Source organism: Setaria viridis, chromosome 1, assembly GCF_005286985.2.
Source record: "Setaria viridis chromosome 1, Setaria_viridis_v4.0, whole genome shotgun sequence".
NCBI lineage: Eukaryota > Viridiplantae > Streptophyta > Magnoliopsida > Poales > Poaceae > Setaria > Setaria viridis.
The window spans coordinates 32,787,447-32,919,377 of record NC_048263.2 but is presented as its reverse complement, the minus strand read 5'-3'; the positions used below and the strand labels follow the sequence as shown (position 1 = coordinate 32,919,377).

Here is a 131,931-nt window from a genome sequence, read left to right as displayed (position 1 = left end):
AATCTCAAAGTTTGACTTGAAGTATAAGAAACTATGTGAGAGATGTATCATTTTGGGAACAATATATATGTTGCCACTTCAATTTGTAGAATTTTATGACCAAATTTAGATATTATTGTAATTATTATTTGGTAATTTGAAGATATAAGTTTGAACTGTCCCAACAAGACAATTGAACTTTTCATCTATCTCCAGTAAATGAGCTAGAATGGAACATAAGATCCTAAATATAATTTTTGTGCATTTTTTGTATCTTATTAGATGCACACATAGTTCAATTTCGAATTAATTTTGATAACCATGTAGAAAACTATTGAAAATTCTACCAAACAACTTATATAAAAAATGTACCGGTGTATATAAGATAATTATTTTTATGTCTTACTTCACAATGGTGCAAAAAATGAAAATAGAAAATAAAAATGTTAAGTAGAGTAGAAATGAAACAAGGCCTGCATAAGAAATGCATAAGAAATATTTTAAGTGCAATATGTTGAACCAATTGAAATATTTTGAGTGACCAATTGAAATATTTTGAACCAATTGAAATATTTTGAACCAAATGATATTTTGAACCAATTAGGTGTACAAATTTGTGTTGATATTCATAAATTCATGAATAATTTTTAATTGCAAGTACTACAATTTTGCATATTAAGAGCGACTGAATCTGTCAAGGAGGATTCTGATTCCGACAGCTCATTTGGATCGTATTCTACTCCACCTGAGTACGAACCAAGCCCACCTAGGACTTGCAGCCGTCTAGATGACTTGGACCCTGAATACGATCCAACCGCGGATCATCAGGTACCTGCATGCACATTCATATACTAGCTGGTGATGCGTTTGTTGTTCACATGAAAATGATAAACTCTAACTATTATTTTTCTATAGAACGATGACCAATCCTCAGATCATTCATTGCCACGACATCATAGAACATTAACTATGTAGGAAGGCGATGTAGCTGCCTCTGCACCACAACCTTCAGCTACAACTCCTTCCAGTAGTGCTCCGAAAAAGCAATGTGGGAAAAGAGCCCGAAACCAGATCCCTGAGAAAGGTACTCTCATCATAGAAATGCTTGGCTCCAAAGGTAAGCCCATATTACCTGAGGGGATAGCTGCTAGGTTTCGGAACATATGTGATGCTATTGTCAGGGACAAATTGCAGACATGGACCACGGCTAGTAATGGGAAGAATGTGCCTACCACTACGAAGGATGTTTTGTGGGCCACATTGAAAGAAAAGTTCACTTTTCTTGAAGGTCAAGAGGATTCCGCAAGAAAATTTGCTGAGGACCTCCATGGGAGATGTTTCAGGAATTGGAGGTCAATTCTTAATACAGAATATGTAAAGAAAGATAAGAATGCTTGGGATGACTTCAGTAGGATTCCTCCACAAATGTGGAAGGAGTTCGTACAACAGAAGAACACGCCGGAAGCAAAAGCCCTAACCGAAGAAAATACCAGGAAGGCTATGAAAGCCGTCGAGAACCCCCGTCGCTTGGGTGCGGGAGAGTACATGGCCAAGATCGCTAAATGGAGGAGAGAGGAAGAAGAACGGAGGATAGATGGTTTAGCGGATTTGTTTGAAGGGTTGGATGAGTGCAGCAGGAATTGGATGCTAGCTCGAATTTCGGTATTCACACTTGAGGGCTTACATTCAAACACTCAACAACAACAAAAATTTACGAGAGGTTGGAACAGCTCGCCGAGTTGCAAAAGAATGGTGTTTTCAAGCCGGAAAGGGAGGGAGGTCAGCTAACTGCTGCAATCGGAACCGTGGAGCACTTTGGGCGTGTTCGAGTGATGTCATCAACACTGCCTTGGGGCAAAGCATTCCAAAACAACCGCCAGAATACTCCTGGTGCAAGTTGTTACTGTATTGGATGAGTCGTGCGACTTGACATCCCTACTTGAAAGGATCTAAAGTGTCGACTAGAGGGGGGTGAATAGTCGAATCTGAAAAATTTGCACTTAAAAACAAGTTGATCACACAATTCCGGAGATTTCTGGAGATTGTTCCAAAAATTTCCGGAGAAATCTCCGGATTATTCTGAATTCCTCCGAAAACAGCTACAGCTCTAAGAATAACCTATTAGAAATTAGATCGATGAATATAAGTTGTTCAACAAGTTGTTCTAAGACTATTCAGCAAGATGGAACAGCTCCAATTAAGCTAGAAAAGTAGATCGAGAACAAACCCTAAAAAGGTGTTCTATGCAAGAATATGAATGAAATCAAGAACACTATGCGAGAGTGACACAAGGATTTGTTACCGGAGTTCGGCTTCACACAGCGAAGCCTACGTCTCCGTTGAGGACCCACAAAGGGTGGGCTTATATCACCAAGCCACATTCCTCCCTCTGGCGACCACAAAGATCAAGCTAGACTTACTTACTCGATCGTAGGGGTAATACAAACTTCCTGGGGCAGCCACAAGCTTGGATGCTCGTCCGGGAGACGCCTAGCCGGCTAGGAGCTTGAAGCTCCAAGAGTAACAAACACGAATCGCCGGCTTGACGAAGAACGAAGGTGCTCAAGAAATGGAGTTGCAACTCACTAGCACAATCCCTTGCCCACTCACCAATCTCTCCTCAAATCCCCAATAAATCTCACAAGAAAGTCAAAGGGAGTAAAGACAGGAGCTCTAGAGTGTTTCTGCAGCTTAGAACAGTAGAGAGGCAAGAAGAGGGCGCAGGTAAGAGGGTGAGGGGGTATTTATACCCCTTTACACCTGAACTAGTCGTTATAACAAAGGTTCCAGAATTTTTCGGAACTTTATCCGGAGATTTCGGGAAAAACTTCCTAAAAGATCCAGATCTCCGGAATTTTCCGAAAAAATTCGGACCTCCGGAGACTCTCCGGAAACTCTCCACTTCCAGAATATTCTGGAAAAACTTCCGAAAAATTCCGAATTTCTCTGGTTAGCACTTCTAATTATCCCCAAATGATGTGCAAGTGCAAATGGTGTCTCTTATAGATTTTGTTAGGTCATCTTGAACACCTTTTTCATCATCAAGACCAGAGATTACGCATTCCTCTTAATAGTGCGACTATCCTATACTCAAATTCAAACCGAGAATAAAATTAAACTAGATAGGATGCCGCTTAATATCTCATTTCCTTTCGAGGGGTCCGTCACAAGTGCTCCATGACTAATAATCTATTTAAACCTGCTCATACACTTGAAACTTTGTTAGTTACCTAAGCTTTTGTTATTAAATCACCAAAACCCACTTACGAGGTGAAGATACTCTTCACTATTGATGAGGGGATTGAGGTTCTCGATGATGCGATGAACCAGTACATACTGTGGCATCGCCGAGATATCATTCTAAATGTTGATGCATTGCCAGAAACCTCATGGCCGACCCAAGATGAACCCATGCTATAGTCAAATGTTGACACGGCGCAGCCGACGCAGTCACATGTGCAGGTAGCTACCACTGAGGGCGAGCAGCCGACTCAGTCACATGTGCAAGGAGCTACCAATGAGGGCGAGTAGCTAGTGCCGCTATTACCTATTCTAGAAGGTCTCACTGAGGAGGAATGGACTTCGTTTCTCCAAGGTGATGATCCAAAATCGCCGAGGCCGCCATCTCCACCTCCCCAGAGGACACCATCTCCACCTCCCCAGCTGCCAGCGGTACCTCGTATGGTCAGGACATATGAGAATAAGGATCCATCAACACAAGTCGACAAGTTCTTAAATGTACTGAAGATCAAGGCTTCATCTTCCGGTGAGAAATCTGTTGCTTGCGACCCCTCTCGGTGAAAGGAAATAGATGAAGGTCTCAATTTCTTTGCGCCAGATGAAGTCCCAGATAAATATGAGCATGGCAAACTATTCTTGTATCGGTAGAATCTGCTGGAGGGCCCATGGGAACTCAATAAGCTGCATGGATGGATCATAGCCGTAATGAAGCAAGGCATTTGAGCAATCACTGCGCGTATCCCAAAAAAGGTTTTCCTTGGCGCTTGGGATTACGAAGATTGTGATCGATTTGGAGGATTTGTTCAGACTTTACCGTCATCAACACCTTGACACCCAGCTCATTCAAACATGGTGCTTGTAAGTTCACATGTACCGCATACACGAGTTTTACGTACATACGTATATATTTTATATGTCTAGTACCTGAGTGACTACCTATTCTGCAGGATGCAATGGAAAGAGGAAGAATTGACGAACAGCAGGTACTTGGTAGCGTACCTTGACCCAGCATGAATTAGCAATCCAAAGCACAAGTTCAAAATGAATGAAAGGGTCAAAGCAGAAATGGAAGCAGCACAGACACAAGCGGAGAAAAATGCTATAAAGGGAAAAGCCCACAAAGAAGAAATGCACAAAGTGTCCGTGTATATTGCAAGAGTTATAAGGAAAAAGGCTCAGAAGCAGTGCATCATGGGGGCTTACAATTTTCAGTAAGCTAGCTAGTTTAAATTACTATTTATATACTTGGTGCTAATTAATACCATCTATAATATAAATTATTCTAATATAATGTAGAGACCACTGGATTTGCATCTGTATTTACTCTAAGCTTGGATCTGCAACTATTCTCGACTCAGCCTGATTTACCAAAGATAGTTACAAGGAATTCCTAAGCATTGTACAAAAGTACGACATCTCTTGGCAGTACTTAAATGCATGTTGAGATTCTATGCACCTAAGTTGTATTACTAACTCTTGTCTTTATATCCTCTTGTATTTATATCCTCAAAGTGTGCACATGCTTTACGTACTGAAAGGCGGGGAATGCCCTGAAAACAGGAAGAAAGCGATGAAAATAATAACATATAGATGGGTTTCTTTTTATATAATGTAGACTTGTCATTTATAACAACTCATCATTTTTCTATTTGATTGCAGTGCCACAAGTAACCTCCCAACTCTGAAATATGCAGATATTACGTGTGCGAGTTCCTCAGAAACAATGGGAGGTAACGGACGAACCCCGAAGACGCAAGTCTCTTATACGCTACCATGTGCTAACTTCCTAATGGTAATACATCCTTATTTTCATTTACTGTATACTTGCATATGTCTAGGATCGACACTCGGGATGCGGCGCTCGAAGACAGAGGCATCATCAACATTTGTATGGATATGGTGAGGTTCATCCAACAGGAGATTTGTCATGAGGACGGAAAATTCTTTGATCCAAATGACGTGTTGGCAGTGGACGAATGCACACGTCTTCGTAGATGGACGAATAGCTCTACTCTAATTGTTGAATTATGTGAATTATTTATTATTCAAGTTTGTTGAATAACGTGAATTATCTATTATGTACGATGCAGTTTTTAATAATGTGAATTATTTATTATTTAAGTTCGTTATTACGTGGTTGGAGATACATATTTAAATTTGGCGGCTAAAAACTGGCGATAAATATAAATTATAAATAAATTATGGGAAATAGGAAAATAAATATTTCTGACGGGTGGCATAACCACCCGCCAGCACAAAAAGCCTCCGTGCTGGTAGGTGGTTATGCCACCCGCCAGCATAGAAAGCCTCTGTGCTGGTAGGTTCCTAACATCGCCCGGCAGCACAGACCGCTATTTGTGCTGGCTCAAAATTGTTGGCGGGTGCTCAACCCATCAGCACAGAGTTCTTTTAGTCGGCAGCACAAATCTTTACTCTGTAGGGGGCACGAGTTGCAGTGTCCATACATCGCCGGCGACGGCGATGTAATTGAGCACGCGAGGATTTTTTCCCCCTTTTTTTCTCTTTCTCAAGGTGGATCCTAGCTAGTTCGACGTAGCTGAATCGCCATTGCTTTGTTCCGGCCTCTTTCATCGTCTTCATTTTCGTGCTTCTCTCAGCATCGTGCAGGCTCCATCTACTACAGCACTACACGGTCCGCTTTAGTCTAGAACCAAGGACCATTTCTTTGGACTGTAGTAGGGGGCCTGCGTACTCTTTTTGTGCGTATATATTTCCTTTCGTGCTTTTTTTCGCTGGTTATTATCAGCACAAGGGCGACAGCTACACATACCTTACCACTGCTCCTAATCAATGAAACGAATCCATCAGCAGTGTGCGTAGCGTACTATCGATGTAGCTTTAGCATAGCACCTTCCCTTTACGCCTACAGATTTTGTCTCGCTCCATCATGACCGAGGATAGTGTATGTAATAAGATCGACATGGACACCATATCATCCTGGCTAGATTTTCCTGCCCAGCTCTTATTACCACCCACCTGTAACTGTAAGTGCATGCATGGCGCCAGTGACTAGAGGAGCACGATGAAGGCAGCGTCCAAGTGATCCAGCATTCCAGCCAGTACGTGATCGGTATCGCTTCAATCCACTCGACTAAACGCTCGTCGAGCCATCGGCGTCGTCCGTCCCTCGCTCCCTGCCTTTTATCGCCCGAGGAAGCTTCAGCCTCCTTTTGTTCTTTGGCACCGGGCGCCGGCTGTTCCTCGAGCCCCAGCTGCCATGCGATCGATCGCCCGCACAATCATGGGGAATCTGATCTCTTTGAACGCCTTTGATCCACGTCATTATGCACGATACTTTATTCACCTTGTCTCTACGTGTGCATAGCAGTGTCTCCCATCAAAACCGAGCTTTAATGCTGGTGGGTAGGGCGTGCTTTTCCTACGGTACGTCACCCCCGGCGGCCCCTGTAAACGCCAGTTCAAGAACGTGCACGCAGATGAGTAGCTTCTAGCTTAGCTTGTTATCTCCCCCCAAACAAAGTGTTTGCTCCGAGCCAGTCATGTCATGTCCATTAGATTTACAAGTAGGCTCTGCATGGTCTGGTGGAAAGGGTGTGGGAGGGCACATTCTGCACGCGCGCCGGCCGTTGCATCAGAGGGGATGCTGTCATGCTGCCCGGAGATATCGGCGCCCGCGACGGGAATGAATGCCCAGCTACGGGGTCTGTCAAACACTTGGCGAAGTGTTACGTGATCTGGACCGCACCCGATCGACGTCGGAGAAAGATTGGGACCTGCAGGCTGGGGAAGCAAAAGATCGAGACGCATGACCATGCATGCATGCATCCATCTCCCGTCACTCGTTGGCAGCTCGCGCGCATCGCAAGCTGATGTTGCGTGGCTGCTGTACCCTGTGTGCCCCGCGCGTGACGCAGGACCCGTTTGGCAGGGCTGTTATGCTTGGAAAAATAGATTTAGCTCTAGCTTTTCTGATGAAGTGATTTTTTAGCTCTGACTTGTCTTGTTGGAAAAACGTTTGGCAGAATGACTTCACCTGACTTTTTACAATTGATAGAGAAGATAAAAGGTCCATATGCCCTTTCTAGTTTTCTTTCTTCCTTCCTTTTCTTATTTTTTCCCTATATTCTTACTCCCTCCGTTCCAAATTCATTCCAATTTTTTTAAGAGAGTCAAAACATCTCAAATTTGACCAAATTTATACAATAAATTACTAACATTCATATACAAAATAAGTACCATTAGTTTTTCATTAAATATATTTAATAGTATATCTATTCGGTGTTATAAACTTTTGTGATCCTCTCTATAATTTTGATTAAACATAAAATGATTTGACTCTCCAAAGAAGTCGGAACAACTTATAATTTGGAAACGAAGGGAGTACTATTTTTTCTTTCTTTTCCCTTCCCATTCTTTTTCTTCCTTCTCTCTCTTCTCCATGGACCACACAGCCACACAGCCTTATCCTCTTCTTGCCCCAACGCCACCCGCATCCCTAGCTCTGCGTGCCATCGAGCTTCAGCCTGACCGCGGGCTCCACACGCGCTGCCGAGCTCCGCCATGGACGCCGCCTCCGCTCGCGCAACCAAGCCCCACCATGACCGCGGCCTCGGCATGCCGCGCGTGCTCCATCTCGGTTGTTGAGCTTCAACACGGCCGTGGGCTCCGCCGCGCGCGCCACGGAGCTCCGCGCGCACCACCGGCCGCCATGGTGCCGCCACATCCGCCGCCGCCTCCACGTGCCTGCTCGTAGTTTGCCCGATGGTAAATGTTGTAATTTTTGTGAAATAGCAAGGACACATGCATACTTTAGTGTTTTGGGTGGAGGAATGGAAGAACACAAAGAGCGTAAAAGGCGGGACTTCTCCTAACTTTTTCTTAGGAGTCATTTTAAGTTCTACCGTTTGGTAGGGTTTCACCATAAGCCGCTCAAGAAGTCACTGGGTGAACCCTGCCAATGGGGGCTTAATTTCGCGGCCACGGCCCACAGGGATGGACGGACGGCCCGGTGGGGGCGGCGTGCCGCACCCTACGACGACGACGGCGACCGGTCGGGCCGTATCGTACCAGCGTATCGTTTTTCCTTTCTGTGGGGGTGGTGGTTTGCAGATGGGCATCACGGCGTACGTACCACGCCCGCCGGGGTACGTGGGAGACAAAGGAGTCACTCAGGTGATAGCGAGCGCGACGCGGACGTGACACCCACCGTGCGCTACCGGCCACAGTCGAGGCATCCGGCCGGGCTCCCTCCGTTTACTATACTTGGGGTACCGGAGGTACTATGCGCTAAGTATCTTCTCGTGTTCGACGTGGCCATGCATCGGCACGAGTGCTACTGTTGCATGGGACTTGGAACTCCGTCGTCGTCCTGATTCGCCCGGCCGGCAGGGACAACCAACCACCGCCCGCCCGCTTCTTCCCTTCCCGGGGGCCGGCCCTGTCGATCCCCCCGATAGGACCGTGCAGTGGCAGCGACCCATTTTTCCCTCACTCCTCCTCGTTTCCCCCGTGCCTGCCGCCCCTTGCTGACCGCACACCTGGTCTGCCCAGTGGCCGCGGCATCGACATACCAAACAGGCGCGCAGGGCCGGTTTTGACCGCGCGGGCGCGTGCAAATGTGCAATTACACGCAAAGCGCCACCGTACCAGGGGTCCGGAGGGTCGGAGGCAGCAGCACAGGCAAATCAGGCACGGCACATGCCGGCCGGCGCGTGGTGCTGCCGCGGGCGCGTTTGAATCCAGCTAAAGTTTAATCCATATCACATCAAATTTTTAAAGACTAAGAAGGACTAAATATGAGTTAATTATAAAACTAGTTACATAGATGGAGGCTAGTTCACGAGACGAATCTATTAAATCTAATTAATTCATAATTAGCACATATTTACTGTAGCATCACATTATCAAATCATGAACTAGTTAGACTTAATAGATTCATCTCGCGAATTAGCCTCCATTTGTGCAATTATTTTTGCAATTAGTCTATATTTAATACTCCTAATTAGTTCTAAACATTCGATGTGATAGAGACTAAACTTTAGTCCTGACAACCAAACGAAACCTGAAGAGGCCACCTACTCCGGCGTCATCATAAATAGCGGACGCCGCTACGGATGTGAGCCTGGCGGGGCTTTTGGTCATTTCCGGGTGTGCCCAAGCGCCCCTTTGGGGTGTTTGGGAGGAGGGGGTTAAATTTTAGCCCCGTCACATCGAATGTTTGACACTAATTAGGAGTATTAAACCTAGACTAATTACACAACCTCTAGGCTAAATCGTGAGACGAATCTATTAAGCCTAATTAGTCCATGATTTGACAATGTGGTGCTACAGTAACTATTTACTAATGATGGATTAATTAGGCTTAATAGATTCGTCTCGTGATTTAGCCTAGGGGTTCTGCAATTAGTTTTGTAATTAGCTTATATTTAGTCCTCCTAATTAGTATCCGAACATCCGATGTGATTGGGCTAAAGTTTAGCTCCCGGTATCCAAACGTGGAAGGCTGTGGGCCACGACTTGGCAGCTAGCGGCAGCCATGGTTGCCTGTCCTACCGGCATTATTGGTGTGTCCTACCGCATTAGTCCGTTTAATCTCGTGGATGAAAGGAAATGGAAGCGACTTGGCAGTCGGAGTCCACACGAACTCCGGCTCCACTCCAGTTCCGGGCATGAGAGAGATGGCCAGCAGCGAAGCGACACCACAGCATGGCCCCCCGCCTTTTGAAACGGGACGCTAGGCTGCCGCTAAAAATGGAGGCTGTGCAGGCTTTGCATGCGTGTGGTGCGCGCGCCGTAGCTAGCTTCATGGGCCGCCGTAGGACCGCCCCGACGGCCCCATGACCATGAGGCCCGCACGGTAGGTGGTGGCGGGACGTAGAGCATGCGTCATGCTTCTTGGACACACCGGAGACTGCTGAAATCTCACGTCTGCGTGTCGCTGCGTTGTTGTTTTTTTCCCTTGAGAAATCTTTGCTGGCCGGGTTGCTTATACTAGCGTTCTGGTAGTAGTAGATCTTTTTGACATGGGACAAGAACCAGCCACGATATGGACAAAGAAAAGATTTGTTCTCGTTTCTTCTTGATAAAAAAATCGGTGCTCCTAAGATGCTGATGTCTCCCTTTATTCCTGGGCATTAAGCCTAGAATAATAGAAAACCTGGCATTATTACGTAGGTTCCCGACAAAATAAAATGATATTGTATCATATATAATTGTGTACTACTAACTGCGATTGATTGTCGTGTACAAACCAAACCTACTCGATTAGCAATATCCTAAATTCTTAATAGCCCACGTACAAGGAATTTAAAACGGGCGAAGAGGTTTTAAGAAGTACTTAGATTCGTATCAAATTTTTATGATACAGGTGCCAGTACCACTCATACCTTAATTATAGTACTACTAGTAGTACTATTTTGAAACATGAGCATGTGCAAGCACATATTTTCGGCTTTATTAGCCGGTACTTACTCGCTAATACAAAGGAGAGTCGCCAAAATGCATGTGCTTGGTGGCAGAGAGCTTGGCAGCAAATTAAATGCAGGAGAGCTAAGGTAGAGATAGTTTGTGATTTGGTGATTAGTTAAGGTCCCGTTTGGATACACCCAACTAAAATTTAGCTAGCTAAAAAGTAAGAATTTTTTTAGCTGGGACGTTTAAATTTACTAGCAAATTGCTACTTTGTGTCCATATTATCCTTCATTTATTATGGCAGTGGAAATTTTGAAGGACAAGTGAGGGTATTTCAGTCTTTTAGCCTGTTTAGCTGGTTTTAGCTGGGTTCAACAAGTTAAAGGACAGTTACCTTCCAATTAGCTGGGAGAGGTTTAGCTGCTACTTTAGTTGGCTCGTTTGTATCCAATCTTGCTAATTTTACTGGTGGATTCAAACAAGACCTAAGTGCTGAAATTAAGATTCTCTTGAAGAGTATATAGGAGGTGGGGCTCCCCTTTAACCTCAGCTAAGCTCCACACCTTCGTGTATTCCCACAGTTTAAAAAATAGACTGTTTTAAATTTAATTTGGTCAAAATTAAGTTTTAGTTAACTTAAATTAAATTTATAAAAAATACACTACCATCTATAACATAAAAATTAATTTTAGCAATAAATTCATACTGCAATGCATTGTTATATTTATTTGGTATCGGAAATGTCAATACATTTTATATAAATTTATTTAAAATTATAGAAGGTTGACAACTGAAGAAGTACTTGGCAATGATACTATAAGTAACTTACGAATTAGGATTTCACTCCGGTCTTTCTCGTAGCTGGCTGGCAGTAAAGGTTTACATAGGAGTAGGACACATAAAACATCTCCATATTTTACATCAAGAAGAAACACAGGAGGGACACACATATAATTAAGGTCCACCCCATGACGTGCCTGTCCAGCCCGATGGATGGTCCACTGATCCTCCCAGCGCCGCTGCTGGTTCGAGTTGCTATAAGTGTACATCAACCCATCGCACGAACTGAACTGGTCTCTGATCCGTCCCCTGTCGCATGTGCCCGATGGATACACACGACCTAGAACCCAAATTCTTGCATGAAATGCATGCACGAGGGGGCTAACCCGTAAAACAAGGATCCCGTATCCCGCGAACACGGGTAATGCTGAGCCAACAACACGCTCTTCTTTTATACGAGGTGACATGACCAGCAAAAATCATGGGCCTTCCCCACAAGTCTGCGCCATGTCAAAGGTCTCGTGCACGGAAAAACCACACGAGTTCAATTTTCAACAAAAAAAAAACCACACGACTCCTCACCACCAGCACCAGCAGCAGTAGGGGTACCGCCCCCCGCGCCGTACCGCCACGCACCCCCGGGCCCCGGCCCTCACGCCACCGACCGTTCGTTCACCCTCCGTGGCGAGCCGCTCGTGCTTGTACAGCCACCGAGCCACGCCACGATCCCAGCAACTCGCCGTGCGTGCCAGCATGTAACTGGCTGTCCTCCACGAAGGTCCAAGAGGAGCAGTATGGTCAGCGCAGCAGCAGCAGCACCGTCCAGCGGCAGCGCATTTAACTCGTCGCGCAAGGTGGATAAAGCGGCGACGACGACGACGAGAGCGGACGGATTGGACGGAGGGGAGGCACGCCCTCGGGATCTCGCCTTATCGTCGCGGTACGATCTGCGACGCCAGGAAACCCTGCCATTTATGCGGGCGCAACCACTCCGTTGTCCTCCCCTCCCGGTGGCGCCGTGGCCGGCCGTCCGCGTCACCCAGCTCCAGCTCCGACGAAACGTCCAAGGCGCCACCGCGCCGCGCGCGCAAGTACGTGCGGCACATACGGCCAACGCGAGCCCTCGCAGGCGCGCGGCGCCGAGATAGATGGGAACGAGACGACGGAGGCGGTGGCGACGTTACACATACGGCCCGGGAGGCCGGGACGGCGACCGCTCCGTCACCTCCCTCCTCGCCGTTTCACGGCACGCCCGGCGTCAGCCCGGGATCCATGCACGCACGCACGCACGCACGCCGCTTTCCGCACAGAGTCGGGCGCCGTCGCTCTCGCCCCCGCCTCCGGTCGCCGTCCCGCGGCTTTTGGCGCGCTGTTAGAGTCCGGTTGCATGCGGCCGTCGTTGTTGCGTGAAAAGGCAAGGCCACACAGGGTTCGTGGTCGGGTGAATTTCTTTCTTCGCTTCTTTGACGACCGATCGGTGCGCTGCGCGCGCTTTTCTGCTTCGTGTTGCTGATGAGTTGGAGGTGATCGGTGCTCGAATCTGGCCGTAATTTAAAAGGTGCGTCTTTGGCCAAAGCGTTTCGTGTAGCATTAGTCCAAATCGGGCTAGATCACCTTTAGCTACCACTAGTGCTTGCTAGTTGCTGCTACTACTAGAGAATTTATTAATATAAAAACCCAACGCAAGGGAATGAAAGGGGGCTAGAGATGCGCGGTTAGTCGTGCACATATTCTTGCCCCACAATCCAAGCAAACACAGGCGACAGGTTGGAGGAGAGTGAAAGGAGCGTACGGGGGGATGATGAATGAATTTTTCTTGAATTTTTTTTATACATGGTTTGGTTTCTAAATTTGGGAGAGTAGACGCGGGGAGAAATGCCTCTAAATTAGGCCATTTTCTGGTCCAGCTCTGGATGGATGGATGGATGGTTTACACTTTACACGGATGGTTTTGTTTTCCTTGTGGTCCACCGCTGCGATTACAAGCCATACACGACGCTGCCTGCAGCTGGAAGTAATTAAGCAGCTTGGCTCTAGTACTCCCACAGCAGCGGCTCCTCGAGACGGAACACGCCGGCGCCGGCGCCGGGGAAGCACACGTCGTCGTCCCACGATGCGGCGCACGAGAGCTGGCACGACGAGGGTCCGTGTCTGGTGAGGTCGAGGAGGAGGTCAGGGAGGTCGAACAGCGCGTCGTCGGGGTTGCTGTCCACGTCCTGCGCCTGCGGCGGCGAGGCCGCGGCGGAGGCGGACGCGGGGCTGGCGTCCGGGCCGTCGTCGTCGGAGTCCTTGGTGCCGCCAGCTGCATTGGCGGAGGGCGCCGGGAAGTCGGCGGCCGCGGCGAGGGCGGCGGCGGCCTGGACGTCCTTGGGCGCGGCGGTGGCCGGGCGGGGGAGCTCGCTCGCGAGCTCCGGGAAGTTGAGGTGCGCGGCGCGGCCCTTGATGGCGAGCGCGGCCACGTCGTGGGCGCGCGCCGCCATCTCGGCGGTGGCGAAGGTGCCCAGCCAGATGCGCGACTTCTTGCGCGGCTCCCGGATCTCCGACACCCACTTGCCCCAGGCCCGCATGCGCACGCCGCGGTACGTCGGGTGGTGCCCGTCCTTGGTGCGCCGCCGCTTCTTGCCGGGGGAGGAGTCCGACGACGACGACGCCGTGGTCGCGGTCGGCGACGCGGGCGCCTCCGCCGAGGACGAGGTGGTGGGCTCCGAGCCCGAGGACGAGTCCTCCATGGCCATGCCTCCTCGTCTCCTCCCTCCCTCTGCTGCGGTGGTTCGTGTGTGTGTGTATGTGTGTTGGTGGAGTTGGTTGACAGCAGAGAGCTGCTGCCGCTGCTGCCCGGGAGGACTGTGACTGTGCGCGGAGGGAGGAGGCGAGTGGAGTGGTGAGGTTGGAGCTGAGGGTGCGGGAGCGAGGGGGGTTTTATGAGGAGGAGATGAGGTGTCTGGGGGCGACGTGGAAAGAGGAAAACGATGCCGCCGCGGCCACGACCCTTGCGGGCAAGGGAATAGTGTACCGGTCCGGGAGAATGCCGATTGACCGTGGGGCACCGCGACAGAGTACCACAGGTTTTTGGGGCCTGGGCCTTTGTCTCCACGCGCTTATTTTAGGAAAAACCGTAATCTCCGGCTAACTGCAGTGTGACACTACATGCCACATAGTGGTACAAGGTAAGGTACCACAAAGCAGTCATTTAACTAAGTTTCAAAAAAAAAGCAGTCATTTAACTTTTTTTTTTCCATTTCAGCGTTGTGGGTGCCCGCCCTTTTGCTGCCAGGTCCTGCCAATTTGCGGTGTCAAATCACAGAGCGTTTTGCAATGATAGCCTCGGAAAACCACCTTCTGTTTGTGCGTGTAGCAAATCCGGTATAGCCTAGGATGGAACGTCTGTACGTATGTTGCCGGGTATCGTAGAACTACTACTACTGGTGCCAAGTACTCGGACTGAACGGCAGATTTTGAAGTGGAGTGTGGTTTCAAACCAAGCGTTTCTGCTGTTCTGCATGCCTTTGTGTTCGTTGCTGGTTGGCGTTGGGGGAGTTAATAACGAGCTTTGTCACGGTGACATGTGTGCGTGGTACGTAGCATGCTGCAGCTGCTACATGTCCGCCATGCAGGTCAGACAGATATATAGCCCCGCCTCGTGCGTGGAGCTGGAAGTTCATGCATTGGGGAACTTCTGCTTGGAACCAATGCATGGAGACAGAGGTATCCAGTGATGGGCGCGTCACAACTCCAGGGCGCACACATGCTAAAATGTCTCTTTATTAAGACCCCGCGATCCGAATCTCAAATAGCCCCTCAAAATAGAACTTCCGGAACTTCTTGAACTTCTTCTTTTAGTAAAACCCTTTTTTAATTTGAAATCCTCGGATCTTGTTTAGAAACATAGGAACTCCTTGCAATCACACGTATTAGGAGGTATTTGTGGTGCAAAAATATTAGTCCATTTTCCATTCAAATTCATATGGACCGAAAGAAATTGTGTTTTCCCCCAAATGAATGCCTCTCGTGAATGTGAATTGATATTGATTCCAGTAGATGAGTTGAAAAGCAAGAGGAGAACGTGCATGAACTTTGTCACATGACTGCAAGCTGAACCTTTTGTGAGTGCGAGTTGGTTGCCGGTGCGTATTAATGACGGACCAAAGACCACTGGCTGCAATTCCCCAGCGTGTTACACGTACGCACCCGGGTCTAACTCCGCCCCGATATGGACCGAGATACTCTGATAGTAAAATTGCATGTGTGACCTCACGCGATTTCACTTTCATTATTCCGCGAGCCTAGGAGTCCACCGTCCACGTAGGGGAAAACACATTTCCTCCCATATTTTCGGCATGGATCGATCGCCTTCGCCTCATCGTGTGCGCCCCGTGAGACGCTGTAACCGCTGGCCGGGGTGTCTCCGCCTCGGATCCAGACGGGTGGCGCGCCGACGCGTGGGCGCTGCGACCGCGACGTCCGAGATGCCGAGATGGCCATGGCGTCGTACCCCGTCCATGTTGTTTCCACCGGCGGCATCATATGGTCGCGCAGTGTTTGCCTTGGCCCCTGGCCTCGCTTTCAGCGCCACCGTACCGTCCTTTTGTTCCGTAGCGGCTCGATCTCTGATCGCGGGGGCATTTTTCCCCACCTGAGCGCCTCGTGCTCCATGGCCATGGCCACTTGGCCAGTCTGCTAATCCTTCGTGCTGCGTGAGCCGCAGCCCGGCCCGAGACATTCTCTTGTAGCCTTGTGAAGACAAGGATTCCATGACCTCGCTGGGGTAGGGTAACTCACTGAAGGCTACATAAACCTGAACATTTTACAGGCATGAAATGGATTTGGGCGATCTTTGGCGGATACTCACTGTCCACAGCTCTGACTGTAGGCACCGGTAGATCTTTGGCGGTTTAAGCACGCCCATCACTGGATATTACAGACCTCGACAGTATCAGTTAAACAACAAAAGGTTCCCTGTTTTAAATTTGATGAGGTGGACAGTCAGGAATTCAGCGGCCATACAGATATTCAGTCCAGCAGTGACAACTCGGTAGGCACGAGAGCCACCAAGGACGTCGCATTAGGGGGTGTTTGTTTCTTTAGTCCCTCCTAAAATTTCTATCACATCGACTGTTTAGATACTAATTAGGAGTATTAAATATAGATTAATTACGAAACCAATTGCACAGATGGAGGCTAATTTGCGAGATGAATCTATTAAGCCTAATTAGTTCATGATTTGACAATATGATGCTACAGTAAACATGTGCTAATGATGGATTAATTAGGCTTAATAGATTCATCTCGTGAATTAGCCTCCATATGTGTAATTAGTTTTATAATTAGCTCATATTTAATCCTCCTAATTAGCCTCCGAATATTCGATGTGACATAAATTTTAGGAGATCCTGAAGATCCAAACACCCCCTTAGACTCACTCTGGTCGTCGCAATCAATGCCTGCCTATATCATAGCCCGATGCAACTTTCATTCTTTCGAAAGCTCAGGGCACCCGGTACGTTATCTCCTCCTCACCTCAAGACAGATGCGATGTGGCTGCCGTAACCGCTACTCTAATACCCCATTAGCAATCATGCATGCCTCCAAAGTTCCATTAGACCCTGAATGATTACCTATTTCTGTACTAACACAAGGCAGCATTGTGCCGTTACAGTTGGTGCCCTCTCGTCAGTGCAGGATGTGTAGGTGGTTAACGGATAGCGCTTATCTATTCTAGACTCGAGTGTTTGGGAGCAGCTGAGCACACGATTTTTTTTCCATCCGATCAAGATCGGACAGCTCTACTTCCTTCTTCAACCTCAGACAGCATCTGTTCAGCTCCCAACTTCCATGACCGACAGAGCTACTGGTTGCTGCTCTTTGCCTTGCGCTCGCCCTGCCCCACCTGCCTTCCAGCGGCTCCCCCCCCTACCGCCACGCTATAACTGTGACGCCCCCGCCCTATTATTGCCCAACTGCCTTCCTCCACTGCCCTAGCCAGTGGCGGCCCCGCCGCCTCGCCTCATCGCCCCGGCGCCCGTCACCACCACCGGTATGTGTTAGAGATAGAGTGAGAGATAGAACTTGTTCCTATCTTGCTTTCGTAATCATCAAGTAACAACCTGATAAGTATTGGCCAAAGAGTCCTCTGGTAGATAGATTTGGTTGTTGTATCAGAACTCTCTGGCCAGCCCCACAGGTTGTTGCTCCATGTAAATCTTGTGCCTTTAGAGCACCCATATAAACACGCAGGGCATCCCCTGACGAGGTAAGATACGCTTTCCCTATTGCCCTCTGATTTTACATGGTAATCAGAGCCAAACCTTCCTAGTTCTTCGTCCACCATGTCTAGCTCGTCAGCTTCTTTTCCCTCCAATCCATTAGTGGTGCACGTCGTCACTGAAAAGCTAACCAAGGCGATTCATGCCATCTGGAAAGCTCAAGTCCGCTCTACCATGCGTGGCGAAAGATTGGAAGGCCATCTCACGGGAGCAACGAAGCATCCTGCGGCGGAGATCGTCGACAAGGAAGGAAACAAGGTCGCAAACCCGACGTTTGAAGAGTGGGAGGCCCGAGATCAACAGATCCTCAGCTTCCTCTTCGCCTCTCTATCCAGGGAGATTATGACATCTGTTGCTTAGTCCAAGATGGCGGCAGAAGCATGGCGATCCATTGAGGCGATGTTTGCCTCACAAACTCATGCTCGTGCAGTCAATCTGCACATTGCACTATCAAATATCAAGAAGGGGAATTCATATGTTGTTGATTACTTTTCCAAGATGAAAGGCTACAACAACGACATGGCGGCAGCAGGCCGCCCTATCAGCGATGATGAGCTCGTCGAATACATCCTCACCGGCTTGAGCCCTGAGTTCGAGTCATTGGTTTCTGCCCTTGTCACGAGGGTGGAGCTTGTCATGCTGGATGAGCTATACTCACAGCTTCTCACCTTTGAGACTAGATTGGATCTGGTCCATGGAGGAGATCAAAGCTCGGTCAACATGGCTAGGCATGGAGGAGGCCATGGCAATAGCCGTGGTCGTGGCGCAATGCGCGGCCGTGGTCGCGAGACCACCAATGGTGGTCGCGGTCGTAGTAATGGTAGCAACAATGCACGCCAAGGAGCATAAGGAGGTGGCTATGGCTACATCAAGCACGACAACCGTCCGTCTTGCTAGGTGTGCCTTAAAAAAGGACACACTACGACTGAATGTTGGCATAGATTTGATGAATACTACGTCCCAGAGAGAAACATGTGGTGACAGCCACCAGCTCATATGGAGTCGACACCAACTGGTATACGGACACCGGCGCTACTGATCACATCACCAGTGACCTAGAAAAGCTCTCAACTCGTGAGAAGTACAATGGCGGCGATCAGATCCACACTGCCAGTAGTGCAGGTACGACAATTAGTCATGCTGGTCATTCTACTATTGTTACCCCTAGCCGTAATCTTCATCTAAATAGCATACTGCATGTCCCAAAAGCTAAGAAAAATCTTATATCCGTTCATCATTTTACATCTGATAATTCTGCTTTCATGGAGTTTCGCCCCAACTTCTTTTTGTTTCAGGATTAGGAAACCAAGAAAACTCTTCTTAATGGCCGCTGTCAACGAGGGTTGTATCCTCTTCCGTCCACTTCACCAATAAATCATGCGTTCAGCACCAGCAGCAAGCCGTCCATGTCCCAGTGGCATGAGTGCCTGGGGCATCCATCGTCTCCCATAGTCCATTGTGTCATTAGCAACAATAATCCCCCATGTACTTTTGAGTCTAATAATGAGTATGTGTGCAATGCTTGTCAACAAGCCAAAACACATCAGCTTCTATATCCGAAGTCCATTAGTGAGTCTAGTGCTCCCTTAGATATTGTGTTTTCAGATGTTTGGGGTCCTGCCATTCAATCTGTTGGCAGAAAATAATATTATGTTAGTTTCATTGATGATTATAGCAAATTCACTTGGATCTATCTTATAAAGTTTAAGTCAGAAGTCTTCCAAAAATTTCATGATTTCCAAAATCTAGTTGAGAGGATGTTTGACGCAAGATAAAGCTGTGCAAACAGATTGGGAAGCAGAATATCAGAAGCTTAATTCTTTCTTCACAAAGATTGGTGTCTCACATCTTGTCTCTTGCCCCCATGCACACCAACGGAATGGTGCTACCGAGTGCAAACATAGACACATCGTTGAAGTTGGTCTTGCTCTTCTTTCTCGCGCCTCCATGCCCTTAAAATTTTGGGATGAGGCGTTCCTAGCAGCCACATATCTTATTAATCGTATTCCTAGCAAGGTCATTAATCATTCCACGCCTTTAGAGCGTCTGCTCCATCAAAATCGGATTACTCTACCTTACGCACCTTTGGATGTGTGTGTTGGCCTAACCTTCGACCATATAACACACACAAGCTTCAATTCCGTTCCAAACAGTGTGTGTTTCTTGGGTATAGTGTCCTCCATAAAGAGTTCAAGTGTTTAGATGTTCCTTCAGGACGAGTTTACATCTCTAGAGATGTCACCTTTGATGAAAAAGTCTTTCCATTCTCCACGTTACATCCTAATGCAAGATCTCAATTATGCTCTGAAATTCTGTTGCTTTCACCTGATTCTATGGCTAATAGTGGGGACAATCGTTTAGGTGATCAACTAACTGATTTGCCTTGTACTAGTTCTGAATTTTTTTGATTGCAGCATTCTAGTAGAACCGGTTCCAGACACAACAAATAATCAGATTGGGGGCGGCACCAAGCACGAGGTGGATGCGGCGGCGCTTCCAGGGAGCGAATCACGCTCGGAATCAGGGCTGCGCCTGACCAGCCCGTCAGTGTCTCCAGCGCGCCAACCAGGGGGCGCCATGCGTGCGAGCGAATCCGCCTCGCATTCCTGCACCGATGGGGGCGAGTTCGAAGGCACCACGCTACCTTCGCCTGCGCGGGAGACCGCAGCGGACACGAGCGCGCCAGTCCTAGAGCGGATTTCATCGCCTGGATCTTCTACGCCACCAGCGCCTGTGCTTGGGTCACCTGGATTGTCTGCACTGGTTCCTAAGAGCACACGACCGATGACCAGACTGCAGCGAGGGATCAGGAAAACTAAAACCTATACAGATGGGAGTATAAGGTATGGTTTGTTGACATCTACTGGTGAACCTGAAGATCTTGATGAAGCTCTACATAATAAATACTGGAAGGATGCTATGTTTTTTTGAATATGAGGCTTTAATGAAGAACAATACATGGCATTTGGTTCCACCTAAAAAAGGGAGCAATATCAAAGGATGTAAATGGGTTTATAAAATAAAAAGAAAGTTAGATTGCAGCTTGGACAGATATAAAGCTCGGCTTGTAGCAAAGGAGTTTAAGCAAAGGTATGTCATTGATTAGGAAGATACTTTCAGTCCAGTTATTAAAGCTGCAACTATACGAATTGTTCTGGCTCTTGCTGTCTCTTGTGGTTGGAGCCTTCGACAACTTGATGTACAGAATGCATTCTTACATGGGATACTAGAAGAAGAGGTTTATATGCATCAACCTCCTTGTTTTGAAGATCCAAATCGACCAAATTATGTGTGTAAGCTTGATAAGGCGTTATATGGACTTAAACAAGCCCCAAGAGCTTGGTATTCATCGTCTGAGTGAGAAGTTGATTAAACTTGGTTTTAATGCTTCGAAGTCTAACTATCATTGTTTTATTTTAGAAAGGGAGGCATCACTATGTTTGTGCTGGTTTATGTAGATGATATAATTGTTGCAAGCTCAACAGAAAATGCAACAACGGTCTTGCTTAATAATCTGAAGGAAGAGTTTGCTCATAAGGATCTTGGCAACCTTCATTATTTCCTCGGTATTGAAGTAAATAAGGTACGTGATGGTATTATACTTACTCAAGATAAGTATGCATCTGATTTGTTAAAAAAGGTTGGGATGGCTGATTGCAAACCAGTGAGTACACGCCTGTCAACTAGTGAAAAATTATCCTTACACGAGGGAACATTGTTGGGAGCAAATGATGCTACAAGATATAGAAGTATTGTTGGAGCTCTGCAATATTTAACTCTCACAAGGCCGGACATTGCTTTCTCTGTTAATAAGGTGCGTCAGTTCCTTCATGCTCCTACAACGGTCCATTGGGAGGCAAAAAGAATCTTGAGATATATCAAGAAGTGTACGAAACTTGGATTGAAGATATCAAGCAGTGTACGAAACTTGGATTGAAGATACACAGGTCGTCATCTACATTGGTTAGCGCCTTCTCGGATGCTAACTGGACCGGTAGCTTGGATGACAGAAAGTCTAGGGGGGGTTTTGCAGTGTTCTTGGGATCTAATTTGGTTTCAGGGAGTGCATGCAAGCAGTCCACTGTGTCTCGATCAAGTACAGAATTTGAGTACAAGGTCATTGCAAATGCTACGGCTGAAATTATATGGATACAAACTTTGTTGAAAGAAATTGGAGTTGATAGTCCACGGGCTGCGAAATTACGGTGTGATAATTTAGGAGCAAAATATCTGTCCAGTAACCTAGTGTTTCATGCCAGAACAAAACATATTGAAGTTGATTATCACTTTCTGAGAGATCGAGTAAAATAGAGGTTATTGGAGATTGATTTCGTTTCATCCAAAGATCAAGTAGCAGACGGATTCACCAAGGCATTTCCCGTGCGGTTGATGGAGAATTTCAAAATCAATCTCAACTTGACGAAATTGCTTTGTAATAATCAAGTAACAACCTAATAAGTATTGGCCAAAGAGTCCTCTTATAGATAGTTTTGGTTGTTGTATCATGACTCTCTGGCTGGCCCTACATGTTATTGCGCCATGTAAGGTCCTGTTTGGATACACCCTCCTAAAGATTAGGAGTCCACTTTTAGGACACTTTTAGGACTTGTGCATCCAAATATGAGTGCTAAAAGTGCACTTCTAAACTTTAAGAGGGCCATTTTCATTAGGAGGGCCAAGGGGTACTAATGGATCCTATTTCTCCTAAAAGTGGTCCCCAAATCCCCTTTACCCCTATTGCCCTTGCATGCATTAATGACGTGAAAAGTGTAAGAGTAGTTTAGAGGAGTAATTGGGGGGTAAAAAATGACATTTTCCCTAAAGATTAGTAGTCCATCCAAACAGCACTTCAACTTTAGAACTAATAATTTGAGAGTCCTAAACTTTAGTACACTACTAAACTTTAGGAATTTATATCCAAACAGGACCTAAATCTTGTGCCTTTACAACACCCATATAAACATGCAGGGCAGCCCCTAACGGGGTAAGATACGCTTTCCCTATGGGCATCTGATTTACAGTCCGGCCTACCGCCGGTGACCTTCCCTCTATGCCCGGAAGGCAAGAAAACCACACCCCAAAAACCAAACTGCGAACCCCCGAGTGCTAATTTCGCTGGAGCCTAGGAAGAAGACTTTGTGAACACTCGAATCGGACGAATCGGAGTTGATTGGTGTGCAAATCAGACGGCAGAAAAATCGAGTGTTGGTGACGTTTGTAACACTGGAGTGTTCTTTGGATTTCCCGTAACGAATAACAAGGCATGATCATTACCACCAAACAGAGAACATCTCGCCGTGCCGTGCCTTTACTGGTAGCTCATGATTCAGCGAGCAGGCACGAATCTGTCTCGACAACATTTCCTAAAGCCTTGATCTGATACCCTGAGCTGTGAGTGCGAGTTTATAAATGGGCCAGGAAGTCAAGCTCTGCTTCCTCTTTCTTGCAAGAATCCTATTCTGTCTGGAGACCCAGAAGGAGCTATGGCTGTTGTTGGCTTCGGACAAGATGATTCGGGAGGAAAAGATCTGTTAGGTAAAGAGGAATTAGGGTATAATGACTGATGAGGGCTTAATCATGGATCGCCCCATTAATTCGGGCGACCCGGAAAGGGGATTTGATGGATTAGGGGAGTAGAGATTAATTACTGGTGACATATGCTGATTATCAATGTGCTACTGCAACTTTGAAGGCCGGCTTTGGTTTGTCTTATTGTTCTTGGCTGGTTCCGGCAAACTGGTGGTAGGGCAAATTGCGATTGAATAAGCTCGGACGCAGGTTTTGTTTAGACGCAAGCGATCTTTCTTTACAAAATGCGCGCGGATTCTGTCGTCGAGCAAAGGAATTAACAAATATCCACGAGGAGCTCGTTAAGAAGTTTCGGCCCTACGCTAAACTACTGTGTTGTTGCGCAAGTCTTACCTGTATTTTTCTTCATATTTCTCTGTCTCTTCATTATTTCTTTTGTTTCTTTGTTTTTTTGCAACGCCATACAGTCTGATATTGGTTTATGTGTTCTGCATGATTAGACCACTAGCCTGTATTCAATCAGCCTTTAATCCTGCACGCAGTTCATGATCAGAGATGCACACATATATAATTTAGATAGGCAAAGCGCCACACCTCTGGTGGTATGTACCTGAGATCCTGCACTATCGATATCGGATTGGATCTCTGATCACCTATTTTAGGCTCCCCGTTCCGTCCCGTTTAAGAATTGGATTTGCTTTTGGCACCAATTATTATTCACTTGTTTAAGCCCAATAACGAAAGCTACCCGGCACTCGCTGGCTGACGACTCCCGGGCACTAAAAAACAGCTCACTGTTTGTTCCCATGAACGCATGATTAAAGCCAATGCAAATGGAAGGAGGAGCTAAGCTATACTAAACTAATAAAGTATTGTTACAACGTCCAAAAGAGAGTCGCATGACATGACATGGTCGAGCGCATATGCGTATATGATCTCCGAAAAATTGAGATGCATATGCTAGTCTCTAGTCTACTACCAACTGGGTACAGGACAGCATATCATATCACTAAACAAAAGTTGTTAGACTCCAAACAGTACTTAATTCTAAGAAAGATAATGCCATAGTTATCCTGCACATGCAGAGATAAAGATTTGTTAATCAGGGCCGCGATACGATCGTCCTAGACTGGCTCGGTGCAGTGGCCCCCCTGCCAGCTATATCTAATAGCGCACAAGAACGGAATGCCATTCTCCCTCTCCAGTTTAATGGGCTATCCCAATGATTGTTAATCGCCTGGCGTCCGTAGATCTACCTGGCGTCCGTAGATCTACCTGGCTGAATTTTGCGCAACCTTACCCGATCGTGCTGGAATAGACATTTGTAGACTCGATCGCGCATTCTATTTTTGAACAGGATTACTCAGAAAAGGAGTGGCTGCAATTGAAAGTTGCTGGTAAACTCGCTGCAAATCCGAACACTTTCGTGAACCGCGAGCGAGGCCACAACCGCCGTTGCCTGGCCTGTGCAAGGCCGTCGCCGCTCGCCGGAGCTGGCACTCCACATGGACTCGCCACCGAACTCCACCACACCTTATCTCGCCGATAAACAAATAGCTAAAATCTCGACTGTTTGTTACTATTAACCTGATCTCTTCATGCCCTTGCATGGGCAGTTAGGATCGAGCACACAATCTTGCCCTTTTCGCAGTGGCCATTAGGAAATGGTTTCCGGGGGGAATAGTAGTGATGTTTGATATTTGGCCAGGAGCTAGCTATTGCCCTAGAAAGGGAGCGCTAAAGACAGACAAAACAATGTAGGGTGGTGGTTAGCTCGTTCCAAGCTTTTTTTCTATCGAGAACAGGGCCGTGCGTGACTCGCTTCTGGAATGTAGTTTATGCTCTCTTGCGTGGCGCATGGCAATGGCATGATTGCAACAGTGGCCAGTAGGATACGGACCTACATCATCGGCACCTACGGTCCCCGGAGGACTCTAGCTGCGAACGATGCCCTGGTATACTCGAGACTGATGACCACATCTTTGTGGCGTGTCCTAGCGCGCGTGAGGTCTGGAATTGTGCTGGGCTTGAGATACAACCGGGCGAACATAAACGCCCATGGATTTTTGGTAAGGAACTTAATCTACCTTCTCAAGTACATGTGCACGTCATGACGGTTCTTCTGTGGCATATCTGGAAAGCAAGGAACGGACTGATCTTTGATAAACAAGCCTCCTCGGCGCAAGATATAATACGACGGTGCATTACAGACATGGATGCATGGAGCTGCCGATACAAGGAACTCAGGACACATTTACGCTGCTGGCGTGATTACCTCTCCTCTAGATTGTAGTTCTTCAATGTAACTCTCATGTATTTGCTCTAGTCCTTGCTCCAAGGACTTGATTTTGTAACTGAACTGCAATGCTTTCGATCAATGAGAAAAAGTAGGTGGGGATCTTTCCCCCGAAGTTGTTGGGAAAAAAAAAAGAGGCTGGTCTCCTGATTCCGATCCTGAATTGAAAGTTCTTTCATAGTTACACGGGCTTCAGAATTCAGACGGCTCAGATGTGACAGAACGGCGGCAAAGAAAGTGAATAACTGTAAAGGTGGAATTGGAAGCCAGCAACTAACGAAATGCCCACATTCACACATGTGTTGTGAAGATTAGACTGCACAAGGTAATTTCCAGCGGCATCGCACCTAGACCCTCAGGACCAACCCTGCTTCATAGTCCGCACACCACGCCACGCTTGGAGCTTGGTGAGTGGTGTGACCCATGCCCTTGTAATAGACCCTACCCTATCTTTTGTAGACATGATACCAACCTACAAGCAGCCTTGGAATCCTAGCATGCGTCTTGTCCCCATAGTCCCCCAAGCTTGTTGTACCAATAGAATAACAGTACGAAATGGGTGTGTCGTTCTATGCATCTAAGAAGCAACAGTGTTATCCTTTCTGAAGGGAAGAGTTTTGAAGCTTTTTCTGAAAGCATTTTCCCTTACTAGAAGTAGCAGAAATGTCCCCACCGATTGCATTTTCTTTTCTCTTGCTGTCAATCAAAAACTGTCGGATGCGTCCATGCCATCTCCCTACCTAGTTGCCACGCCCATGATACCCACCAATTGTTGTAGAAGCGTTAAAATTCTCTCATCATGCTTACATCATCGCCTTCCACAAGAATTGGCAGATACTGCAGCCATTGCTTGGCTCACTTGTTGGCCCCAATATTCCCAGAACCTAAGCCAACTTGCTTGGTTGCCGCCCACCCTTTGATCATGGACATTGCTTACCAACATGCTCCTGTCCCGTGGCATCACCGCTGTGCATACGCTGTCAGTGCTGAATGGTATGTTCGCACTTGTTCTTTTTTTTTAAAAAAAAACTTCACTTAAGCTTCTCAGGAACTTTGCAAAATTTCCAGGGTTTAGGGGCGTCCTATTTCTTCGGAACTTCCAGATTTTAGCAAATGTACACTCACTTATTTACAGTAGGCATGGGCCAAGTAGTACCAGCCGGATATTGAACAGACATAAGTAACTTTCTAAAGAGAAGCCCTTCATATCTTTTCCATTTTGAAATAGATGTACATAAACGTCAATATCACGAGCAAGCTAAGCACTGGAATCTTGTTCACGAGCTGGAAAGTTAACTACTGAAATTTATTGCGTTGTGTACAAATGTGTGAATCAATAACCGTGTGTTTTCTATCATGTTGCACTTGGTTGCTTGGACATGTGTAATTAGCATCACAATTGACGCAGGAACAGATCGAATTAGTGTGGATCGTCATCAGCTAGCACCTCTATCTAACTTCACACTGAATGCGTTCCGAGTTCCGCCCTCTTGCCGTCAGTGCTCCCACAGCAGCAACGGCTCGTCCCAGGACAAATCATAGCAACAAGCAGGCGTCGTTGGCGGCAACGTGAACTCGAAGCCGAACTCGAGCAGGACGTCGGGCAGCTCGAGGAGCGCGAGATCTAGGACGTGACCGTCCGCCAGCACCGCGTGCTCAGACGTCGGCGCGGCCGGCTCTTCGTCTCCGGCATTGCCATCGTCGTGGCCGGACGAGACGGATGCCGCAGGCTCTTCGTCCTCGTCACTGCCGGCGGCGGCGCGGCTAGAGTCGCTAGACGCGGCGGCCGGCGGTGCGGCGCCCTCCATCGCGGCCGCGAGCGCCGCGGCGGCGCGGACGTCCTCGGGCGCGGCCGACGCCGCGCGGGGCAGCTCGTGGGATATCTCCGGGAAGTTGAGGTGCGCGGCGCGGCCCTTGATGGCGAGCGCGGCGACGTCGTGCGCGCGCGCAGCCATCTCGGGGGTGTCGAAGGTGCCGAGCCAGATGCGCGACTTCTTGCGGGGCTCCCGGATCTCGGACACCCACTTGCCCCACGCCCGCATCCGCACGCCGCGGTACGCCGGGTGCTTCAGCTCCCGGCGCGGGCGCTTCCGGCCGCTCGCCGCGCTGGCGGCGACGCCGGAGTCGTCAACAGACGCCGACGACGCGGCGGGGGAGCCGGGGCCCGAGCCGCCGCCGGAGCTGCCGCTGCTGCAGGTGGTGGAGGCGTCGGACGCCGGGGACAGCGCTCGCTCTTCTTCCATGACCGGTGAACACCGTGCGCGGCTCGCGGTCTCACGTAAGCTCATGTGATGAGTGATGACTTTGTTACGAGCTCCGAGTGGGAGTGAGCGAGCTATATACTTGCAGGGAGGGATTAACAAATTCGCCTCGTCAAGGTGGGGAGTACCGTGGGTATAGTTGTTTTGCTTTCCCGAAAGAAAATGTGATTGTTATGCAAGTATGATTAGGAAAGGGCTAGGCGGAGTGTTAAGACGCGCTTTGCTGCAAGGTCATGCATTACTGCGGCAGTGAGCTGCAACAACCCTTACTGGAAAGTCCTTAGTCAACCCTGATGAACCTGCACTGTGCCTCGGGTGGCAAGCACTGGACCAATGATAAACGTGACTAGCTTGGAAGATGGCTATTTCCAGCTAGCTGAATTACTACCAAGAACCAGGGAAATCTATCTAAGAATTAACATGCACTATTCTTTCACTGGTATGCGATGTGACCGTCGACAGATAGACGATAATCTCAAGAACTGCCACCCCAGTCTCCGAAGTTGCTTATAAAGGTAGGATTGCATGCATGCATTTATAAGGATGAATGTATGTGCATTTATGTGAGCATCTACTTATGTATTGTGTTTCTTAAAATAAAAGATTAAGAAACTAATGTATTTAATAGGTGTACGAGCGGGTGATTAGTCCATGAAAATATTTGGGGATAAACATTGATCATAAGTAAGGGCTCAAATGTTGTGTAAACAAATAAATGGTCCTATGAGAATGTCATGAACGAAGAATTGATAAGCACAAAATGAAAGGGGTAAAATAAATATGGTGAAATGACTGTAGCTTGGTCTGACATTGAAATTGCTTGTGTTGAACAAACTAAAATTGAGATGCATCAATGTCAATCAAGATAGAAACAAAGATCAAAGTTGGAGAAATGGAATTCAAATGATAATTTATCGATGATGCAAAATAATGTGTGACACAAAATGGCAAAGATGGTGAAGAATTAGCAATGGCTCGTCTATGAAGGACCATGCAGTAGAGAAGGACATGCAAAAAGCGCTGAAGGACCTATGGCATGGAGAACATGAGAAGAAGCAAGTATTGACCTAATGACAATGGATCGATCAAGCTATGAGTGTCGTATTGGAAAGCATCAACCATTTTTAATACATCATACTTGTTGAGCAATCCTAAGTTACTAGTGTGCAAGGAGAGCGCACAAGAAGAAAAAGACATGATGTGAAGTGAATCCTCGCAAAGTGAAAGATGAACAGGCAAGTTTAAGATATTCAAGCCTAAGAGATTTAATTAAAGTGAAATAGGTATTCCGCAATATCAAGAGATGCATCATGCAATAATTTGATAAGTACCAGTGCTCCGCAAAATCCGAGCAGGTGTTGAGAGACACTAAAACATCACGAATACCGAGTCCTAACAGATTGGGAAAACCATAAGATCGGTTTTACGGAGGATCCGGAAGGTGCTCCGACAAAGGGAGGTTTGGGTTGTGTGAATTTTTCACAGTCTGATAAGTTATCGGAGGCTCCAAACTTTAGGTATTCTGTCAAGTGTAAGGGCTAGTTTGAAAAAACCGGATGGCCAAGTTTTTAAAACAGGGAAATCCGCTCTTGATTGAATCAGAATGAAATAGATAGTATTTTAGGGATGGGTTTGAGAGAATTGTAAAGCCAAGTATGCTAGAGCTCTCCCAACCCGTCTTTATGAGGATTGCGATTTGTCAGAAATCTTGAGAGTTATGCTGATTTGATAATTGCGAGCACGAGAGAGCAATTCTATCCTTGAGCACATGCGGATAAAAGAGCGGAGGCATAGCACCACAAAAAGGACTGAATTGAAGCAGACCAGTTTAGCATTTACACAACAAATTGCATAGTTTATAGGAGTAGTTCACTACGATAGAAATGGTCAAACCTGGGGTCAAAATGTCAACGACAGTCCCTAACTACCAATCAGTAAGATGCTTCTTTGCCATTTCCACCGGAAAGACAATCCAACGTGGATCACCTTTGTCACGAGGCATGCAGCCACTTTACGTGAGCCGTGAGGCTCAAATATTCCGATCGCCAGAGGAGGGGACTGGGTGAAGCCAAAAGGGGGTTGGCTCTGCCGTTTTCGTTTGGAGTAAAACTTCGGAATTTTGATTCACATTCGTCCTATATAAGGCTCCATAACCCTGCTAAAGTTTAGCACCTGTCACATTGGATGTTTGGATGCTAATTAGGAATACTAAACATATACTAATTACAAAACTAATTGCACAGATGGAGTCTAATTCGCGAGACGAATCTATTAAGCCTAATTAGTTCATGATTTCATAATGTGGTGCTACAGTAACCATTTGCTAATGATGGATTAATTAGGCTTAATAGATTCATCTCGCGAATTAGTATAGGGGTTCTGCAATTAGTTTTATAATTAACTCATATTTAATCATCCTAATTAGCATCCGAACATCCGATGTGACGCTACTAAAGTTTAGCACCTAGTATCCAAACAATCTTCTAAACTAAACTAGACATGCCCTAAACACCCTAGTTTGGAACCCTGAAACTTGTTCAGGTTTGAGTCCCAGCCCCATCGGTTGAACTGTAGCAAGCGGGAAGCTTACACCACCACAACTAGCTCGCGCGCATGATCTCTTAAGGCTGCAGGGTGCAGGCAGCATTGGCTACAACTTGCTGCAGCTAGCAAAGCTGAAGTACTACCAGGACTTTCTGTGGACAGCGGACAGCTCGTACCACGAGTCCACGACCTACTAGAGGCACTTAATTAGGCTCGTGCAGCGATTAAAAATGCCACGAAGATTTGGATCTTGATCGCTAGTACAAGCAGGCTTGCAATAATGCAGACTGCATATACCGATGGAATCATGGAAAGCACTGATAAGAGCCTAAGTACATGATGCTCCGGCGTACGTAGAAGCTCGATGCATGTGATTAGCATTTAGCAGTACTCTCTTCGTCCCAAATTACAATTCGTTTTGATTTTTTAGATACGTAACTTTTGCTATATATTTAGACATAATATACATTTAAGTGCACGTCAAAAGTTATGTATCTAGAAAAGTTAGTAATTTATGACGGAGGGAGTAAAGGCAATTCGATTATGAACAACCGACCCTTATTGCTCGATCTCGTTAGCTTTCAGCACGTGTAGAAGCGTCCCATTCTCCAGCGTTGATTACGAATCAGGAGCCAAGAACGAAGAACACTGTAGCTGATGCAGGCCGGGATTCCCTGACCAGATCCCGTATTTTGAGACACCCGTATCACCATTTTCTATAGAAGAAAGGGAAAACCAGGGCGCTCGACATGAATACATGTATCCCAGCTCACCGATCGGCGACCTGCCGCTGGAGGAGGAAAAACCAAAAAAAGAAGGCCCTCGTGGGGCTCGCGCCTCGCGATCGCACATAATTAAACAAAACCCCACCATCACCCTTTGTTTAATCCCATCAAAAGCTAGCTAGCGTATACGTACCATCAGTGCTCAAGCGCCTTTGCCAAAGCTGCCGCGAGCTAAAGCCCTAGCCTCACATGAACACTTGAATAAACCCTAAACAAAAACCCACCTCATGGCCTCATGTGCCTCGCCTCAATAAACTAGTGTCCTCGCCGGGATTAAACTAAGACCAGCACGAGTTTAAGTAACCCGATCGATCGTGCGAGCGTAGGACACAGCATATTCCGAGAAAGCGTCCAAGCCGTAACAGGCTGAACTGAAAGCTCGCCTTGCCAGGAAGCATTTACCTTTGCACTGAGACTGAGCTGTGAGCACGGTGGTTAGCATGTCGCCCATGGCCGGCCGCACCCCATGCTGCCCTGTTGCTGCCGCTGCTCGTGCCGAAAGCTACGCGTCAGGGATCGCCCGGCTTGATGGGCAACGTAACAGCACGACTGCACGAGCGCCAGTGGCCGATCGATCCGATTCGGACGCGACGGTTCTGGCGCTCAGCAACAGTGGAACGACCACGGCACAGAGGCCGGGGGCTCCAACGCAAAGCCACACCTCATCTCTGCACAGTGCTACGTGTACAGACTACAGTCTACGGACACGTCTGCGAGTGCTGCACAGTGTACAGTGTACGTGCTGGGTCTCTCGACTCTCGAGTACGTGTACGTACACAGTGCCACTGTTACCGGCGTGTCCTAGTCCACGTTTCCCATGCACACCGTGGTTGTTGCGTGATTTCGATGGATCGATCGGGCCCGGCCGTCTCCTCTTTCGGGCCATAAATGTAGGTCGCGCCGCGCAACAAAAGCAGCCCGGATAATTACGTGGCGTCCCTTCTTTATTTTAACGTGCACATCACTTTGTTCTCGTCAGCAGACCGTATAATTTTTTTTAGAAAAAAAAAGGTAAATGTGCTCGCTTTACATCCTGTGTGGCTAGCTAGTGCTTTTTTCTACACGGATTATTGGCCGAGCTAAAGCGAAAGAGGATAGATGAGACGGCGATTTTCTTGCATGGGCAAAGATAATCTTTTAAATCACCAGCAGGGGCGCCCATTACATGCATGCAGGCATCATAAACGATCAAGCTCAAAGCATCATTATTAGGTCGAAAAAAGGTGATGATAAACCAAAGCATCAAGCACACTACTATGTACCAAGGATCTCGATCAGGCAGGCGCGGGTCATGAGCCCATTAGATCAGGGAGATGTTCGGCAAGGTGCAAGCTAGAGTGCACACACTTCTCCTGTAGAGCCACAGCCACTCAGCCAGATCACTGCACACGGACGTTTCAGCGGCCAATTAGGTCTGGCGGGGCTGGTCCAAGCCGAAATAATTTGCGTCTACTGGCTAGCTTAATGACGCGCCACTGCGCAATTGATCGCCGGCGAACGGCACGGTACGTCTCACCTACCGTGAATGCCACAGGGGGCCGGGCAAGATGAGATGATTCGTCGATCGCCGGAATCAGACAGGGACGGGCGGCGGGCCCCGGCGACGATCTCGCCGGCCGGCTGGACGGGACGTGTGGCGCAAAACTCCACGGGCGATGGATATTCCTAGTTTCCTACAGCAGCCGCGGGCCGCGGCTCTTCTTGAATCTCAAGGAATTGGCAGCGCATTTTCATCACGATTAAAATGTTGGCGTGCGTGTTTGGCGCCACCGGTACAAAACTCGTCTTTAGTCCTGATTGGTAGGGGATAAATCTCCTGAAAATACATCCGGGATAAAGTAATTGAGATGAAGGGGGGTCTTTAGTCCTGGGTCGCTCAACCGGGACTAAAAGGGTCGCCACGCTAGGCACAGCCCCCACCCCTTTAGTCTCGGTTGGTAATACCAATCGGGACTAAATGGTTTTGCCAAAAAAAATCCATTCAGAATAAAGTAATTAAGATGAAAGGGGGGTCTTTAGTCCCGGGTCGCTCAACCAGGACTAAAGACACCCTTTAGTCCCGGTTGGTAAAACCAGCCGGGACTAAATGGTTTTGCTAAAAAATTTACCAACCGGGACTCGAACCCACAACCTCAAGCCTCACGTGTAGCTTCTTTACCATCCCACCTACACAGCACATTTGACTATATAGAGGATGCAATCCTTTTGTATTAACTCGTGGGGAACCCTTTAGTCTCGGTTTGTGTTACCAACCGGGACTAAAGATTTTCAGCCACCCGTGGGGATCCTTTAGTCCCGGGTGGTAAGACCAAACGGGGCTAAAGGGCCTTTAGTCCCGGTTGGTGTCACCACTCAAGACTAAAGGGTCCCCCACGGGTGGCTGATTTTTTTCACCTGAGACTAAAGGGTCTCCTACGGGTGGCTGATTTTTGACCCGGGACTAAAGGGGGACTAGGGACTAAAGGGGGGCTTTAGTCCCGATTGGTATTCGATCCGAGACTAAAGCCTCTTTAGTCACGGATCCGATTTTATCCGGGATTGAGGAGGGTTGGACGAAAGGTCAGTTTCTACTAGTATGTGCTGAATTGAGAGTTGTTGGTTTGTGCCCTTTCGCCTTGACATCATTCGCATTTCACATGCTCTGCCTACATACGCGCGCGCACGTTTGAGCTTAATTCCGAGCGCTACGTGCTAGTAGTATGGTTTATGAATTGATGTTGATGCTACAGATCGGGTCCTCTTTCTTGAATGAATATGCTTAACAAATTATGTCTCTTGTCCTCTGCTTGTTTATTTTAATATATTTGTAGAATATAATAAGCTTATGATATTATAAAAAAATAAGGCAAAGAAACATATATATGATGGCCATATGTATTTTAAAAAACCAAATGTTTTAAAAAATGATATATAAACTTTCATGTGCTGAGTCAAATCTTGTCGAAAATATCAAGTATTTATGACCGAGGAAAGTACGAGTACAGGTGGTCGTGAAAGGTGTCATGTTCGCTAAAGGGAAGAATAGTAAAGAAAGGTCAAGGAATTTTTATGTATCGCAGCATTAGATTTTGACTAGGAATGTTGCTTAGTCCAAGATTATAGTTACCTCCAAGTAACTAACGTCTCTGGTAGTGGAATCATAGCCAAGCCTAAGAGCTAATGGACAAGCTACTAGTAGCTAGCTAGTATAGATCGTGATTGTCATGCTAGCTGAAATGCGCCAATTCTGACTAGATTTACATTTTGATGTTGACTAGATCTACGAATATTTAGAGCAACCATAAAAAATTAATCGGAAAGATACTTCCACTTACTAATTAACACACGTGAATGCTATACGCATGTTGTTAATGCTATACTTATTCTTACTAGAGGGGATAACTAGTTACAAGGTAACAACTTTTTTTAGGGCTACAAAGTGACAACTTTGATTATGATCGGCCGGGTTGAAACAATCCTAATTTCTAACACACCTATTAGATTTTGATTGATTGAATTCTTGGAGTATTTGATTCAAAGATAGATGTTTCTTCTTCAATTGGTTGAGCGGACGAGGCTACCGTCCTTGGGTTATTTGTGGGAGGATTTCAGGGTCTACAGGTTTAGAGAGGGAGATTTTGTGGGGGTAAGAGCAACTCCAAGAGTATCCTAAAAAATTCTTCCCCAAAACTATGTATTGGGGTTTCTCCTAAAAAAAATTTCCCCCAAAAACATATTAGTCCACAGCAGATCGCTAATAAATAGCCCCCAATATTTCAAACACAGGCCACGTCATCGTATTGGGCCCATCGGAAGGGACGCGCGGGCGTGCGGGAATCAGGATTGGGGGAGGAACGCCAACGCTAAAATATACGCGGTGGCAGGCTGTTTTTTAGCATCGCTAAAAAATTGGGGAAGGTTTAGGTGGATTGTTGGAGTTCATTTTTTCTCTCTTTTTTCCTAAAAAAGGTATTGGGGGTAAGATTAGCAGCCTCTTGGAGTTGCTCTAAGAGCAACTTCAAAAGAATATATATCCTACCCCTAATACCTTGTTTAGGGAGAAAAAAGAACTTCAACAGCTCCTTCAAAACTTCCCAAGCTATTCGTGATGCCAAAATAGAGCCTGTTGCCACGCATATTTGCGCGACGTCCTTCCTTCCCCAATCGCCCCCTTCCCGCGCGCGAGAAAGGCTTCCCACGAGATTTGGCGCGTGCGCGTGGCAGGAAGCTCTGCGGCGGCGGCGGCGGCGGGGCGAGCGGCCCATTTTTGCGGTTTTTTCCGTCGGGGATGGCCTGTACGACCGCGCTCCACGGGAGGGCGGCCATGGTAGCTGACGGCTCGGGCAGCCACGGGAACTCGAGTTCCCGGCGCCAGGAGCCAAGGCTGCGGCCAAGATATGGCGGAGGAGGGAGCTGAAGAGGTGGGAAAGGCGTGTGCGCGGGTGAGATTGGTGGGAGATGGCCGGAGGGTGCTTTCGTCGGGGAGGCAAATGTCGGGATCGAGCGACAATGGCGGCTCGGGGAGCGGCGATTTCCAGGTGTGGGGTGGCCGGAGTTCAAGGGGAACGGCTCGAGGACGTCGTGCAAGGGGTTGTGAAGTTGAGGGCGGTGGCTATTGGGTTGAGGCGGCACACAACCGGAGGATTTTGGCCGGCAGCGAGGAGGAGCTTGCTCTGTTTCGGTTCTTTTTCGGCTAGAGGAAGAAGAAGAAAGAATGAGACGGGAAGAGAGCAGGGAGGTACTGGGCTGGACCCAATTACGATGATGTAGCCTATTTTGAAATATTAGGAACTATTTTATTAGCGATATGCTATCGGTTGATATGTTTTTGGGGAAAAACTTTTTAGAAAAGCTCCAATACATAGTTTTGGGAAGAATTTTTTGGAAAGTTCTTAAAGTTGCTCTAAGCGGTGTGTGATAGAAATTAAGACGACAATGTCGGAGGCGTCGTGGTGATCAATGTGTGACAGTGTTCGGTAAAAATGAATTGATTTTTTCACTCGCCTAACAATTATTATACCCCAATTATAAAGGTGCCAATGACCACAAACTGCCAATACAATAAGGACCTATGCTCTGATACAATCTATTACACTGATATGAATAATGTCGAAGCTGCAGACACCGCAAGAACGAAGATCATTGCATATAACACATTTTCGACATTACAATACGGAGTACGTAGTATCAAAAGAAAGCAGGTACTCGAGTAAATGAAGTGCTTCTGTTGCAGTGACATATTGACACTCACGAATGATTCTTTACATATCGACACTCCCGAAATTATTCTTTCGCCAATCATTTCGATGCCTAACCACTGTTTCACCGCACCCTACAATGACTTGCCATCCGGAGATCACAGACAGCGACCCCAGAAGCGCCCACGGCCGCGGCCATGCGCTCGTTTCTCTCCGCAGTCTGCACAGTGCACGCGAAGCAAAAGCACGTGGTATCAGTCGTCTGTTGCAGCCAGCCAGCCAGCCAACCACCGGCCGGTGACGGCCGGCCAGCGCCTCCGAATGGATGGCTAGTCCGGCTGCACCGGCGCTGCGGCATCCATTATCCAGCACTGATCGTCGTCGGCCCACAGAAGCGGCTCGTGCAGGCTGTCGCCGCCGTCGTACTCTTCCGCCGCCGCGGGAGCCGCCGCCCAGATTGGTGACCAGCAGAGGCCGTTGCTCAGGTCCAGCAGAAGGTCAGGCAAGTCGAACAGCACGTTCTCCTCGCTGTGGCCGGCAAAGGCCTCCACCGAACTGGCAGCCGATGACGGCGACGACGACGTCACGGCGGCAGGGGAGGACACGCATTGCTCCACATCGGTGGCTGCCGCCGCCTTGGCGGCCACGGCCACCTTCTCCAAACTGGCAGCTGATGATGACGACGACGTCTCGGCGGCGGCATGGGAAGAAACGCATTGCTCTACATCCACGGCGGCGGCGGCGGCTGCCTCTGCGGCCGCGGCCTGGATGTCGGCGGGGGAGGCGGACGCCGGGCGGGGGAGCTCGTGCGCGAGGTGCGGGAAGTTGAGGTGAGCGGCGCGGCCCTTGATGGCGAGCGCGGCCACGTCGTGGGCGCGCGCCGCCATCTCCGCGGTGGGGAACGTGCCGAGCCAGATGCGCGACTTCTTGCGCGGCTCGCGGATCTCGGACACCCACTTGCCCCAGACCCGCATGCGCACGCCGCGGAACGTCGGGTGCCTGGTGCCGGCGCTCCCCCTCTTGCGCCGGCCGCCGTCGCCGCGCTCGTCCACGGCGGCGGCCTCCGGCGCCCCGCGGCCGTCAGGAGCAGCCGGCGACGCGGCTCTCTTCCGCTTCATCATGTGCTTCCGGGGCTTGCCGTTCTTGGACGGCAGCTCTTGCGCGCCGTTGATGACGCACGAGCCGGCGCCGGAGTCCGAGGAGGAGGAGGAGGAGGACGACGTGGTGGGCGCATGGATCGCGTCACCTTCCATGGCCCCGAGAGCTCTGCTTACTGGGCCGTGGAAGGGGGTGGTGCGCCGCGGAGGAGGGCGCTTCCGGCTGCTGGGTATAAATAGTTCGAGCTTGTCTTTTTAGCCCCGCTAGACGCCGCCACCACTACAGTCTACCAGCCAGCCACCGGGTGGCGCCAAAGTTAGTGAGTCTGTCACGGCAATCGGCTCAAGAGTTAGTTAGGACTTCCTGATCTTAAAAAAAAAAGAATTGCGATGAAAATCCCATCCCTGAAACTGTTACGATATTTGCAAGTTGGTTTGTCCTGTCCGGCAGCCTGATGGCATGCGTTGCGTTGGTCAGGTCGGAGTATAATTAATTTGCAGCATTATAGACCACTTGGGCAGACGGTGCTGGCGAGTCATACAGATCCTGTGTCCCAAATCGTATGAGAGCCTCTGTCCAGACGATTTTCTCCTGTTTCTTTAGCCCGGCCGAAGTTGTTTGGAATTTGAGGGCCAATCGCCCAAAGGGGGAAGCTACATCTCAACCACTGGCCGTTAAGCGCGTGCTCAAGGTCCGACAGGCTCGTCTAACCTTGCGGGTCGCCCCCTGTTTCGTGCGCCGGTGGTGCAGCTGCGGCGGACAGGGATACGCAAATGGTAAGGGCACAGCGTGAACGTGTGCTGGCATGGAATAGAATAGAAGATTCAGGAGACAGAAGGCACGGAAATAGAACGGCTGAACTTCTTAGAGAAAAGTTTCGACGGCCCTCGGCTTACGCGACCTGTTGGGTTCACTCTCCGTCTCAGTCGCAATGTACGCTTGCTAATGCAGGTATGCAACGTGTTCCGAGGTCAGGCTCACGTGAGAGACCTGCCTGGATCGCATCTCCCGAGCAGGCTTGTGATGGGTTGGCACGCAAAACTTGCAAGAATCGTGGAGGCGAATCGACAGTCCGCCCGCCCGTCGCGATCGGCAGGTGACACGAGAAGGCGCATGGCGAGCAGCAAGATTCTCCCAAACGCAGACGAAAGAGATCGTCCCTGTTCTCGGCAGGCACGTGGCTGATTGCCAAAGGAACGGGCACAATTGGCACGAGATCCAGACGGGTGGAAGCTGAATTTACACGGCCCGGTGAGGCGAAAGCAAGAGCCCGCAGCGACGACAGTCCACAGTGCAATTTAACAGTAGCGCGATGTCACGGTAGCCAACCAAATGATGGCGGCAGCCTGGCAGAAACTAAAACGACCATCACAATTTCTACTATATCAAGCTTACCACTCTGCAGTCCAAGGCCAGCGACAGACCATCACAAGCCATAACCACTAACATCCATGTTCCTTGCATAGTACCCCGTAGCATAATAATAGCACCATAAATCAGACACAAGATGGGTAACACTAACACCGGAATGAAAACTGGAATACTACGGCAGTCGGGCATGGCACATGTGTGCTCAAATAAACTGTCGCTGAACGACCAGGTTCCAGATCCTGGTGGGTACCGATTGATGTTCAAACAAATACTGCCATTATGAGGTCGTTTCCTTTTGTTTTCCGACTCTACTCACTACCCACATGCTTGAAGTACACACTGGTTACAATTTTTTTGCCAAAAAGAATCAATACGTATAAATCTGATGGAAAACTTTTGGAGATTCCAATGAACCGGGATTACTGCTGGGCGCATTGCACCCTCGGTCCAGATTCCTCCTCGTCTTCATCATAGGCTTCCTGACGCTTCTGCTGCTGCCTGCGTCTCATCTCCTCTTCTATGTTGACATCCTGCAGGGTGGTCTCCTCGCACTGATCCAGCTCCATGTCCGACAGCTGGCTCCCTGGCTTTGGTGGAAGGATCTTCTCAAGTGATTGGCACTGGCTAGGGGAGAGCGCACCAGGCTCAGGGAACTCAACGTTGAATTCAACAAACAGACGACCCTTCATGAAAGGACGACCATGCTGAGGCATACCCTCATCATTTATGGCCTTGTGTTGACCTATTGAAATGAAACATAATATCAATATGCGCAGAACAGGTATCAATAGATTTAACAGAATAGTAGAACTGAAAGGCAAATAGAGATCAATTGACTGAATATTGTAGAACTGATAACACACAAAAGGAGCCGATCTCTCGTACCAGGCTTTATAACCTCCCCAGGATTAGATTTTATCAGAAGCTGCCGGCCATCAAGATGAGTCAGAACAAACTGGAGGCCACAGAGAGCCTCAGTGAGGGAGATTGTGTGCTCAACAAATAAGTCATCATACTTCCTCTTAAATTTTGGGTGGTCTTTAAGTTGCAACACAAAAACAATGTCTCCTGTCAACGTGTCAGGCTGAAAAACAAAATTTAAAATGTTAGATAGATATTCAAAACATGTAGACATGTGCATTTACGATGGTATCGGAGACTCACAGCTTCATCAGCTTGACCCTGGAATACAATCTTTTGGCCATGCTGCATTCCTTTCTCCACATGAACCTCCAAGACCTTCTTCTCCTGGGATACCTTGCTTCCTTTACAGCCTGGGCATTTATCCTTCTCACTTATGATCTCACCTGAACATTGAACAACCATAAGACCAAAACCAGCAGAACAATATTTCCGAAGGGAGATACAACATCAGTATACCTGATCCCTTGCATTCAGGGCAAATAGTGTTCATCTGTTGGATCATGCCCATGCCTATCTGTCTTGTGATTGTCCTCATTCCAGCACCACGACAACCATGGCAAGTTCCTGATGCCCCACTCTTGGATCCTTTCCTGAAAGTACAACAAACAAGGAACAATGAAATCCCTACCGCAAATGAACCAGTCAAAGTTGCAGTGTATTGGCAATCATATATTTTCTACCTCATCTAGCAAGTGGTCACATTATAAGTTTAATCTTAAAGTTTTAGAGAGCAAAATAATACTCCATAGAAAAAATCAATCTTCTCCAGAATTTGGCGCCTAAATAAAGAAACTGAATGCATCTAACCATAGGTAATTGCAATTACTATTTGGATTAATTGAGAGAGGAACAACCACAGCAAGAACTCTGTATGAGTTGCAGGATAGCCCAACTGAACACACTTATGCTTAGATGGAATGTAGTACAAACATGAAATAAAAAAGAAGGCAAAGTGAAATACAATATATGAAAACATCAAAACTATTTTCTTTCAGCCCCTTGATTGTTCAATGTGTCAAAATATAAGTGCTGATGATGTTATGTGCTTTTCATGAACTAGGCTACGACTCATAGTCTGGTGGTTGTTTGGATCTCAAAAATATAATTTTTTTGTTTTGAGTCCTAGGAATACTTTGTTTTGAGTCCATTTGTTTTTTATAAAACACATAAAATCTTGGATTCGCGGAAACCAAGTTTTGGTTACCACTGGATTAGTTGGGAGTTTCTGAACAAGATTTTTTTTTTTGGTTGAGCAAAACTAAATTTTAGCAAATCTGGTTTTCATAAAACTAGTGATCCAAACAATCCCTTAGTGTGAAAAAATTGGATTGGGAAGTGGAAAGAAAGAACAAGTCAGGATCATTTTGTAACTTCAAATGATCACCATGGCTAATCCCAAACTGCCAATTGATATTATGTGGTAAGCAAAGAAAAATTAAGATTGTCATGGAAAGTAAATATAGAATATAGAAGTTTATGACCACATGATATAACAGAAAAGCAGTTGGCAGGCTGCAAGTTTGAAAAAATTGTTAAACAGAAACAAAAGAACCATGCTTACGGTCAGATCCGACAGCACTGCTGCTTTCAGCAACCACAACTCAGATAGAGGCAAGTTTAACACAACAAAATAGAATACATTGAAAAGTGCAAAAGTGGGTTTCTTCCTGTAATATCAAGGCAAAGCAGACCTCACATGCAATAAGCTACCTAGTACCAAGCACACTACCAGGAAATACTCAATGACCTGTGGTAATGTTTATGTTAAACTTTGGATTAAGTTCATAGCAACACTTGCACATACATGCATACATACATGCGTGAAAGCCGGCAATGTATGTGGTCTTTTAGATATGAACTGAAAAGATTGGTATATAAATAAGAAAAGCAAATAAATTCCATGATGAAACCAACAAAATTAACCCCAGTGAACTCTACAAAAGTAATTATCATACTCATTCTTGTAACTTTGTTAAAGCATTTGCTACACATTTGAACAGTTAGAATCACAGCTTCCTTGTAAGTACCATTACAGCATTCGCCACCCATTAGAACACAAAAACAACAGTTTTCAGCGCAATTTAACTAACTATGAGACCAACAAAAAACTTACCCCTTGCACTTAGAGCACAAAACACTCCGTGACAAAGATAGCTTTTTGGTTGTCCCATTATACAAATCTTCTAAAGAAACCTTCATGGTATGCACCACATCTTCACCACGCTTTTGTCTGCGTCCTCTTGAGCTACCTCCTGTTAAGAATAAGAACAAAACTATATATAAGTATTCCAGTCTTTTTAATTTAAAAAAGAAGCAGAAACAACATCATAAGATATTTTGATTACCCCCAAAGGTGCCAGAACCCGGAAAAAGTTGCTCAAATATGTCGAACGGGCTATGGAAATCGCTGCTGCTGCCTCCTCCCATTCCCTCTTTAAGTGCATCTTCTCCATACTGGTCATAGATCTCCCTCTTTTCCGGGTCACTAAGTACCTCATAAGCTTGAGACAATTCTTTAAACTGTCCAGTTCATCAAGAAAAACTTCGGGATGAGAACAAAACCTAGAGTTCTAAAAAGTAAGCTAAACATGCAGAACATTTGTCCAAAAACAAACCTTCTCAGGGTCACCACCCTTGTCAGGATGGTTTTTTATGGCAGCTTTCCGGTATGCTTTCTTCAACTCATCCTGGCTAGCGGACTTGGACACACCAAGAACCTCGTAATACTTGGTGTTGTTGCTGGTCTTCCTTGGCATGCGCCCAAACATGGCTGATATCGGGTGTTTGCTATGAACAGAAACTCGAATCAAATCACAGAACTTGCAACAGATACATCGCCTGAACAAAAACAAGGAACAGGAAAGGAGATATTTCTTCACCCTACTAATTAGTCCGGGAAAACAAAGCAATCACAACATCTTCCAAACTAAAGCACGGGCGGACTTAACGAGGGGAATCGATTCAGTTGCTGAAGACCAGAAAATTTGGAATACATACTGCTATTACTACTCCACCGCGCAAAACATGAATCTGCAACACACTAGATGGATCGACGCATCCATACCAGAACGACGGATTTGGGAACTCGCAGCAAACAAAGGACTATTCCACAGAACAAACCGAAGGGAGCATCCAGGTGAGCTAGGGAGTCCTCACCAGCAAAGGAAGAAGCAAGTCCAAGCGCGGATGGATCTCCGCCGCACGCCGGCCCGGGGGAGCGGGGCGAGGACGACGACGCGGGGAGGAGGAGAGGCGGCGCTACAGCGGAAGGGCGCCTGGTCGCCTGGATCTGAAAGGAGGCGTGTTCGGCGCGGGGAGCCTATAAGAGTTGGGTTGGGGAAGGAAGGAAGAGTCGTACGTGGGCTGGATTGGTGGGTGATCGGTCCGTGGGCTTGGTTGGATAGAACCGACTACAGAAGAAGCCCGGCCCGTGGTGGCAACGCTTCTACAAGCCTCCCCTCCTCTTGGGCGCTCGTTTGAGTTACAAACTGGGCTGGCAATACCCACCCCAGTTGGACTCGTCACTCACTTAAATTTTAAAGTGGTTTTTTTTATCTTGCCCCTACTTTAAAATTCAATTGTGTTTTTACCCTCATTTTTCTAACTTTGTGATTTTTCCCTTGACTATTCACAAGTCATTATGATTTTACCCTAGTCTTTACGTATTTACCCCTGTTTTGACCGTTGACTAGGGGGAAAATCGTATTGACTCGTGAATAGTCGAGGGCAAAATCACAAATTTGAAAAAACAAGAGAAGAATCACGATTACACTTCAAAATAGCGGCAAGAATACAAATGCTATTGGTGTTCATCTTTATGTTTGTATTACAAGCACAGCTGAGGCTTAGGTGTTCATCTTTATGTTTGTATTACAAGCACAGCTGAGGCTTAGTAGTCTTTACTGCACATGCCTCTACTCTGTAGTACAACTGATATATCTTGTCACTGTGTTCCAAGTTTCATTTGGTTCTAAACCATACGTCTGATTTCTTTTCTGCCAAATTTGTACACAATGAAAGAATATGTCTATTGAGTACGGATGCTGTTTGCTGGTTCTTTCTGTACACATTTATTTAAAATTTAAAAATAAAGTTGAATGTGGTCAGCTTCCGTATAGATTTAAAATAAATAGAGGAGCATAGTATAAGTTCTTAACTTCGTCATTGGACAGTTGATAACTCAAATTTTGAGGTCTTTTTCCTTTGCCTTCATCTATAGATTATAGTCAGCTGCTAAAATCAAAACTCATACTCGGTTCTTAGATGGATGATGAACAGTCAGTAAGAGCGTAACTCCACCTATATCATAGTCATACCCTTCTTGTGAACAAATCCATGGCGTTTGTAAATCAAATTTTGTAAGAGATCGGTCGTTGAAGCAGCAAACGCCAAAATGACCACTGTTTTTAAATACTTTTAGAAGGGTTTGTATCATCTGAATATGTTTGGTCCATTCCTTCTCTCTACCAACGATACGTGGTTCCGAACTGTACTTCACACATTGCAGTGATGAGCCACCAGCCCACAGCAAGAGACGGAAGAAACAAGATTGCTCTGCTCAGCAAGAAACCGTTTGGGTAGCCCATCCGTCCTCGGTCCTGAATTTGCTTTGCTAAGGTCCCCTATCGCTCTGAGCTGAGGTTCCCGTCGCCGTGCTCGTGCACGAGCAACACGAAATGACGAAAGCGTGGGTAGCCCCAGCGTCACGTCACGTGGGTGTGGAGCACGGCGTGCCATTCCGACGACAAGCAGCGATGGGACTGGGCGTGGGCTTGTGGGCGATCAGAGTCCCCCTCCATTTTGGTGGGACGCTCAAAAAAATAAATAAATACTAATTTTTATTTGAAGCATGAACAGAAAGAAAATGGTGTGATTTGCAGTCTCAATCGGGAAGATGGGCTCCTGCGCTTCATGGACCCATCTAGCACCGAAGAGACGAAAACCTAATCATTAGCGCGCCCATACTAGTCAATGGCGTGTAGCGTGATTCTTGCCATCGCTACAGTACGAAGATTAGGGATTGATCCTGTCGGATCGGATGTGTAAACTCAGGCGTCAAGTAATGGGTAAAGTACTGGGCTTAAGCAACAGAGATCTGAGGAGAGAAGCAAAGAACGTGTAGTGTAATGTAACCGTTGAAGCAGATGATTCAAGCCTCATTCGTTGAAGCAGATGAAACCATCAAGAGAAGGATGCTGTTTCGATGCTATTCGAGTAGGAAGATCAACAATGGCATCATCGCTGCTGAAAAACGATGTTATCCAACGCGCTTGCATTCGTCCGTCATTTGATTGGCATCAGCAAAATAATAATAATAATAATAATAATGCAGCTAAAATGGAACTGGATAAAGATCTGGAAATTTTGCACGACCGTATGACGGCGTTACAACTAAGCGAGCTATCACCATTGCAACGTTTAATCATTTAATCTCCTAGCAGTAGCAGCACTACTAAATACATTTTTCAGGCCAACTAACGAATAAATTTTAGACAACTCCTATTTGACACCAGAAAAACTACTAGTACATTTCTTGATCCTCAAAAATTTTAGTTCCCTATTTGATACCAAATTCAACTTTCGTTCCTTATATTGATACTCTGTTGGATTTTCCGTCCGTAAATCGTTAAGCAGCTGTCACGCCGCAGGTGGGGTGGCGCCACTAAAATGCTAGCAGGTGCTTGATTTGCACGTAAGTGTCAGCAGCCACACGGAACACAGGTGAAAACTGTATGTATTCTCGCCACAGATTGTGGCGCTCTTTTCCTGCGCCTAAGTTTCGGCAGCACCGCATCTACGGCTTGGCAATTTATCGCCGGGAAGACCAGTAGTTTCTCAGTGTTAAATAGGGAATTGTCTCGATAAACAAACTTTGTTGGCACGATAACAACAGCTTCCGCATACTCAACAAAACCTCGCACCACTCACTAGTTTTTCACAAAGCACGGCCGGCAAGTGACGATGGAAGATTCGTTTTCCACGAGCCCCCGACAAGTGACAATGCAAGTACTACTGATCGGACGCTACAGCATCTTCGAACAGGAAAGGAGAAGATGCGGCAGTTCAATAATACACCAACAACCGCAAAAGGGCAAAAGGAACAATGCGAACCGACCCGATCGGATCGCACCTCGCAGTGATTAAAACGAGCACAGTTCGATTGTTTGGTTGAAAAAAGGGATAAAGGAACAACTTGCGCGCCGCTCGGATCGCCGTGATTACTGATTAAGACTCGGGCCGTTTGGTGTAGCCCTGGGCCAGGCAGCAACTCCACAGTCCACAGATAGACCACAACCCCAAGCCTCCAAAATCCAACGCCTGGGGTTGTTGCATGGTACGTCTTCCAGGATCTGGACCAAACAAGAGTGCAGGCTAAGGAATGTAACAACTCAACAGTAATCAGAAACAACCTTGCAAAGTACTACAGTGGAAGCATCTATCCTCTCTTTTCGATAATGGAGAAGAAACCGACAGCACGGTGCAGATTCCACAAGTAGATGATGTTATAGACTAAAATATAAACTCTCATCATGCATCATCGCAAGGAATTTACTTTATTCCAATGGTTACATCATGTGGGCACCCAAGCAGAAACGCAGAGTACTACACAGTTGTCCTACAGTCTACATTTTCTTTAAAAAAACAATTCTTAATTTCGCAAAATGTCAGCAGCGACTACTGTTATAATAATTTGATAAGCAATAATTTATGATAATTTGATAAGCAATAATTTAGCACGCAGGTTGCAGACAAGGCAAGGCAAGTCTTCTTGAGAAGCTTATATATGCAAGCAACCATGGGGGGAACACAGACCAGAGCTGTCTGGTGAAGAAGACCAAATCCAGAGAAATTTAGAAGCCTCACAGGAACCAGGCGGGAGATATGCTGATATTCGCATTAGGGATCTGGATCATTCCAATGACGCTCATCTTCGCTCCATGCAGGCGCCTGGTTCTCCTTGTTGCCAGGCTCCAGCAAATAGAAGCAAGCATCATGCGCACAAGATCCTCATCTCCAGAAGTATGGAGTCGCATAGCAAGGATACAAACACTAAGCATCACTCTGTGAAGGGAGATTGGAAGTAATTCCTGATCGAGTTATGCAATGGCACTAGTTTCATCAGGTGGGCAGCCCTCACTAGTGTTTGCTTCACTCTTTGAATCGGGTGAGTACTGACCAGCTCCCCTAGTTCATGAGCAGTCTTCTCTGGCAGCTGTTTGCATGAAAGCCAGCATGTATTGTCCTGTCCAGTTACACTGCTTGTCCAGATTTCCCAACAAAATAAATAATCTGCAGGTGGACTTTACAGTTTACAGTGCAAAATGATCAATATCCATTGACGGAAACCCCGACTGTAACCTTTTTATCCCTTGTAACATATTTTTAGCAGTCTCCTTCTCCTGCACATATTGAATGTGTATCAGCATATGAAGGCAGTGGTAACCGGTAAATCAGAATCATGGGAATCAATGCAAGCAGAGATCAATGATCAGTCAACATAATCATGAGATGCCTTTGTTTCACTTGTAAACCCTATATTACTACATGTGATTTGAGTAAATTTGCGTTGCTCAAAAAAACTAGTCTCATGTTAGTTTGGTCTGTGGAATATTACACGATCCATTAACTCACTAGCCAACATTTGAGTCAATATTTGGCTTTTCATGTTCATTTCATCTTTCACTCTTTCTAAGGGAAATAATGTGCACAGAGAACTTACAGGACCAGTGTAGTCCAAGAGCCTTGTACAATAGTGCTCTGCTTCCTCGAAACTGCCTATGCTCTTGTAATGCTTAGCAAGGAAAAGCAGAGCTTCAACAAAATTCTGGCCTTGCCTTTCCTCAACCTCCATTCTCTCTAAATCCTTCTTGTAGTAGAATGCAGCTTCCTCAGAATGCCCCAGCAAGTTGTGTAACTTTGCTAGTTGGTGAAGTGCTATTCCTTCAGTGTCATTGCTATTTGCAGCCCTCTCATAGCACTTGATGGCTTCTTCAATCATTTGAAGTGGATCACTTTCATAACACTGAGCCATTGCAATCCAGAGACGAGCATCATTGGGTTGCAGATATGATGATTTCCGGAAGTAATAAAGTGCATAAAATGGCATCCCCATCATCTCATAGATTTGACCAAGGCCATACCAAGCACGGAAATCTCTAGGATTAATATCAACAGCTCTTCTGTAGGCATCAATGGCAGCAGGAGTATTTTTCAGCTCAACGTACTCATGTCCCATAAGGGTCCAAGCTGAGAGATACTTTCGATTAAGCTTTAGTGCCCTTTGAAAGTACAAAACTGATTTCTCATGCTGGCCCTTCAGACTATAGTAATTTGCAATTATGCAGCAAGATTCTGGGCGGTATTTATCTGTCAAAAATACTCTGTGTGCAAGGAAACTCAAAGCAGTCAAGCTTTCTTTTGCATATAGTAAATTTGAGTAAATATCCATAGAATCTACACGGAAAGGATCAGTCCTGAGCAGTTCTTCAAAAATCATCTCAGCTTCATCCAGGTCCCTCATACTGTACTGCACTGTTGCAATTTGAGCCTGAATGTAGCCACTGCAGCGGAAGATCCCCATCAAACGCTCATATCTTTTCAGAGCTTCTTCATGCATCTTTAGTTCCAGATATGTACTGGCAAGAAAGAGGTCTTTCATCCAGTGATTCTTCAGATTTAAGTTATTTAGAATGTCGCTGCTGGTGCATAAAGCTTGTAACTCTGACCAAGCACTCCAGTTCCAAGGGTAGCTGTTGACAGACTCTACCAAAGTCGTTCTAGCAAGACCTTCACATCCTTTATCACGTAGAACAAGGCCATACAAGTAGAGCCCAAATGAGTCAATAGAACCAGTTCTCCGGTGTGTTGACAGCTCTCTCTCCAAAGCAACTAGTTCCTGATTAACAGCATTACTCTTGCCCAACGATCCTTCAAGCTCTATCATCTCCGCCTCTTTCCGTTTCTCTCCAGCCTAAAATTGCAGATCAAATAGATTGCTAATTAAACTATGGGCAAAGTGAAAAAAAAAACTGTCATAGTGTGTGTAGAAAAGGGCAAAACATTAAACTGCACACAGAAATCCTTTTTCACAGAATAACAGATCAGACCATGGAGTTTCATTATTACAGATGCACACAAGTATAAGACACACTGGAACATATTCACCATTATACAATCCCAAATCATGCACATTCAGTAAAAAAAACTAACTTGACAATTAAAATATAAAATGAGTGCCTGTAATGGAGTTTTAGCCTGTAATTATTGCAATTCTTTACATTGAAATAAACCCTCTGTACCAGCCACCTTGAAGCGTTTCATAACTGGCAAAGGATATCCTAAAAAGGAAAGGTGCCATGGTTCAAGAACTAATGCTAATCATTTCCATTTCACCAGTCGCCAGTGATGCAGCCACAATTTTATGGAGTGGAAGGCTATACTTTTTGTGCGCATGTCTCGATACTGAATATCGAATAGAAACAGACAACCATTTAAGACCGTGTTTGGATACATGATAATCCCCTCCGATCCATACATATAAGTGGATACATGATAATTCACTCCAATCCAAATGTATTGGGATGGAATGATGTTATCCAAACATGCCCTAATAGACTTGTTAGAAGCCCTCAACATTACAACAAAAAAGAAACAGAGACTATTCACTCATATTTATGAACTCCTTATGCATATAGCTTTGTCAAAATAACAACAGTGTGCAGAAGTAGTGGAAATACTGTGCTGAGTACATGGTACAAATGCCTGTTTGAAGGTAAGATATCCATCCAATGCTATCATCACACCAAAACCAACTTGCCAGTAAAAGGAGTCATTAATCACGCATCATCCATTCTTTCTGATGCTCAGAAAGCTAAGCGCTTGTCAACAAAGAGGGAAACAATAGCTAAGTATGATACATGACTAGAGGTTTTCTAAATGTCAAACTATTCTTTTCGCTTAAAGCAGTACATGAGCACACACATCAAGCATAATCCATCAATTGGCCAATTGCAAGTTGAAACTACTCCAATTAGTCCTGCAGTCCAGTTCTGCTCAGTTTTTCAAGTAAAATCTCAGTAAATGAGAATTTATTGATTACTTCATTCTCACATCAAGGTAAACTAATTAGACGTTTGAGCCAGTAGTATGTATGATTACACCTAAAAGCAAAATGTATCAATTAATCCATTGGCGGCCCCATACCTACCCAACTCTCACCTAAAATGCAGCAGCTCTAGTGGCATTTCATCAAACACCATTCGCTCTATCCCAGATCTGAAAATTCGCAATACACCAAAAAAAATCAACGCAGGAAGTAATAGACAAGCGGATCCCATCTCACCATGTAGAGCGCGTAGCATCGCAGGAAGACAGCCTTGCGCCCAACCTGGTTCTGCAGCACGTGCGCGGCGCGGCGGTACTCCCGGCAGTCGAAGTAGGTCTTGGCGAGCAGGTACTTGTCGCCGCCCGAATCGAACGCGTCGTCGTCGGGAATGGGCGTGCTGACGTACGACACGCCGCCTAGCGGTGTCCCGGCCTCCGAGCTGGGCCCGCCGCCGGGGCGTGGGCGGTGGCGGAAGCTGGAACCCCCGCTGCGGTGCAGGTGCAATAGCCGCCCTGCGGAGGCCGCGGACGAGGAGGACGGGGAGTCCATCGCGGCCGACGGGGCCGGGGCCGCGTCCGGCTCCACGCCGACGAGCAGCTCGGCGGCCCTGCGGAAAGGGAGGGGATTAGGGTTAGGGGTTTAGGGTTTGAGGAGGGGGTTGACCTGGGGGCGTACCATTTGGCGGCGGAGTAGAGGCAGCGCTCGCCGAGCTGGCGGGCGGCGGCGCGGAGCTCGGCGCGGTAGGTCTCCTTGGCGGAAACCATGGTTCCGTTCGGGGAGGTAGTGGCGTCTTGCTTGGAGTTGGAGCGGATCGACGGGCGCAAAGTTTGTTTTGAATTTTTTGCGAGAGGCGGAACTGCGGAAGGAGAGGGAGGTAGGGGATCAGTTGGAGTGGAGGTTTGTGCGGGTGCGGTGGTGGGTTGGAGAGAAAACTTGGTTGGGCCTGACCAGGAAGAACGACAAGACCAGGCCCAGTATCGCGCGCAGTTATACGCAATACGGCTACATTATGGACGTTTCTAAAGAAAAAAGAGAAAAATCTTCTATGGCGTCAGCACTCAGCAGAAGATCTGCGCTTATTTTACTATTTTACCATCTGCAAATACGTGTCTTTAAACACCGTAGGAATTTATGAACGTTCAGTTAGGACTTCCATTTGCCTCTGCCTTTCATGTCTAAGAAAAGACTTGGCAGATTGAAGTAAAAATGTTGGGCCTGTTCGCTTCAGCTTATTCAGCCGGTTTATCAGCCACCAAACAATATTTTCCTCTCACAACAAATCAGCCATTTCAACTTTTCAGCCGGCTTATAAGCTGAAGCGAACAGACCCGTTGTGTGCCCTTTTATGGCGTTCTTTATTTTGAGCAAAGTAGCATGATAGATACTACTATATTTCTTCATTTAAGAGAAATATATATATCAGTATATCACTACATCTGGTAGAGATCTTTTAATCCTTCAATTGGATAGGATGGGACGACGGGTGCAACGTGCAATACAGCAAAGGCCTGTCTAAAGTGGGGCAATCTGGAAGACTGGAACTCTGTTAGGCGTTAGCAAATCTTCAGATTATAGCAACCAAAGAAAGCTTATCTCAGACATTATTCGTAGCTAATCTCCCATGAACTTTTTAAGCTCTCAGATACGAAAAGAGCCGTCTCATACAAATGTAAAGATGGAATCTGAGGTTACAAATACTAATTTTATTTGAGTTGAGCTGAGCTGAGCAGAGGCCTTAAGCAAGCGCCTGTCGACAGGAATGCGCGCGCCGTTGCTGATTAGAGGGCAGCCTTGCCCTTGGGCGAGTGCTTCCGGGCTTCCTCCTGGGGTGTTTGGATAGTAGGTGCTAAATTTTAGCACCTGTCACATTAGATGTTTGGACATTAATTAGGAGTATTAAATATAGTCTAATTACAAAACTAATTGCACAACTTCTAGGCTAAATCGCGAGACGAATCTATTAAACCTAATTAATCCATCATTAACGAATGGTTACTGTAGCACCACATTGTCAAATCATGGACTAATTAGGCTTAATAGATTCGTCTCGCGATTTAGCCTAGGGATTGTGCAATTAGTTTTGTAATTAGGCTATGTTTAATACTCCTAATTAGTGTCTAAACATCCGATGTGACATGTGCTAAAATTTAGCACATGCCTCCCAAACACCCGCGGCGAGGTGTTCTTGGGCCAGGCGCAGGGCTGCGGTCATGGAGGGGATGAGCGTGGCCCGGGTGTCGGCGACGAGCTGCTCGAGGGTCATCCCTTTGGTGCGCTCCTTCTCCATGTGGTGGTCGGTGACCCACACCGCTCCAGCTCCTCCCGCAGGTTGACGCAGGCGATGCCCTCCATGGGCTCGATGATGTGCCTCAGGTTGTACGGATCAACCTCCAGCCTCGCCGCGAAGGACCTGATCTCCTCATCGCTCAGGGCGTCGAACCGATCCATCGGTCCGCCGGTGAAGCCCACCGTCTCCAAGACTCCAGTCCAAGAGCCCCCAAAGATGAACGTGGCGGTGGGGGTGGGATGCGTTTGGACTTTGATCCCTCCACGGACCTCTCACCTTCATTTGTAGACCTAACCCGACGGGTCACGGCTCCGACTCGGGCTCGGGCCCCTTTGTGGTTGGGCTTGGCCCTCTATCTAGGGACGGACGGACTCGACCGGCTTCGACTCTGACTCAAGTAGTCAAGTGTCATGTTGGCCCTGTTTTTGTATATAACTAGTGTTAAGTCATAAACATGACGCCCACATGTTTAGGCATAAGATAAGCTGCTTCTTTTTCTCAGGAAGGTATGCGATAAACTTCTTTCCGTGAAGGAAACATGATGAGGTGGTTTCGCTTATTATGATGAAGATGAGTAGTTTTCCTGCGCATAGTAATATTCGTTATATTTTGATAAAAGCATACTGATATTGGTACTTTTGTAAGTGCTCGCCGGTTTACGGGTCCAAAATGTAGACTGACATTCATGAGGGTATTTCATCATAGTCCTGCTTTTAGAATGTAGAATTATAAGGATGACCGTGTATATATTTTATTCAAGTATATGAATGTGCTGTAAATCGTTCCGTATAACACAGCCTTGATCGACCATACAGACAATCAGGTATATGCCACCAGAGAGTGAGAGAACATACACTAGAGAGTGCGCATTGTCTCGGACAGTTCGGAGAGGGACAAACTCAGCACAAACAACACGTACTGACTGCCATACAGCGCCCAGGTACGCTGGCTAATAACAAAGTGCTAAGAGATCCGCAGCCTAACAAATTGTAAGTTCGTAACAAACATCAAGCAGCATAAGGACATGTACACATTGACAGGAGCCAGGCAGTGAGCAAGCAGGAGTGAATTCACGTCATCCATTGACCGACCGTATTACTCATATTGCAATGGCATTCAGTCAGAGTGGCGATACATGTTCCGTCCACAAGCAAGTGTTCACACGTTACGTACACCTCTCAGTTGACCGATGCAACTAGAACAGGCAGACCCAACGCTCAATTTCAGTTTCCCGTCATCAACAACAGTTTCGCTCTCGAAGCTTCCTCGTCATCATATTTACCACGCTAATTACTACACTTAGACTGTTTACTCACTAGTTACTACGATTGATCTCTTCTATTTTTAAGGAAACAAACTTGTCACCAGTGAACTGAACTAAAGAGTTCCAAAACTGCTTGATAATCACTTCTTGATAGATGGCATGTACCTGCGCGGGGGAGCCTAGGAGTACCATCAACAGCAAGGATAGCTTTGTATGTTTCCCTAGCTTTTAGTAAGAGCAATTCCAAAAGTTTTTCAAAAAAAAATTCTCAAAATTATGTATTGGGGTTCTACTAAAAATTTGTTCCCCAACATCGTCATGTCATGCCACAGCAGATCCCAATAATAAACTTCCCAATACTTCAAAACTAGCCACGTCAGCACGTATGACCCCCTATTGGTAGCTTCCCCCTCGCAATTTCTTCTGGCAATGAATGCGTACGAGTGCTCTCTTCTTTTATCCGTTCCTCCTTGACTAGTCATCCTTATCCTGACTTTCTCCAGCCACGGGATGTTGCATCCCGACTGCTGTGTAGCTTCCTCCATCTCCTAGCGTTGTTGCTAGCTTGCTGCCTAGCCGCTACGCTGCCATGCTAGGGACCAATGCATCGGAAGCCCGCCGTCCCCCACGACTCCTCGCTCATGCGCCGCTCGAGCTCCCTGCTCATGCCAGCACCGTTGCCCGACCGCGTCGCGCCGCCCCAAAGGCCGCGCCGGAGGCGGCCAAGGCGGAAGGGTGGCGGCGAGCGGCCGAGCCTCGCTGAGCAACTGCTGCTGGGGAACCTCCTGGAGAACACGCTCACCGCGGCGCTTGCTGATGCCTCCCATCGCCATCAGGCCCTACCACCTCCTCCCGGCACCATCGCGCCTGCCACCGAAGACCCCGTGGCTGCCTCAGCTGGCTTGCTCGCCGCCCCGCTGGTGCCATCACGTACGTCAGCTTCGGCATGGTCGTCGCGCCGCTACCTGACGAGCTTCGTGAGCTCGCCTACGGGCTCGAGGCCAGCAGCGCTCCCTTCCTGTGGTCGCTACGGGAGGATGCATGGCCGCTGCCCCCACCGGGTTCCTGGACCGCACCAAGGCGACTAGTAACTCCGGGCCGGATCCTCATGCCGTGGGTGCCGCAGGCCGCCGTGCTGCGGCACCCGTTGGTGGGTGCGTTCATCACGCACTCTGGCTGGGGATCCATCGTCAAGGGGATGTCCGACGGCATGCCCATGGCGACGATGGCGTGCCGCACTGCCGCCCCCTCTTCGAGGACCAGCAGATGAACGCGCGTGACGTGGTGTGGGAAAGGAGTGTGATGGGTGATTGGGGGAGGAGAGACCACACGCAAATAAGCGGGGTGACGGGATCACGATTGAGGTGGGTGAAAATATGCGGATGGTTTGGGGGAGCTATTGGAGCGCAAATTTTTTTCCTTTTCTCCCAAATTAAATTATTAGGGATAGTTTAGGGTTGCTTTTGGAGTTGCTCGACAACCTTAAACTAATGTTGCCCAAGAGTGGTAATGTCATTGGCCACAGGAGCGCGCTTGGACTTCAGTACCTGCTCGGCCCTCCGATTGGTAGAGGCGGTCAGCTCAGCTTCCAGATTGGTTAGCTTCTTCTGAAGAGCTCTCTTTGAAACTGTCAGAAAGCTGTACAGCACAAGTAACCGTTGGCCTCATCTATACTTTCCTTGCTTGGCAAAACCTTCGGCTGGAATTTATATCAACACAATCAGATCATAACATGTTACGTAGAGCAGAGCATGTGTGTGTGTGTGGGGGGGGGGGGGGGTATTAATCTCTAATTTACATATAATATTAATATGCAACAGATCAGATTGCCATACGATATATGTACATGCTACATGCACAAAAGAATCACATCATATTGGTGGAATCACGGATACTACAAACACACAAGCTGAAGGACTATTTTCCTCGATAGGTACAACAAAATTATACTAGTTATGGACTTATGGTAGTTGCTGCCGTGCAGAGCATTATGTCGATGGAAGCTTGCTCTAAATATGAGGTAAAACAGTATGTATTCCATAAAAAATGAGTTCAAGCAAATATCGTGCTATTAATAACAGGGTTACTCATTCCATTTCATCCATTAAGGAAAACAAACTGAAAATGATAATAACAGCTCTGTAGGGAGAAAGTACATTAACCCAACATTGATCCATACAAAATGAAGGTCAACATTACAAGAAGAAATACTACCGCTGTTAAACACCTAAACTCTGTGTTCTCTAGTAAAAAAATTGATCACGCAAACGTTCCATCGATCAGCTGGTAGATATGTTTGTTTGGGCACCGGGAAGCAGTTGGTGATCAGTAGTATACCGATGTTGAACAGCAAAATGATTTCCCATAAAAAAAGATTGGCACAGTGATGCATACTGTATAACGAGTCAAACAGTATAGATGAGATTACTTATAAGCTAATCGATCCAAAGTAATAGATTGAAGAGTTATGAATTAAGATGATACATTTCAATTTAGAGGATTAGCAAATCAGAAAATTTGACAACATCACCTCTAACTTGCTGTTGCTAGTTGCTAGTTGTGTACTTGAAACACTAGGTATTAATTACTTCCAGTTCAAACAATCGAAGATCAAAACAGTCAAACAGAATTCAATTAAAGCAGGATCACAGCATCTGCGTGCAATCTCCGACCATATTATGCCGCGGAATGGAAGGGCGCTCTCTCTTAGGGCAGAGGACACTACGCAATTGGTGGCTACACGATCACAATCACGACACAACTAAGGTATCAGCAGAACAGCGACGATCTCAGGGGAGAGGAAAGGGGGAAAAGCCGGACCTCCATCGCCAAGACCTCCTCCACCGTCGGCATGTTTGAACCCTGGACTCGAAATGGCGCCGCCGCCGCCGCCGCCGCCGCCGATGGAGTCGGAGTCGCCGGAGAAGGGAGGGGGGACGAATCGAGGCGAGGGGGTTGCGGTTCTCTCCTGCTTGCCTCTGCGCCGCACCGGGGACTTTACAAGCTAGTTTAGTTGGGCTGCAAATGTATATGGGCCAGATTTCTCTCGCAAGTTGCTGCTGATACAGAACACCCGCGTCGTCGAGAAAAGGGAAAAAAAGCGTAGTAGTACGACGCAGCCCGTCGTGTTGGACCCCCGATGGAGCACTGGATTTTAGGAATACAGGTCTGGTTTGGTTCACTTGCTTAAATTTAAGCACCCGTTACATCGAATGTTTAGATACTAATTAGGAGTATTAAACGTAGACTATTTACAAAATCGATTACATAAGTGGAGACTAAACGGCGAGACGAATCTATTAAGCCTAATTAGTCCATGATTTGACAATGTGTTGCTACAGTAAACATTTGCTAATGATGGATTAATTAGGCTTAATAGATTCGTCTCGCTGTTTAGCCTCCACTTATGTAATAAGTTTTGTAAATAGTCTACGTTTAATACTCCTAATTAGTATCTAAACATTGATGTGACACTTGCTTAAAAATAAGCAAAGGGAACCAAACGGACCCACAGTAGTAGGCTAGCAAAAGAGTTATAGGCATTCGTTGGGCGAGTCGTAACTTTCTAAAAAACAGTAGGTTGTACGAATTCATATTGACAGTAACCTAAGAAAACGCAATCACAAATTTGAAATAAACACCAAGCAGCAGTAGAACATGTAAATAGCCATTACCAATAGAGAGGAAGATGGAATTAGGGAACTCATGGACGAATCCACAAACATCGATTAATCAATTGTACAGTTCACATTGTAAGGACATCTAATCAAAGTAGAAAACTACTCCCTCCGCTCCAAATTATAAGTCATTCTAACTTTTTTGAGAGTCAAACCATTTTATGTTTGACCAAATTATAGAGAAGATCATAAAAATTTATGGTACCGGATAGATATACTATGAAAATATATTTAATGAAGAAACTAATGGTACCTATTTGGTATCATGAATGTTAGTACTTTATTATATAAATTTGGTCAAATTTGAAATATTTTGACTCTCCAAGAATGACTTATAATTTGAAACGGAGGGAGTAGCAACGTATATTTCATCCACACAAGTATACTGTATAAAGGTTGCACGCCTTTGGTTAGAGCTGGATGATACAACTTGAGCAACCACTTCAATGTTCGGTTTCAATTTTCACATCGTAATGGGCAAGGTTCGTTCACCGTCAAAGCTAAAATATAAGACTCCTCTTATAAGATCTTTCCTTTTGGGAGTACCGCTTACTGATCGGGAGTGGTCAAGGGAGGATCACCTTGCGAAGAAGAAGCACGAGGGTCGCCCACAAAGCGATAAACAGAAGGACCCGAAACCGATCGATCTAGCCATGAGCAGGTTGAAGAGAGCTCTAACAGGCCTTGGAGGACCGAACCCACGTATGTGGCAAAATACGGGGATGACTTGTGATATATATAGTTTTATATCTTACTTCCTGTCTAGATATATAAGTAAGATTTATGAATTAAAAAATTAAAATAATATACAATTCAAAATGGAGGGGGTAGAAATGTTTTATTAAAAATTCTCTCAACACGTAACAATGGACAAAGGTTGCTTCGACCTCGAGCCATCACCCTCCAGGTGCGCTCTTCACTTACTATGGATAGCTGAAAACCTCCAGGATTGCACGTGCTAGGTCTTTTTTATGCCTCGAGCTAGACATAGAGCGTGTCTACTAAAATAGATGGTTTAACATGCAAGGAGTGGATAGAGTATAGTTACTTAAATTCAAATATAGCCATATTGATAGCTGGGATATAGTATTTTGTCGAAGCAGCTCCAGTAAGGGTGCGTTTGACAGAGCTCCCAAAATTGATTCTCTTATGAATCTAGCAGGAGCTCTGCCAAATAGTTTTTCCAGAGAGAAGTGATTCTCTACTAATTCTGTGAAGTGATTCTCTGAAATGAACTAAGAGTTTGTAAGTTGAAAAAAAGTAGCTTCTCCTCATTCTACGAAGTGATTCTCCATCTTGATTTTAAGAGTTTATGTTAAAGAATCAAAGAAAATTACTTTTAGCTATAGAATCACTTCTCTCAGAGAATCGGCTCTTATAGAGAATCAGAATCACATGAAGCTCTACCAAACAGACCTAAAATACAAACCGTGAGCTGCTTTAATATGAAGCTCTACCAAACAGACCTAAAATACAAACCGTGAGCTGCTTTAATCGAACCATGGATACTGGAGTGGTTGAATGCTCGCTGTCAAAACCAAAATCGACTAGTGCAGACACGCCGAATCGAGCTGAGTTAGGCCCTGTTTGGACGGGGTGCTAAAGTTTAGCACCCCATTTTTAACCCCATTTTAGCACTTGTGGTGCCAAACAGAGGTGCTAAAGGGGTTAAAAGTGGTCCCTGGTCCCATTTTTTCCCTGGTTGCCCCCCCTCCCCGCACTCCCTCTCTCTCCTCCCTGCCACACCCCCGCCGCCCTCCATCCAGCCCCACCGCCTCCACACCCAGCCGTAAATCCCCACCCCTCCATCCCTCCCTCCCTCCGTCCCCACTCCCGCGCCGCCGTCTCGCGCTCTCCGGCGTCCCCCGCGACGGCTCCCTCGGCAGAGAAGAGGGAGGCGACAGTGGGGCCACGCCGCGCAAGGAGGTCGTGGAAGTGGGGCGGCGGCAGGGATCCGAGCAGGCGGAAGGAGGCGTGTGGCGGGTTAAGGTGGCGCGGAGGAGCGGGAGGGCGAGCGTGGAGGAGGCGAGGGTCTCCTGCTCCCGCTGCTTGTGCGCCTCTGGGGAGGGGTTGGTGGGAGGTTGCGGGGTCTGCCTCCAACAAGTGCCCCGCCGTGTTGGTTTTGGTTGAGATCTCGGGTTTGATCTGCGCTAGGCACCGCAACGAGGAGCTCCAGCCCTGATAGCAAGCGGAGGCAAGGGCCGGCAGTCCAGCAGCTAGGAAGCGGCAGTCAACGCGAGCTGGACGCAGTGAGGAAGGCGGCGGTGGAGCGGTGGCCCCCGTGTTCTAGCTTTGGAGATTTGTGTGGCAAGAACGGGAGAGGAGGAGAAAGAGAATTGGAGAGAAGGAGAGAGAACAATGCAATTGAATGGAGGGGTAAATATATCTTTTGCAAATCAAGGTGCTAAAGTTTAGCCTCTTGAGATGTTTGGATACAGAGCTAAAATTTAGCACTCCATTTAAGGGAGTTAAACTTTAATCATGAGCTAAATTTTAGCACGTGGTTCTCAAACATGACCTTAACTAATGCAGATGGTACACGCCGGTAGCCTCGACCTACACACAGTCGAATAAAAAACGTTCCTGGATAGTAAAAAGAGTGAGGACCGGCGTTTGAAGTTGCAATTTTTAACTATGCGCGGGTCCCACAAGTCGATGTTCACGCTCGAGCTATCGTTCGGCTTACGTGGACTCCAAAGTTCGAAGATGGACTGGACCTGCTCTTAGAGGATAAAGGGTGAATAAAAATGTATTGTATGAGATGAGAAAAGTTATATGTTATGAAACTATATTTCTAATAAAATTTAGTGTCAATCTATATAAATTTTAGGTACTGACAATTAAAGTTAAATATTTAACATAAACTAGCATAGATGCACGTCCGACACGCACGTGATATAAAAAAAAATTGGCAGCCAATAATTTCAAATTCTAGCTGCAGATTAGTAACCAACAATTTTTTATTACTACAATTAGGAGCAAACGTGTGTAATCCGGCAAAAGAAGCTGCGCTCCTATGCGCTACCATCTCCTAGCAACCAATGCTCCTATGTTTCACGTACCCCCTCTCTCAATCTTGTTGTATGTTGACGTTGAGCGACAATCGTTTATTTGTTGCCCTCTTTTGCAATATAATCCGGTGACCCATCAAAGAAAAGATACTGATACAAACTGGCAGATGGCAGTCTCATTAGATTTTCTTTCAGTTACAGCACTAAAAGTTGCCATCAATTCTTTGGACAATAATCAACGAAAATTGGAAAATTCTCGCATTTGCATTCAATGAAGGAAGCACCAACCAACCTTGCATTGTTCTTCCTCATGACAAGGTTCAGTGCTCCCGCTGAACTATAATAATTGCTTGTCCAGGATAATGTAAGAGCATTGTTTATGGGTGTTTGGATACGAGGTGTTAAACTTTAACAGTGTCACATCGGATGTTCGGATGCTAATTAGGAGAACTAAACATGAGCTAATTATAAAACTAATTGCACAACCCTGTGCTAATTCGCGAGACAAATCTATTAAGCCTAATTAATCCATCATTAGCAATTGGTTACTGTAGCACCACATTGTCAAATCATGGACTAATTAGGCTTAATAGATTCGTCTCGTGAATTACACTCCATCTGTGCAATTAGTTTTGTAATTAGTCTATGTTTAATACTCCTAATTAGCATCCAAACATCCGATGTGACAGGTGTTAAACTTTAACACATGGTTGCCAAACAGGCCCTTAAAGATGATCCGAGAACTGGCTAATTTTTTTTAAATATTCAGAAATATTAATGAAGGTTAAATAAAACAATAGAATATTTGTTGATATAGTCAACAGCAATTTCTTCTTGGGCAGAAGAGAAGAGAGTCACCTCCGACCCACCAAGTAGTTACTCCCTCTTCTTCCCTTCATCAAATCAAAGATAAAGTAACTAAAGAACAATCAAACATTCAACAGGCCAGCAAAGGAGCACCAAAACTTTAACGACAAATAGCCACTGAATTAATGCTACAAAGCTGCAATTTCTTAGAAAGAAAAACACCAACAGAAGGTGAGGGGGACGACGGCTTCATCTTCAGTCCAGAAGAACCGAATCATTCCTATTTGTACTCCCAAATCGGCAAGCACCCACAACCTGTTTCTTCTCTCTAATCTCCTCTCTCTGTTTTCCTCCACGAGCAGCTCTCAGGGAGACACGGACACGGTCACGAGCAGCTGCCCCTTCTCTGCATTGACCTACACAGGCACGGGTGGGCGGGCAGTGGGGGCAGTGGCACAGCGCACGCAGGCCAGCGCCAGCGCAGGTGCAACGGAAGTCCTTGGCAGAGCGTGGGAGGAATCTCAGGAAACCAATGCCTCACCTGATGCTGTCGCATGAGAAGATTATGTATTCGACCACGGCTCACGGAGCATCTGCGGAGGATCTCCACTACGGAGAGCCAGATGCCATCAAACTTGTGGCCGCGGTAGTCCACGCACCGCGCTCGATCCAGGGCGGCCCCAGCAGCCAGGTGCCATCGAAGACGTCGAACTTGCGGCTGCGGCAGTCGGCGCTCGTTCCAGGCTAGCCGCACAACCGAGTAATTGCGTCGAGCGGAGGTGATAATCAAGAGAGCGAGAGCAGGCATCACGGCTGCCACTTCTCACCTCCACTTCTGCCCCCGCTGGCGGCTCTGTGAGCTCGCGCTCTACTGAGGATCCAAGAGGATGCGAGCGCGGACAGGAGGAGCGAGGACGGGAGGACGGCGCGATGCGTATGGGAAGGGGGGCAACGGAAGGAGGCAGGGGAATCGGATGACAGGCGCTGCAAGCCTGATTCGCGGCCGGGGAGTGCGTGGGTACCCGGACGGGTAAGCCGCAGTTGCGGTGAGGAAAAACGGTGTAAAACGGCAAAAACATTTTCTAACTCTTGGTTTTCTCGGTTTTCATGGGCCTGCACTGGACGTGGGAATAGATTTTGAAAATCCAAACCCAAATGGACTTTTTCCTTTTGGACTTCGTTGGACTGGATTAGTTTTGGATGTGAATGTTCACAGGGGAATAGATTTTGAAAATCCAAATCCAATTGGACTTTTTCCTTTTGGACTTCGCTGGATTGGATTAGTTTTGGATGTGGATGTCCACAGGCTAAAATGAACTGGATGTCAAGCAGTATTGGACTGCACAGCGGCGAGTTCATCAACTATCGTATGCGCGTCGATGGTCCTCGAGGAGGCAGCCGCGTGAGAGCTGCTTGCGTTGCTCCAGCCGTGACTGGCGACTGAACAGGCGGAGCTGCAGGCGGAATTGACATTCCACTACTCCGGCACGGCGGCACCCTCATGGCTTGAGCTTGACGCCGCCGCCTTTGCCCACATGTCTGCAACCGGCGTCATGCTCGTTCATGGAGGTGCTCGAGCTTGTCAGTGGCAAGAACGTCGGCCTGCGGGACACCACCGTCGAGAAAAAGCATGCGCTGGAAGGCATGTGCCAGGAGAATGAGACCCTCGGGACCAACGAGGTCGAGGCACAAGAGCACGCCGAGGAGCTCGAAGCGCAGCTACTCGCGACGGTGATAGCAACTGATGGCAACGCCGCGGTCGGGAAGGTGGTGGCAGCGAAGATCCCACTGGTGGAGAAGTGGAGGTGTGAGGCCGCACAGGGGACGATGGGCGCGGCGGCTTTCCTAGACCCTAGGAGCGGGCACAACCTTGTGGAGCTCAAGTCGGCGGCGGGCGCAACAACGATGTTGTCTGAATAGTCAACGAAATGAATGCATCTCTCGTTTGGATACTATTTCTGGATATTGGACTTTGAGTGAATGAATCGGATGGATCGGACGTGTGAACTTCAGAAATTTGGATATTCCTTGGATTTTTTTATTGGAATATGGTCGTTATCCATTCCTAGGTCTAGTCTGTACCTCTTCCCACCTCCTCGAGGCCTGATATGTAGGTCTAGTGTGAGGGGTAAGATGATCCTGATCCGGATGAAAAAGATTTTCAAAAACCTTTCTCGAGAGGTTGGGTCCGCCTTGGTTTGATTGCTTCGTCTTCGACTGATTTATTTTTTTCATTTTCCTTCCATCATCTCGATTATCTATCTAGCTATCTAACTATATATGTGTACCCCAATCAAACCAAGGCAGACCCAACCTATCGAGAAAGGTTTTCAATTTTTTTTTATCTTGATGGAAGGAAAATGAAAAAAATAAATCGATCGGAGACGAATCAATCAAACGGACCCAACCCCTCGAAACACAAATATCCGATCCCCAAAGGGAACGAAATTTCCCCGTGCTCTTTTCCCCTCTTCCGCTCCCCACCGAAAGCTCGAGCAGCACACCGGCAACGGAAAAGAAAGCGACACCCACACGAGCGCGCGCCGGACAACTTGTCGAGGAGGCCATGCAGGACGGCGGCGAGGTGCTCCTGGACGGCGGCGAGGTGCTGTTCCTGGACGGCGCCGGGGAGGTCGTCTTGTCCATCGGCCGCAGCGACCTCTCGCTACAGCCCCTCCATCCGGTACGCTCCGGCCCCCTGATGCTATGCCCCTCTGCCTGTTCCGTTGTGACTGCTGAAGGCTAGCTCCAGATCTTACGGGTTTAACTCCTTGTGACGCTTGCTCGAGAGGGTTTTGAGCGTGCTTGAGTCGGATTGTGCGACAGGGCCGGGGATGTGTAGCTTTCAGTGGGCGATCGAAGACTTGGGAGGGTGGATAGGAAGACGGTGAGAAGGTGAATATGGTTGCAAATTACAACCCCAACCTCTCTGAACATAGGGGGTACTTGATTCACTATTTTGGTTCAAAATTGGGAAAGGGTTCATGGAACGAGTGGTTGGAAACTGTGACATTGCACAGGATGACCATCTTGGGAAGTTTATGTATCCAACAAATATTAGATACCACAGTGATTTTTTTTGGAGTTGCAGTAGCTATTGTTGGCTTTTGGGGTAGGAGTATTTGTGAATTGTGATCTGAAAGACATCCTTTGGCAAGTGAAAAAAAGCATACAAATCCTTGTTGAATAACCCAACTAGAAACATCGATCCTCCTGTGTGTATGTGAAGCTCAACCTCATCAACGCTTTTAAGGAAGAGAGCACTACATTTGCTTACTGTTGGCCAGCACCATTGCAATGATCACCGAGCTGGAAATAATATCCATAGTGTCACTGATATGCGCCACCAGGCGTCCAGGCCCCACATATGATCCTCACACTGGACGAAATTGTTTATACTAATATCTATTTATGATTGTGACAGTAGAATATTCTCTTCTTTTACATGCATTTAAAAAAAATCACAGCATTACGATGCATCCCCGTTTTTACTGTTGCCTTCAATTTACACTCTTGAGTTGCAAATGATAAATGCCAGCAGGAGACTCCAATATTCCTCTTGCTATTTTGCCATGTTATTGTGCTCAAGTTGCCACATTTTACAGGAACTGTTCTCTTCATGTTGGTCATCCATTACAATGCAGCCTAAATTAGACAACAAAATCAAGTTTTCAGATGTTTACGCCATAGAGCTGCTTGATAAGGGTCCTATCTGTGGGCCTTGGAACACAAGAACTGCTATTCAAGGCAAGAAAAATATTGAGGTTATGGCATTCCTTCTGGTTAATACAAGCTTCATTTTCTGCAACGTGCATCAAACATTTCTGCCAACCAATATTAGATAGGTTAGTTCCATCCTGTTTCTGTGTGTAGCTACAAGCTTTCTCCCACCTCCCATACGCTATTTAAATTTTAAACAAACTTTATATACTCCTTTATTACTAACAATATATACTGATCTACCGGTTGCATCACCCTTTACTGGCGAATCAAATGAAAGTATTCAAAAAAATTCATATATTGCACAAAAACTTAATATTCGCTCAACAGCTTATGTTCTCGCATATTCCACTTTCTAAGATACAGGTAGGGAGTATATATTCTCTGGAGTAGGAAAACTGCTCCTTTTTTTTTGATGGTAAAGCAGTATGGAAAACCCCAACTGCAGTAAGTAGTATATAAAAACATGAAAAAATGAAAGTGTACAAGGCCTGTAAAGGCAAAACAGGAACCAAAGAGAGGAAGCCTGACTTACAGGGATATCTGAGGCTGAAACTAGAAAGAACTACCTATGGCTGAAACTAGAAGTATATATATATCTTCTTAACAAAATCATATGCTCATGCAGATGCATCGATTTGTTGTACATGGGATTACCAGAACAAGAAAACGTCCTTCTCCATTGGTACCTTGTGAATATATTTTTGGTCACGGAGACTTGAAGACCTGCAAAATTTGGTTTGATCGTCTCATGGCTTGCATAAACAATGAAGGCGATAGACCAAAGAACCTGATGGTATATATGATGCATTTCTTCTCCTCTTAACACTGTAGCACTTGTGAAGACATGCTAAGGATATTTCTTCTTCTCATTGTTGGTCTGCCGTTGAGATTGATAAACCGTCAACACATTACAGGTATTTGTTCATCCATTATGTGGAAAAGGTAGAGGGGTCAAGAATTGGGAAACAGTAGCCCCATTATTTGATAGAGCGAAAATAAAAACAAAGGTAGACTTTTATTTCTTATGATTTCTTGACATCAGAATTTCTTGTCCATTTATGAACAACTCCAGTGCTCTTGACTTATTTTCACCCCTAATGTTGGTCTTCAGGTTATAGTGACAGATAGAGCAGGGCATGCATACGACACGCTAGCATCATTATCAGATATAGAACTCAAGGCACTTGAAGGTGTTGTTGCAGTGGTAAGACAATTAAATTCCAATTCTATTTGCTTGGTTACCAACCTATATTTTCTCTAATTTATTGGGCAAGTATTATAATGATGAAGCCTAGTCATCATGAGTATCTTTATTCTGCAAGACAGGAAACCTGTAAGAAATTAAGGGTCAAATGCATGGACCACCTTCTTAATAAACTAGATGTTATAGTCAATTTGCTGGTCAGAAGTATTGGATAAGGAAAATTCAGAGTTAGGAAAGTTCAGAAGTTAAGAATTAGAATCAGAATTAGAGTCCAGAGTTCGAAAAGGAAGTCTAGAATCTATATAGATTACAATTGGAGTTGTGTTTTAGTTGTATTGTAAGCTGGCTGGCTATATTACTTTCACGGGGAAATCGAGCAATCAATACATCAATCCGTTATCCCATCTAGCTTCTCTACTCCTCATCCCATTGCTCTAGTTCTCATCTCCCTGGCTGGCTATATTACTTTCACGGGGAAATCGAGCAATCAATACATCAATCCGTTATCCCATCTAGCTTCTCTACTCCTCATCCCATTGCTCTAGTTCTCATCTCCCTGCTGAACTCGATGCCGCCCTGGCATCAGCTATCTCACCACGTGCAGGAAGCCGGCCAAGGAATGGCCGGAGACCACCTAGAGCTTTCCAATCCGTTCACTTCCGCACGGACGTGACACTAGAGCTAGCTAGCATCTATGTGAGCATAAACGTAATAAACTAGAAACATCTATGTGGGCATAAATATGCACTAATCTTTTTCTTTTTTTATTATGTCCTTTTGTAAATTAAACACACTTTTAGCTAGGAACACAGGAACACCTGGTGCAAGGCCTGGGCACGAGGATTGCAGCTTCTGCTGCAGGCCTTGTTGGTGTTTCTATTCCTTTTGGTTGTTCTTGTTTAGCCTGGTGCACAGTTTTGGAGATCAAGTTTTTTCTGTTCTTAGGTGTGTTTTAAGAAAACTTTTCTTCTATAATGCAATGACACGCAGCTCCCTTGTGCGTTGGGGATTTTTTTTTCCAATGGAGTGTTATCCTAAACGCTAAGAGGTAAACAGTCGGTCACCTATCCTTTATCTAATTATCAGGCTAAATGGTTGTTTAAACGGGCTAAACGGTCGAAACGGATGATTAAACAGAAATGGCTAGCTAGTGTGTAGTGTTTAAATGCCATTTAAACGGACTAAACGACCGTTTAGGCGAACAGTTGGGATCTCACTTCCTGCATGTTGTCAAAATTTTGCATACAAGTTTGAATGCCTTTCACTGTGTTCTGTTAAGAGAAAAAACAAGCTACCATTAATCCAAAAGGAGAAACTTCCATGTTACTCATAACATTTTTGAAACTTGGAATTTTAGGGTGGTGATGGTCTATTTAATGAAGTTCTGAACGGGATACTTAGTTCAAGGCACAAGGCTTCTTATCCTCCAACTCCCGAGGGGTTTGGATATTTTGGGAGCAATGGAAACTGTAAAGAACAGGCAAAGAATGGGCTAAACTGTAGTATACCCATACCAGATTCTGTGAATACCATGTTTCCAGGGAATTCAAGTAAATGTGATGACCATGAACCTCTTCTTTCAACTTCACAACCTACAGGACTAGAGATACCATCATCAAGTATGTTCCTGTTTACATGTTGTGCATATGTTTTATGGAAAGTTCTTGTGTAAGTATTCTGGTGGTTTCTTGTTGCAGATTCTAGTAAAGAACCATGCATTGGAGGTTAGTCAATTATTCTAACCTGGTGATCCTGCTTTTCTTAGAACTTCTGAGGTTCACTGATTAAACTAGAGGGCTTCTGTCATTATTTAACTCGTTTGTCCTGCAGATAAGGATCATTTAGTCTCCTTCCCAAATGACTGGTTCAGGCTTGGCATAATTCCTTCTGGCTCAACTGATGCTATTGTTCTCAGGTAGTGTTTAAGTTACTCATCAGTAAAGCTCGCCTCATTATTTTGATTGATTGTTATTGCTGTGTTCCTTACTTCCCACTGAGTTTGTATTTTGAGTAGTCATTTTTGTGGACCTATGATTATTCCGTGTGAGATAGTTATGGCCGTTTTCGATACTGGACAATTCCACTATTACCATATCTGTAGTGTAGCTGTGAGCAAACACAGCCCATGGCAATTGGTGAACTTGCAAAAGGTAGCACTGGGTTGCTCATGCCCATTTAATTCCAGCAACCCATGCACATTGTTACCATTTTTTTTGTTTTTTTAACCACAAAGTGCTGATCCCACTGTATGTCTGTACATAATATGGAGTCATCAATTATTTTTGCTGACGGTTAATGCTCATTGGTCTTTGCAGCACAACTGGGGAGCGAGATCCTGTGACCTCTGCTCTGCTTATTATTCTTGGCAGAAGGATGTCACTTGATATAGCTCAAGTAGTCAGATGGAAAAGTAGCCCAACAGCTGAGGTCTTGCCTACTGTACGCTATGCCGCTTCATTTGCAGGGTATGCTGGCTACTTCCTGTCTTCCTCTAGGAGATAGTACAGTTGCATGATGTGAATAACTCTGCGCAATTTTGTCTTTAATTTTAATAAAATTTAGGCTTTTCCGTGATGTATCCATGAAAACAAGAATTTACCTCGTTCTTATATTAATTGAAAGAGTGATAATTTGATGAGTTTGCATGCCGGTCCTTGGTTTTACTTCTTAAATTAGCTAGCATAGGCATCCTGCAGGAGTCTTTACCATGACCCAAACAAAGAAGTAATAGGGCCTTTACTTTCTGTGGGAAGCTACAGTGAACTTAGCCTTATTTTCTTTCTAATCAAAATGACATATCTGTGAATTTCACTACTGCATGTTAGGCCATCTTTTTCACATGATTGCTGATGGTCACTTGTTATTTTGCCTGTAGATATGGTTTTTATGGAGAAGTTATCAGGGAGAGCGAAAACTACCGGTGGATGGGTCCTGCACGTTATGACTTTTCTGGAACAATGGTCTTTCTGAAGCATAGGTGAGTAATGGTTACGTACTATTGTAGGACTATTGTTGCTTCATGTTGTTGACAACTAAACAATCTCTGGTCATTTTCAGGTCGTATGAGGCAAAGGTTGCTTTTCTTGAGTCTCCAAACACTAATTCACTTACAGAATCAGCTGAGGATGATGTAACTGGAGCACAACCACTACGATTTCGTCAAAAGAGACCTCGCAAAATAATCTGCCGAACAAATTGCTTTGTATGCAAGGAGGCTTCAACATCTGGACAAAATTCAGAGGATGAGATTGCAGACAGCTCCAGAACAATATGCAAGAACCCAAAGTGGGTCTGGTCCGAAGGACGTTTCCTCAGCGTTGGTGCAGCTGTCATTTCATGCCGTAATGAAAGAGCACCTGATGGCCTGGTAGCTGATGCACACCTCTCGGATGGTTTTCTTCATCTTCTTCTGATCAGAGACTGCCCTCTTCCCCTTTACTTGTGGTGAGTGAAATGTTACTGTCTTGCTGAGCCCATGATGCAACTTCTTCCAGACTTCAGAGTACTTTTGATTGGAATTTGTAAATCTGTTTCTCGGCAAAAGATAAAAACAATAAAAAACTAATTCATCAGAACTTATTTAATTGCATTTGAATTGGAACTTGAAACCTTTTCATATCTGTTGTCTGTATGCATGGGTGAATCTTAAGGCACCAGAGAATGTCAAATGCAGGCTAAAATATGGTTTAATTCATTTCTGAGCTAGCTTTAAATATTCAGAAACTACGTAAATTGGAATTATTCTATAGTTCTCTATTTGCAAATTCATTACTTAATAATGATCTAATTGGCTGTGTCCCGAGTAAAGTCCAGTGCCTTTCTTAGGAAAAACTAGATGTTGTTCCTTTTTTATATTCGTTGGAAACTCAGTATGTAGATTTTATTCGCCTCTACATAAACAAGGATGTATTATCTGCAGGCATCTAACACAGTTTACCAAGAAGGGTTTAGACCCATTGAGCTTCAAGTTTGTGGAGCATCACAAGGTAGATATACTTTTCTCCCGTTTAATCCCTTGTGGTTGAATTTAACAGAGCTTTCCATCATCTGCAGACACCAGCATTTACCTTTATCTCATCACATGACGAAAGTGTCTGGAACTTGGATGGAGAGATTTTTCAGGCGTGTGAGGTCTCAGTCCAAGCTTGCCGGGGTCTTGTCAACCTCTTTGCTTCTGGCCCAGAAGTGTAGTAATGCCGCTCGTAAGTTCCTTGTTGCATGAAGGAAGATCCGCCAAGAGTTCATATTTTTATGTAGAGAGGTGTCTTTATTTAACTCTTGTATGTTGTACACTCTTTATTTGTATTTATAGAGAATTAGAATACTTTACCCATAGATATACTGTGGTGTGGAAACTACAGCCCATTTTTTTCCCAACATTGTCACACTTTGACTTATCTAAAAGAATTGTCTAAGTCATTGATATGTAGGACCAAGCTGGAAAAGGGAAAATCTTACCATACTTTGTGGCCAGAACCAAACAACTATCAATTTTTATTAAACTTGCTGAACCTAAGCTAGCCCTTGTTTACTTCCCTCCAAACTCCCAACTTTGACACTATGCAAAAAGAAGATTCCCCATCACATCAAACTTGCGGTACATGCATGGAGTACTAAATGTAGATGAAATCAAAAACTAATTGCACAGTTTTGTTGTACTTTGCGAGACGAATCTTTTGAGCCTAATTAGTCAATATTTGGACAATAATTCACAAATACAAACGAAACGCTACAGTGTCACATTTATAACAAAATGCCAATTTTGCAACTCCCAACTTGGGAAGTAAACAAGGCCCTAGAAACATCACGCTCCTTTTAGATAACAGAAGAAACATCACTCTGATTTATCCACACAGAGCGATCGTTATTTTGCTGTACAACAGGTGCGGGCGTGTGCCATAAGCCATTCTGGATGTTCCTGTTCGGGGGTGTTCGGGAGACTTTTTAGTTCCTGTCACATCGGAGGTTTGACACTAATTAGAAGTATTAAATATATGTTAACTAAAAAACTAATTGTACAGACCTTAGGCTAAATCATGAGATGAATCTATTAAGCCTAATTAGTTCATGATTGGATAAGGTGGTGCTACATTAACCATTCACTAATGATGGATTAATTAGACTTAATAGATTCGTCTCGCGATTTAGCTTAGGGGTTCTGCTATAGTTTTGTAATTAGCTCATATTTAGTCCTCCTAATTAGCATCCGAACATCCTGTAACAGGACTAAAGTTTAAGGGCCTGTTTGATTTCACTTGCTTATGCATAAGCAACTAAGTTGCTTATGAAACTAATCACTCTTGCTTATAGGGTTGCTTACGGGGTTGCTTATTATAAGCAAATAAGCAACTTTTAGGTTGCTTATGGTTGCTTATTTATAAGCAAATCCCAAACACCCCTTTCTAGGAATCATTGCCCCTAAGTCGAGACATTATGGCCCCGAGAGAGTTCAGACGGCGCCCAGAAGAACCGGGGGAATCATTGCCAACGCTGTGTGGATGTCGGCCGGAGCAAGACAAAGCGACCGGCGTGACGGTCAGGCTGCGGGTGTCGGTGCCTTCGTGGTCAAGTGTTTCTTTTGTGCCAGACGAATCGGCTGGACGGGGCCCTGGCCCCTGGCTCATGCCATCGTGTTCGTGCTTCAGGGCTTTGTGCTCATGCATCTTTCTTTTTTCTTCTTCTTTTTTTGCTCGCTGGTCTCGAGAACGCATCATTGCCTTTGGCCACGGACACCGCCGCGCTTGCAGTTCATTGCGGACTTTGTTAACTAGATCTGCATGCAGTTCATCATCTTGTTTTGATCCGGACTGTCACCGTGGCGTGTGAATGTGATTATGCCAAAGTGACCACGCGCCCGGCCGGCAATCCAGCAGGCAGCCTTTCAAACCACACCACCATCATCGTCTTCCCTCCCTGCTCTCCGCCGTTGCTTTGCAGCCAAGCCTCGTCTCGGGCGCCGCGCGCCTCATTCTCCTCCTCGCGACAAAGCAAGGAATCCGGGGGCAAAGGCAACGGTCATCAGGATAGGTTAGTAGCTACGGAGTAGGTTACAGCAAAAGCTATCACGGCGATCCCAAAACCACAACCCACGAACCGGACGCGTGCACGCACGCACAAACCTCTCCCTCCCCGTGCGCGATGGCCGGCGTAGCTGCCCCAGCTCCCACGCAACAAACCAGCCATGTCTCGCGGGCGATCCCTCTTGGCCTCGTCCCCGTGGCCGTGCTGCTCGCCGCCGCCGTCGGGCTCCTCGGGCTGCTGCCGTCGCTGGCCCAGGCGGTGTGGGAGGTGCCCCAACTGTTCCTCCTCGGCCTCGTCATCTCCTACGGCGTCTTCGCCCAGAGGAACGCCGACGCCGACGGCAATGCCGCCAAGGAGCGCTCGCTGGCGTGGAACGCGCGGTACCACCCCGACGGCCCCCTCGTCGTGGTCGCAGATCACGCGGCGGCGCCGAGCGACGACGACGAGGACGGCCAGCACGGCGCGCGGGAGAGGCCGCTTTCCCTGCCGGTGCGGAGGCTGAAGTCTGCGGCGGCGCAAGAGTCCGAAACCGGCGGCGACGCCGGTGACGCCTTCGGTGAAGAGACGGACAGCTGCGCGTCGTCGTCGGGGTTCTGGGCTGGCGCGCGCGCCGTCCCTTCGCCGCCCTCTGTTCTCGACGCCGACCTGGGCCTTTCCCCATGCTCACAGCCAGAGTCGTCACGGCCCTTCTTTGTCCACGGCGCCAACAAGTCCCACGGGTTCGACGCCGCGACGCCGTCCACCATGTCGAGGGTGCCCCACGACCAGCCGTGGAGCGACGACGGCGAGGGCACCGACTGGGAGGAGGACGCCGAAGGGTCGGACGAGATGACCATGTCGTCAGAGAGGTCGGTCCGCGGCGACCTCGCAGCTGCCGCCTGCGCCTATGACCACAGCGAAGGCGACGGTGACGGCGACACGTCGGTGGACGAAGAGCTTCTCGAGCTGGCGGCGAAGGCGGAGCCGGACGGGGAGGAGGAGGTGGACAGGAAGGCCGACGAGTTCATCGCCAAGTTCAGGGAGCAGATCAGGCTGCAGAGACATTAGCCGGCCAAGGCATGCATTGCTTGGTTCAGTTGGTTGTTGGATCCATACATACATGCTCTGCCAAGTGCCGAGCACCCATGCATACATCACATACATGCATGGCATTATGAATGGCGGGTGCGGTAGTTGTATTTTGTCCATCCGTTCATATTCGTCTGGAACATCATGTTTCATGTATCATTTTACTTGTTTTTTGGGCGGTGCTTCGATGCAACTACAGGAGCCGGAGACACACGGGTGTATATGAATGGAAATAAACAGCGTTCTTTTCAGCGCCATTTGAGCACTCCCTTTTTCGTATCAGCTGGAAATAAAGCTTCTGAAGTAGTAGTGGTTAGGACTTAGAACTGCTACAAATGTCCCAGAGGGAAATCTTCAAATCTCGCAGGAACATTTGTAGAATCCAAATCGTTATAGTAATTTTTTTTGAGGCATGCATGCGTGTAGGACATAAATTGGGGTGAATAATAATGCCTTTAACTCTGAAGACAATACATGCCGACATGTATTGTCTAATACTAGAGACGTGTTTGGCCATGCATAGTTTGCTTATGCTAGATTTCCGTACCAAGTGCCATGGCTGGAAGCCTGGAAGTAAGATATCACGGGAGCTCGTCTGTTGGGCGCACCAAAGAAACGGTGGCCATGCATCGCTTGTAGGCTTGCAGCCGTCCTGCTTGAGAAGAAGACGACCTCCCAACAGCAGCAGCGCGAAAGGCACATCTGTGTTTGTGCCCACTGGTGTGCCACCAAAACACCGAACGCTTAACGAAAAACAGCTGGAACTCCACTTTGATTTAATTTCGTCCGGTACGTCTTCACCGAGCAGCGTCACACATGTTTGTTCCTACTTCCTAGTGATGAAGTCATGGAAGCGGTGGTTGCGAAAGCAGAAATGGAGCTGCCTGTTCAACGAGGGTACGTTACGTGTGCGCCATCACTCGTCGCCAACCATGGCAATCGTCGAAATAGATCGAGACTCTTGTCACGAAAATAGGTTGAGACCGAACTTGTCCTTGAGAAAAATAATTGAACGAAGATCTCCGTGCCTTGTAGTACTGCTCCTCGTACAGCAGGAGCCGTTATGAACCACCCCGTCAATATTTAATGCACCATCACTCCATCAGAGACTTCAACTGCCGAGAGAGTACAGTTGCTGTCCACCATCGGATCCGCAATCCCACAATCCGGACGCGGCACTGCCCGCCGAGGCCAGGCTACGGGCGGAGCCCTCTGCCTGCCGCCTCCGTTCGCCGAGATGCCCGGCCGGCAGCCAACCGACGCCCGGACCGTGCCCGCCGTCCATCCGCACGCGTCCTGTTCCCGGCACCAGCATCCCGCGGAGCCAACGTACTCGCGCCGGCCCGCGATGGAAATAGGGTACCTTCCGTCCGCCGGTGACCGGTCCCGTGCCCCCAACCCCAACCGCCGATGCCACCAACCGCCCGCCGTGCTCTGCCCCGGAGACCTTCCTCGGCTGCCAAAGTTTCAACGGGAAAAGGCGGCAAAAGCGAGATCAGCGAGATGTGCCCACACTAAACACCTACTGTACCACGCTAATCTCCGAAAGGAAAAGGCCAAGCCCTCGAAGGAAAAGCGAGAAGGAAACAGGCAACTGGAGTGTAAATAAAGAAGCCGGAGCCCGGAAGACACCCCCTCCAGCACTCTCGCTCGCACACTCCCACGACCCACAGTGATAAAAAGCCTCGACCCGAGACGACAAGAATCTCTCCCAAGCCAGCCAGCCAGCCAGCACAACAGCACAGCCACCCTCCTCCGCCAGTAGCTCACCAGGCCTGCTAGCTGCCCTGCCTAGCTCCTCCTTCCTTTCCTCTTCCCTCTGCGCGAGGAGAACGGCCAGTGGCAAGCAACTGTGCGGAGCACGGCAAAGCAACGAAGAGCTTGCCGGAAACTTCCCTCCCTAGCTAGCTAGCTTCGCCACGAAGGACCTGGCCTGAGAGCGCGGCCACCGCCTGTCCACCACCGGCGGGTTAGCTTCGTTCCCCTCGCGCGCGCGCGTCTATTTACCCCGAGGGCCCGGGCGCGCCCACGATGGAGATGGCGGGGGCGGCCGAGGCGGACACGCCGTCGCAGGAGCCGGTGCGCACGGGCCGGAGCAACACCATCCTGCTCCCCATCGTCGGCATCCTTTTCGCCTACCTGCTCTACCGCTTCCTCCGCCCGCGCCTCCGCGGCCTGCGCCTCGACCGCTACGTCCCGTCGTGGGTCCGCGCGCCCGCCTGGCTCCGCCAGCGCGCGCCCAGCGGCAGCACCGTGCTGCCCTACTTCGCGCCCATCGCCGACCGCCTCGGCGCGCTGCCGTACCTCGGCCCCTTCGCCGAGCGCCTCGGCGTGGGCCCGCAGGGCGGCGGCGGGTACGGCGGCCACGGCGCCCAGGCGCTCGTCAAGTTCCCCGGCGGGGAGGCGCTGTCGGTGGCGGCCATCCTCGAGGCGCCCGGGGAGGTGGTGGCCAAGTCCGCGCACAGCACGCTGTACCGCGCCGCGATGCGCTCCGGCGAGGCCGCCGTGCTGCTCCGGTTCGTGCGCCCCGCGTGCGCCGTCGGGGCCGACGAGGCCTATGCCGCCGCGGGGCGGATCGGCGCAGTCACGCACCCGAACCTCGTGCCGCTCCGCGCGGTGTACGTCGGGCCCAGGGGCGAGAAGCTGCTCGTGCACCCCTTCTACGCCGCCGGCTCGCTCCATCGCTTCTTGCAAGGTTGGTTGCAGCCTTCTTTTGTTACCCTCGTTTACATTTGACATAAATTTTACCAAGTTTTAGCATTTATGCTTAATCGAATTTCAAAGATGATTTTTGTCGCTCTATTGTTGGTTTGATGTGGGGGTCATCAGGTCAATTATTATCGACAGAGTTGATGTAGAGCCTATACTTTTAGCAAGATCTCAGACAACAGGCAAAGCAAGATCTCATACCTGTATTGCACAATGCATACACACCACATGCTGGGTTATGATAGAATTGCATTATAGCCTTCCAGCACGTAGCTGAAGCCTTCAATGCTAGGGCGTTTCTTGTTCTCTTCATGGCGCACATTATGCACATAGTTTTTTTTTTTCAGTATACATTTAGTATGATCAAAATGTAATTGTTTTGCATCCAAACAGGAATCATCATTTGTTTCGAGAGTAAAACAACCGTGTCCTTTTTAAAAGTTTGGTTCGACTGAACTGAAGTAAATTAAAACCATCAGCTGAAATGAGTTGAAAATAATCTGATTTTTTAAATTTCATGATCTGGTGACGCTATAGTATACACATGGAAATAGCACATCTGTTGATATTTTTTCTCCATGAAGGGAAAAGTGTCATGGCATTATTGTACTAAATACTGATATGAAAGCAGATCACTAGGGCCACTAGCACTTTAACTCCCTTTTTTTTGAGGTGGGGTGGGGGCGATTGTGCAGGTACCCCATGTGTTCTTGCTATCTGTTGTTGTCATCATTATATTCGACACCAAATCAACCTTTTCGTGAAGCCATTTTCTGCTTGGATGTCAGCTCGAAACTTCCAATGGGTCCTGGTGCCATATTCCTGATTCCTGTTAGTTTCAGTTCACACTTAGCAAATCATAATATTTAGGGAATAGGAAATAATCAGTTCTATTTGTTCTGAACGCGTCGTTTAACAGTTAACACTTTTTGGTATTACTAGTAGAGATGGTAGCTCATTTCTTTGTTGCTATCACCTACAGAGGGAATTGCCGAGTCACAGAGATGGAACATAGTTTGCAACCTTTCTCTCGGCATCGCCAAGGGACTGGATCACCTCCACACAGGCTTGGAGAAGCCGATGGTTCACGGCAACCTCAAGACGAGCAACATCCTTCTCGACGCCAACTACGAGTGCAGGATATCGGACTACGGCATCTACCTCCTGCTGAACCCCGCCGCCGCCCAGGAGATGCTGGAATCCTCCGCGGCGCAGGGGTACAAGGCGCCCGAGCTGATCAAGATGCGGGACGCCACGAGGGAGAGCGACATCTACAGCCTGGGGGTCGTCCTGCTCGAGATGCTCGCCCAGAAGGAGCACGCCGACGACGGGCGGCCGAACCCGCGGGACATCCTCCTGCCGGCCTCCTTCAAGAACCTGGTCCTCGAGAGGAAGATCTCCGAGGCCTTCAGCTCCGATCTCGCCAGGCACTGCAGGAGGTCCGGGAAGGAGAGGAACCTGAACGCCTACTTCGAGCTGGCCACGGCCTGCTGCAGCCCGTCGCCGTCGCTGAGACCCAACACGAAGCATGTACTCAAGAGGCTCGAGGAGATAGCGAGATGAATCATGAATGGGTGTGAGTAGGTTTGCCAGCTTGCTACTTAATCAGCATTGCATCACAGTCACAACAGCTGTCCGTTGATCCTCTGAAGCTGAAACTCCCTGCCTGCTGCATCTTCCCCAAACTAATTGGCAACAGAATTTGAGCTGGGCATTTGGGGAATGGACACATGCGTTCCACTCACATCCAGGAACCTGTACAGTCTTTCACAGAGAGATGCAGAGGGGGACTCATCTGAAGATACATACACCTGGGCTGCTGTCAATGGATGAGCATGACTGCATGAGTACTAGATTATGTTTTTGCCTTGTTTTACCTGAAAATAGAAATGTACAATCATAGAGTGCCCCTGGAGACGTGTAACGGACTTGCATGTTGTATTTCCATGCTGCAACATCAGTGCATCACCACCATGTGCGTGGAATGTTCTCTTCCCGATGCATGTATAACAATGTAACACGTATCGTCGTCGACATTGTGATGTTCCCGGACTCACTGTGCATGTGTATACGTGCTGCGTACTGACAAATCCAAGCGGAGTGATTACTCCCATTCCTTGCACCTGCGTGGTTGGTGGTTTGTCCTTATCAGTAAACAATAATTCATTTCTGATCCCTTGCGGTCGAGCGATGGAGATCTGTTCTTGACTTGTTCTGTATAGCTCGGCGCGGTGGCATCATGTCGAGAACCTTTGGTAAGAGCCTAGATGTCCCATTCGTGGCCCAAATCAGCCGCTTTTCTCTAGTTGACAGAATTACAGTTGACACTGACGGGCACACATCCTGCCTTGTGGCACCTATAGGTTAGATGTTACGCTGATATTTTCTGATTTGTAGCTACACATATTTTTTTCGGAAGTAATAGCTACACATTTCATTGGAAACAATCAAACAATGCATTGTATATTGTAGCCATCCAACTTATGATACGTACACTACCAATCGATCCTGTTTCTGTTTTCGAAGCCTGCATGTGTGACCTGTACTATCCTCCAAATGCATCCAGCAGAGTCAGCTACGGAAAAGAAAAGAGGGCCTTGTTTAGTTGGCCAATTTGGGAGATGCAAAATTCCTGTTCCAGCACTGTAGCACACTGTAGCGTTTCGTTTGTATTTGTAAATTATTGTCCAAATATTGACTAATTAGGCTCAAAAGATTCGTCTCGCAAAGTACAACAAAACTGTGCAATTAGTTTTTAATTTCGTCTACATTTAGTACTATATGCATGTACCGCAAGTTTAATGTGATGGGGAATCTTCTTTTTGCATAGTGTCAAAGTTGGGAGTTGGGACATGGTCGAGATCTCGCTGCCGAAAGCAATGCTCTACCTCGGTGTCAGAATCAGGTGGGTGAAAAGTGGCTACCCCGATTTTTCACCGGGTAGCGGCGGCATCCCATCCACGGGACGGGGACCAAACCCCATGTCCCGGGCCATCTTATTCCGTGTCCATCTCGGCGCAAAACCGAACGCAAAAGCGGCAGCGGCAGCACGTGAAGGGTGAGGCGGACCTGTCCCAGCGCGCTGCAAGGGCCAACCGAGCCAAACAAACCGCAAGCTAGCTTCCAAATCCTCGGCCGGCCGCCCCCGCTCGTTTAACTCCCCGCAGGCTCTGCCTGATCCTGTCGGCGCGTACGGTAGGGTTCGGTGCAGGTGGTACGCTACCCGTGCTGTGAGCCTGTGACGCTCGTGATAAACCCGGGCCCTTTCCTTGCCGACTTTTTTATTTTTTTACCCTTTTTCGGAAAAAATCTCACAAATAGACCCCTGGCGAAACTAATTCCGAAAATGGACCCTTGGCTTGGCGCCAGGCTGGCTGGCGCCAAGATATAACGTCTTGGCGCCAGCCGTCCTGGCGCCAAGGCCCCCACACCGCGCGACCAACGTGGCACCGGCCCGCTGACGTGGCGCGGAGGCTTGGCGCCACGATCTATGGCGCCGAGGCTCGGCGCCAGCCTCCCTAGCGCCAAGCTCCCTGCCATAACGGTAACCTTCCTTCTGGCAGTTTGTTTTTGCATCTCGAAACCATCCTATCCTATCTCCAGTCCAGTCCGCCGCCGCCGTACGCGCCGTCGCCGCCCGCCCCCGGCCCCGCCCGGCTCGCCCGGCCGCCGCCCCGCCGCCGCCCGGCCGGCCGGAAGGCCCGCCCCCACGCGCCGCCCCGCCGCCGCCCCGTCGCCGCCCGGCCGGCCGGAAGGCCCGCCCCCACGCGCCGCCCCGCCGCCGCCCCGCCGCCGCCCGGCCGGCCGGAAGGCCCGCCCCCACGCGCCGCCCCGCCGCCGCCCGGCCGGCTTCCCGGCGGGCCCCCGCGCGGCGCCCCGGCCCGGCCAGCGCCCGGCGCCAGGAGGCTCGCCGCGGGCCGCCCCGGCCGGCCCGCCCGGAGGCGCCCGGCCCGAGCCGCGCCTCCCCGCTCGCCGGTGCCTTCCGGCCGGGCTCCGCCCGCCGTGGCCTGAGGCCGGCCGCTTCCCGTCCTGTGCCCGCTCCCGACCGATCGAAGGTAACTGTTGTAATGTAATGTAGATGGATAGGTTTAGATAAAATTGAAATATTGATAAATTAGAATAGTTAGGTTAAATTTAGATAGATTGGTAGAATTTTTAGATAAAATAGGTAGATATTACTAGTTATTACAAATTATTACGATATTTTTAGGTAGATATTACTAGTTATTACTAATTATTACGATAAAATAGGTAGAATTTTTAGGTTAAATTAGAATTGTTAGATATGATAACTAATAGCATAGTAAACTAGTTATTACGATATTTAGTTAAGTAGTTGTATAGGTAAGTATGTAGGTACATATTAGGTGACATAGTTAGTTAGTATATGTGACATATTTAGTTAGTTGTATTTAGTAGCTTAGAATGTTTAATTTATTATGGACTAAATGAATTGTGCGTCGTTATATTGATATACTAGATGGAGAACGTAGTGAGCATATATTACGGAGGCACTGTGGAAAGGGATGAATATGGATGTGTTAAGTTTGTTGGCATGCAGTGCGAGGTTGTCATATTCGATGAGAAACCATCGTTTAGTGAGTTGGTTGCAAGGGCTCGGGAGGAGTTACATTGTCATGAAAATAATGAAATCATAGTCGAGGGCATACTTCACCTAGGTTCCCCTCTCAACATTCAAAGGAAGATAGTCCCAATTCTGTGTGCAGGTCAGTGGGAGAAATATGTGAGGACGGTTATGAATGGTCATTCCCCAAGTGTTGAAGTGGTTGTTCGTCCGGTGGGAGTTGATCGAAATCCTCGTCGGTTTTCCCGACCAATGGGTCAACGGGCACATTTCGATCCTCCCGTCCCAGAACCTGTTATGAACGTGGATGTTGCACCTACTATTCCCGATGCTGAATCTGCCCCTAATGAAGTAGTTGGACATGGTTGTCGGATTGATGATGATGTGGCGGACTCTCCTAATGAGTTCCTTTTCACTCAGAATGATCCGAGTAAGTGTCTCACCGGTTTCTATTGATACGAGATAATCCATTCGTTCCATCCACTTATTCTTTACTCATATTTGTACTTGATGGCGCAGGAGATATTCCAGAAAATGTGGATGTGCCTCTAGTTGATGCGCAAGTGCAATGTGGAGATGGATTGCGTGGCTCTAATAGTGTTGAAGTTTTGAATGATGAAGATGCATACGAGATGGGAGTGGATCTTGATTCTGATGATGATCGTCCTGTTGGAGAGATGACAGAGAGTGATATTGAGATGTTTAGGCGTATATTCCCCGGACGTCGTGATTCGATAGTTCACGAGTTTAGCGACCTGACTCTTTCCGATCAGGTGTTTGCAGAAGGACGTGATGATGACCTCCTAGAAGCTCCTGAAGCTGGTCCTAGTATGGTTATTGAGGAGGGTCGGGTATTTAAGGACCTTCCTGCATTGAAGAGATGGTTGCAAGCCTTTGCGGTGATACGGAAGAGACCGTATAAAGTGTTGCATTCATATGCGGAGCGCCGTTACACAGTTGTGTGTGACAAGGAACGGTGTCCATGGAGGGTTTGTGCAAGAAAGCAAAATATCACCGGGAAGTGGAAGATCACAAAAGTTGTCGGTCCACACAATTGTGCTGACCATGAGCTTACGGTGAGACATCCGCAGCTAACATCTACCCTCATTGCGAAGCGATTGATGGGAATATTGAAGGAACAACCTAACATGAAAGTGAGAACAATTATAAGAACTGTTGAGGAGATTTATGGAGGATATGTGATAACTTATGGTAAAGCTTGGAGGGCTAAGCAGCGAGCGTGGAGGATGATTTATGGGGATTGGGAGTCTGGGTACGAGCAGCTGCCAGTTCTTTTTAATGCAATTAAAGCGGTGAATCCAGGCATGCATTATGAGTACATCCCAAAGCCAAATGCTTGGAAGGAGGACGGGAGGCAGATATTCGGGCGTGCGTTCTGGTGCTTCCCTCAGTCTGTGCAAGCTTTTAGGCATTGTCGTCCTGTTTTCTCTATTGATGGTACGTTTTTGATTGGCAAATATAGAGGCACACTACTTATAGCCATATCTTGTGACGCGAACAATATGTTGGTTCCTTTGGCATTTGCATTGGTTGAGAGGGAGAACAATGACAGTTGGGGGTGGTTCTTAAGACTAGTCCGGATACATGTGGTTGGTCCTGGTAGGGAGGTTGGCGTCATATCCGATAGGCATCAGGGCATACTTCATGCTGTGCAAGAACAATATGTTCTATGTTACGTTACGTAGAGATTTAGATAGTTAGAGAAGGACTTAGTGATCATCTGACTTAATCATTTAGTCATTTAGTGACTTAGACATTTGTTGCTTCAGTGACTTAGTCATTTGTTGCATTAGTGACTTAGTCATTTGTTGCAGGGCCGTACCCTACAAACCTCGGTTAGAGATATAGAGCATATCCGTCCACGAGTTAGGGACCCCGAGGTACGGAGCGTCCTAGAGGTAAGTCTCAAATTATTCATTCTAATTCTTTATTAATACGTTACATTCTTCATTTGTGTAACTTGTTTTTACTACTACAGCGATTGTCAAATCGGCTTCGTCGTGCCGCTGCTCGTTGTGGTTGCAGGACTGCCACGACGCGAGACGTCCACGTTCCAGCCCTTCGCGTGCCAGGCGTCGGTACGTCCAGCCAAGGCCCCTCAGGTTCGAAATCAATTGCATCTGAGGAAGTCGACGACGACGACGATGACGACGATGATGAGCAGAGGGCCGAGGAGATTGGCCCGTCTCAGCTCCAGGAGGCTCCCTTGACTCAGCCTACACAGGTTGTAGGGGGTACTAGACTACGTCGTCCACGTTCTCCTTACACTCCAGGCACCGACGCCCTTGGTCACAAGGGTAAGGGTAAGACTAGGAGGCAGTGACGACTCTGATTGCGAACTTTGTATCATATGGACTATTTGTATATATAAGGACTTTCATTCTGAACTATTGTGGATTCTATTCTGAATGTGTCATATGCTTGTGTCATATGCTTCTATGTTTCTATGCTTGTATTTATATTCACTATTCATCTCGTAATTTTGTATGGATTGCATCAACAAGTAGGGGAAATTCTGCCGAAATTTTGCTAACAATTACCATTTTTCTTTTCTACGGATATTTCAGTAGACTACGACTTCGAAATGCATTACATCGCAAAATGAACATATGTCGTCTACAAATTGCGTGTCCTTACTTAAAGTGCATTATTACATGACAACATAATAAAAGTCTCACAGTAGAAAATATTGTTCATAAATAAATCATAGAACTAGAACCTAAATATGGCTACTGAGTGCAACGAGGCCACTTTCCCTTCCTTAAGGCATCGGGATTCTCCTCAACCGCTGCTTTTGCTCGGCGTACCCGCTCAAGCTTCTTCTCTCTCTCCTCCCTGTTCGCAGCAACCCGCCTCCTTTCCTCCTCTTCCTTGTGCTCCTTTTCCGCAGCCTCCTCTACGAGTCTTTTCTCGTACACCTCCTTCCTCTCTGCATCCCAGCGCATCATATACTCCAAAAACTCCTTATCTTCAGGATCGATCTCAGTGTCGATCCACTGCTCAAAATCACATAGCGGTGGAGGGGTCTACAACAAATGCAATTGTTATAAAACAAAAAAATTATGAACAATAATTATAAGACAACAACATTTCCTTACCAACATGTTAATGCGGCGCTGACGAAGTGTAGGTTCAAACGCAAAGTTGGAACACATCCAATACCTCTGCCTATACGTGGCATGTTCTTCGGACTTGGCTACCTTGCAAGGATCGCCGCAAAAGCACATCGGCACTGGAACACCACTAGGCAGAGGCAATGGATCGAACGCATTTCCGGTCTTCTTTGCGCCATAACTACAATTTTGTTTATTTGGTTCTATGAATCAAACGCACTTAAGAATAAACCTACAATTAAGGTTTTTTCATTTGATCCACAACAATGAGTATATAACATAACTACGGGCGTTGAGATTACCTTAGTTTCTTAGCTTTTCCACGCCTCGGCATCCTACATTTGCATGAAACCCTAAGTTCAAAAATGCAAGAAATATATAGCGAATCGATGTGAAAAAAAGGTATGACGGAGAGAGGATACCTTGCTCTTCAGGATCCACGGATCAAATGAAAGTTTCCTAACCTACAATGTCGATTCGTAGTCTAGAGCGAAGTAGGGAGAGTAAAACCCGAGAGAGTAGAGAATAATGAGGGAGGAACTCTCGGGCAGGAAGAAGGGGCGTTATATATGGCAGGGGGCTTGGCGCCGAGGCTTGGCGCCACAGATCTTGGCGCCAAGCCTCCGCGCCACGTCAGCGGGCCGGTGCCACGTTGGTCGCGCGGTGTGGGGGCCTTGGCGCCAGGACGGCTGGCGCCAAGACGTTATACCTTGGCGCCAGCCAGCCTGGCGCCAAGCCAAGGGTCCATTTTCGGAATTAGTTTCGCCAGGGGCCTATTTGTGAGATTTTTTCCGAAAAAGGACAAAAAAAACAAAAAAGTCGGCTTTCCTTGCCCCTCCACGGAGGGTTAGTGGCCACTGATGCTCATGCAGCAGTTCCATGAGTGGCAGTTCCAACTACTGCTGCCAGTACAGGTTACAGCCTCCCGTCGTTTCTGTTCACGCAAACGCGGCGTGGTCCTGCGTTCACGGGCACGCACAGTTGCGCATACACGTACTGTACCGTCGTGTAGTGCACAAGGAATACTGTATGATGCAGGAGGGATATACCCTCCTGCTGCATCATACAGTATTCCCTCGGCCTGCTGGTCGCTGCAGCTCATTTGAGCGGCTGCATGCCAAAATAGCAGCACAGCTGCTTGCAGTCCGCCTAGCTGGCTGGGAGCAGTTGTTAGAAGAAGCAGCTGTTAGCGATTGCTGGCTTATGTTGTGGCTGCTGCTTACCGGCGCGCCTTATCTTTTTACGTGGCAGGTGCAGGAGATTAATTGCGTGTCTCTATCACGGTATCTGCCCCGGATGCGATGTGATGCGTGCGTGTCGTCCGCGCTTCCGGGGCTATCATACCAGGGCACTGGGCGCCACCGCCACGCATGCAAAGGGGATTAGGTGCTCCATGGTGCAGGCGCGGCCACCGGTGGGGGTGTTAATGATGCGTCGCGCATGTGCGCGGGCATGTGGTAGGAATGGCCGGTAGCGCTAGCTGGACGCGACGCTCGAATAGTAGCACACTTGCACTGGCCTCACTGGGCAGTGGGTGTCACCTCGCTTGATTAGCTTCGCTCGCCGTTTTGCTCGTTATTTCACGGTTCACAATACTAAGTTATACTAAATTGTTCGAAAAGTATTAGTAACGGTTGAGATTAATAATATATTATTGAAAACTTCACATACTAAGTAGTATGGGCAGTATAAGGGTATTATTGGAACAGAATTGTTGAAAAAAAAATTCAGCAAAATTTTTGATGGTTTCATTGGGAATTTCACTTCTCCCCGTTCACCTCTCTCGTCCTCTCATGTGACTGGCGGCGGCCGCCGCCGCTACCGGCGGGTAGGATGGAGAGCGGCGCCGTGCGTTTCTACAGGAGCGACGGGGAAGTGGGTCAACGGTGACGTGCGGGCCCGTGCGAGCAGCGGTCACCAGCGGGAAGGGTGGGTCCGCTCGAGCAGGATCGAGCAGTCGAGCGGCGCTGCGCCGGTCGGAGCGCGGCCGTATCCGGGCAAGTTCGCGCGAGTGGCGTTTAGTGGAGAGCGGTGATGCTCGAAAACGGCGGCGGCATGGCAGCGCTACCTAGCGGACCGAGCCGGCGGCGCTCCACGGCGGCAAGTTGTTCCTGCCATCTGCTTTCGCCGGGGGCTACGCTCCCATGAGGAGGTCCGTCGCCTCTTCCTCATGGACGCCCACTAGCTGTTGTTGTACGGTTTGGTGGTCGGCGAGGATGGCCACCACGACGGCAGGTCGTTGACGAGGGAGCACCCTCTGAGTGCGTGGCCGCCGTTGCATCCCTCGTGCCGGCGTTCACGGTGGACGGCTCTTTGCATGGATCATGCATATTTGTGCAGGCAGTTCTCATGGCCAGTTGGCCACTGACCCACTGTGCCAAGCTTAGTCCCATTGGTTTGTAAGCTCTAACAGCAAAACAATGACACGAACACAAGTTATACAGGCTGAGAAGGTTTCTAAAGTGTCTATCGTCATTGAGTCTCTTCTTTCTCTCCGCTAGGCTGCCGTACTAGCTCGCCGTCCAGAAGAACAGCTAGCCGCCAGGCTAACATGCACGTCGATGACGATGAGGGTGAATGGGTGATGTGCTTACTGCCTTGGAAAGAAATGCTCACTGATCCGTTGATAAGAACCAATTATATTTCTAGACAATGAAGCTAGGAGGAGACCTAAACTTATACTATTTACACATGTTCAGTTGACGCATCAATGGTTCAACAGCTAGATCAACTTATCTCTAAAAAAAGTTGCATCAGTGTTCTTCCCTTAACCAGAATTAAGGTCATGAGTTCTTGGCTAACAGAAGGCATCACAATACATTAACGCCTGCCCTCCTACGTACCAAGGAACTTGGGGCATACTGGTAACTTCTTGATGATCACTAGAGTCGAACCATACTGGTAACTTCTTGCATCGCCTCCCAAGGATGGAAGTACAACACCGTGGGATTCAGCACTTACACTCCGCCTCGTCTTCCATATCTCAGTGTCTCTGTACTCTCTCCTTGGCTGCTTCGGTGCTGCAGAATATTATTGTGCCATGACCACCAACCTCCTACAGCAAGTCGTCCTGCTGGTTACATATGTTTTGTTTTAGTTTAAGAATAGACTAACAAATTGTAGAATGCCACATGTAACACTGATACATTAGGTACCTTATGCGAGGGAAAAAATCTTAGGCAACACAATATTGACAGGCAGCATATAAACAACACTAACAGTTCATGACACATGCTACAGATATAAAAATGCTAGAACCATCATGTTGGACCATCAGAGTTTCAGTTTCATAAGTTACATTCAGAAAGTTTGATAAATTCTGACATAAGATAGTTAAATATCTACTTTGATGAAACACTGCTATGCCTGCTGACATTCTATTAACAAGCGTCAGGCTATTTTTTTGGCTAATTTAATTCTTTCAGACTTGCACTTATAATTCTGTTAGTGCTCCAAATGACAACATGATCTAAGGTGAATCCTAGTAATCTTAGGCCTAGTAATCTTAGGTCTCGTTTGGTTCTTTAGGAGCTCCTAAAATTCCTATCACATCGAATGTTTAGATACTAATTAGAAGTATTAAACATAGACTAATTAGAAAACCAATTGCACAGATGGAGACTAATTTGCGAGACGAATCTATTAAGCCTAGTTAGTCCATAATTTGACAATGTGGTGCTATAGTAAACATGTGCTAATGATGGATTAATTAGGCTTAATAGATTCATCTCGAGAATTAGCCTCCATCTGTGTAATTAGTTTTAGAATTAGTTCATATTTAGTACTCCTAATTAGCCTCCGAATATTCGATGTGACATGAATTTTAGTCCGAACTAAAGATCCAAACAACCCTTAATCAGGTAGAAACATTTCACCTCTAAACTAACAGTAACAGAAACTGGTTCAAGTATCAGTGACAAAAGTATTAAGGATGAATGGATGATAGATATTAGGTGTCGAATAATGAATCAACGAACATTCTTCACACTACAACTCTATCATATTCGAAGCAAGAATGTTCTGGCACTGGTAAAAACCGCAATACTGGGCACAGGCAATGAATGTCACCTGATTCCTCATTCAGATCAATCCATCATTTCATGTTACCACTACTTGTCGAATCTGACAAACACATGGAAACTGAACCAGGAAAAATAAAGAACCCAGAGATCTGACGGGAAGTAACCGGGCAAGGGGAGTCGGCAGGACGGCCGTCTTTTTTTTTATAGCCCTTTTTACGAAAAATTCTCGCAAATACACTCCTGGTGGAACCAATTCCAAAAATGGACCCTTAGCTTGGCGCCATCCACGCTGGCGCCAAGCTTACACGTCTCGGCGCCAGCCATCCTGACGCCAAGGTCCATGCGCAGCTGCTGATGCGGAATCCGACGTGTTAGGGGCTTGGCGCCATCCATGATGGCGCCAAGCCTTGGCGCCGTGCATCTTGGCGCCGTCATGGATGGCGCCGAGCAATTTTGTCTCCTAGTGTTTCGAACGAGAAACAAGTATAATTATTCCGAGAAGTGTGCAACAAACTATGCTCTAGTTCAATTGGTTAGGACGTGGGCTTCTTATCCTGAAGACCTGAGTTCAAACCCCTGTGTTGAACTCAAGTCTTCAAGACAAGAAGCCCACATCCTAACGAGTTGAACTAGAGCGCAGTTTGTTGCACACTCCTCAGAATAATTATACTTGTTTCTTGTTCGAAACGCCAGGAGGCAAAATTGCTCGGCACCATCCATGATGGCGCCAAGCTTGGCGCCAAGATCCACGGTGCCAAGGCTTGGCGCCATCATGGATGGTGCCAAGCCCCCACCACGTCGGATTCCACATCAGCAGCTGCGCACGGATCTTGGCGCCAGGATGGCTGGCGCCGAGACATGTAAGCTTGGCGCCAATATGGATGACGCCAAGCTAAGGGTCCATTTTTGGAATTGGTTCCGCCAGGGACGTATTTGTGAGAATCTTTCGTAAAAAGGACTAAAAAATAAAAAAGTCGGGCAGGACGGCAAGCAACCGGGCAGGGCACGACGGGCCGAGGTGCTGCCCTCTGTTGGGGCGTCTCGGCCGGCAGCGCCGCCCGTGACTCCAACGGCGGCACGGGGAGGCGCCGGCACCAACGGCGTCCTGGATAAAAATTCGAGTGAACGTGTAGAGGCGGGCCGAAAAAACTGATCCATCCGCAATTAATCAAATAATAATTACTAAATTACCTTTACTATTATTTTTACTATTATTTATTAGATATTTTACGTACTATATATTATTGAGTGGTAGCGTACAGTAAAAGAGCTCTTTTGCACTGGCCGCAACTGCAACTGCAATGATGGCCATCACTCCCGTGTGCCGTGTTGGCCCGGTGCCGGAGTGGCGGAAAGGGCGTCCGACCCATGGAGGGCCGAAGCCGACGGTGGTCGACTGATCGTGACTCGCGAGAACTAGCTCCCGCCGCGCGCGCGTAGGCCGTGGCGAACTGCGAAAGGACGAGGCGGCCGTCCTCTGTCCCCGGCGGTGGTGGAACTGGAATCCGACGGCCTCGAAACCAACGGGCTCGCGCCGTGCGAATTGTGTGTCAATGACTGAAGTGACCACCCACGCTGAGCTCACCACCCACAGTGCGGAGGAGCGAGGCCCAGCAACAAAGCAGCGGCGGCGGCCCAGCAACTTTTGATGCTCCTCACGGCATACACAAAATACGCTGTGCATGACAGAGTTGCTGAAAGTAATGTATCCACAGCTCCTTCTTTTCTTTTCTTTTTATTATTGGGCAAAACTCTATGCACTTGGCATTCCTTAAGGAACGGACACTACAACATATCATTTTACAGTCTAAGAAACTCACTGTCTACATACATAACTATAGAGTATGCACTGTGCAATATTTCAGGAGAAACACAGTTGGGTCCCATCTTATGGTACAGTATTTTCAAAGAATTTAGAGGCTTGCCACAGCTCATGGAGCTTCAGAAGGAACTCCGTGGTAACCAATAGATGAGTGGTCCGAGCTGTAAGGGGCAGCATTGTACTGACCATAGCCCGCGTAAATTCCCACGGCGATCAGACTCAGGATGACAAATCTATACCACGCTTCTTCATGTAGCTGCGCGACAAAGTGTCAATGCCATCCGTCATGAGAATTTGGTAGTAAATAATGGTCATCAAGGCAACACCAGAAAGGGATGTATTTATTTAGTATTGAAATCTGTGACTGAAACCAAAGCAAAGCGAACATGTAGAGCAGTGCAAACCTGAGCAAACAGGACCATGTTGAAGAAAACAGAGATAACTGGAACCAGCGGTACCCCAGGACAAGAAAAGCCAGGCGGATCAACATAGACCTGGGAATACATGGCAGGTCAGGTTTTGCAGAAAACAATATATCAGCAAATTGAGAGTTGAGACTGAACATTTTACATCAGCGTCTAAATCTTAGCACATGGCAGCTCTATCCATGGTTTCGAACAGCAAAACTAATAGTGTGATTTATCCAGCATGAAACAATGGATCATTACATGCATATGGGATTACATGGATTTGCGAAACCTGATAATTATAGGACAGACAGCTATACATGGGATTTACCTGACGAAACTGGAGAGCGAAACTGGCAGCAATAGCTATCAGGAACGCTACTACCATAAAGGCAATAGCATAGTTGTATCGATAGCAAAGTCCCACTATAAAACCACAAAGAGCAACTATGACAAGACATAGAACACCCTCTTGCCAGATTGACATAATTCCAAGGGAGCGACGACTAGTTGCTTTGTCATTCCATCTTAATGTGATCGCACAAGCTGATACAACTGAATAACCGGTCTGCTCCCAGAAAGATAGAAGGGTTAAAAATCTAACAGTTAATATGACTGGAATGAGATATTCAAGTTGAAATATTTACTGAAGTTTCGTACCAGGGTCCCAACAGAAAGAATATGAGAGAGCATGTGCACATTAAAGAGACCTGCCATGACTGCGGCAACACAGCCAACCCAGATCTGAGAGTGCAGAGGAGTATGCCTTGTTGGGTGTACTTTAGCAAATATTGAAGGTAGCAGCCCATCCCTTCCAAGCCCAAGATACAAACGTGACTGTTTAAAATTAAGGAGGTGATGCTCATCAAGTTGATCAATTTGATTGAAGAATAATTACGAATCTGATACTGATACCTAAGAAGCTAGGAGGTATACCGTATACCTGAACATACAATCCAACTAGAAGTGTTGTAGTAAGTCCAGCAACAGCACCAATGCTGATCAATACAGTAACAAATTTCAGCCCCTTAGCAGCAAAAGCCTCAGCCAAAGGAGCATCTTCACCAAGTAATGTATATGGCACCATTCCAGTAATGACCAAGCATACAGCAACATATAATAGAACACATGCTAGAAGGCTTCCTAAGATACCAATGGGCAAATCCCTCTGAAAAAGTTTGTTTGCATAGCAGAAAAGAAAGTTAAAATGCACTTCACACTAAACAGAATATGGCCATAAAGAGATTAGGTAATAAATAAGTGAGGCTACTCATTACCTGTGGACTTTTGGCTTCCTCAGCAGAATTAGCAACTGCATCAAATCCAACATATGCAAAAAAGACTACTGTTGCTCCAGTCACAACAGATTTGAAACCATTTGGCATAAATGGTGACCAATTTGTTACATCCACCTCAAACACACCAGCAAATACAACGACTATAACAATGACTATCTGCATGACCGAAACAGGTGCATCGTTGCATCAGTCCAAAACACTGAATAAAACCTCCCAAACATGAATGTGATATCATGAGAAAAATACTAAAACCTAACGTTGTACAAAATGTCTCACTTAGAAACTTAACACTGATGTTACATGAAAAAGCCACTTAGCCACTTCAACCTGTTCACTTACCCACATTCACAATGTGTAAGCTACATGTAGTGAAGAAAAAAACAACTTTAGCACGCAAGCAGTCTTACCTTCAGTGTAGTCATAAAAGTGTTCACAGCTGATGATTCCTTCACACCATAGCAGAGAATTGCAGTTAATAGGATGAGAAGAATTGGGGCCAATATATTAATCGATACGATACCACCGAAAAACTCCTCTCCATGTCCTATCCAGCTTGGAATATGGCCCTTCAGGAATGGGAGCAGCTCCAAGAATTGGATAAAGTAACTCGCTAAGCTACGAGCAATGCTTGCCGCACCAATATGGTAATCCACCATCAACTGGGTGAAAACCAAGAAGGCAGTGATCTCATTGAACGCCGCATATGTGTAGAGGTATGCTCCCCCAACCACAGCAGGGAATCGAGATGCGAGTTCAGCATAGCACAAGGCATTGAGCACACACGCAGCTCCAGCAAGAACAAAACTGATCGTAACACCTGTTTCAATTTGAAATGCTCGTGTTATTTTCAGCAGAAACTAAACGAAGGGAGATCGCCATGCAAGCAAGTAAAGTATCAGTTCAATTCAATCTATAAATAAACTATTTCAATCCAAGCATTTAAAGGAGCTAAACGGTCATGCAATTCTCGGATGATTTATTAATCGCATGAGTGATTCCACCAATTTTTTTCATGTCATTGCAAATTCTACTACGCGCTGAGACCAACAAGTTGTTGATCCACTCCAAACTCTAGTAAAAAAATGTATCCGAGGACGGAGTAACAGTAGAACTGTCCAATTTCGATTCTAAGTGGGAAGAGGAGCAAGTTGTGTTGACCTGGGCCGGTGTCGCGGGCGACGGTGCCGGTGATGACGAAGATGCCAGCCCCGATGGACGCGCCGATTCCGAGCAGCACGAGCTCGAGGACGCCGAGCTGCCGCACGAGGCCCTCGCCGGAGGCCGCGGCGGACGCGTGGGCGCCGAGGGGCTTGCGGCGGAGCGCCGCGGAGCAGAGGCCGGAGAGGAAGGGGCGGCCGGTCGAGGAGGAGGGCCTGTGGTCGTCGGCTTCCTCCATGGCGCCTGAGGAGATGGGGAGCTGGTGGCGTCGCGACTTGGGCCTTCGCGTCGTTAGCATCAGCGCCCAGACCGGGAGGAGTGACGTCGGCTCTTGCGTCATGAGGAGGAGCAAGCGGACGGAGGCGTGGCCCCGCCACTCGCCGGGGGATTGGTTGGAAGATCGCGCCGATCGGGGGTTTGGTAGAGGGATGGTCCCGGTTGGGCTGCCATTCTTCCTTCGCTCTTGGGCTGTAAAGGATGTGTTGGAGTTGGGCTTCAATCCATTTACACGGTATAATTTTCCAGTGGCTAAATGGGCTTCATTGCTCTCATAAAAGGCTTCAGCCCGTTGGCTTCCGAGCTCCAAACTTCCTTCTAGCTGCTACAAACCAACCGAGCGGCGGCACCGGACCGGCGGCCCCGAGCTCGACTACGTGCGGCGGCGCTGGATCCAGCCATGGCGGACCAGGCGGAAGCCGGAGAAGGGAGTGCAGCGGAAGGAGGTCCCCACTCGTCAACCGAAGACCGGCGCGGCGACGACGCGACCGGCAAGGAACCTCTCGGAAGCCTTGATTCTTCCCTCCCTGCCAAGCGGGCCCGGCGGTGACGGCAATGCGATTGCGTCTGCACCTACACGTGGTCGCCCTTCCAGCTGTGCCCGTCTGGCGGCCCGGGGCGGGCGTGGGGACCTCGTGGGCCGAAGAGCAAGTGCGTTCCGGAGCGTCCGATCAGGCGCGCCCAGGCGCGGCCAGCGATCGGACGGTGGAGACGCGGGCGGGGCGACGGGCTCGAGTACTACAAGAGCCTGCGGGGTGCGCTCGCTGCATGCAAAAGAACAACCGCTTTCGCTCTCGCAAGAGCAGCAGCAGCAGCAGCAGAGCAAAAGGTGAAGGTGAGATCGGCGTCCCTCCCTCCCACCCACTCCTCCCCCTCTCCCTTCTCGGGGTTTCTCCGCCCTCGTCTTCTTCCCCCAAAACCCCATTCCGCATCCCACGCCCCGTTGTTCCGATCGAAGCGTCCGTTTGCTCTTGGTGGTGGTGGTGGTGTACTGGTGGGTGTTGCTCTTGCTGCTCTTCTCGTTTTTGCTGGGTGCGCTGGGGTTTTGCTACTCGTTTTCGTGAATCTAGCGCCGTATTTTGGTGGGGGGGTTTTGCGCTCTCCTTCTTCGATTGTGCCCTGCGTGCTTGCGATTGCATCCGCGCGTGCGTGCGTTGCTTCCTGCTGTTTTGTTTCTGAATCTCGTGGTGCTTTTGTTGGAGGAGAGGAGGCGTGCGTGCGCCGAGGAAAACCCATGGCGACCTCTGCTCGCCTCTGCTCTTCGGTCTCACCTGGTCCTGCATTGTTGCGTTTTTTTTCCGTTGGCGGAGGCGCGAGCCCTCGTTTGGTTGTTGTTGGTGGTGATGGTGGCGGTGTGTTGCTCGATGGTGCTGTTCGATTTTCTCGTTGTTCCTGGTTCACCGAGTGCTGCTTAAAAGTAGTGTGATTTTTCCTCTCTTTTTCTGGAGTCTTGAGGCTTCTTCTGCGGGGTTTTACGCCGCACGCTTCCATCGTGTTCTCTGTTCTTGCAGTTGATTCCGTGTGTTTGTTGCAGCCGTTTGGTTTTGAAGTTAGAGGCGAACGAGCACCGAGAACCCAGTTGTGATCTCTGTTCGCCTCTGTTCTTCGACTTCACTTGCTCGTGAGCAATCCCCCTTCGTTGATGTATCCATCTATTCTTTGTCGGTGCTGTTGGTTTCGAAGTTGGTGGTGATTTTCTGGGAGGTGAGGCCAATGATCACCGATACGTGCTATTACCGTGGTGATCTGTCTCATCGTTTCCAACATGGTGCTCTCGATCTTGATCGCCATCCTTTTCTTGTTGTGTATTTCCGGCTTCTAAGAACGCGATGTTCTTCGTATCTGCCGGTATCTCTTTATCTTGCCTTTTTTTTACTACTTTATTTTCCCTTTTGGTGCGTTCAAGAAGTGGCAATTTCTGCACGTGGGATTCTTGTTAATGATGCAACCAATCTGGGCATCAGCGTCTTACTATTTCTATATCCACTTTGTTTTCCTTTTTGGTGCGTTCCAGAAATGGGAATTTCCTTTCACGATGTGAAGGGTTTGCACTGCTGTTTCTCTATCCCTTCAGAGCCTCTTGTTTTATTGCTTCAATCTTCTGTGATGATGTTCTAAGAGCGTCTTGTATCTTGTTCCTTATGTGGCTTTACTAGTGGACGATGTACTATCTCTGTTCGTTCTTCATATTGTGCACTAATTTGATGTGCAAGAACGAGGAACGTGATCTCTGCATGTCGCATTCCCTTGATGCCAATACATTTGATTCAATTTGCATCAAAGAGGTCTGCATTTCTTGATGCGGGTTTCTTACAAGGTTGAATGGTGCCTTCTTGTTTGTTGACATATTTTTATTTTCTCTGTCACACGCGGTGTTCACTGAGCAGTGTCATATTGTTGAGATGGTATTTCTTCTGTTCAATACTGCTTGCGTGATGGTAATGCACACTGCAAGTTCAACAGCCTAAGCTGTTTATTTCTGAAACAAAACATTGAGTTTCTTTTGGGCTCACGATTGATTGAACTGGTGACCATTCTTCGTGATTCTTGTTTAGGACTGACTGGTTCCTTTTTTTTTCTTTTGAAACAAATGACTGGTTCCTTCTCATCTGTTATCTAGCTCTAACTATGTCTGCTCGTTTTCACACTTCAAGCTTTATGTGCTGGTGTAGTTGTATCTATGTTGTTGGCTTTAAAATAACCTTGATATAACATTATAGCTGTATGTATTTTGTTAGTACAAAGCTTGAGTCACATTTAGTATAATTGTCCAATACAATCTTAGGGGCAATCACTATTGCACCTTATTTATATTATTGACATATCATATGTTCATCCCATAATATAGTCAGGGTACTTTGACTGAATAATTTGAAATTTTACCTTGTCCTACCTAATTCATTTCTTGCAAATTACAGAGCCACTGGGCCAAGGAATGACATATTAAGCATCGACCTTTGCTATAGTTGCATGTATAGATATATATTTCTTTTGCAATCTAATTCCAGTTCTATATACAATAAATGTTCGTGCTAATTTATATTTTTAGTTCTTGTTTTGTCGAGCTGAGTGTCCGTTCCATACGCAGTGTAGTGTCAACATATTTAATTTATTTCCTCTCTGACATTGTTGGTAAATTATTTATTGATGTTACTTTCACACTAGAAATTCAGGAAAACAGGCAATCCCTATGGGTGCATCCAACAGCCGTCCAGAACCTGTGGTTCAACAGCTTACCGAAGGAGGAGAAAATGCCAAAATTAGTTATGGAGTATCAACTATTCGGCGCAAGAACGTGAAACAATCTGCTTCTGCTGTGAGTATTCTACCGGTCCTTTGCAAGATTATTGTGAGAATAGCTCTACATATATATGTGCTTGAATTTCTACTGATTGGGATTAAATACTAACCCTTATTTTTACCTCTTATTCTGTAGTTTGCAGCTGTCCCAAATCTGGATAACCTCACATCTTTCTTTGGTGTTTATGATGGCGATGAAGGTTTTATCTTGACTGACATCTTTTGTAACAAAAATCAAACTTGTCAGCTATTTGCATAACTGAACATTTCAGGCATTTGTTTAACCCATTATACATAATAGTCCAGAAAATATAGATTGTTTGCATGTGTTTGTTAAATTGCCTTCATGTATACTTTGGGCATTTAACTATGGATGTTCTTTGGTATATAGTCTCCTGGAAACAGTAGCGCTCCCTCTTTTTATGGGGCATATATATTAGGATTTTTATAGTCCAACTTTGTTAGTTTTGACCAACAATTAGTTAAACATTTGCATGTTTAGTGGCTAAAAGTTTATCAATATACTTATAGTTCACATATCTTTTAATACGGTTGATTATATATTCCAATAGAAATTAATTGTCAAATTTTGCTTTCAAGGACATTTCAAATACTAATATGCCCTACATAAAGAAAAGGAGGGAGTATTATTAATCCCTCTGTTTTGTTTTAGCAAAAAGCATTTACTAATGTAGTTAAATACTGAGCTGTTTCTTTTTCCTGTTTCAGGTGTTGAAGTGGCATTGTTATGTGCAACACAATTTCATAATGAGCTTCGCAACCATCCATTCTATAAACACAATCTGAATGGTGCAATTAGGATGACGTTTTACAGGTTATTTTGTTGATAAAATAAACCGTTGATTACATTATGGTTCAAAAAAAAATAACCGTTGAATACGTTAGTTCTGTACCTTTTTTGGCAGTGGATGTTCAGACGGACTATATTATGCCCATCTTGCTCATAGTTAGATTTGCTACATGTGCTAGTATGAGATATGTGACTGCTGTTCCTGCTTACTTTGCTGCAGAATGGATGAGCTGTTGCAACTGTCAGATGAATGGAAGAAATTACTTCCTCGTGCTCCTAGTGGTCCGATACAACGTCTCTTTCGCAAGGCTTGTAGTTGTGCTTACCGTTGGCCCTTCACACAGGTAAATTGTAACTCCTGAATGTTGGTTCTTTAATCATACATCTGTAGAGGGGGTTAATCTAAACGCCAGCCCTTTGATATGATGCATATTATTATCTATAAAAAAGAACTGGTAGGAATAGCTATTGTATAGAGGATACATTGTTCTTTCTCAAGGTGTGCTTCTGAGTTGAAAGTGGCATCATTAGCACCAAGCTTCAATTAGAGCCACATTGAGTGCCTGGTTTTTTGAGTTGGAGGCCAAATGCTGATTCGGTTCTCATTGCACCGTGTTTGTTACCCCATTGCTGAAATTAACGTGAGATATTGCACACTTCACTGTTTTAAGTTCATCATTTCGTTCATATTGTTCTATCCTTTCATCTAGCACACCATTTCTCGCAATCCCTTATTTTATAAGATTTTAGTATTGTGTGAATACATCATTTGGAATCTTTTTCCCCAGCCTCCCCCTTACATACCGCCACAAGAGTCAGGATGCACAGCATGTGTAGCTGCCATTAGAGGCTACAAGATCATTATTGGAAATGCTGGCCATTCTCGTTGCATAATCTCAAGGAATGGTCAGGTATATTATTTGTTTCTTGTCAAATGTTTGGCTGAATCTAACTAGCGTCCTCTTTTTTCATAACAAATGCATTCAAGTGGTGCCTAAAACCTATGCTTGTTTCAATTAGGCAATTGAATTAACCACCGATCACAAACCAGAAAATCGGAATGAAAGACGGAGAATTGAAAGAGCAGGGGGGCAAGTAATCAAGGATAGGGTTGTTGAACTACCAGGAGAAGCAGAAGGATTCTTCCAGCAGCGAGGGTCGGGTACCGCTCGGATTAATGGAATCTTAACTCACTCCAGAGCGATTGGTATAGTCTTATGCGATTTCCTTTTGCTCATCTGTATATAATCTATCCTTCAGGGCAAGTTGTAGGACATTGCATATCATCTATAGCACTATAATGTTTTTTTTTTGACACTTTTAGGCTATTTTGCATTCAAGAATAGCAAGAATTTGAATTATCAACGCCAAATGGTGACATGTAATCCAGAAGTTATCACTGTAAGTGTAATACAGTTGTTCTAAGAACTAATTATACACATTTTTCTGGGTGTCATCTGATGGAATGACCTCCCCTTTGTTAGATGGGTATTACCAATGATGTTGAGTTCCTTGTCATAGTAAGTGAGGGTATCTGGTAAGTCCTCAGCAAAATATTTCAGAAGTGGTTAGCTTATTGTTTTTGATCCTAGGTTCAAAGACAGTGCAAAATATTCAACTCTATGTGGCATTTAGTAGCTTTCGATCTTGTTTCTTCTAAGATACTAGTATTTATCCAGAGGGGATCTGTACATTTTCCTCCAATTAAATTGTGCGCGGCTTGAATTAAATTTTGTTATTCTTCATTAAGCTGTTTACATGTAATTGCCCTGGAGTGTTCTAAGTTGCCACATAGAAAAATGCTCAATCCCTAGGTTAACTGGTGCTTCTAAATGTCATTCATTTCTGATAAAGTAGTAAGCTCAACTTTACCGCAATCTGCTATATAGATCCTGCAGACTCATCCACGACTACCCGCCGGTATAATTTGATAACACACTTCACCCCCTAAATTTGTTGCCTTTATCTCCATGCTAACATTGTGTCTTGTTTTCTTTCGGCAGGACCTTTCTGACAAGTCAGGGTGTGGTTGATTTTATACGCTCCCAATTAGCAGCCGTGAGTTCTTTCCACCTCATGTTATCTCTATGCCATGATAGTGTGATACATTAGAAAGCAATTTCGTACTGGATGGATAAAATTTTATAGGGTGCATTAAAAAATACCTCGCCTAATCGTAGAAACATTTACTACTGAATATGTGTATATCCTTTCTTCAATATCTGCTTGACCTGGTACTTGGATGGAATCATGGAATTAGCATGTTTGGGTTGTGATTTATCTTCAATTGATTCGTTGTTAGATTTGTTTCGTTGAAGAAAAATGGTTGCTAACTTGTGCTGTCCCTAATTGATGCAGGGGACAACTAATCTGCGCACTATCTGTAGGAGACTTTGTGATCATTGTGAGCTAGCTGCCTACAACGTGACCGCCATACTGGTTCAGTTCATGGAAGCCCCACCACCCAAACCGAAAGAGAACTTGTCTGGTGACAACGGGAACAGCAACGAGTCTGGTGGCAATGGAAACAACAATGGCGCCCCGCCACAAGCACCGGAAGAGAACTTGTCTGGTGGCAACGGCAACAACAGCTACGACGCTCCAGCAGCCGCACTGGAAGAGCAAGAGGAACACGAGGTCTATGAACAACCTGAAGGCCGTGAAGACCAGCCCCTCCTCACTGACCATGAGATAACGGAAGACTGATGGTCGCGGCAGAGAGTTTTGGAGTCCCTGGGCAAGAGAAGAAAGCTCCTGGGATTTGCAGGTTCAGCTACAGCGCTGTTTCCCCTTTCTTTTCCCCTCGTCGTCGAAGACAGACAGAGTTGGTGGTGTGATGCCACTGCTTAGGATGATGCCCGTTTTAGTCTCTTGCACTAGTAGTAGTAGTGTATTCTGCTGCCTGGGTACGTTCCAGTTCCACTGGATGGAGATTTTGCCTGAGAACCACTTGAACGCACGCACCTTTGGTGGTTGTGATATCTGAATCCTGGAGATGCTTAATCGAGTTTGCAGTTGATATCTTTCTCTTTGCGTTTACAAATCGTTTGTGGTGTATATGTCATTTGCTCGTGTCTGAAGTGTTTCTTTTCTGAGACGAAACCATCTCAATTGAATCAGTGTTTGTGCCTGGCACAATTCAACATGCAAACCACGAGGGGGGGGGGGGGGGGGGGGGGGGGGGGGGTAGCAGAAGTGACCACTGGCAATGCGTTCCAGCTGATTCCTTGAGGTATCCAAACACTGCAATAGCTCATCTCGCTCAAGCGAAAGCTGCCGTGAGAAAGAGTTGCGCAATGATCTGAAGCTCTGAACTCCTTATTCTTTCGTGGATCAATGGGTTGCTCAAGCGAAACCTGAAACCTGATGCTGGGTTCGGACTATGGACTCTGGAAATGGCGGCGCACGGCGCTACTGTTATTATTGAGCAACCATTATGTTGGCAACCCCTGACGAAGAAGCAGACACTACTGCAGAATTTTTTCAGTTGGCAATGCGGTGGTCGATTCCAGACTGTATCCTTGTTAGTACTTGACACCAACTCAATCCGTATTGATTATGCCGAGTTACAAACCTGCCAGAACAAATCGGCATCGGCAGGCGTCCAGTCCAGCTACCTCGACACGGGCAGGGACCCAGGGGGTGCACCGTCCACCCCTGGTCGTGGCCGTGCCGCCGCCTCCGCTGCCCGCCGTGGCTCGCCGACGCCGCCGCGTCCCGGGCGTTGGTTAAACCCCTTCCCTTCCTCCATGCGACCTCTCCTCGTGTCGCCACGGCGCCGCCAGCTTCCACCGGCCATGGCCACGGAGAGCAAGGAAGAAACTAACAAGAAACAGGGTCCTGCGCGGCAGCTCCTGGATCACCACCAGATGCAGCCCGGCGGGCTGGCAACTCTGACGAGGTGCGTTGCCCGCGCCGATGCGCGACATGAGCTACCTCCGCGGACGTGCGCGCCCAACTTGGCTGCCGATCGATCGCGCATCCCGACTCCTCGTCTCGTCGGAGTTGGAGATCGACGGCCGCCACCCTGTCCTTGCTGTGGCTAGGATTGGTGGGGGCAGTTCTAGTTCCAGGGCTTGAGCAAGGGATCGGTAGGCGCCTAGGCGGGGGGACGGGCCGACGGGGCTTGTCGATATCGGCGGGGAAGACGGTGGTAAGGAGCGGACCCCAACCAGGGGGCTAGATACAAAATGTAGGGTCCTAATCGCAAATAATCGGATCGCGATCCAAATTAGGGTGTTATATGTAGCTTTAGGGGCTATATGAAAATATTTGGATCCAAATAAGGGGTCCATTTGAAACTATTCAGGCGCCGCCCGCCGCCCGTCCGCCCCCGCGCTCGTCGCCCGCGACCATAGTTCGTTCGGGGATGCTGATCGCCACCGAGTGAGGATGTAGGACGGCGTTGGCGCGGCGACGGCGCCACCGCAACTCCAGGGCAGGCCGGCTTTCCCCCGAGCGAGCAGCACCGTGGTCCGTGGCTTCCTGCGCAGCTGGACCTGGACGGATCAGGAGCGCTTCGACCCCTGCGGTCGCGGAATTCCACCGTCCTCGAGGCGGTTGACTTCTTTCTCTTTGCGTTTAGAAATCGTATGCTCGTGTCTGAAGTGTTTCTTTTTCTGACGGAGCCATCATCTCAATTGAATCAGTGGCTCTTTGCCTGCTGATTTCGTCAGAACCATAACAGAGTCCTGGCTCAGTTCAACATGCAGATTACGAAAGAAGGGAGGGGTAGCAGAAGTGCCCACGGGCAATGCGTTGGGCGAACGCTGCGACGGTAGCAGTGAACTCTGAACACTACTGCAGAATGTTTTCGGTTAGGCAGCGCTGTTGATTCCAGTCTGTATCCTTGACTCGAACTTGTACGTATTTATTCCGAATTACGACTTACGACTACGAACCAGCCAGAAGTACTCTATCTGAGAGCCACAGCTGAACTAATCAACATCAGCAGGCGTCCAGGCCCAGCTACCTCGACACCGGCAGCAGTGCAGCTGTTGCATCGCACGTTCGCAGGCAGGCATCAGCCGAACGCAAACAGCCACTTCGTCGCTTTGTTACCATCCGAGAGTTGGTGGCCGATCGATCCGATTTTCTTCGATGCGATGCGACTCGGCTGCCGTCCCACCGACAAAAACGGCCGCGATGGTCAGCTGGCCAACCCGGACGGCAGCGCGGCGCCGCAGCCGGCCACAGGCTGACAGGCGTGCCGATCGAGCTCCGCCTCCAAACTGGAACGGAATTGCAAGCTGTGGTTAAAGTGGTTTGGTGCGCGCGTACGCTGGCTTTCGTCGCCAACAATCGAACGGGCGTGGCCACTGGCCACCCACCCAACACGAGGACGAGGCCGCGACAAGCGTACGCCTGCTGCCTGAGAGCTGACGTGGACGGATAGGCGAGGGACCAAACCCTAACTGAAAGAGTCAAGCGTGTGAGCAAACGGAATTGTCGCGTGACAGTTGGACCCAATCAATAATGGCAGCATAATTGTATACTTCTAGTACTTTTTTAAAAAAAATTAAAATAAACGGCAGGGTTGTTCAATTCGTGCCAACCATATCTTACACTTGTGGTTGATCATTGATGTATTTAGATGTCCTAATCCAGCCATCCATGGCCGCACTCACCCATCTGGATTAAATCGTCAAGAGGTTGAGGTCACGGAGCAGCTACCCACGGCGCGACAGCTGTACAAGATGATGTTGTTCTCATAATCTGATGTGGAGAGATGGGACTGGAATTGAAGGAGAAGATAGCGACTGCTTTGGCCATGCTGAGAGAAATGAGACAGACGTCGGCTGTGCCGATGTGGTCACTATCGAAAGCTTTGAAACGGCTTGCTACGGATCTAGCGGTGAGGTGGGTAGTGCTCAAGCCCCCCTACTGCTACTCGGATAATGAGCCACCTTAATCCCTTCCATAATTTTTAGATAGAAGGAAAAAGAAGAGAAGGGAAGGATGGAGGAGGAAGAAGAGGGAGCCACTTACAAGTTCACGGCTGCATCCGCCACTACTCGTCATGAGCATAAATGTATCGACGGTAACACTCTCACTCGTAGGCGCTCATTGCCCTCCGCTGCACCTCCATCGAGGTAGTACGAGCCATGCTCCACGTTACTCACATGCACACAAAAAATCTAAGATATATCTTAGCCTGGAAAATACCATCTTGTTGCAATCATTTTTCTCATCTGCTATTTGTCCCATCATCATAGCTTCTTCTTTTTCCTATTATAAAACTAAACTTTTTTTCTTTCCCTAAATAAATGGCATCTAGGATAACCTAAATGAACTAATGAGTTATCATAAACATCATACATTTAATAACAGAGTGAGTATAGTTTTTTTAATTTTTTTAAGGAAGTTTTTAATTTTTTTTCAACCCCAAACAGTAAGCGAGAGATCACTGTGCGGATTTCCGGGAAATTTCACGATCGATGAGAAGAAGAAACAGCTCGTCTACTTTACTCCCTCGATTATGACTGCACTGCTGTTAATTGTTGAAATTGCCGGCCGCTTGCGATACTCGGTCGCAAAACAACAGCTTCAAACACTAACTATCCCAGAGCTTAAACATTTCGCTGAAATGTTTAACTTTGGCTTACGCGTGTACGTTGCACCGACGACGGCCCGCATTGGAGGATCTTTGCACGCGAAATTCAGCTCGCTCGTGTGTGATCCAAGCCATGGTTCGGCTTGCGTGCACTGAACATGCGTCCTGCGAAACCGGTGTCCAGCATCAAACTGATATTTCCGTTCCAAATTACCATTCATTTTATTTTTTCTAAATACATATCTTTTACTATACACCTAGATATATATTATGTCTAGATACATAACAAAAGCTACGTACCTAGAAAAGCTTGTATAGTAATTTAGGATGGAGGGAATATTATATCTTCGTGTTGCCTTCCTCACAATAATGACCCAAAACAAGAGTACTATTTTGATCTGCAAATCTATCAGTATAGTTTGTTTTGGCCTTTTTTTAATGAAAATGACCACTGCCCACTGCAACACTGCTAGTATATCAGTCTCCAATGGATGGATTCTTCAACTTTACGCTTTGGTTGATTGGTGTGTGGAAGAAATGGAACCCTAGGAATCAAAGCTTGCCTTTGACGCCCAAACACCACCTGATAATATGACATGTTGTTGTCGACACGCACGCTGTCAATTGAAGAGAAATACAACTTCACAAGCATGGCAGCATTTACTTGTCCTTCTAAGCTTGTCCTTCTCTTTGGAGGTAAAAGTATTAGCACATTAAAACATCATCCTATTTTCACCGACGGATTACACGCAAGAATCATACTGTAGCCGTTCACGTTATAAATTTGCTACGAGCAGTTCTGTCTCTCTATTTTTTTAAGACAAAGATAATCAGTTTTTGTGCGTCCTTGTATGCAACCGCTAGAATTATTTTATCCGCTTAGAAAAAGTAGGATAACTTTCATTCCTTTATCTTAAAATGGTGGTATCTGCACGTTAAGATAAATACTATTCAGTAAGCATAAACAAGATTTGAAATAGTAAAACTCAAGAAATCAGGCAATGCAACTATGCTGGTAGTTCTGCTGTTGGAAACGGCCGGCACCATGGTCGTCAAACCTCCGGTGGTTGGCGGTTGTGTTCTTCCCTGGCCGGCCGGGCTCCGCCAGGTCGAACTGGCCGCCTCCTTGTGGCCTGCCCCACCTGTCACTCTCCAACCAGACGCCACCCCTCACACCAATCCGCTCCCCAGGAAGCCGTTTTCTTCCCCTCGTCCGTTCCGTTCCGCCTCCCCGTCGCCACTCGCCAAACCAGACCCGCCCACCTCCCTTTTAAGCGCAGCTACCCTTTTCCCCGTGCACCCTCCTCTCCGCCGCGCTCCCCCTTCCGCCTCCACCCAGCTCGTTTCCGCTTGTTCGCGTGCGTGCGTGCGTGTGGGGTGAATGGGTGACCTGGGAGGTGGAGACCGGCGGGAGGCGGCGGCCGAGGAGGACCCGGCGGCGGCGCCGGCGCCGGCCGGAGCCGGGCCCGACCACCTGGTGGTCATGGTCCACGGGATCGTCGGGAGGTACGGCTAGTTGCGTGGCTGTTGCTGATTTGCCTTCCATCTGTTCTCGTAATTGAGATTGGGCTTGCCTTTTCTCCGTGACAAAACTATTGCCGTACGCTTTTCTCGTGGGGAACCTATTGGTTGTTTCGAGAACTTTGGGGATTTGGAGTTATAATAATAAGCTTCTCTGGTTCGCCTGATCGTTAGCTGTATTCGAAATTTTATCCCGAAGCAGCTGTTTGCCTGTTTGCGAGCGCAGCTCCGTAGGTGAGAGCGCTGCGAGTCTCGAAATGTTTTTATGAGCGAAGTAGTAATTAATTTGATGATCTAAAATGTCCTCTTAACAAACTGAATTGAGGTGTCTCTTGCGAAGACGCTACGTGATCCGTACGAATTAGGTAGGTTGGTCGATCCGATTAGCCACGGCACTGATGAATTCAGAGTACATAAATAACTGAATGCCAAAGTGAAACGCCGTTTGGTAAATTTTTCGTGCATTCGCATCAGTACATCACGTACATGCATTTCGGCCATATAATACTGATGTAACTGATCCTTACTGATGCATCTACTTATTTTCCTTTTATGGAAGTTGCCATTTGGTTGTTTCTGCAGCTGTATTGACCCTTTTACTCTCTATTTGTTGTGCAGCACAGCAGATTGGAAGTTTGGAGCAGAGCAGTTTGATAAGTTGCTCTCCGACAAAGTCATAGTTCATTGTAAGCTCTCTCAATTCGTTTGTATGTTCATCGCTTCGTGTTTATAGTATTTCTTGAGCTATGAGTTCTCCATCAGCATGCCTGTATTGTACTGTACTTTTACGGAGGACAATTTGACATCTTAGCATTTCACAAATACCAATCCTTGAATCCTAGTGTTGAACTATTAATGCGTTGGATGGCCAGTGGCGTCCAACCTTTACACCTGAGGCGCTTGGTTAGTGCCACAATGATGTTTCTTTACGAAAGCATCCTTGTTGGAGATTCTTTGCTGTTGATAAAAATGATTGGCTAATCATTCCTAGGTTCTTCTGCTTACAAAGAAATAAGATAGGAGCTTTATCTATATTCCTTGTGGGACTCTTTGGAATCTTATTTCCTAGTAGAATATATACCTGGTCATGTGCTACTGATGATGCAAAAAGCACATTATTGCAGATGGTGATGGTGTTTATATGTAAACACAATTGAATAAGAATTTGAATTGTTGCAAACATATGATATCTTGTATCATTACTTATATTATTGCAATTGAATCAATGCAACAAATATTATTTATATATAAGGGAATTTTACCACTTATAGCCATTTCTTATGGTTTCTTGAATGACATTTTTCTTAACCTGTAGGTAGCAACCGCAACATGCGCAAGCTTACTTTAGATGGCATTGATGTGATGGGTGAACGATTGGCACAAGAGGTTAGTTCTTCCATTATGCGTCTTGATTGTTTTCTAACTATCTCTTCTGCTCTAGTTTATGTGTTCCTTCTGCAAATTGATGACAAAATTTAGTAAGGCAGGTTATTGAAGAAATCAACAGAAGACCATATATCAAAAAGATATCTTTTGTTGCACACTCAGTTGGAGGATTGGTTGCTAGATATGCTATTGGAAGACTCTATAGACCGCCTAAACAAACATCAGAAAATGCTCCGCAAAGTTTGAGTGACAACAACAGAGGTACAATACATGGACTTGAGGCAGTGAACTTCATAACCGTTGCATCACCGCATCTTGGTTCCAGAGGAAATAAGCAGGTACTCTAAAAGCTTAAGTTTTTTGCCTTTCATCATTGCAATCAGAAATGAGAAGCCATATATCATCCTTGCATGTTGAAGGTCAAGCTTGCAAATTTATTTTTTGAAAAATAATTGACTTGCTTGAGTGATAATAATAGTTAGCTAGCTTTGTATGAAGGCTTGGCAGAAGCATTTTGGTACTTGTAACATGAATGTTTCAGGGACTCGACTGAAATGTGTTCTTTGTTTGAACCACACAGGTTCCTTTCCTTTTTGGAGTTACTGCAATTGAAAATTTTGCATGCTGCATCATTCATTTGATATTTGGAAGAACTGGCAAACATCTCTTTCTTACTGATTATGATGATGGAAAGCCTCCATTGCTGCAACGCATGGTGGACAATTGGGGTGACCTGCAGTTCATGTATGCTTACCTTCCGCAACTGCTTTTATGTGCTTGGATTATGAATATTTTTAGCTTACCAATTTGTTGGTGTAGGTCTGCTTTGCAAGCATTTAGACGACGAGTTGCATACTCCAATGCTTGTTATGATCGTATCCTTACTTCACACCTAAAATTAGCATGTAGTATTGTAGTGATAAGCATTGTTTTTAAGATTTTTTTTCCGTAACTGAGTGTTGATTAAGATATTGTTGGGTGGAGGACATCATCCATCAGACAAGATTCGGAATTACCCAAGGTAAACCTTATCTTGTTTTCTTTGTTTTTTTTTTGGGATTGGTCAACCTGAGCATGATCTTTTCTTTCACTCTACCGTTTATAATATGCATTTAATTATATTCGTGTAGTGGGTTGATTCAACAAACAAGATCTACCCACATATTGTATATGAGGAGCTATCCAAAGCAGAAGCTCCTAATCAATGTGTGGACACGGACAACTGCACACTAGAAGGTTTGTATTAGTGCTTGGATTATATAATTGAACATATGCTTGTTGCACGATTTGTGATTGATCTCTTTTTATGCAAAATATGAAATGCTAGCATAACATGAAAATTCAAGGCAAAATTTGTTGAGTTAGAAATGCTGCAAAACCCAATATAGGATGGGAGTACTGACAGGCACTAGCATATTTGCTTTCTAGTGTCTTCCTCTCCCTCTGAAATAGTGCTGTTTCCCTGGTCTATTTATCCTGACAATATCTAAATGGAAGGCATGCTAGAAATTGTCAGATCTGCTTCCTGCCTACTTTTTTTAAAAAAGGTTTCCCTGCTTAAAGAAAGCATGTAAATTGTAAGGTTTTTTTATACTTCCAGTTCACGCACTATATGTGGTTGATGCTCCATCTTATTTAATTCAATAATGATTATTTTGCCTATAGATAATACTCCCTCTGTTTCAAATTGTCGTTTTGGCTTTTCTAGATACATGATTTTTGCTATGCACCTAAATATAGGCTATGTCTAGATACATAGCAAAATCTATGTATCTAGAAAAGCCAAAACGACCTACAATTTGGAACGGGGGGAGTACTAGTTTGTGGGGACAGACAGTCCTTTTTCTGTCTGTTGAAATTGCCAGATTGGGAATGAACTTCTTAGTTTATGTAGGCTTAAATAGAATGGAGCTTCCCAATTAAGCATAAAATAAAAAGGAATACCTACCTCAGTTTGTGTGGGAGGTCAGGATATACACCCTACCACCAGGTCTCATACAGCTAATGAGCTATGTATTGAGAAATTTGAAATAATACTATCTCTTTCTCTCTTTTGTCATTGTTTCTCAGTTCTTGGATTAGCTAAGACATAGGAGCATGGCCTTTATCTATCATGCCGTAGATGTTTGATGTCCATGGGGTCCCTGACTGTATAGCGTGTTGCATGGGTCCCTTACGTCCTTGCAACTCCACAATGTTTTGGGGAACACAAGTTCCACAGATATGCTTACAAATGAGATGATGTTCAAAGATAGTCTCCTAACTCATCCAGATCGATTTAGGGATGTCCAGTCTGACAGTCTGTTTACTAGCATGGGTATGCTGCTCTGTAGTAGAACCTTATGGTTGTATTGTCACCGTTTTCTATCATGCATCCATCACGAATTATCATGGTCCCCACATATGTCGTCCAGTGAAAGCTCTCCAAATCTCCATATTTTTAGTGCATTAGGAATTTAGGATACGCTTCTTTTGTAGAGAGGAAAATATACATTTTGGTATATGACCCAAGGGATCATAAAATGCAACCTGTATCATGGTCAACATTATTTAGTTCCTACATCATGCATTATTCCTTACTGCAGAATTGTCACATGATGGGTTGACTTCTATTGCAATTTACAGAACGTCTTTTAAGAGGACTTAAGCGTGTGTCATGGGAAAAGGTGGATGTTAGCTTCCACAACAGCAAAGTAAGATCTGCAGCACATAGTGTGATTCAGGTATTGTCTTTAGATACCCGTCACGTTCTTCCCTGTCAGCAATTTAGCAACGAAAGTTATGTTGAAGCTGAAGCCTGCCTTGGAATGAAATCTTAACAGGTGAAGGATCCTGTGATGCATTGCGAAGGTGCCGATGTCATACAGCATATGATTGACCATTTTACTCTCTAGTAACCCGGGTCTCTGGAAACAGACGTAAACCAGGATACATTTGCTAACTGCTGAGTCGCCGAGCCTGACATGTTTATGGAAATACCAGGCATCAAAGATTCAAGTCACTGATGGAATTATATAGAGGGGGAAAACACTCGTTGTCATGTTAAGACTATCCTTGTCATTATAAATGTTTAGCATTTATTTAGTGGTGTCCTTGATACGGCGTGCGTGTATTTTAGAAGACATGCTGCAGATATGATGTGTATATGTGTTTAAAAAAAAAGGAGCTGTTGCATGGATACAACGGAAATGCTGATTTCACTTCGAGAAATATGATTGTACATGCAACAAGGCAATTTAAAAATCAGATTCATTGGTGACATCACTAGTAACATAGAAGTTTAGCATGAGGTCCTTTCTATATCTATATGATGATGAATTCAATGTTGCTAATAAACAAACCGGACCCGACAGCCGCGTATCGCAGTACAAAATAGACTAGTCTTATTCATGGTCATGGATCACTCGGCCGTCAGTCCATGCCAGCTAACATTGCAGAAGACAAGCTCGTCTAAGTGGCAAACGCTTGCCAATTTAGACCTGGAAAAATTGTTCTAGACATCTTTCATTTGCCAGCTTCCTTTTCTCTGGGAGAACTCGTCAGCAAACCTCCGTGGCATAATGTGGCGAAGGGATTGGACAGCAAAGACAGATTCTCTACCTATCATTACCGGCGCTTACGCAGCACAACAAAATCGAGGTTAATACTCAGTAGACATGTACGTGAACCCCGTTCTGTGTGATAACTTATTACACAGTTTCGGCTCAGCAAGCATCACGCTAAGGCTATATTTTACATCATTGGTCCTAATAGATACTGGGAACCCATTTGCAATTTCCAGCTTTGCTAAATGACACAGTAACATCTGCTACCAATCTACCATGGATGACAACCACCTGAACTGCTGCTGCCGGTACAAAGACAGCAAAGCAGTGGTAACTGGTAAACAGCAAGTATAGTTAAGAGTTTCATCTTCGAAGATGGCCAATTCCATCTGTGTATAGCTACAACCAGTGGCAAGCTCGACTGTACTGCCGTCAAGCCATCTAGAAAATCCCTTTAGCACCAACAGCTACACCACTTGTAGTTACAGTATGGGAGGTGCCTGCCTATGAGCATGGAGCAGTTCAGAGGAGATCTTTGGCTAGCTTTGGTGGCACATCTACAGAATGCATGTCATTGGCTGGAGTTGGCAGCAGGTGCTTCGCCTCATCCTCATCATTGTCACTGTCCTCAATGATAGGTGAATGTATTGAATGCAATTCATCATCTGAGTAATATTTATGAGAAACCAATAAAATGGTTAGTATAAGACAGTAAAACCCTTATAAATAGTGGAAGATGTATTTGGAATCCCTCCTCTGTTTTGCATCCGAAAAATTCCCTGATTTCTTTGAAGATTGCTTATACCCTTATAGTTGTATATGATAGGATGACATATGTAACATGTTGGATATTCTGATTGGCACATAAGGAAGTAATAACAACCATGGAGAGAGTGCAAACATGTACAACTAAATTAATGAAATTTAAGATAGCCGGTCTTACAAGAAAAAAGTAAAATTGTCACAACACTGCAAAAGACTATAGAGAATTTAATCCTAGTCAGAAACATGCCTGACAGTGACACATTTTCAAGAAAGCAGCATAACAGAGCATTCAAATTATAAGCCGAGTTAAATCACGCATGCCCACACAAGCTAATCTTCTTAGGTTGACAGAATTTGGCATGAGAGGCCATCTTGGAAGTCACAGAAACAGAAAATTGCAATGGATAGTTTAGGTAGATACTAACCAGAATTTTGACGAAGAGTTGGGACACGACCCACAGGAGAAACTTGAACACTTTCTGGTAGAAGACAATCAAAAACTGAACCTAAATTTTCAAGACAAAATACAGTCAGCTGGCTATAGTTTCAACTAATAAAGGAAACAAACACATTGCCAGTGAGAGTGTGAGACCAATACCAACCTACTCTTGCAAGCCTATTCACCCAGGAAGGGATGGGTTTTCCAGTTAAGTTTTGACAGACATCATCCGTGAAATGATTGCAGTTCTTACTTATCAAATGATATGTGTTCCCATGATACTTCCCCGCAAGTTTTTCAATAAACGTGCGGAATTCTTCCTGGGACATGTCTGTTGTGCCTAGCCACACCGTTCTTCTATAGACAAAACCAGGGCAAGTCTTTGATTCCACCTCAAACACGCCACTGGATGGGAAGTCATGGGCTCCAAATCCATACTCCGTGCCATGAACTGCTCATTTTGAAAATGAAAGAGTTAAGGAAAAAAAAAGGATGCTAAAACCTAGTTCAATCTTCTGTAAGGTGCTAGATATTATGCAAACATAAATAAATTTTTTCAACAAAGTGGTGTTGATCCAGGCATTTAACAGAGTTGTAGCAATCCATGTAATCAAGGTTGCAGAGATGCTAATTGTTTGGTGAATAAACAGTTTCCTAAACCTATGAAAGATGAGTGGATGACACTGCAAAATTAAGCAGAGCAAAGTGGTCATTTTTTTTTCCCACCAAGACAGACGTTATGTACAATTCTCCTGAAATTCTTGCTATTCCAAAAACAGTCTTCTTTAATATGTATTCTTCTATATCCCCGTGGAATGTCACTTTGAACCATTGATCACCCATCACTATATATTTTGTTCCGCAGAATGTATTGTCCTGCTATCATTGTTACAAACACCTAATTTGACCATAAAGCAGCAACGACAACAAAATCTATTCTAAAATCAGCACCATGCTAATTAGGTATCTGCAAACAGGAGCTATTAATCCATCATTCTACCACGGAACCGATACCGAAAAGAAAAGAAAAGAAAGGCAAGGGAATAGATCGCCATGGACACCTTCGATTCCGGAGTGGAAGACGCCGAAGCCGAGCCAGTAGAGGTAATCGTTCGCGGCCGTGAGGTCGTACACGTTGAGCAGCACCGGCGTCGCGGCGGCGCTGTTCCGACCGCCCATCTCCTCCCCCTCCCCTCCCGCCCCGACGAAGCCCACCACGAGCCTCCCTAGAGATCTCACTCACGGCCCGCCCACCATGAATGGGCGGGGGGTGGCTAGGGCTCGGCCGGAGCGCGGATTCGTGCGTGAGGACGCGGCGCGGAGGGAGACGGTAGACCCTCGATCTCTGCTTTCCCGATCCGATCCGCTTAATTAAGCAATAAGCTTCCGGTTTTTCACATGTGACGCTATCTTCACGCTGTTTTGTTTTCTCTCTGTTTTTTTTTTCCTTTCCTTTGTATTTTAGAAGCTTGTTCACCCTGTTGCTTAACAATTGGTGTGCGTGATCCCTTTTCCGTCTCCAGGCCGCGTCGCCGACTCGCCGTGTGCCGGTGTGCGTCGTCGGCTGGACGGCGGGGTGCAGCGGCGGGAAACGTGCAAACGGGCCCAGACGGAGGTCAGGACTCAGGAGTTTGTCCGCGGAGCAGAACTGCAAACAACTTGAACCCTTGAAGGCTTGAAGCCAGCGGCCGGTTGGACGCAACGCAAACCCAAGGCCGTTCTCGGCGACCCAATCCATTACACGGCAGCAGGAACATGCTCCGATCCGGCAGCGCGGCAAGTGCACCGGAACTGCGACGCTGCAAACCATCACCCCCAAAGCTACAGCGGTGATGAGTCTTCTGCACAGGTACATGCAGATCGACGCTGACAATCGGCATTATTCTCTGCGGTGCCTCACGCCGAAACTGGGATCTTGGTGAAAATTTTGGTGATTGGGAACTGGGATCACGCCCTGCACGAATCGATGGCCAAATGATGCGCGGAGCAGCCAATCCGTCCGTCAGGGTCAGGCAGCGTCGTCGCCGTTGCGGTCTCCGCGCTCGGGCTCGGCGACGTTGTAGTACAAGGTGGACGCCCCGCCGTCGAACCTGGAGACCACGTGGTGCGCCGTCAGGCCGCAGTAGCGCTTCCGGAGGCGCTGCACGCAGATGTCGGAGATCTTCCTGAACATGTGGTCGTCCTGGATGAAGGGCTGCTCCATCAACTCCGGGAGCGGCATCCACTGCAACCGTATAGATCTTCTTCAGAAAAATCTTAAAGGACATGGTGTGTGTGCCTTTCTTGGACACTCCGGGAGGGAGCGTGTTGTACCTTTGCTGCTTGGATTTCCGTCTCGTCGATCCTGATGTCGTTGGACAGTGGTCTCAGCACGCAGATGAAGAACAGGTCTGACTTCTGGAACGCCACGTTATGTGCATGCCTGACGCGAATTGAGGGCGGCAGTTATCAAATAAGACGTTTCTGAATTTTTGGATGGCTGCATCTGCATAAGTGTTCTAATGTTCTATTGCGAAGTCAAGTGCGAGTTCATTGACTAACGCATTATCGCAAATCTCCTACACCAACAGATATTGATCACTACGTTAGGAGGGGTTCAAGAAACCAGAACCATTACCTAAAAGCAATCAGGTCCACAAATTCAGTGTCAATCTGCAGAATGCATGGGGAGCGTTAGATTTATTTTGTGATTGATCCGTAAGGTTTATAACTCTTATGCTATCAGAAGTCTGAAACGATCCGTTTCTTACTCCAGTCTCCTCCTTGACCTCTCTGACAGCTCCTGTAAAAATCTCCTCTGACTGCCACGACACAAAGAAGCATTCTCAATAAGTCAACAGTAGCATATATTCAGATATGTATGTACACTACTACTCTGCTAGTGTTTCATATCATACCAGCTAGGTATGTGCTGAATCCTTACCGCATGAATGAATCCTGTGGGGAGCTTCCAAGCACCGGGCAACGATGAAGCTGAATATTTCTCTTGCACCACAAGAACCTTGTCAAGTTCTCAAGAAAATGCTATCAGAAACAGAATGAGATACAACTCATAGCAAACTTTTAATCCTGCCATTAGCACGCATCGATGGCAAATGCATCGTGGCATATAAGAAAGGCACCTCCATTTGGTCGTTGATCACGAAGCCCCCGACTCCAACCTGGTGAGAGGCATTTGCCGGGAGCAAGCAGGGCTCGTCAGGGATCCAGTACGTTAGCATCAGATACGACTGCTCTGCGTGGTGATACCTGAAGCCTTCCTGCACCGGCGTCATCACATAACTGCTATAATAAACTGATAGGCACTAGTTTCTGATCAAAATGTTGCGAGAGACAGACGATCAAACGCAAGAACAGCTTTGCATTTACAGTTTGATACTTTGATTTGGTTACTCGTACCTTCACTGCTAATGGGATGAACTCGGAGCGATCCAGCGGTAATTTCAGCCACACCCCCTTCTTGCCCTGCACCGAAAAGTTACTGTCATAAGCACCTAACACAGGTGAAATTTCGCGTAGCAATCTGTCACTCGAGAAGAAGATGTTCGGCCGTGGTGACGCACCGCCGACTTCCAGTAGGAGAGCGACGCCGCCAGGGACCGCGCGAACCCGTCCGCGTCGGACGGCAGGCGGTCGGCGTCGACGATCATCCCGCCGTACTCGTCCTCCAGGGCCTCCAGCAGGACGGAGCTCTCCTCCCGCGCCGCCGCCCACCCGCCGTGGCCATTGCCGCTCCACCCGTTCACGCGCGGCACCGACCTCACCGCCCTCGGCATGTTATTACCAGCGGAGGAGTAGGACGGCCAGGCCCTCGTCGCCGGCTCGTCTGAATTCAACGGCGGCACAGTACGGGTTTTTACCAAGAACAACACAGATCGTGAAGAAGAAGAAAGTGCTGTGCTATACCTCTGGAAGAGCAAGAACAGCTCAGGAACCTCGCGCCGCTCCGGCCTGCCGCGCGGCGGTGGCGGCGCGCCGCCGTCGTGGCGCACAGGCTCGCCGCGGCCGAATCGACGAGCAGCAGGCTGCCCTCCATCGATCCCGGTATCTCAAACGCGAGAGGCCCGAGAGCGCCAAGCGAGCCACTGTGACGACTGATGTGCGATTGGCCTGCTCCTCGCTAACTGCCGCGTGCTCCGATCTGTGGCTTGACTGGCTGGTACGAGATTCAGGAGGCGATCCGCGACCACAGAAATGCCACGCCCCGCACGTACGAACGCTTTATCGAAAACCACATGTGGAGTCCACGTCACTCTCACAGGCTACTACTACTACATGCCAGCCGCGTGGGAAGCGTCGCGCTTCGGAGCGCTTCGGAGCAAGCAATGGCGCCGTACACTTTCCTAGTAGCCAGTACCGTGATAGCTAGCGTCACTGCACAGGCAATCGCGGCATCTTGAGAGCGGCATGTTCCGAGATACGCTCTGAGCATGGGCTAAGTAACTGATGGCTCGATGAGTTAGTGTAGTAAAAGGCTTTCTTGGTAGTGCCAACGAGTAAGAACTACTAAGAACCAAGGACAGGCTTATCCGAAGACGGAAACATGCAGATAATGGCGGTGTGCGTAGTCGTAAATGGTTGGGCGACAGGATCATGGGGCGCTCGGTTCAGTGGTTAGCTAGCTCGTAGCATCAACTATGCTCAGGGTTGAAATGGTTCGCAGCAGTGTTTTCTTGCGGACAGTACGACATCCACTTCTTGTATGCAGCACGTGAGGTCTTCTTGTCGTGGATTTCAGCTTCACACGACACGACACCCAATTGCCAGTTTGCCACCGAGTCTCCAGATACAGTACAAATCGGCTGAAAAGATACTTGATTACTTTGCATTGTTCCAAGACTAATCATGACAATTACGTCATGGGTGATGAAATGGAACCACGGGAACTCAAATTTACTTTCATATAATAATGTGATCAGTTTTGTCTACTTGTGTTTGTTCATTGGATTGGAGCGAGAAAGCTTGCAAAAGGAAAAGCAGCGCAGAACAAAAATTAGCCTGGTATGTACGGCCCAACAGCCCTTCAGTTTCGTGGCGTTTACGGAAACTTACAACGCACAAGTGGGACTGGGCCTACGTGGCTCGGTTTCGTGGCGCTTACGAAATCACACAAAATCAGGTGTATAATGGGCCGTCAGTCGTGAGCCAGTGTTGAATCCATTCGACCCATTTCAGCCCTTGCCCTAAACCCACCTCTGATTCCCGATCCCCAATCAACCAAGAGCGTCCAAGCCGAAACCATCATCATGGCGGCGGCTCCGACGGCGGCGGCGACGGTGGCGTCAACGGCGGTGCTAGCCCCCAGACCAGCGCCTACCAGCGCGTTCCTCCGGCGCACCCAGGCCACCTCCCACCGCCACCCCATCCTGAAATGCCGCCGCGCTGGGACCCTGACCCCCGCGGCCGCGGCGGGCGGCAGCTCCCCGTCGTCCGCGGTCTTCCACGGCGAGGTCTTCGTGGTGGGCGACAACATCGACACCGACCAGATCATCCCCGCGGAGCACCTCACCCTGGTGCCGTCCAAGCCCGACGAGTACCGCAAGCTCGGCTCCTTCGCCTTCGCGGGGCTCCCCACCGCGGCCTACCCGACGCCGTTCGTCGACCCGGGGGAGGAGTCCACCCGCTACGCCGTCATCGTCGGCGGGGCCAACTTCGGGTGCGGCTCCTCCCGGGAGCACGCGCCCGTCGCGCTCGGGGCCGCCGGCGCCCGCGCCGTCGTGGCAGAGAGCTACGCGCGCATCTTCTTCCGCAACTCCGTGGCCACGGGAGAGGTGTACCCTCTGGAGCTCCATGACGCGGGAGCTTGGAAGGAGTGCAAGACTGGGGATGTGGTCACCGTGGACCTCGGCAATTCCGTCCTTATTAACCACACATCCGGCAAGGAGTACAAGCTGAAACCAATTGGCGATGCCGGACCGGTCATTGAGGCTGGAGGGATATTTGCATATGCTCGGAAGACCGGAATGATTGCGTCGAAAGCTGCTGCTTGAGAGAAAGGTGAGATGATTGGATTTCATATTTTGTGTTACATTTGATTGCTTTCTGCAAGCAGGTATTAGGCAGCTGCACTTTATAGTTTCTCTAGTTTATTACAATCATACACTAGTGACCATGCTTAACTCCGACGAATGTTTCCTCATAACGAATCTATTTTCTAGTACAGTAGTTCTCTCATGTTCCCCACTCTAGTATATTACAGTCATACTCTAAGGGCCCGATTAATTCCTTCAAATGCTTGCTTATGAGTAATTTATTTTGAAGTGTGCTTCTATGGCTTATCAGGTCTCTCCAGCGGTTGCAAATACCTTAGATGTACTTTTTGACATCAAATATGCACTAGAAGATTATAAAGTGAGGCTATTATAATGCTGGTTCAGGCTTCAACACCAAATGGATTCACTCACTATACTAATCTAGTGTAGAAAATCGCAAAACCTGTATTTTAGGTACACATTGTTCTTGGAATAGGTTATTAGTGTCCACCTTTTGCTTTCAGGCTGTTGAAGTTCGGACTTCAGAGCAGTCGATTTGTGACTAGATTTGTGATTACTCTCCTAATGAGGTGGTTATTGGATGAGCAAGTTTACTCACTTCTAAACTTGAATTTCTTGGCAGAAATCTATACCCGTCGAGTGGAAATTAGCTTAGCAATTTCTATTCCAAAACTATTATGAGCTGAGGATTTAGTTTCTTGGAAGCCATCGGCTTTGCAGTGCCTTAAATATTTTTAGTACACAGCTAGGAACTAGATTATTTCCCCTCTTCATCTATGCTTTCCCCTGAATGTATCTAAAATAACCTTATTCATCAGTTATGTGAAGTATTGCTTAAGTTTATCGAATGATCAAAACTCCAGGGATTTGCCTGCATCACCTATTGAATCTGCAGCCCCATGCATCTTGCTAAACTTGACTATCAAAGGACTACATACCAGAGGTCCAGAAGTCTGCCTTGGAAGTGTGACACTAACTGTTTTGGATGTTCTATGCTCTAACCTTCATTGTTTTCCTAAATTCTGCGTCATGTGCTGCTAGATAACAAACTCATTCCGAAGCATCCTTGGTTTGCTCCTCCACTTCTGGTCCTTCTAAATGATCAATACTTCATCCCTATCATACCTAGGAACTGTCATTGCCTGCCCTTGCCTCTCTCTTAGGCCCAATCTTGGTCCCTCCCTCAGTAGCAGGCCCTGCGGCTGGCCTCCCAGTCTCCATTTACTGTAAATGGCCTCTAAAGAATGCACTCATCGACTGTTTAGTGCCATGCCCACCAAATCACCAAGAATGGTTCAAGTCTTGCCTCCATTTTCATCTTACGTTCATAATGGGCTTAGCAGTCAGCAGCCCACCAGTTCCACAGATACATTTTGTCTGTGATTGCAGTGAATTTTCCTCTAATTTGTTCTACCTGTCTACACGCAAAATGGATTATTTGCTGATATTTTTTATGTGAAAACCAATTACCTGTTGTGAAAAGTTTGAAACAGCCTTGATCTGTTACTCTGAGTCTCTGACAAAATCAACTAGAGTTGGCTTGAGCATAATTTGATTAAATCGTAAAATTGCATATCAAATTCCAAAGATCTGATATGCTGCAATTTCAACTTATTTCGTTTCCTTTGTTTTTCATTTTCCTGTATGTACCTTATATGAGTTGAATTGATTGTTTGTATAGCCTTGATACTTGGCTATGACAATCAAGTATTCTACGTAGTGCCTAACTTAGTTGTATCCATAAATGGTATTAATTTTTGTTGCTACTTAGTGGAAACCTTAATACTTGCTCAGGAAGGATAGTAAGTATCAAATATTATTGTACATCATCCTCAATCGTATTGCTTTTTCATCAATCTCTCTCACAATATTCATATTAATTATTTTTTCTTCAGGTGAATTTCTTCTGCAGATCTGCTGTCAAATTAGGGCAAATTTCATCTGCAGATCTGCTGTCAAATTAGTGGAGGTCTTTGCAATTAGTGGAGGTCATTGCATGCAGTGTGTAAAACTGGATTTGGGATCAACCTGTACTTGCTATTGTCCAGCTTGTGTACTGTTAATTTTCGCATAGATTTGTACTGTGGACAGTGTTTTAAAATAAGTTGCAGCGTATTGGGGCTATGCTGAATCGATCCAATTGGTCCCTTTTGTACCTGCTACCGTGCTTACCTGTTTGAATAACAGCTTTGTTGTCAGCTTTTTGTTTGTTTGGTTTTCTAACAAGTAAGACAATCCACTTGGTTACTAATTTATCAATGGTAGGAAGAGATTGATTTATGAATGTAGCTCGTTTATCTGGAAGGATAGAGCTGACTTGGGAAAACAATGATATATCAATTCATAAACATTTTTCCCTGTCGAGGGAGCGCGGGCCAGGCAAGACAATTCTTGCAAAGCCCAGTGGCCCATGGATAATTGGAAATGGAAGAGGCCCGACTTAGGCCAGCACCAAGCCACCAACATTACGATGAGAAGAAACCCTGCATTCCTCTAAAAAAAAGAAAAAGAAAAGGCCCTGCAATGTAGGGCTTTGACAGTCTGACAGAGTCTCCTGTTAGGCTCCCGGAACCTGGGAACGGACCTCACCTGCAAATATAGGGGGTGTTTGGATACGAGGTGTTAAACTTTAACAGTGTCACATTGGATGTTCGGATGCTAATTAGAAGAACTAAACATGAGCTAATTATAAAACTAATTGCAGAACCCTGTGCTAATTCGCGAGACGAATCTATTAAGCCTAATTAATCCATCATTAGCAATTGGTTACTGTAGCACCACATTGTCAAATCATGGACTAATTAGGCTTAATAGATTCGTCTCGTGAAGTACACTCCATCTGTGCAATTAGTTTTGTAATTAGCCTATGTTTAATACTCCTAATTAGCATCCAAACATCCGATGTGACAGGTGTTAAACTTTAACACATAGTTGCCAAACAGGCCCATAATATGGCAGTGGAGGAGCTGCACCGCGCGCCACTATGAGGTACACCAAATCTCCATTCGCTACAGGAGATCGGGACAGGTAGAGGTTCCGCCCCGTGCCTGTATCCGCTCTCGGAACGGGTTCCACACCTATATCCGCTCTCGGTGACGGGCTGCGGCAATGATTGGGGGGGGGGCGTATACAGGCCCTCCGGCAGTAGCGTGCTACCCGTTCCTGAACTGTAAAAGGAGTGCTGATGGTGGGCTATCCTGCTTTACCGGTTGGCTTGGTGTAGGCGTGGTGCGGTCATCCTTAGGACCTCCATATCCTACTACTTGTAAACCGACTGATTTAGGTGCCGTTTGGATACCCTGCTAAAGTTTAGCACATGTCACATCGGATATTTGGATGCTAATTAGGAGTATTAAACATAGGCTAATTACAAAACTATGGAGTCTAATTTGCGAGACGAGTCTATTAAGCCTAATTAATCTATAATTTGACAACGTGGTGCTACAGTAACCATTTGCTAATGATGTATTAATTAGGCTTAATAGATTCGTCTCGCGAATTAGCACAGGGTTCTGCAATTAGTTTTATAATTAGTTCATGTTTAGGGCCTATTTGGGAAGGGCATGTTAAAATTTAACAGGGTGTTAAACTTTAACACCCTCAAATGAGGTGTTAAACTTTAGTATCTTGAGGTGTTTGGATGATCTGTTAAACTTTAACATCTTAGGTTGTAATTGACAACTTTACCCCTCATTACTCCTCTCAATGGCAGCCAAATACCCCTTCTTCCTTCTTCTCCTTCCTTCTTCCTCCTTTCCTGGCTGCGCACGCAAGGCCACCTCCTGGTCGGCCCCCAGCGCCATTGCTCCCTGGCCGGCCCCTCCCCCTGCTCGATCCATGCCGCGCCCGGCGTCGGTGCCGGCGCTGCCCTCCCACCGCCGGCCGCACCGTCTCCGGCCCCTCCCCTGCGCCTGCTGCCTCCGACCCCGCCTACGGCCCCGCCCCGCCGCCGGCGTCCCCTACCGTGGCGCCAGCGGCCGCGCCCGCGCCCGCCCGAGCCCCCACCGTCACCACCACGCCGCCCGCCGGTCCCCCACACCACCGGAGCGGCCTCGCCCGCGCGAGGCCGCCGCCCGCCGCCCGGCGCAGCATCCCGGCGCAGGAGCGGCGCGGACCGGTGGTGGCGGGCACAGCGGCGGCGCGCGACGGGCGGACTGACGGCGGCGCGCGACGCGCGGATCGGGGAAGGAAGATGGGGGCAACAGAGGAGAGAGAAGAGGAGAGAGAGGGGGGCAACCAGGGAATAAGTGGGGAGGGGGACCACTTTTAACACCTTAGCACATTTTAACACCCCCTCCATGTGTTTATGAAAAGAGAGGTGTTAAATTTTAACACTTCATCTTTAACACTTGTGTTTGGCAGCCAAGGTGTTCAAAATGTGTTAAAAGGCCCTTCCCAAAGAGGCCCTTAGTCATCCTAATTGACATCCGAACATCCGATATGATACTGCTAAAGTTTAGCACCTAGTATCAAACACCCCCTCGATATCGTCTGAATGTCTGATATATCGGCTCAAGCATAAAGGTAAGCATGAACTTTGACCTGAATCCGATTCCACATTCCACACTTCCAGTAATAAAGTTTGGTGGCTCGTGTTAACATGTGCCCTCAACCCTCGGTACGATCACAAACCTTGTGTCGCGTAGGGATGGCAATGGGTCGAGTTGGGTGCAGGTGAGCAAAACTCACCCACGATGAAACCCATCATATTTAGTTACACCCACACCTATAATGTCTAACGGGTGAAATTTTGCACTACTCCCGTATCTGCTGGGCACCTGTCGGATTTTGGGTGCTCACTGGATTTGTTTAAAGAAGTAAAGTGTTCAAAATATATCAACATTATCATATGATATATGAATTTGACGCACAAAATGCAATTTGAGCAACATACTATGAAGTCAAACTTTTATATTTCATCTCATAAAAGAATAGTCCATCACTGATAACAACTGATAACAAAATCGCATGTTAAAATTTTCATATGATGGTACATAAATAATTTCATGTCAATATAGTCCAGTACCTTTCACCTCACAATACATGATACATCAACAACGTTATATTAGTATAATTTAATACTTTAACAAAGGTTAGGGTCAATATTTTAAGGGATTTTGGGCACTCACCGGGCATCCATGGGTGAATACACCCACCCCTAACCCACCTAAGTACGGGTCGGGTCATGTCTAAATTTATGAGTGGAATTCTACACCCGCACCTATTAAATGCCAAACCCGTAGCTACCCGTACCCATGGGTGTGACTGCCATCTCAAGTGTCGCATATATCCGAGATCCATCTTTCGCAAACACAGCTTTCATGCGACTATCACAGGGACACACGTCTCACTGAGCATTCGGGCAGCACGTCACACCTCTGAAAAATGTGGCAGCATGCCATTGCCAGCACCTGCCAGCAATGTCCACGGGACCACGTAGGAGTATTAGCGGTTACAAGCCGTCCAGTGTGGATGTACGTGTGGAACTGTGGATTTCCCGGGCACGTACCGCCTCGTAGCGGCGCTCGGCATTTCAGTGTGCTGACACCTACCCGAGCCGTGAACCGGCGGAAGCGCAACGACAGCCGCGCGCGATGGATAGATAGCCCCTGCCCCCCTGCGTCGCGCGGCGTGCGTGCTGCGTGGCGTCCCCTCCCCGTGCACTTTACGCGCGGGGCCCGGGCGACGCGTGTGCCCCTCGTCTGGCTCAGGAGCCGCGCCGTGTCGCCCATGCCGTGTGATGGAACACCAGCTGACCTGCGCGGCTCCGCTCTGTGTTTGGCTGCGCGTGCCCCGGCGGCGCGGAGCGGCGGTTACTACAGCGACCCCGGCGCCGACCGACAGACGGGCCGGATCGATCCCGCTCGTTTTAATGGGTCTCGCACGGCACGGCCAAAACGGCGAAACCCACCGTGTCCGTGTGAACCGCCGCCGGCCAGGTTGCTGGGATCACAAGACAAGTGCCGAACGAAACGCGGGAGCGATCGAGAGGGCGTGTCTGTCTGTGTGTCTGGGGTTGACCTCCACTACATCTGCATGGTCGCCATTAATGGGCTCGCAAGCTCGCTGCAGCACTGTGCACTGCGCTCGTCGGCGGAAAACGATTGATCGACGCCTGCTGACTTTTGGACAGACGGTGGTCCTGGCTCCGCGATCCGCATCAACGGATCGAGCTCACTGCCGCGTCTCTAGCTCTAGCTCCTCCGTCGCTGTTCGTTCTACCTGCAGGAAGACTTTGGAGCTCGGGAGCGGCTGACTTTCGCGAGGAACTGATGGTCGGAGGCACGCGTCAACGATGTCGTTGGGGATCGGTGCTGATGATCCTGTCACGGAACTTCACGTAGCCCCTCTGTTGGCTGGCTCAACGTATGGCTCGTGGAGCACCTGACCTGTCGTTCGCTTTTTAGAATTTCTGAACGCAGGGGAGCGCATGCAAAACTGCTGGCCTGGCAGTCTCTGAACCCCACGTAATGAGTTCGGCCGGGTTTGCTAAAAGTAGAGGATTTGATTTTTCGGACTCCAAGAACGAACTTGAGCTGCATCCAGAGGAGCAGATCAAACAGGGATACCGTTTTGATAATTTTCTGAACGCGATGGAACACATACGCATAACTGGTGGCCTGAGAGACTCGGAGATTCTGAACCTCACATCATATAAATTCGGCAGGATTTTGCTAAGGCGAGATTTGTGTTTTCGTACTCTAAAATTTTTTCTGAGTTGTGCATTCCAGAGGTGCAAATCAAACACTCCCTCTGTTTTTAAATCTATTGTATGATGTTTAGAACGAGCTAATTAATTTATTTTAAAAAAAATGGGAGCGGGGTGGGCCCTTTTTAGAATTTCTGAACGCAATGGAGCGTGTATGCATTCCTGGTGGCCTGGCAGTCTCTGAACCCCACGTAATAAATTCTGCAGGATTTCCTGAAGAAAGATATTTGAACTGGAATTTCATTGAGTTGCATCCAGAGGAGCAAGTCAAACTGGTGTATCGTTTTTGAGGATTTCTGGACACAATGGAACACGTATACAGGGCTGGCGACCTGAGAGTTTCTGAACCCCACATAATAAATTCGGAAGGATTTGCTAAAACGAGATTTTGTCTTTGCATCTTCCAAAAAAATTCTCTGAGTTGTATAGTACAGAGGCTCAAATCAAATAGTAATTCGTAAGTATATACGATATATAAATGAAGTATTTATAAAGGATACGGGATACCTCACAGAAAAGTGTTTACCCGTAAATATGCAGGTTACTTCAAGCTCGTGCAAACAAATTCCCAGCTTGTGTTTCTCTGTATTCTGGCTAGCTCCCGGTTCTTGACGTAGCATAAACATGGCCAGAGATGCGTAACCTGCAGCTCGACTAAGCTGCCAACCACACACACGTTCTCGTCCACGTCGAAAGAGACACAGGCGTGCAGTGCCGAGGTGCTCAAGTCAGAGCCTCACTAGCCAGCTGTGCACTGTGTGCGGACAGAGGTCGTCGGCCGTTTACACCCCCGACTTGACACTTTGACAGGCGACCGCGTCCACGATCATCTCATCTCCCTCCAATACCAAAAGTCAGCCCTTGAATCATTCGTGAAAACACAGTTACTCGCGCGGGACAAAACAGCACGAAAAGGGTTAGCAGAGCACGAAACAGCATCAAAGTAAAACCCCCTTACTACATTTCCAGGATCATTAACTCCAGTCCCGATCGATCAGTCGTCGTCACCCTGCGTGCCGCGGCTCCGGCCATGATCTGCCAGCCAACCCTTCGCAGAGAGTGCCCAACAAGATTTCTGACTTTCTTTGCAGCTGGCACGCAGAAAGAGAGGCCGGATAAGGAAATTGGAATGCAGGCCGCATTGATTGTGTTGCGAGAGCTAGCGGTTAGCAGCTCCCTCCCTTCCTTGTCAGTTTTGACCTCGACGATCAAGCCGGCCGGTGCCTGTAAGCCCGTAGACTTTGCTTTATTTCCAGTAGTTTCTTCCCCTCGCGGCTTTTGTTTGCAGCTGCAGATCGCTTGCGATGTCCAACTGAAACGGAGAAACATGGCTGACGAATTGGGGGCTGGGAGGGTCCGTACTCGTTTGATCCGTTCCTGTGCTCGCCATACGTATGGCGGAGCACAGAGGAGGTTGACTTTTGTTTCGATCAAATCAACTAATAGCTTGACAGCGAGCTGATGTCCTGGACATGATTGAGCTGACATGTCCAAATTGGGGTCACAAAAAGGGATTTTGAACCTGCTACGAATTGTCTGACGCGGAAACACGTACGGCACTAGTCAGCACTGCAATTTTCAGTGGATTGCAGCGCGATGGATCAACTGCGGCATTCAGTTTTTACTTTGAATCCACCAATCCATATGAGTGGTTCTGACCGTGTACCTGTTCCTTCTTTTCAGCTCTCAAAGTTCGATAGAATATAAAATTCGAAAGATTCACATGACTCGTCAAAAAGGCTGTATGAAATCGCCTTGCTACCCTAGGCCCTCGCCACCCAACGCTCTCCGGCGATGTGTCGTGGCCCTTTAACGAACTGCGACAGCGCCAGCCTCGGTGCTTGGCTGCTTGCTACCCTGGAGCTGGGACCAGACGCCGGTGTCGTCGACTCGTTGCCGCCGCGCGTCGTAGCTGCTACTGCTAGCCCTGTAGCATGTAGGCCACGGCCAACAATTGCAAACGGCAGCTTGACCCGCGACCGGCCGGCTGACCTCGGGATGCCAAATTTCCTCGACCATTGACGCAGCCTTGCGCTTTCGTAAACCCGAGTAAGTTTTTGCGGCTTTTTACGTCGATTCTTTGCCACGAAAGGGCGCGGCGCTTTCTCAAGCTGCGGGAGTACTAGGGCGTATCTTTGCTCTCTGGACGTGAATCTTACGCCCGCTTGTTTTGCAGATGCTCTAAAAGACGTAGCATCTATAGTTCTATACAGCTTTCTTTCGTGGAATGGAATGGAATGGAATTGCCCTCGTCCATGACAGGGATGTAGCAATGCTGGTAGTAACTTTGGGGAGACTGTGTTTGGCTGTGCTCCATGATATCCTGAGCCAATGAGCGTATGTTTCAGCTCAACATAGACTGCGTCGTGAACTAATTGAGAGACCTGAAAATTTCCGTTTTGACAAGGAAAAAAAGAGTAGATTGACCATTGTTCTCCATCAGCTTAGACTCCTCGCCATCTCAACCTGCGTCATTTCTTGACTGCATCCATCGGCCTCCCTCCTCAACGAGAGTCAGAAGCGGAAGCCATTCCTCTCCGTCAAACGCAGATTATTCAAATCAACCGTCCGATCGAAGTACATGCACGCACTCGCTGCCTCGTTTTGATCCGTTCCTTGGATTTGAGCTGATGCTTGCTGAACATGCGGCGACGATGGGCAGGAATCACGCGCCAAGGCAAGATTCATTGCACGTCCATAGATTCAAACATAAGAGTATGTAGGGAACTGTTGACAGTCTACCATCGTCTAGTGTTAGTGTCTGACTTTATTTAATTACATGCAGTTCGTTTAAAAAAAATCAGTTACATGCAGCTTCATGCCATCTTCCTTAAACAGTAGCATAGCTGGTTAGTCTGATCCATAGGAGATCCTTAACGTAATTACCAATGTAGATTGCGTGCTGCTGGGATCCCAGTCGCGCAAGGAACTGACGGAGAGTAGCCATGTGGCGGTAAACTCTCTCGTACAATTCTTGAGCCTGCCACCTTTGGATTCCGTTTTGATCAGACCACGTACGTAACGGACTGCTTGCAGCAGTTGACGATTGACATCGGAGTTACGGTTGATTTGAGCAAATAAAGTAATTAGCTGGTAGTATCATTTTTTCCCTGATGAACATTTACAGAAGCTTAAAATGGTTGCTCTGACCATCAGTTCAGATGATGCTCCCATGCTTTGCATTTGCACGCAAAACGTCTCATGCATAAAAACGGCTACATATTGTGTCGAGTAGAAGGGACGGAACGTTCTAGAACTTCTCAAACTATAACCATGTACCTATGCGAAGTTTCACGATCAAAAGAACAGTCTTGCTTGTAGATCCAATATGCAAACATTTCGAGATATATATACATGTTGGTATGCAAACATTTCGAGGTTACCATGTTTTGGTTGAATTTCATCCAAATTTCTGTATATGTATGTTGGTATTCAAGATGCCAAACTTGACCAGACTCCTGGCGTCTAGTAGCACGCCCATACTAAAATTTGAATCTCTCAAATATCAATATTTGAATATTTCGCGCTTGATTTTCATTGAAAACGAAACGTCAGTTGGCGCAGTTTCACCACATACATCAGTATATGCCACTCCATAGGTACATGTGCCTCCTACATAGTACACCTATGATCTATCAAGGTCTAGATCAAATTTATGGCACCAGAAAAAGGCAAAAGCAACATAGATATATACGGCGAACTGGCGATATAAAAATGATTCACAAGTGTACAGCTATTAAATAAAAACAGGTACACTCTTCTTTACTTAATGTACAAATCACATCAAGCACCTCAGACTATCATTTCTGATATTATTACCCCCCGTATGTATATATTTCCACATCTATCGATCTGTGTCAATGTGTAGTTCACCGACACATTGCCCTAAAATATTCTATTATCACCCTCCATTCTGTACACACACACGCATGCAGCTCCAAGCTACGCCAAATCCTCGAGATGAGTCCAAAGCCGAGGCCGTCGTCCATAACTAAAAACCGCTAATGATTATTAACGTCTTTACACCTAGTCATCATCATGCTTGATTAAGCGGCCGATAACCGCTCAATTAACGGTTACCTCCGGGAAGCCCAGCTGCGGGTGCGGCGAGAGCGGCGACAGGCTGCCGAACACGCCCTCCAGCTGCTCCCAAGTCCAGCTCGACGGCGTCATCGGGAACGGGAACATCTCGGTGGCTCCAGCCTCGGACGACGGCGAGGACGACGTCGCCGTCACCGTAGAGGCCGTGGTTGTCGCGGGGGACAGCGATGACGTGAGGGACGACGACGCCGGCGATCCGAACGCCTCGGCCTTGACGGACTTCGCTGCTGGCTCGGCCCCGGCGGCGTCGTGTTGCAGCTTCCGTTTGTTCTGGGACGCCTGCGGCGGCGGGGGCGCGAGGAAGTCGGCACCGCGGGAGCCGACCTCGTTGGGGAAGTTGAGGATGGCCTTGGCGCCGCGCATCCGGAACGCGGCGCGGTCGTAGGCGCGCGCCGCCTCGATGGCGGTGTCGTAGGTGCCGAGCCACACGCGGGAGCCCCGCTTCTTGGGGTCCCGGATCTCCGCCGCGAACTTGCCCCACGGCCGCTGCCGCACGCCGCGGTACTTGCGGAAGTCGTTCGCGTCCAGGGCCTGCGCCGGCGCGGCCGCCGGGCCGCCCCAGGCGTGCGAGGTCGGGGGCAGGGAGATCGTGAGCAGCGGCCTCCGGCTGGGGTCGGACACCGGCGAAGGCTCGCCACCGAACCGGATCATCACCGGCTCCGCCCTGAAGGCCGCCGCCTCGACGACCGCGGCGGCTGCGGCGGCATCCGCGTACTCGTTTGTCAAGTCGACGTACGCGGCCTGCTGCTGGTGCTGGTGCGGCACGAACGCCGCGGGCTGGTGGTGGAACGCCGCCTGCGCGGCGGGATGAACTGACGACGCAGAGTACGCCGCCGCGGCGTCAGGACCGACGGGGAGGCAAGCCAAAGCCTCGCCGCCGAGAAGCTGCTCGCGGATGAGCTGCAGGGAGAAGTCGTCGAGTTCACCGCTGTAGTCCATGGTTCGGTTCTGTGACGACGTGCTCGTCGTGCTAGCTCGCTGGCGGTGTGGTGTGGAGCTGAGCTAGCGAGACAGGCAGGGGACTCGGGAGTTTGGATGTGTGCGCGACTGCAGACTGCGATGAGATGAGCTGGGGGGGTTGGCTGCTGGCGTACTTATAGGCGGGGAGGAGGAATTTTTTTTCCCCTTCTGATTTCCGGGTTTAGTAGTGAGAGGAGATTGGAACGAGGAGGAATATTACGGGCTCCATAATTTTTTAGCGAGACGCATAGACCGCTTTTGGAGTCGGGTGATTGCTTAAGCTCGTGTACTAACGAACCGGCTAAACTAAAAATGAAAGTGGGATTATCCGGCAAAGATATCCTTGTTGCACAAACAATGGTGATCCACATCCCCTCCGGTCACAAAAATAAGTGACAATTTCGGTAGTCTTCATTCAACCGTTTCAGATTTGGTTGCAGGTTAATTTGTACGGGATAAGTTTGTATGTTTCAAAATAATATGAACATGTTCGTCTTAAATGTAGTTCCATAGGGGAAAAGCTCGCCTAAACGTTAATGCTAAATAGCCGGTCACTATTATTGTCCTTTGTTCCGGTTAACAGGGGCGGATCCAGTACCCCACGCAGCCCAGAGCCCCCGAAATTTCCCTAAAAATTTCAGCTATGAATGAAGAGGAGGAAGAAAAAATAAGGAGGAAAAAGAAGAGAAAGAGAGGAGGGCTCCCCTCCCTTCAAATTCTAGATCCGTCACTGCCGGCTAAATAGAGGTTTAAATAGGCATATGGTCGTTCGAACTAGATAAAATGGTCATGACTGGTCACCACGTAGTGTTCAAAATGGTGTTTAAAACAGACTAACGGTGCGATGAACCATGTATAAAAGTGTACAAATTTGTGTCTTGACGACCGCCAAAGTTCCTTTTGGTCTGATGAAAGAGGTTAAATTACAGCAAGACCGTCAAACACATCATATCAACCTAATTACAACAACAGTTTAGTGATCCATATACAATGTATTGTCATGCGAACAAACTTGACGTAGCATGCAGGCACTAGGTAGAGAAACGAACTTCCACCCTCAATAAAAATCTCAATCGTTTTTGACCCGGAATTAAATAGACTTTAGTCTCAGATCTAAATTTCGTAACCTGTGGGGACACACCAACCGGGACTAAAGGTCACCTTAGATGAATACAAAAAGATAGCATCGCCTGTTTAGCTAGATGTGCTATGTAGGTGAGATGGTAAGAAGCTATGTGTGAGGTAAGAGGTTGTAGGTTTAAATGCCACGCACTGCGCATGCGTATATTTCGTGTGAAAAATTGCGTGACTTGTGATTGGAGCCTCCTGAGAATTTCTAATATTTTTTTAACACAAAATACTTTAGTTCTGATTGGTATTAAAAATTGGTACTAGTTAAAGATGTGCCTTTAGTTCCGAGTGCAATAATCAGTGAGGCTAAGCTAGTGGCTCGCTGTGCTGCTACTTGCATGGTTGACACGCCCTGCAGAGACAGCATTGACCACGACGCGTGCTGTGCCTGGGTCCCAAGCCAACAGATGACACACGAGTCGTATCTGTTCGCAGATCGCAAGGAAGGGACGGAAACGGAAGGTGGTGAGGCTGACCCGTGGGACGCAGATCCAGCGGACCTGGCCTTGTCCGGCAAACTACAGAGCAGAGCCTGCCTGCTGGCTGCTGCATTGGATCGCTCCCTGCTTTCAATGTGTCTGCCGTGCCGCTGTCTCGGCAAGCCGACCCCGATCGATCGAGCTGCTGTGGTCGACCCTCTGACCTTCGGAGCAGCTGGCCACCGTCAGTTAAGGCAGATGGCGATCGATCGATCTGCCGGTGTTGATGTATGGATGGATGGCCGACTGGATGCGGTTTTTTTTTTTTGGATAATTGACTGGATTCGCATCGATGAACTCGTGTAACCTTGACGGAAAGATACGATGAGCTAAACGCCGTCATGATCCAAACCTGCAGGGCACTAGGACAGCATCTGCCGAATCACACGATCGCATAACGCTCAAGCGTAGTACATGCTCCAGCGTCGTATAACGCTGATCGCGTACACATGCAGCTCGGCAAGTCTATTTTTCCTTGCGGAAACCGAGGATTTCCAGGTTGTACGCGCACCGGTACGCGAGTACTACACGATCAATTCGACGCTAGGGCACGTTCGGTAAAACCATAATTAATATCGTGGAACTCGTTCTGCGGGGTACGTCCTAAAGTGCACGGATCTTCTCCGTTACGTCCTCCCTCCCTAATCCAATTCCCATCACCGCCGCTGGTTTTTTCTGCAGCGGACGTGACGGGGGGAGCCTGATCACTGCCCCGCTAATTAACCTATGATTAATTGAGACGGTGGCCGACTGGCTGGCTAGCCCGGCCGGCCGGCCGGCTCGTCGGCCCGGCACGCACGCGTCATGGACCTCGCGGGGCGGCGCCACACACGGCAACACGGGTATATCGTCGTTACCCAAACAGCTAGCCGGTACAGTGACACCTGCCGCTAAAAAGCTGCCTGCCTTGTCAGCTGTTAACGGCCAACCGCCGTTTGACACGTATCAGGTGGCGTTCCTATCGGTTCCCACATGAGCGCTGCGCCCCAACCGGATTTGCGCTTTGGACCGCGTCCTCCGGCCGAGCAAGGTCAGCCAGCCAGCTCTCGTCGCGGCCTCGCGGGTGTGGCCGTGTGGGGGGTGGGGGCGGGTGAATTTTCGCTCTCCTCCGTTGGACCTTGGACGCCTCCGTTGGACCTTGGACGCTTGCGAGGCGTAAGCACGGGCGGAAATCAGCCGATCACCGAGCCGGCCGGCCGCACGGGCAGGCCAGGTCGCCCTGATGTCAGAGGGGGTGTGCCCCGGATCTCCGAGCCACGCGGTTTTGCGTTCGCCAGTCGCCACCTTATCCTCTCTCGTGTTCCTGAATCTCTTTTATAACCATTAGTAACATGATACACAATGCTGTCCTGTTCCTGCATAGCGGACAGAAGGATTAGGCTTGTTACCACATTCAGACCTGAAAATACATTGCCAGATCACGCACCAACGCGCTTGCTTAAGCTTAACAACGCTGCTCTCGTGTTCACATTCATTCCGTTTTTAATCGCAGTACTAGTAAGAAATTGAGCATGGCTCTGGCCTCTGGTCTTCTAGGATTTTCTACCTTTCGTGATCTGGTCTTCCAGTACCTTTTCCGTTAAAAAGAAAGATGTAGTCTTCTATTAACTGGATTAGTTTAACGGGGTCTGGTCCCTATACGAGATTTTGCTATCAAGACCCCTGGTAAGTGGTTACATTCACTAGGCGGGGGGCGCGCGATGGGGATTTGATCGGGACGCGCGGGGGGGTAGAGGTGTACTAGAATTGCAGACCAACCGGAGATGATCCCACGCAGACCACTGCCGTGGCCCCTGCTAGAACACACAGCATCCACATCACCCTGTCCACATTTGCCTTCCTGGGTAGTAACGAGCGGATCGGGTAGAATAATCCGGCGATGCCTCGCTTACAGCCCGGTACCAATCACTATTTTTTCAGCTAAAAAGCAGCGTAATACTATACCCGTGTGTCGCCGGAAAGAACCGTGTACCTGTCAGTGCGTCAAGTGGATCGCCATTAGAAAACGGCAGCGTTGCTTT

General features: G+C 47.3%; 15 protein-coding genes across 17 annotated transcripts; 6 read left to right on the top strand and 9 right to left on the bottom strand.

Moving 5' to 3' along the window:
- Nucleotides 1-13,190: 13,190 nt before the first annotated feature.
- On the bottom strand, nucleotides 13,191-14,303 carry LOC117844277 (ethylene-responsive transcription factor ERF039). Its single transcript, XM_034725021.2, has one exon. It carries the CDS (start codon nucleotides 14,124-14,126, stop codon nucleotides 13,425-13,427), a length of 702 nt encoding a protein of 233 aa, XP_034580912.1. The 5' UTR covers nucleotides 14,127-14,303; the 3' UTR covers nucleotides 13,191-13,424.
- A 12,357-nt stretch (nucleotides 14,304-26,660) lies between these two features.
- LOC117867023 (uncharacterized) lies at nucleotides 26,661-28,029 on the bottom strand. The gene has a single exon (XM_034751337.2). It carries the CDS (start codon nucleotides 27,765-27,767, stop codon nucleotides 26,976-26,978), a length of 792 nt encoding a protein of 263 aa, XP_034607228.1. The 5' UTR covers nucleotides 27,768-28,029; the 3' UTR covers nucleotides 26,661-26,975.
- Nucleotides 28,030-36,152: 8,123 nt separating this feature from the next.
- LOC117844549 (ethylene-responsive transcription factor ERF024) lies at nucleotides 36,153-37,644 on the bottom strand. The gene has a single exon (XM_034725255.2). It carries the CDS (start codon nucleotides 37,497-37,499, stop codon nucleotides 36,576-36,578), a length of 924 nt encoding a protein of 307 aa, XP_034581146.1. The 5' UTR covers nucleotides 37,500-37,644; the 3' UTR covers nucleotides 36,153-36,575.
- Nucleotides 37,645-38,927: 1,283 nt separating this feature from the next.
- Nucleotides 38,928-42,954, bottom strand: LOC117865278 (chaperone protein dnaJ A6). The gene is made up of 8 exons (XM_034749438.2): nucleotides 42,796-42,954; nucleotides 42,255-42,426; nucleotides 41,985-42,159; nucleotides 41,753-41,891; nucleotides 40,096-40,229; nucleotides 39,880-40,022; nucleotides 39,601-39,799; nucleotides 38,928-39,457 (listed from the first exon to the last, which is right to left on the bottom strand). The coding sequence occupies exons 2-8, from the start codon at nucleotides 42,405-42,407 to the stop codon at nucleotides 39,135-39,137; spliced, it is 1,266 nt and encodes a 421-aa protein (XP_034605329.1). The 5' UTR covers nucleotides 42,408-42,426; nucleotides 42,796-42,954; the 3' UTR covers nucleotides 38,928-39,134.
- Nucleotides 42,955-46,174: 3,220 nt separating this feature from the next.
- Nucleotides 46,175-50,646, bottom strand: LOC117865268 (anaphase-promoting complex subunit 8). The gene is made up of 4 exons (XM_034749426.2): nucleotides 50,420-50,646; nucleotides 49,982-50,351; nucleotides 47,360-48,610; nucleotides 46,175-47,039 (listed from the first exon to the last, which is right to left on the bottom strand). Exons 1-4 carry the CDS (start codon nucleotides 50,506-50,508, stop codon nucleotides 46,950-46,952), a joined length of 1,800 nt encoding a protein of 599 aa, XP_034605317.1. The 5' UTR covers nucleotides 50,509-50,646; the 3' UTR covers nucleotides 46,175-46,949.
- A 12,578-nt stretch (nucleotides 50,647-63,224) lies between these two features.
- On the top strand, nucleotides 63,225-70,146 carry LOC117865227 (ceramide kinase). Of its 3 annotated transcripts, XM_034749383.2 has the most exons (13): nucleotides 63,225-63,473; nucleotides 64,396-64,554; nucleotides 65,139-65,306; nucleotides 65,428-65,520; nucleotides 65,625-65,717; nucleotides 67,075-67,336; nucleotides 67,415-67,441; nucleotides 67,548-67,632; nucleotides 68,033-68,182; nucleotides 68,593-68,694; nucleotides 68,775-69,161; nucleotides 69,637-69,703; nucleotides 69,771-70,146. In XM_034749383.2, the coding sequence occupies exons 1-13, from the start codon at nucleotides 63,357-63,359 to the stop codon at nucleotides 69,906-69,908; spliced, it is 1,848 nt and encodes a 615-aa protein (XP_034605274.1). In that variant the 5' UTR covers nucleotides 63,225-63,356; the 3' UTR covers nucleotides 69,909-70,146. The 3 variants fall into 3 exon arrangements, with proteins under 3 accessions (XP_034605274.1, XP_034605287.1, XP_034605281.1); XM_034749396.2 differs by lacking the exon at nucleotides 63,225-63,473 and having other exon boundaries at nucleotides 64,396-64,537; XM_034749390.2 differs by lacking the exon at nucleotides 63,225-63,473 and having other exon boundaries at nucleotides 64,494-64,635.
- Nucleotides 70,147-71,205: 1,059 nt separating this feature from the next.
- LOC117865256 (uncharacterized) lies at nucleotides 71,206-73,063 on the top strand. The gene has a single exon (XM_034749417.2). It carries the CDS (start codon nucleotides 71,856-71,858, stop codon nucleotides 72,783-72,785), a length of 930 nt encoding a protein of 309 aa, XP_034605308.1. The 5' UTR covers nucleotides 71,206-71,855; the 3' UTR covers nucleotides 72,786-73,063.
- A 1,368-nt stretch (nucleotides 73,064-74,431) lies between these two features.
- LOC117865248 (putative kinase-like protein TMKL1) lies at nucleotides 74,432-77,557 on the top strand. The gene is made up of 2 exons (XM_034749407.2): nucleotides 74,432-75,501; nucleotides 76,498-77,557. Exons 1-2 carry the CDS (start codon nucleotides 74,838-74,840, stop codon nucleotides 77,076-77,078), a joined length of 1,245 nt encoding a protein of 414 aa, XP_034605298.1. The 5' UTR covers nucleotides 74,432-74,837; the 3' UTR covers nucleotides 77,079-77,557.
- An 11,394-nt stretch (nucleotides 77,558-88,951) lies between these two features.
- On the bottom strand, nucleotides 88,952-92,315 carry LOC117840787 (cationic amino acid transporter 9, chloroplastic). The gene is made up of 8 exons (XM_034721324.2): nucleotides 91,942-92,315; nucleotides 91,191-91,600; nucleotides 90,763-90,939; nucleotides 90,429-90,653; nucleotides 90,146-90,322; nucleotides 89,817-90,053; nucleotides 89,483-89,572; nucleotides 88,952-89,334 (listed from the first exon to the last, which is right to left on the bottom strand). Exons 1-8 carry the CDS (start codon nucleotides 92,279-92,281, stop codon nucleotides 89,188-89,190), a joined length of 1,803 nt encoding a protein of 600 aa, XP_034577215.1. The 5' UTR covers nucleotides 92,282-92,315; the 3' UTR covers nucleotides 88,952-89,187.
- A 688-nt stretch (nucleotides 92,316-93,003) lies between these two features.
- LOC117865153 (probable protein phosphatase 2C 21) lies at nucleotides 93,004-99,361 on the top strand. Its single transcript, XM_034749284.2, has 11 exons — nucleotides 93,004-93,052; nucleotides 95,391-95,533; nucleotides 95,654-95,717; nucleotides 96,247-96,352; nucleotides 96,549-96,672; nucleotides 97,117-97,239; nucleotides 97,349-97,535; nucleotides 97,653-97,729; nucleotides 97,813-97,865; nucleotides 98,332-98,386; nucleotides 98,687-99,361. Exons 2-11 carry the CDS (start codon nucleotides 95,408-95,410, stop codon nucleotides 99,032-99,034), a joined length of 1,263 nt encoding a protein of 420 aa, XP_034605175.1. The 5' UTR covers nucleotides 93,004-93,052; nucleotides 95,391-95,407; the 3' UTR covers nucleotides 99,035-99,361.
- Nucleotides 99,362-104,119: 4,758 nt separating this feature from the next.
- LOC117865165 (lipid droplet phospholipase 1) lies at nucleotides 104,120-109,047 on the top strand. The gene is made up of 10 exons (XM_034749308.2): nucleotides 104,120-104,387; nucleotides 105,021-105,088; nucleotides 105,718-105,788; nucleotides 105,890-106,126; nucleotides 106,369-106,532; nucleotides 106,608-106,663; nucleotides 106,757-106,809; nucleotides 106,919-107,024; nucleotides 108,414-108,511; nucleotides 108,611-109,047. The coding sequence occupies exons 1-10, from the start codon at nucleotides 104,263-104,265 to the stop codon at nucleotides 108,680-108,682; spliced, it is 1,050 nt and encodes a 349-aa protein (XP_034605199.1). The 5' UTR covers nucleotides 104,120-104,262; the 3' UTR covers nucleotides 108,683-109,047.
- A 398-nt stretch (nucleotides 109,048-109,445) lies between these two features.
- On the bottom strand, nucleotides 109,446-112,011 carry LOC117865171 (deSI-like protein At4g17486). Its single transcript, XM_034749314.2, has 4 exons — nucleotides 111,599-112,011; nucleotides 110,701-110,988; nucleotides 110,524-110,604; nucleotides 109,446-109,998 (listed from the first exon to the last, which is right to left on the bottom strand). The coding sequence occupies exons 1-4, from the start codon at nucleotides 111,714-111,716 to the stop codon at nucleotides 109,856-109,858; spliced, it is 630 nt and encodes a 209-aa protein (XP_034605205.1). The 5' UTR covers nucleotides 111,717-112,011; the 3' UTR covers nucleotides 109,446-109,855.
- A 185-nt stretch (nucleotides 112,012-112,196) lies between these two features.
- Nucleotides 112,197-115,385, bottom strand: LOC117865158 (nudix hydrolase 8). The gene is made up of 9 exons (XM_034749296.2): nucleotides 114,444-115,385; nucleotides 114,101-114,363; nucleotides 113,937-114,002; nucleotides 113,660-113,797; nucleotides 113,461-113,538; nucleotides 113,288-113,338; nucleotides 113,155-113,189; nucleotides 112,851-112,959; nucleotides 112,197-112,761 (listed from the first exon to the last, which is right to left on the bottom strand). The coding sequence occupies exons 1-9, from the start codon at nucleotides 114,571-114,573 to the stop codon at nucleotides 112,546-112,548; spliced, it is 1,086 nt and encodes a 361-aa protein (XP_034605187.1). The 5' UTR covers nucleotides 114,574-115,385; the 3' UTR covers nucleotides 112,197-112,545.
- Nucleotides 115,386-115,695: 310 nt separating this feature from the next.
- Nucleotides 115,696-118,728, top strand: LOC117865145 (3-isopropylmalate dehydratase small subunit 1). Its single transcript, XM_034749270.2, has 2 exons — nucleotides 115,696-116,534; nucleotides 118,426-118,728. The coding sequence occupies exon 1, from the start codon at nucleotides 115,784-115,786 to the stop codon at nucleotides 116,525-116,527; it is 744 nt and encodes a 247-aa protein (XP_034605161.1). The 5' UTR covers nucleotides 115,696-115,783; the 3' UTR covers nucleotides 116,528-116,534; nucleotides 118,426-118,728.
- An 8,220-nt stretch (nucleotides 118,729-126,948) lies between these two features.
- On the bottom strand, nucleotides 126,949-128,689 carry LOC117843980 (ethylene-responsive transcription factor 6). The gene has a single exon (XM_034724773.2). The coding sequence runs from the start codon at nucleotides 128,277-128,279 to the stop codon at nucleotides 127,305-127,307; it is 975 nt and encodes a 324-aa protein (XP_034580664.1). The 5' UTR covers nucleotides 128,280-128,689; the 3' UTR covers nucleotides 126,949-127,304.
- Between the last annotated feature and the right edge of the window lie 3,242 nt (nucleotides 128,690-131,931).

What these genes read in the sequence shown, in the direction of transcription:
- LOC117865227 (XM_034749383.2), top strand. Translation starts at nt 63,357, where the DNA reads ATGCAGGACGGCGGCGAGGTGCTCCTGGACGGCGGCGAGGTGCTGTTC. An exon ending in TAAAGAACCATGCATTGGAG is followed by an intron (nt 67,442 to 67,547) that starts GTTAGTCAATTA and finishes TTTGTCCTGCAG; the next exon opens with ATAAGGATCATTTAGTCTCC. An exon ending in ATGGTCTTTCTGAAGCATAG is followed by an intron (nt 68,695 to 68,774) that starts GTGAGTAATGGT and finishes GGTCATTTTCAG; the next exon opens with GTCGTATGAGGCAAAGGTTG.
- LOC117865256 (XM_034749417.2), top strand. Translation starts at nt 71,856, where the DNA reads ATGGCCGGCGTAGCTGCCCCAGCTCCCACGCAACAAACCAGCCATGTC.
- LOC117844549 (XM_034725255.2), bottom strand. Translation starts at nt 37,499, where the DNA reads ATGGAAGGTGACGCGATCCATGCGCCCACCACGTCGTCCTCCTCCTCC.
- LOC117844277 (XM_034725021.2), bottom strand. Translation starts at nt 14,126, where the DNA reads ATGGCCATGGAGGACTCGTCCTCGGGCTCGGAGCCCACCACCTCGTCC.
- LOC117865158 (XM_034749296.2), bottom strand. Translation starts at nt 114,573, where the DNA reads ATGGAGGGCAGCCTGCTGCTCGTCGATTCGGCCGCGGCGAGCCTGTGC. An exon ending in TGATCAACGACCAAATGGAG is followed by an intron (nt 113,539 to 113,659) that starts GTGCCTTTCTTA and finishes GAACTTGACAAG; the next exon opens with GTTCTTGTGGTGCAAGAGAA. An exon ending in CCACAGGATTCATTCATGCG is followed by an intron (nt 113,339 to 113,460) that starts GTAAGGATTCAG and finishes GTGTCGTGGCAG; the next exon opens with TCAGAGGAGATTTTTACAGG.
- LOC117865153 (XM_034749284.2), top strand. Translation starts at nt 95,408, where the DNA reads ATGGGTGCATCCAACAGCCGTCCAGAACCTGTGGTTCAACAGCTTACC. An exon ending in TGTTTATGATGGCGATGAAG is followed by an intron (nt 95,718 to 96,246) that starts GTTTTATCTTGA and finishes TTCCTGTTTCAG; the next exon opens with GTGTTGAAGTGGCATTGTTA. An exon ending in AACTCACTCCAGAGCGATTG is followed by an intron (nt 97,536 to 97,652) that starts GTATAGTCTTAT and finishes TGACACTTTTAG; the next exon opens with GCTATTTTGCATTCAAGAAT.
- LOC117865278 (XM_034749438.2), bottom strand. Translation starts at nt 42,407, where the DNA reads ATGTTTGGGCGCATGCCAAGGAAGACCAGCAACAACACCAAGTATTAC. An exon ending in AGGGTGGTGACCCTGAGAAG is followed by an intron (nt 42,160 to 42,254) that starts GTTTGTTTTTGG and finishes TGAACTGGACAG; the next exon opens with TTTAAAGAATTGTCTCAAGC. An exon ending in CCCTGAATGCAAGGGATCAG is followed by an intron (nt 40,023 to 40,095) that starts GTATACTGATGT and finishes TTCAATGTTCAG; the next exon opens with GTGAGATCATAAGTGAGAAG.
- LOC117865171 (XM_034749314.2), bottom strand. Translation starts at nt 111,716, where the DNA reads ATGGGCGGTCGGAACAGCGCCGCCGCGACGCCGGTGCTGCTCAACGTG. An exon ending in CTTCCACTCCGGAATCGAAG is followed by an intron (nt 110,989 to 111,598) that starts GTGTCCATGGCG and finishes CAAAATGAGCAG; the next exon opens with TTCATGGCACGGAGTATGGA. An exon ending in AACTCTTCGTCAAAATTCTG is followed by an intron (nt 109,999 to 110,523) that starts GTTAGTATCTAC and finishes AATATTACTCAG; the next exon opens with ATGATGAATTGCATTCAATA.
- LOC117865145 (XM_034749270.2), top strand. Translation starts at nt 115,784, where the DNA reads ATGGCGGCGGCTCCGACGGCGGCGGCGACGGTGGCGTCAACGGCGGTG.
- LOC117865248 (XM_034749407.2), top strand. Translation starts at nt 74,838, where the DNA reads ATGGAGATGGCGGGGGCGGCCGAGGCGGACACGCCGTCGCAGGAGCCG. An exon ending in GCTCCATCGCTTCTTGCAAG is followed by an intron (nt 75,502 to 76,497) that starts GTTGGTTGCAGC and finishes TATCACCTACAG; the next exon opens with AGGGAATTGCCGAGTCACAG.
- LOC117843980 (XM_034724773.2), bottom strand. Translation starts at nt 128,279, where the DNA reads ATGGACTACAGCGGTGAACTCGACGACTTCTCCCTGCAGCTCATCCGC.
- LOC117865268 (XM_034749426.2), bottom strand. Translation starts at nt 50,508, where the DNA reads ATGGTTTCCGCCAAGGAGACCTACCGCGCCGAGCTCCGCGCCGCCGCC. An exon ending in GATGCTACGCGCTCTACATG is followed by an intron (nt 48,611 to 49,981) that starts GTGAGATGGGAT and finishes CTGCAATTTTAG; the next exon opens with GCTGGAGAGAAACGGAAAGA. An exon ending in TCTTGGACTACACTGGTCCT is followed by an intron (nt 47,040 to 47,359) that starts GTAAGTTCTCTG and finishes CAATATGTGCAG; the next exon opens with GAGAAGGAGACTGCTAAAAA.
- LOC117865165 (XM_034749308.2), top strand. Translation starts at nt 104,263, where the DNA reads ATGGGTGACCTGGGAGGTGGAGACCGGCGGGAGGCGGCGGCCGAGGAG. An exon ending in TGGGGTGACCTGCAGTTCAT is followed by an intron (nt 106,533 to 106,607) that starts GTATGCTTACCT and finishes TTGTTGGTGTAG; the next exon opens with GTCTGCTTTGCAAGCATTTA. An exon ending in AAGATTCGGAATTACCCAAG is followed by an intron (nt 106,810 to 106,918) that starts GTAAACCTTATC and finishes ATATTCGTGTAG; the next exon opens with TGGGTTGATTCAACAAACAA.
- LOC117840787 (XM_034721324.2), bottom strand. Translation starts at nt 92,281, where the DNA reads ATGACGCAAGAGCCGACGTCACTCCTCCCGGTCTGGGCGCTGATGCTA. An exon ending in CTTTTATGACTACACTGAAG is followed by an intron (nt 90,940 to 91,190) that starts GTAAGACTGCTT and finishes TCGGTCATGCAG; the next exon opens with ATAGTCATTGTTATAGTCGT. An exon ending in TCGCTCTCCAGTTTCGTCAG is followed by an intron (nt 89,573 to 89,816) that starts GTAAATCCCATG and finishes ATGTATTCCCAG; the next exon opens with GTCTATGTTGATCCGCCTGG.
- LOC117867023 (XM_034751337.2), bottom strand. Translation starts at nt 27,767, where the DNA reads ATGAGCTTACGTGAGACCGCGAGCCGCGCACGGTGTTCACCGGTCATG.